Here is a 144,179-nt window from a genome sequence, read left to right as displayed (position 1 = left end):
TTGTTAATTCGTTGACAAGTTAAACATCCCATAACTATTCGTTTGGCCAATGTATATATTCCGATGGCAGCAAATTTTGTTTCGAAATAATCTACCAAAGGCTGAGTGGCCCAATGAGTTTTCTGGTGTAATTTGTTGAGAAAATTCCAGGCTTCTCCTTTTGGCAGAACTTGTCGCCCATCCGGGAGAAGCCACCGTCCTTGCTCATAGGTAACTCCCATCTCCTTTAGTTTTTCTTCCTCTTGTCTAGTAAATCTATGTTTAGTTTGTGTTTCTAGTCTTTCCTCAGGTGCTAAACTCTCCTGTACCACCAAAAGAGCTGCCCGTTTGGCCTCCACATCGGCCAGGTTATTGCCTCGTATTGTCGGAGACAACCCCCTTTGATGGCTTTTGACATATACTATAGCTATTCGTTTTGGACCTCTTAATGATTTTAAAACTTCTTTTATAAGTTGTTCATGAATCAACCCCTTTCCTCGAGTATTGATTAATCCTCGTTCTTCCCAAATTTTTCCAAATACATGCACTACCCCGTATGCATATTTTGAATCTGTATAAATGGTTCCTTCTTTGTCCTTTAATAATTGTAAAGCTCTCCATAATGCATAGATTTCACATGCCTGAGCGGACCATTTTGGATCTAAGGCTCCAGCTTCTTTTACTGTAAAATTCTTTCCTTCGATTATAGCATATCCTGACCTCTTCTTTCCTTCTATTATCCGGGAGGACCCGTCTACATAAAGTTTTTCTCCACCTTCTAACTCTTCTTCTTCTAAATCCTCCCTGACTTTTGTCTGGAGGTCTATGGTTTGCAAACAATCATGTGTGAGGTCTTCCCTTGGTTCACCATATAGGAATTGAGCAGGGTTCAACAGTGATGTTATTTCCAACCTTAAGCGTGGTGTGTTTAAAAGAATGCTCTCATATTGTAAAAGTCGATTATCGGTAATCCATCTATCTGCTCTATGTTTAAGAACACTAGTTAAGTTGTGGGGGGTGTACACTGTCAAGTCCGCTCCCAAAGTTATCTGGGTTACATCCTTGATTAACAAGGCCGCAGCAACTACTGCTTGTAGGCAATGTGGCCACCCCCTACTTACAGGATCCAAGAGTTTAGAATAGTATCCTACGGGCTTCCGAATTCCTGCCCACTGTTGAGTCAAGACTCCATAAGCTGTATCATCGTTAATTGCAGTAAATAATTGAAAAGGTCTCCTAAGATCAGGTAGACTCAAAACAGGTGCCTTAGTTAAATTCTGTAACAGGTTTTCCCACTTTTGGTTGTCTTCCTTATTCCATTTAAAGTGTCCATCTCCCCTCAATTTTTCATATAAAAATTTTGTTTGAGCACTATAATTTTCGATCCACTGTCTGCAATATCCTACTAAACCCAACATTTGTCGAACCTGTCTTTTATTGGTAGGCGTTGGAAGGGACAGGATTCCTTTTATTCTTTCTGGGTCTAGTCTTTTTTCACCCTCAGTTAGGTAATGTCCCAAATACTTTACCTGTTTTTCTGTAAATTGCAATTTTGATTTTGATACTTTCAATCCCTGTTTCCCCAAAAAATTGAGAAGGTTAATACTTTCTTCCCTAACTGTTTCTTCTTTCTTTCCAGCTATTAAAAGATCATCAACATACTGTAAAAGGATGGTCTCAGGATTTTTCTCATATGTTTCTAATATTTGTTCCAGAGCTTGTCCAAACAAATTTGGGGATTCAGTAAACCCCTGAGGGAGAACCGTCCACCGGTATTGTTGGCGCCTTCCCGTATCAGGGTCCTCCCATTCGAATGCAAAATAGTCTCTACTGTCTAAATCTAAGGGGCAAGTCCAAAAGGCATCTTTTAAATCTATGACCGTATAGTATCTGTATTCCGGTGTTAGACGATTCAGAATTGTGTGAGGATTGGCTACCACCGGGAACCTAGTTATTGTTCTTTCATTTATTGCTCGGAGATCTTGTACTAATCGATAAGTTCCGTCCGATTTCTTAACGGGCAAAATAGGAGTATTATGGGGGGACATACAGGCCTCTAATATTCCCTGGGACACTAGTTTTTCTATTATTGGTTTTAACCCTATCCTTCCTTCCCTGGGGAGAGGATATTGTTTTATTCGAACTGGTTGATCCGGGAATTTTAACATTATTTTTATAGGTTCAATATTCAATCTTCCTACTGAGTCAGGTGTAGTCCAAACTTCTGGGAGAATTTGGGATGTGTCCTTTTCTGTTAAGACATAGAGTCGGGGACAAAGACCCTCTTGTTCTATTTCGAGTCCTATTTGCAAAATCATCATCAAGTCCCTCCCTAGCAGATTGTATTCTGCTTCTGGTACAAGGAGCAGATCTCCTTCTACCTGCCGATTGGGGCTTTTGATTAAAATTTTTCTTAAAATGGGAACCTTAAAAGGTTCCCCTTTGGCTCCAATCACTTGAATTTCATCACCTGATAGGTAGCATCCTTTTGGGATTTGTTGTATTGTACTCCTTTCTGCCCCGGAATCTATTAAAAACTCCACTATTTCTTTCTGAGGACCCACTTCTAATTTTATCAAGGGCTCAGTTTTCTTACGGGTCCCCAATAAATAAAGCCCCTGACACCCCTAATCTTCCTTAAAAGCTTGTTCGTCCTGAAGACGTTTTCGGCAGTTTCTTTTCAGATGCCCTTTGTTGTGGCAATAATAACATTCTAATTCTGCCTTTTCTCTCGGTCCCCGATCTCCTTTCCCCTGAGGAGATTCCCATCTACGGTTCCGATTCCTCCTTTCTCCCGAATTTTCTTGTCCTTCCCTTATTGCCGCCAAAAAGAGGCGTGTTTGTCGTTTCTGTCCCTCTTCGAACAGGCGGGCCTGCCGTTTTTGGTTTTCTTCCTCTCTTCGCACATATACTTTTTGGGCTTCCCTAAGTAGTTCATCTAGCCCCCTATTCTGCCAATCGTCTAATTTTTCGATTTTCTTCCTAATATCAGGCCAAGATTTTGCCACAAACTGGGTTTTTAATAGAGTCTGTCCCGCCTGGCTGTCGGGATCAATCCCTGAATATAATTGGAAGGCTTTCCTTAATCTCTCTAGCCATTCCGTGGGGGATTCATCCTTTTTCTGTTGTTCATTATATGCCTTGTTTACATTTTGATTACGTGGTACTGAATCGCGAATACCCTGTATAATTATTTCTCTCAAGTCTGTCATATTCTGGCGATGTCCTGCATTCTGATGGTCCCAATTAGGTCGGTTCAAAGGCCACTTTTGCTCCCCATTGGGTCCCTGAGCATGTCTCTGGTCCCAAAACCTCATTCCTGCAGTCCGAATCATCCCTCTTTCTTCATTTGTGAATAATACCCTTAAGATTGCATCTAGTTCTTCCCAGGTGTAGATATTGGGGCCCAAAAATTGATCTAGCCTCTCTGCTACCCCCAATGGATCGTCTAAAAGACGTCCCATCTCCCGTTTGAATTCCCTTACGTCACCACTATTTAATGGTATAGATATATATCCTATACCTGGCTGAGGTCCTCCCATGGGTGCTTCTCGTAAGGGAAAAAGTCCCTGAGAGGCTTCTATTCGAGCAACCCTCCTTGTACGGGGTCTGTTTATAGGGGAGTCTGGAGGGGGCAAGGGGGCCGAAGGATGGTCTTCTACATAAGGAGGAGGGTAAATTAATTCATCAGAATCTTTTTTCTTTGGTTTGGTTCCTAAAGAATAAAGTGTCGCTATCCAATCATCTTTGGAAGCGACTATCCACAAAAAGGCATACTGACTTTCTTCTTGACTATAAGGGGTTTTGTTATTTACGTAAAAATTGAGGGCTTGACATACCCAATCCTCAAAGGAACCAAACCGGGGCCAAAAGATATTTTTGCCAATTTCTTTTTCTCCCCATATATTTACACAATAATGAATCATTTTCTCCTTAGATTTTCCTTTTCTCGTAGAAGATTCTCCCCAATGACGTATCATCAGTCCTAACGGACTTTCCGGGGGAACCTTGGAATCGGGGGTTAGTTTAGTTTTACTGTTCCCCTGGCCCATTTTTAAAAATACCTCCGAACGGAAACGCAATGACTTACCAGTACCTTCGGTAAAAACCGGAACCGTAGGGCCACTGTACTGGAAGCCGAAAGCCCACAACGTCTGGTGAGCTTCTTCGTTCGGTATTCTTCGTGCACGGAAATCAGATTTTTCTTTCTTTCTCTCTGCCGTTCGGAAAATCCGGGACTGATCACCAAAAAACCTCCCTCGGGCCACTCAAAATAGAGTGGGGCGCCTCCCGTAGAAGTATCTGGTGATCAATTACCGGATCCGAGTCACGGCACCAAAATTGTTATCGACCAACGAGACACTCACGCAGGGAGTGTGATTAGCAGCAGTTTATTCAGAGAGAAAGAAACAGCGCTGGGCGGGAGGAGACCTAAGTCTCACCACTCCGCGCTGTAGAGAGGTAGGATACATGTATTTATACTCTTTAATAAACAAAGCAATTTATTTTCCAGTTATCTATTAATTTTTGTGATTAGTCAAGCAAAGTTCATATTCATTTTTGTGATTAACCAAGCAAAGTTCATATATTATTTTTCTTCGTCTTCTTGTACAATTATTAAACAGACTTTTTCATTCTTCCTTATCGATGACCCTGGTGTAAGATGTATTTCGCACATGGTTTCCTTTCACACTAGTGTGGTCACAAACTATTTTATAGGCTGTTTTCCAAATCCGCCTCGTCTTCTTTCTCTTCCTCTGATCACTCGTTCCATTTCATAAGCAAAGCATAATACAAAATAAGCTTAATATTAACTTCAAAATATTTTATCTTTGTTTTAACTCGTACAAGCATAAAAAGAATCATTCCCTCCCCTTGCAGTTTATTTTGATCGAGTCTAGGCAAGCAGAAAAGCTTCTAAAGTATTCCGTTTATGATCATTCATCCAAACCTCGTACTATTTTCAACTATTATCGGAAGAATCAGCAAACGTTCATAACAATTTGTATACTTTTTTTTTTAAGGCAGTAAACAATTTTCATTAAATAAAGGCTTTCATAAGAATCAAATTTAAAGATAAGTACAGAAAATTACTTTTTTTTTTAAGTAAGTCTTGGTTCAAGGTGTTTCTAGTTAGATACGCCTTTACTACAGGATATTAAACTTTAATACTGAGATAGATTTTGGTGGTGTATCTAGCAGGCATCTCTGAGGACATGACACACGCTTATGGCAAGGGGGATCTTGGATCTGATAGTCAAGCCTTCTGTATGCTGCATGCCATTTAATTTCATCTGCTTCCTTTTCCATCAAGACTTAGAAGTCCTTAACCTCATCACTTCCCAGGTTTAAAGTGGAGAAAGGTCTTATTAAGAACTGTTGGTTTAGCTACAGTGGAAATATATTGGTGAGAACATACACAGGATGTACACAGTGCTGAATGCTGCACTAGTCCATTAGCTTGGACAAAGAAATACATACATTATTGTTGAAGGCAATTAGCAATGCTTTAAGATCCCCCGCTGGAGCCAGCTGTACTAAATTATGTAGAAATAAACTACATCTTTGAGAGTGTATGGGACATATAACAATTTGTTGGTATCTATAACAGGTAATTTGTCTTAAAGTACTGAACATTATTATTATGCATGTGATTTCTGAAAGACATGGAATGTGCAGCTAACCACATATGCTTACTGTCCATGAACTTTAATGTACTTTTCAAAGCCTCACTAAGTGTGAAAATTGTAAAACTGAAGAAATTTATGTCTGCAGACTTGTCCAGAATTAGATTCTGGTTACCTAGATTTTTTTGCCTGGTAAAGCCAGGCCCTGTTTCTTTATATGTTTTAATGAAAATCCAAACCAGCACCTGAGCAACCAGCAAACATCTGACAGTATCAGGGGGATTTCTGTTTGCTTTAAAGCTGTGATAATTAACACTGTGGAAGGCAAACATTGCTGCTTTTCCCACATACAGACCTTGCTTTCAACTCCTCTTTTTGCCTGAACAGTTGATTGAGACCTTTCCCTCATTCTGATTTTTTGGGGTGGATTGTCTGGATTTTGGGTTTGGTTTTTTTGTTTGTTTGGGGTTTTGTGGGTTGTTTTGTTGGTCTGTTGTGGGTTATTTGGTTTTTTTTTTTTTTTTTTTTGGGGGTGTGTGTGGTAATTTCTCATGAGAACTGTCATATGTGGGGTTTTTTTTCCCTTTTATTTATTCTCTCTTGGAAGGTCTGCATGCTATTTTACCTAGACATGTTATTTGTAATCCTTAACTGCTGAGAAGGGAATGAAAAGCAGTGCAGTGCCCAAGCTAATAATCCTACCTGGTACATTTTTCTCCAGTGCCATGCCAGGACTGAGGATGTGAGTGATTCTGAAAAGATGCAGTTTGGAGTGGACAGGCTTAGCTCCTGGGTTCTTCTCTGACACAGCTAACGCTGGTAAAAAGAATTATGTAGTGGACAGTGATTCTTGGCTGGCAATTGAGGAAGGAAGATACAAAAGGGAGAGGTAGCAGGGTGAGGAGAAGCCATCAGCAAGGAAACTCAGCTGCAGAAAGGCTGGAACTCATTTATTTGGCAGGTCTGTGTAAGTGTGATGTAAATGAATCATAGTAGTAACTTTGAGCATCTCTATGAAAATAGGGTCTTGCCTCAAATCAAATGATCCTTTGGCTTTGGGAAGAGTTCCACATCAGTAAATTAATTTCCTCCTTGGGCTATAGGCACAGGAAGGAATATGGCCATTTAAACAAATGGGATCTAATCTCTCCTATTTCAGAGTACTTTCATCTTCCCTGCAGTTCCTATTTTTGTTCACCATACTCAAATAAAATTTTTATTACATTATTTGTATTAAAAATACAGCATTTTTAGTGTGTATATTGGAAAGTCATTACAAAATATTAAGTTTAAAAAAAGGCTGTTCTTGAACACTGCCTCACAAATCCAGCCATGCTGTTCCTTGAGTCAATAAAATGCTGTTTTTCAGGCTGGCTGTTCTCATCATCTTAGTGTAGAGGGAGCTGTGTATCTCATTAAATAAACAAAAGCTGAGTTAAACTGGATGTGATACTGAATGATCACAAACTGCAGTACTTCAGAATTGCCATGGGCAGTTCTATTCACTACATGCTGCTTGCATTTGACAAAGCTGAGGTAAAGCAGTGCTTTACTCTTTTTTTTTTTTTTTCTTTTCCTAAGTGAAAATGGGCTGTGTGGGATGCCTCCTTGGCTTGAGCCAAGATGTTCCAGAATGGTGTTGTTACTTCCAACTGGCAGTGCTAGTCATACAGATGCATTCTAAATACGTTTTATTTCTATATTTATTGTGCATGTCACAATTAAGAATGTTTTCAAGAGCCTTTAAACATTTTAGTTGGATTACTTCTTTTATATCAAATTGCCTCAAGACACGGTGTCTGTACTTGTAGTCCTTCTCCATGGTTGCACTTCTGATTTTTCATTGGAAAGTTATTTAGCACAGACTTCCAATTTCTGTCATTGGTGCCTTATCTTCCCACAGTCCTGTTTATGGCTTCCCCATCAAACCTGACAGCTTTGAAGGCTTTTGATGCAGCAAAAGCTTACCCATTAAATGCGTGCATGAGTAGTGCTGTTGACTTGAAAGTGATCCCATCTTTGTACAGAGTCAAGAAGCACATGGTAAGATTTAACTGGGTCGGGTCAAAAGCCTGCTGTCTTCAATCTCTGCCTTACAAGACATGAGCTGTAGTAGCATAGGGAAGCAGGACCTTTTTTTTTTCAACAGACAGATGGATTTTAATTTTTTTACAGCCTCTAGAATGGTCTCTGTTTCGTATTTTGTATGTGCTTATGTGCAGACAGACACAAATGCTATCTTCTCCAGGTAGAACACAGCGGAGGATAAGATAGAGCGGTCAAGGAGAGGCTGTTGACAGTGGGGAACAAAGCTTTTACTGCCATTGACCTGGCAAACCAGCCAAGCCTGACAGTCTGGCTGCTGTGGCTTCCAGCCTACCTTACTCTTTGTTGTCTGGAGTGTCTGGAGTGCACTGTAGAGAAGAATCCTATAGTCTAAGTTTTAAATAGAATACTTGATGAAAAGCAGGTGGTTTTTACATGTCTGGTCTAGTAAATAAATTCAACCTGAAGTTAGCCTCCTGCTATTCACTGTAAACCATATTGCCATTTTGTGTCTTATTATCTGAATAAGAACATGAAGATGCCTTACAAAAAGAATGTCACAGAACAACTGAGAGTCCTTTCCAGGCTCATACTGAGCACTTAGAAAGCTATCTGCCATTATGTAAACACCCTGAGTGGTATTATTGGACAACATGACACTGCAGATCAGAACAGCAGTAAACTACTGGTGCTGCCTATCTTTAAATTTGTAAGTAGGTGTTCCTACAGGTGCCTTTCTGTTGATATTAAGGAGTTGTTCCAATTATTGCTTTGGAGAAAAGCACTTTGCCACCTAATAGTGTACTTGCTGCCAAGTAGTATATTTGTTGCTGTCTGTAACATCTGTCAACTTATGTTAAAATTGGGAATTGTATTAAATAAATGGTGTAGTTGTGCGTGGCTGGGTTTTGGTGGAGAAAGGGGCTGCAGGGGTGGCTTCTGCAAGAAGCAGCCAGAAGCTCTCTGCAGGCCCAACAGATCAAACACCAGCCAGCTCAAGGCCAGAGTCATTGTTGACCAAGGCTGAGCCCATTAGTGATGCTCACAGTGCCTCTGGGAGTCACATTTAGGAGAAAAAAAAACCACAAGCAGCTGCATTTTGCCACCGGAGAAGGGAGTGAGAGGATGTGAGAACCCGTGCAGACACCAAGGCCAGGGAAGGGGGGAATGAGGTGCCCCAGGTGCCTGAGAGAAAGATGCCCCTGCAGCCCATGGAGAAACCCATGGTGGAGCGAGTGTCCCCCCACAGCCCATGGAAAGGCCGAGACCCCACCTGCAGCCTGTGGAGAGGCCCCACGCTGGAGCAGGGGGAGACAGACAGAAGACACTGTGACCCACATTGAAGCAAGACTCTGCCAGCACTTGCAGCCTGTGGAGAGAGACAGAGACACAGAGATGAGACACAGAGAGAGATCTACACTGGAGCAGGTTTGCTGGGGTTGGGAGACTTGTGACTCCATGGAGGGCCAGACTGGAGCAGTCTGGGGCTGAGAGACTGAGAGACATTCTGTGATTTATGACTGCACCCCATAGCAGTGACCCACGCTGGGGCAGCTGGGGAAAAGCTGAAACCCTGTGGGAAAGGGCCTCATGTTGGAGAAGTTCGTGAAGGACTGTCTCCCATGGGTGGGACCCCATGCTGGAGCAGGGGAAGGGTGTGAGGAGTGCCTCCCTTCCTCCCGCACCCCTGCCCAAGAAGGAAAATACTTGTGAGGAACTGAATGAAACCCCCATTCCCTGCCCCTCCCCGTCCCACATTGGGTTTGGGAATAAAGGAGCAAAATCCTGACTAAAGTGAAGTCTGCTAAGAAGGGTGAGGTGGGGGGAAGGTGCTTTAAGATCTGGTCACACTTCTCATTACCCGACTCTGCTTTCACTGGCTGTGCAGTGTAGTGTAATAAAATAGTCATCTTTCCTTTATTCTGAGTTGAGTTCTGTCCTTACCTTGACTCCTAAGCCTCTCAATATATATTTTTCTCCCCTGTCCAGCTGAAAAGACATACCTATTCTGCTATATCTTGTTTCTCAGCTGAAATGCTGTAAACATAATGAATAGTTAGAATTTTGCTAGGAGACTGTGCTGGCTTTTTTCAGGTTAACTTGGTGTAAGAGGTGGGCATTGAATAGCAGTCCCTCTTAAGACAGCCACTGAATTTCCTTCTAATGAGAATGTCTTATTCTGCTGGCTGCATGGCTCGTGCTGATTTGTTTTAGCCTGGTCAACATTAACAAAAAGAAAAGTATCAATAAAAATGTCATGGAAAGCATTACAGTCATAAAATTATACCACCACAGTTGGTGGTATGGAGTGGGGAGAATAGGACATTTACATGTTTTTAATCACTCAGAATTTCTTAGCAGAATTAAGGCATTTATTTATTTCAGTACTGTTACTAGTAGAAAAATAGACACTTTGCTTCCTCAATTTTTGGCTGTACATTCTTGTGCCTGCTGCTGGAACCAGACGACCCACATGCTGATACATTTAGAGGTTTTCTATTTGTGTGTGGAAAAAAAATCTTATAAGAAGTCAGCTACTTAGTGCACCTTTTTTCTGTTGTGTTTCAAGTGCAAATACTTTGGAGTTGTTTATGGCATCTATTGATAATGCATGACTAGTTCTAATTAACGTGCAAGAATTTGCTCTTAACGCTAATTTTACAAGTGCAAGTCTTAAAATATTTTATTTTGTTGTGGTTTCTTTGGGGTTTTTTTCAGTTTCAGATCCTGAAAGCAAGTACGTAAGATTGTAATCTTTAATGTTTAAAAAACCCAAAAGGTTAAGGTTTTCTGTCATGGCTTAGGAGGAAGCTAAAACTCAACCCAGTTTGTGGTACGAACTTGCAGAGAAGACAGCAAAGGCCAGCCAGTTGTACTGATTTTTCAGATTACAAATTTAAAGTAATTTTCATATATTCTGAAGTATGATTTTTGAACTCTTCTTGTTCTCAGTATGATAGTTTGCATCTGGTATGGAAGCTGTATACCATTATCAAGCCTATACTGCTGCCTGTACAGATACTTAAAGACTTAGAACTGACTGAAATCAGAGGAAAGCAGACATCTGTCTTTAGTCGTTAAGAGATGTACAGATATCCTAGCCCTGTCCATTTGGTTTCACAAAATGCATGTAATGATCAGAAATTAGTTGCAGTGAAAGAGACTCATCAACAGTTAACCACCTGGCTTTTACTGCATGCATTCTGAAATGTAAACATAACTATCATAAAATTTGGGAGTATCGTCATCATGATCACCAGGTTTGTCTTTTTTCCTGCATAAACGTCCTTCTACTAATGTTTTCTGAAATTTTTCCAACCAGCTTCAGCCTGCTGGTATTCACAGCCTGCGTTTTGCATATATTGATCCAGATAGTTATTTGAAAATGTTTCTAAGTGTTTTGTGTTAGATGAAAAGACTAAGGATAACATGTTTCAGCTTCAGGCAGAAGCCTGTTTTTCTGTTAACACAGAAAAAACGTGATTAGTAGACAAAAAGACATATATTGCCTTTACTTAGAGTATTCACAGGGAGCTAGCGCAGTACTTGAATCACTGGAGTTTAGAACTTAATCCATGTATATGGGAGAATTGATTGGTTACACATCTCTTCAGAAACTAGACATACAACTACCATAGCAACAAAACATCTGAATCACCAAATGATCGAAGCTGGAAGGGCCCCAGGGAGGTCTCTGGTCCAATCTCATGCTCAAAGGAGGGTCAGACATGAGATCTGACTAGATTTCTCAGCATGGGCTTTTCCCACACAGGTCTTGAAAGTCTCCAAAGGTGGAGACTCTGAAACCTTTCTCTGCAACCTTCTCTGCAGCTTGGCTGTCCTCAGGGGAAGAAGTTCTTCCGAACATCCAGCAGGAATTTCCTGTTTTCAGTTTATATCCTTTGTCTCTTGTCCTCCTGCTACACACCAAATAGCCCAGCTCCATCGATTCCATCCCTTCGCTGTGGGGTATTGGGGGCTGCAGCCATGTCTGCTCCAAGCTGAAAAAGCCTCAAGCCTTGCAGCTTCTGCTTGCAAGGCCGGTGCTCCAGTCACCAAGCCTCTCAGTGCTTTCCTCTGAACTACTTCTGTTTCTTCAGTGTCTTTCTTGAATTTAGTGGCCCCACAACTGGACACAGTATTTCTGATAAGGTCTAACAAGAGCCAGGTAGAGTGATAAACCCTGCCCTTGATCTGCTGCCAGTGCTTCTGCTGTTTAGGCAACCTACTGTTGGTTGTCTATGCTGCAAGAATGCAGTAGGCTCATGCTCAGCTCACTGCCCACCAAGGTAAGAGGTTTAATAAGTAGGTCATTTGTACCTGCACAGAGCTAGAATGTGTGCAGGTTACCAAGGTGTGTTGCTCTGAGCATCCCTGACAGGCTTCCTTTGTAGAAGGGTCCGAGTTGGAAACACAGCTGGATAAGGATGCCTAAGGGGAAAGATAGAAAGAGCTTTCGCTAAGCCTTGAGTCTTTGAGACACAGGTTTTCACAGAACTGAGTGGACCTGGTTCCAGAGCAGTGTGGCAGACACACAAACCTGCCTGCTGCTTTATCACAGTAGTTTCCACTTAAGATTTTAATAGACCTGAATAGAAGAAGGCTGGATTGTATGTACTTTTGCTGGCTAATTTGTATTGTTTCACTTTCATAGTAGGAAGTTTGTTTCTTAAGTGTAACCAACAAGGTGTATTTCACAGCTGCTTTTGCGCTGGGGCCTGGGACTTGGTTGGGGCTGTTGCTTGTTAGAGGAGCTCAAACATGATGTGATATGAAGTAGCTATTTATAGCGAGGATTGATTTCTTTCCTGTGATAAATAGCATTTCTTTTTGCAGCGGAGGTCCACGGTTGCACTCCTGTGTTTGTCCTGCAGCTCAGCACCTGGTGTGGACACCTGTAACACTTGCTTTAGGTAGCGGTGCTGCTCTTCCTATTTCAGTGGGCTGTACTCTACCCCCTGGGAAAACACGAGTAAAAACGTTGGTAGCATCTGAGCCCTGTTTGGTCACATGTCTGTTATGTGTATCTTTATATATCTATATATAGCCAGGAGGGATTATGACAGTCTCCCAGTGATCCATCTCTTCCCCAAGCAGCATGTTACTCTACCGCGTCTAATTAGCGCTGAGCAAATTATTCGCGAGGAATAATTTATCAGACAAATGTAGCCGCTTTATCCACTGAGGGAATATCTTAAACCAGACGATGATTTTTCTCCTATTTATTAATTATTCAACACTCATCAACTTCTTTTCACATTGTTAACTGCGGATAGATCGCTGAATTTTTGTAACTGATTCATGCTGTTCGGCAAACTTGCATGGGTGATTTCCACAGGGCTCCACATAACCTTTCAGCTCATTTTGGCAAATCCTGAGAGCCTGAATTTAAGGTTGCCTGGAAAAAAAAAAAAAAAAACCCAACAAGACAAACCCCATAAAAATTCTTTCCACACAGGGAGAGAGAAACTTTTCAGCGCGTCTCCTTTACAATTGGTTTGTGGGGTTGTTTGTTTTTTTTTTTTTTTCAAACCTAAAAAGGACTCCCAGCAATGAACTCCGGGCGGCGTGGGTGCCAGGCATTGCCCTACCCAAACGCGGGCTGTCGCTGAGGCGCGGAGGGAGTCACGCGTGGCCACTGCCGGCGGCGCGTCCCTGTAGCTCGCTGGCCCTACGCGCGCCTCCTTGCAGCGCACGCCCAGCCGGCTGCAGATAACGAGGTCCCCGAGGAAAAAGCCTTCTTTCCCCCCCTGTGCCCCGGCTGTCCTGGTGGGGCTGGAGAGGGCACCTCCCGAGCCCCTGCTGCCATTTTAGCTACCCTCGTGCCCATGTCGCGACCGACACGGACACTCGTCCCGCGCGGAAAGCCCCAGTTTTTGGCGGAGTTTCCCTTCACATCACACACGTGAATAGTTTCAAGTCGGCCGACTTGAGCCCGGAAAAGCCGAGGAGCTGACTTGCTTTCCTGGCGCCCGAGAGCCGTTCGACACCGCCGTTAGCGCCGCGGACGGGGGTCACCGTCGGGGCCGCCCCAGGGCAAGGCTGCGGCTCTCGGCAGGGCGCAGGCGGCGGCGCCGGCCCGGCCCGACCCACCCGCGGACTTCGCGGGCCCCCACCGCTTTCCCCCCCCCCCTTCCCGGGTGAAGCTGCACCGCCCGGGCGGCGGCTGGCACCGGCCGTCCCTCCGCGACAGGCCGGGGCGGGACCTTCCCCGCCGCAGCCCCGCCCGCTGCCACCACTCAGGGGCGGCCCCGCGCCTTCCGCTCGTGGCCTGGGGCGGGGTAGGCGGGCCGGGCGGCTCGGCGGCGGCCGCTGCGCGGGGCAGGGGCGGCAGGTGGCGCGGATGGTGTTTGTTAAAGGGGCGGGCGGCGGCGCAGGCAGGCGTTCCTCTCGCTCCTCCTCCTTCTCCTCCTCCTCCTTCCCCTCCTCCTCCTCCTCGTAGCGCGGTGGTGGCGAGCAGGCTTCGGCCGCGGCCCCGTAGCTCCCCGCCGAGGCGGCGCGGCCTCCGCTCCCTCCTTCCCTCGGTCGTTTCTTGGTCCTGGCGCGATGTCTGGCGGCGCGGCCGGCGCACCCAAGCCTCTCCCGTCCTCCGGGCCCAAGTCGCTGCGGGAGATGCCGCATCCTTTAGCTACGTCCAGCAGCGAGGAGATGGGGCCGGCGCTCACCCCCAGCCCCGACCTGATCCAGCCGCGCAGCATCGCCGACAAGGTACGGTCTGGGGAAGGAAAGGGGGGGGGGGGGGGTGGGGGTGCGCGGTAGTTGCGCGTGTGGGTGTCACTGCTTTTGAAGGGGAACATGGAGAGGAGGGAGACAGGCTCTGTGTGCGTTTCCCCACCACAGCCCCTTCCCCGGCTACGTCCCTGCCTCCTCGCGGGGAGGCGAAGCCTTGGCTTCCACTTCAAGAGCCGGGGCTGCCCGGTTTGGGAAGGGCCGCGGGGAGGGGGGCATGGGGGGGGATGCAGGCATCAATAGTCCCTGTGCGAGGGACCGGTTGGGGCACCGGTGCTGATGCTCTCGCCGGAGTGGGTGTGAGAGGCGAGATTGTACTGGCTGGTTTCTTCCTGTGTCTCATACCCTCCACAAATGGGTCTGAACGCTTCAGGAGTTCCTGCAACTCCTGTGCTGTCTCCTTCCTGTAGCCCTCGCGGGGAAGAAGGCTTGGAGCTGCTGTTGTTTCTCTGCCACCGAGCTTGCCAGCAACTTGTCTGTGATTGTTCTCTCTGGAGCTGAGCTCCTGCGCGCTTCTACGTAGCGGTGTTGTATGGGAAGGATGCTGTTGCAGGGGTATATCTGTGCCTGCTTTCCCTTCCCTAGCTCTGGCATGTGTCAGTCAGCAGGATGCCAATGGGCTTTGTCAAGTGCCTCGCCTGCGAGAGGGCCTTGGATGCGATAATTCCCGAACGTGGAAGCAGCAGAGGTGGCACTGCCGCTATGTTAACTAGTCTTGCAGGGACTTGGTGTTTCTGTGGGTAGACTTCCTGAAATGTGTTAAGGTAGGATTTCCTGGGAGCAAGGGTTAGAAGGGGTGAGATCAGCTGGAAATTTCGTGACAAGCAGTTCTGGGCCAGGTGGTGTCTGTAGAAGGTGTTGCAGAGCTGCTGATGGCTAGAAGTGCTTCCTACAGCTCTTTTCCTTCCGAGCGTGGAGCTGCAGAACTGGGCAGGGTGGCTTGTCTGGCCGTGGGGCTGCTGGCAGTGCTGGATCAGATGCCCTCCCGTGCTCTGGGGGAATAAGCCGAGGTAGCCCAGCCTCTTCTGTGTGTCACCTTCTGCAGCCTTGCAGCTGTGCTGCTCGGATTCAGCACTTGTTCCTGCCCACGCAAGGAGTCTTCTCCTTGAGCATTTGCCCACAGTTGCTCAAGTGATAAACCAGGTTCGCCTTCCCCCTGGGAACGTACGCCTCCCTCGGCCCTCTGAGAGATGGGGCATCTGAGCGAGGTGGGAGTAGGCATTGTGGAATCCTTTTGTTTATGGTAGGCTGGATTTACACATGTAACTCGGTTGCTGTCTGACAAACCTGTAGCAGCAGAGGTTGGCGGCTGCTTCCAGGGGTCTTCCCACAGCTCGGGTGTGCAGTAGTGGTACTGTATTCACTCTGCTAGTACTGTCCATCCACACTGGTGCGTGGCTGGTGAAAGGCTGTGTTCAGAGGAGTGCTTCACACCCTGTAACTTCTTTCCTCAGCTGTATTAAAGAGCTCTCTTTTTTTTTTGTTTGGGGTTTTTTTTTTTTTTTGGCTTTTGGAGCATGCACTTTACTGCTTTGAGGTGTCTGAGAAGTGTATCAACATCTGTGATACCCTAAAAGCAAAAATACCTCTCTGGCCTCAGGTTGTGGCCAGCTAATATCTTGTAAGCAGAAAGGTTTTTGCCCAGTTCTTCCACTAGCAACACAGGTGAAGGACATCTTCTAGTACCTCTATGTAGTACTGTCCCATTCTAGGCAGTTAACAGCACAGAAACACTCTGAAGGGGAGAGCAGAAAGGGGCAGAGGTAAGCAATTTTTTTAGACTCAAGACCAGTTCTGTGGTTGACCGGGAAATGGCACTAGGGTAAGTGAGCCTTGCAAAATAATAGGATTTCCAGTAGGAAGAGAGCAGCATTCTTTATCTTTTCCTTCTAGCTGAATTAGCAGAAAAAGCCACATGTCTGATCCTCCTGATGGAAGGAGTCCAGTAGCTCTGCTGTGTGAGGGATGTCCCTTCTTCTGTTTAATACCTGAGGGATGATTTCTTTCCCACCTAGGAAAAACTTCAGCCAACAAACAGGTTTTGCTAACTTTAATGCCATAGTAAACTTCAACTGCTTGCAGTGTGTATTGAGTAATCTAGAGAGCAAGTATGGTAAGTGGAGGTAAATAGGTAAAAACAGCTTTTTAGGTTGTTATTATGTCTTTTGGTCTCAATCTCTGGTGGTGGGTCATTAATCTCTTGAAAGGCTGGCTCACTAATCAGCTGATGATCCACGGATAGCTCCAATAGCTGGGTAATAGAGGGAGGTCAGTAGTCAAGTGTGATTTGGGCTTAAAGCTCTGCAGCTGTCTTTTATTGATTCTTTATTAGGAGCCATACTTGTCTGCTCTCCTGGCTTTTCTGCAGAGTCCCATGAAGTTTGGGTGGAAAGTGTGCTTCAAAGTGACTGAGTCAGTAAACTGCTGTAAGGGCCACCAGGCCTGGACTAAGATGTCCTCCTGGCAGAGGGGTGGTGGTAATGGCTGGCCCACTACTGGATGGCTTTTTCTGGGTTCTTACGTGTTCTGAGCAAATACTTCCTAAACACTGCTGCAAGACAAAAGTACTCAAGACTGAAACCCTCTGAGGGGAGAAAGTGCAGAAGGGAAGTTGTCTGCCCGTAAAGTTTTTCAGTTTCCAGTGCCACAGATGTGCAGCCTGAAGTGTTGAACCTCTGTTATCACCACTTGGCATTCTTTAAGGCATACTTTCATTGGGTTGTTTTGGTTTTGGGTTTTGTGGGTTTTTTTGAGCTGCTGAATAAGAATGCTACTTTATCCAGAGTCAGAGGAACCTGGAGGGCAGGAACCCTGCCTGCAAGTGTCCTGTTGGTTTTTGATTCAAATATGGGGCTGATCTAGTATCTTAGACTATGTTGAACTTTGGAGTCTCATAAACATTTGGTTGCTTTTTAGGAACAGTGGCTAATACTATTAGAGCAGTAGATCATGGGAAAGGGAAGAACCTTCTCTGTTGCTTTCTGTGGCTCCCCTGGCTCTGAGGGCCTTCCAGGTAGACTCATCTCAAGTTACCTGAATCCTACAGAGAGGGCTGCAGAAGGTTTATTGTCTTAAATAGCATCTTTACCCTGATTTGTAGGAGAGCTGTTATAGGAGCCAGGAAATCTTGATGTCTTAGCAGCATCCAACCTGTTAAATGAAATGGATGTTTCTGGCTAAGTACTTTGCTTTCCCAGTGATTCTGCAGTGGACATGAAACACTTGAGTGGTAGATTGTCTCTGAAGCATTTCTGCACTGGGCCAGATCTTTCTGCAAAACATTCTGTTCCTCTGAAGTCTTAATTCCCTGAAAAGTTGTCTTGATACCTGACCACCATCAGCTCTTTCAAATTTATTTTCCTTTACCCTTGCTAGCTTCCAAATAAGGAGACAGCTAACACTGAACCTAAGCAGTGCTAACACCACCCCCACTGTTTGGGTTTTTGGGTTTGTTTTTTTTTTTTACATCAGGACAGAGGGAAACAAGCAGGAGGAAACCATCCAGCGGGATACACGGGCAGGGCCTGTTGCAGAGTTAGCTGTAAAAAATGAGTTCTTGCTGTCTTACAGAACTTTTGGAAGGCATGCAAACTTAATTTGAGGTCTGCTTTTTCAAAGCAGATCCTCTGCAGAGGAAGGTAAGACAAATGGGGAAGTGTCAGTGTGGATTTTTTTTTTTTTTAAAGGAGACAAGGAGCGAAAGGAAGTTCTGCTTACATGTGACTACTTGGCTCCACTAGTTTCTCACTTTCAATTGCGAATCTGTGCTGTAGTCTAGGACAAACACTTCCATGCTGAGGAGAAGAGGCATTGTTAATGGGTTTCTGAGTTGGGAGCAGAGGTGAAAAGTAGATGGTGTTCTGCTGTGTGTGGCTGTGCTGAAATGGTTGTAGAAGCATGGTGAGACTCCGGATGCAGCCCTGCAGAGGCTGTGCAGTAAACATGCTGATAAGTGTTGGAAGTACAAGGCTGAGCAAAATCAGAAAGTGTTCTGTAAGGCTTAGTCCTGCTGTCCTCTAGCTGTGGTCTTTTTAGTCCCTTTAGTTCTGGATCATGACAATACCTTCCTAACAGGATGATGTTGTTTGTTCTTGCTGTGGTCTGTGTTGAGATTGACAACTATTTGATAGGCTAGATACTTGTGCTGGGAGTCGGGACCCTGGCAATACAAAAGCTTTAATAACCCACCTGTCCTAGGTCTTGGACTCCTCTGTCCTCTTACAGACACCTCTGACTACCTGACACTGTACTTGTGGTCAACTACCTATAAGCTGTTCAGCTCTTCTTCTGTGAAGATGCCTATGCTTTGTCTTTGGCTCTGTTGAGACAGCTAGAGTGAGCTTCAGGGTTTTTTTATGGGTAGTATGTATATCAAGCAGAGCTGATGTGGAATACCAGGCTTGCAGTGAACACATAGCTTGAATTTGCTAGTTCATGGCAGTAGATGTTGAAACTCCTACCACAAACTTGTGGTTGGTAACTGAAAACTCTCTCTTGCCTGTGACCCAATGCTTCTCTGCTTCTAAGCTACCACCCTGGTGAACACCTAGGCCTGCATTAGCATCTGATCAAGTATAAATACTTGGTGTCTTTGCAGGAGTGCTGTTACTTGGCACTCGTATTCTGGAAGGGAGCCTGGAAAGTCTCCAGCAAAAAAAAGTATACTGAGAGGCTGGAGCTCTACTTCCAGCCTCCTTGGTTGCTAGTTTATAATTATTGCTCTTAACTTCATCCACCCACAGATGAAACCAGTTTGCAGTATAATCTGAAAGTTTAAAATAGATCCGCCTGAGGTTCTACAAACCTCTTCCTTCTCTGTCTAAATGAGACCTGTTAGGCCAGCATCATGTACTGTTCCTGAGGCAAGCTGGAAGCAAATTCTCAGTCTTGAGAGAGACCAGCAACTACAAAAATTCAGGAACTGAAGTTGGTGAACTCATAAAGCAATGTCAGTATGGATGAGTTGATGTAAATTCCAATATACAGGAACAGAAAACTGACAATCACAGGGAAAATGAGGCTGGAAGGCATTTTGGGGTATCATGTAGTACAGCCCCTTAGCAGAGAGGAGATTTATCTAGGAAAGGCTGTACTGGACACTGTGAAGTTGGCTTTTGAGTATATCTCTGGCCAATCTGTCTCATATCTCTGGGCAATTTGTCTTCCTACATTCAGTCACCCTCAAAGTAAAATATCTTATGTTTAAGTGAAATATCCAGTGTTTCATTTTGTCCATTGTTTCTTCCTTTGTTGTTGGATCTACTGAAAAGAATCTCACCACCTTCTGTGCACCTTTCCATCAGGTATTTATCCATATTTATAAGATCCCCTAAATGGTCTCCTCTCCAGATTGACTGCCTATGCCATGAGGCATGTGGTTGGCACATGGTCAACTTTTCCATTGAGATCTGTTGTGTGTGGTGTGGGGTTTTTTTTTGTCAGTGTTTTGTTGTGGGGGTTTTCTTCTTTCCTTCTGCTGAGCTGCTTTTCAGTGAGTCAGTCCCCAGCAGATGCTGCTACGTGGGATTATTCCTGCCAGGTGCAGGACCTTGTATTTCCTAATGTTGAATTTCATGAGGTATCTATCAGGCCCTCTCTTAGCTTGTTGAGGTCCCTCTGAATGGCAGCACAACCATCTGATGTAGCAAACACTCCCCCCAGCTCTATACTCTCAGCACTCTAGCTAAGGATACAGCATGTCCCATCATTTAGGGCATTAATGAAGGTGTTAAACACTAGTGGCCTTACTACTTTTTGCTCTGGTAGTCCACCAATGACTGCTCTCCAGTTGGAATTTGTAGGATCACAGCCTTTGAAGCTCAGTAATTTAGCCAGTTTTCAGTCCGTTTTGCTCTACATATGCCTAGTTTGTACCTCATCATCAAGTCCAAGAGGATATAGAATCACAGAATGTGTTAGGTTAGAAGGGACCTTTGAAGGTCATCTAGGCAATCCCCCCTGCAGTAAGCAGGGACACTTTAACTACATGAGGTTGCTCAGAGCTTCATCAAGCCTGACCTTGAATGTTTACAGGGATGGGGCCTCCAGCACCTCTCTGGGCAACCTGTGCCAGTGATCCACCACCCTCATATTGAAGATTTTTTTTTTTTTTGCCAATACTCAGCCTAGATCTCTCCTTTTCTGGTTTAAAACCATTACCCCTTGTCCTATTGCTCCCTGCCCCTGGGAACAGTTCTTTCTCAGCTTTCTTATAGGCACCTTTCAGGTACAGGAAGGCTGCTGTAAGGTCCTCTTTGACCCTTCTCTTCTCCAGGCTGAACAAGCCCAATTCTCTCAGCCTGTCCTCATAGGAGAGGTGCTCCAGCCCATTGATCATTTTTGTGGCCCTCGTAGAGTTGAGATGAACCACATTAAAGCTCTCCTCTTGTACACTAGGCCAATCATATCTTCATAGCAGGCACTGGATTGTTTAAGCATGACTGCCCTTAAGTCTGTGCTGACTTCTCATCACTGTGTCTTTTGTGCATTTGAAGATGCTTTCTAATATTTGCTCAGTCAGCCTGTAGTTCCCTCTATCTGCCTTCTTGAAGATAAAAAGATTTCTTACAGTCGTCAGGAACCTCCCCTCATCACCATAATAAGGATAAGATAATTGAAAGTGGCATTCCACTGGCATCATCCATAGTCCATCTCATCATGGGCTGATGCCTGTCCAGTTTACTGACACGATTCCTCACCTGGTCCTTCCCCACTGATGGTGAGTTTGCCTTGTACTTCCCCACAAGAGCTCAGTGGCCTGGGATTCCTGGAGGCTGGTCAGTGCCATGACCACGGAGGCAAAGAAAGTACTGAATACCTTGGCCTTGTCTGTGTTCTTTGTCATCAGATCCTCTGCCCCATCAGGACTGCATTTTCCTTATTTGTTCTCCTGCTGATGTACCTGCAGAAGCCTTTCTTGTTGCTCTTCTCATCCTTTGCCAGATTTGGCAATATCCCACTAAACCTATCCCAGCATACTCAGACACTGCCTTTATATTCCTCCTGGGTCAACTGTGCCTGCTGCTTCTTCTTTTTATGCTTTCTTTTAGTTGAGTTTAGTCAAGAGCTCTGTGTATGTGTGCAGATCTCCATCCACCTTTGCAGTCTGGTGATGTGATCCTGCTCTTTGCTCCCTTCTCTCAGGATCCCAGATTTCACCAGCTCATCACTACTATTGCTGAGGCAGGCCAATAGCTTTGCATCCCTGACCATTTTTTCCTTTTTTGTAAGCACCTCTTCTCAGTTTATCAGTGACCTGTGTCAGACACAGATGATGTTGTCTCTGCTGTGTTGTCCCTCCAGCAAATATCGTGTTACCCATAAGAACCCGTGAATGAGTGGACTCATTCACAGGTCGTTATGGGTAAATAAGGGCTCCTTATGGGTAAATCCATGTCCTTGTCTGCAGAAGTACTGGAAGGACACAGGAATATTGTTTTCCACCTAGGACAGTAGGGTTGAAGTGTCTCCTGCTTGAGAATTGACCTATTTATAAAGCTGTTCCTGCTTTTGTGAAACCTCGTGGTCCTCTTCCCTCAGCCACTGCAGTGAATGGGGAGGTTATATTCCATAGTCCACGTGTGTTAAGTCACTGAACCACGGTGGTACAAGCATTGGTCTGCCACATGCTTCATAAATGGGCCATTAGTTCTCAAAGGCTGAACTTAGTTTGTCCCCTTCTTTAAAGGAACTGCTGTCTTTTCTCCTGTTGCACTATGTGTGTGTATGCATGCCCTTTTCTAGTCTCCTAGTTAAAAGAACTGACTTAAACCTATCATGGCTTTCAGCTTGCTGTCGGTGCTCTACCCACAGCCAACCTGCTGGCTGAATCCAGTTTCCAGTCTTTAATAATGGCAGTAGCTAGAATTGCTCTCTAGCTGTTTCATCTCTTACACTCATGGTATCACTTGGATAGGTTAATACCATAGTATTTTACTGAAAAGATAAGAGTGCTTGTGTCTTTTTTTGCTTGTAGCCACTCAGGGCTTTGGTGTGAAAGCACATACAACAATGTGTTGGTGCACTGGCTTAGCTGCCTTAATTTATAAAAATAGGATTTTTTTTGGTGATGGTGGTCTTACAATGTAGGTGCTCTGGTAGTGTTATAAAACTGTACTTGGTCTGTGATCTGCAACTTCCCAGTGCAGTGAGTTTCTCTGAGTTGTCAGTTCCTAGCTCCTCTGAATGAGGTGAAGGATAGCTAACACTTAACTTGGGACAATTTTGCATCAACCTAACTGTCTTAGGACTGCTATTTTTTTAAAAAAAAATCTTTCCATCTGGTAAAACTGAACATAGCTTCTACTGTATAGCATTATTATTACTTTGTGGTTCTTATTTCAGCTTAATGGAGGGAGCTGTATACTTTGAGGTTGAATTTGGTGTTGCATAGCTTTCATAATCTTTTCAATAGTATTGCTTCATACTTAATGAGACAGAATATTAAAAACAGATACTCAGAATGTATGTAGAGGAACTTGGTTCTTCAGATGGTTTTCAGAAGGGTGGGTCTTGGCAATAGCATGTCAGCCACCGTGGAAAAAGTTATGCTTCATGGCTGGAAAGAATCCTCTGGTCTGGCTGTGCTGGAATGCTTCAAACCTACCTGTGTGGCTGGATACCCTCTGAGCTCCTTTGTGGGGAGAGGGGGATAACCTGGTACATTAAGAAACTCTCTAGTCACAGCTGTGTGGCTGCATCGTTCTCTTATTGTTGCCTTAGGGGGTTGATACAAGCCTCAAGCGCGGTGCCCCTGTAATTAACGATGGGAGAGGCGGAGGGTAAAAACAGGATTTCCTGTTGACACACTGATCTGGGAGACAGCAGTTCCTAGATCAACCTGCAGACTGTTGTCCTGATGTTGTCTAGCACTGTGGACTTGGGGTATCTCAAACAGATTGTTTGGCTGTCACACTAGCTGGTCTCTTCCTTATCTGCATGGAGAGGCTGGTTCCTGTAAAGTAGGTCAGGAGAGAAGACGGGAGCAGCGAGACTGAACTGGGTACCGCTACATGAAAATCTACATGTAACTCCTAAACTGTATCTTTTGAAATTGTAACTTGAATCTGCTTTCAATCTGCAGAAGATGATAGCCAATTTAAAGTGATATTTGACCTTGTGTATTTCTCAGAAGTAACTTCACTGAGGCTTGTTCTCTGCTGACCTTGAGTGATGTCTTAAATGCAGAGGTGCATTGGCTCTTTAAACTGTGGCTGACTTGGCTGCCTGGGCTGGGTTTGCAGTGCAGCTGAGACACCAGGCTCTTGTGGTTGGGGAAGGATACTCTCATCACTTGAATGAAATGGGGCAGAAACCTCCAACCTCCACCTTAGGGATGGTAGCTGCTGCAGTGCTGGGGTAAAAGCTTAGTGAATTTACTCTCAGTAAGAATTTGTTTTTTAGTAACTTCTCCTAAACCCCACAGGGGACTTCTAATTGTCAGCAAGGTAGCTATTGGCAATACTGCAATGACCAACAGAAGGTGGAAAACAAATCCAGTGAGCTGCAACTCCTAATGAGTTAGCATTCACAATGCCAGTCCAACTTCAATGGTTTATTGACAGGTGACACATTTTGTTTTCTAAATTGGGGGTGGGGTGGGTGGGAGGACAGAAAAAAGTGTTGCTTACAGCTGTAGGTGATGCTACAATGCCAAGACTGGTGATGCTCAACCAGGTATTTCACAGAAATCAGGAAATGTCTGTCAGAATAAGCATGTAGGTGACACAGGTTAGTGGAACTAGCTAAAAATAAAGGCTGTAATCCGAAATTCATACGACAGGCAGGGAGAAGGCTCAGCCAAGATCTGTATTTAGGTTGTCTTCAAAGCATCTTATAGCCACACTCAAAGCTTTTGCACTGCTTTTTCTATGAAGGAATAAGCATTAAGTGACAGATTACTCTGGAAGTGAAAGCAGTGATGTCCCTAACCCCTGAAGATGGGCTTCTGCTGGACTCAGGTTTGTGCTTTTATGGTCTTAGATTGAATAGAACTACAGTAACCTGCAGGAGCAAAGATTAGTACTCTGTTCTCCAGGAAAATGAACAAAATGTAAATAGCAACTAGTTTTACTTGCTCCTAGATAATACCCTTAAATTAGGGAGTACAGACTATACAGATGACAACCTCTCTGCCTGTCTTGGAAAATTATAGTTGCAGTGGTCTGTGGTGTTATTAATGATGGGATGGCTTATGCTTTAATCCTGTTTCTTATTTTTAGTCTGTGTCCTAATCTCAAACTGAATTTGGCTGAAAAAACCCGCCAAACACAAAAAAAAACCCCTAGACATCTCTTAAACCATGCTAATGCTGCCTGTCTGAGAGTAGTCTCTCAAAGCCAAAATACTAGTAAGGGGTGAAGCCTCCCTCCGTCACATCTACCAGGAAAGCTGTTACAATGCTGGTTCAATGCCCTGTTCTCATGGGAAAGCGTTGCCTTACGCTGCTTGAATGGAACTTGCTGTACTTCTGAAGGACCTCCTAGGGTATGAAAACACTTGTCTTAGTCTGCATAGTTGGCCTCACTTTTCCAGTGAGCTTGAATGATGTGATATGCTCCTCAAAAGGAATATGCTGCAGTGCAGGTGTTGCTCAAGGGCAGAGAAGCCTCTCTCCCCCTCACTGCTGCAGATGGTGTTAGCAACAGCTACTTGGTACTAGTTCAGTGGTGAAAGCTCAGACATGTGGTAATTGAGTGATCGACTACCCTGGATGATATTCAGTCCCATGGTAGGACCAGCACCTTTGCTGTAGCTTTTTAGGTGCTAGTATAAGACAAATTGTAAGTTAAAATCTTGGATGCTGCAGAGACAAAGCTCTGGCTTGTACTGTTACCAAGAAAATCCCTGGAAAACTTTAATTAGTACCATTTATTGCCATTGATCAGCTTGGCCTCTTCAGGATTGGTATGCTGACTTCAGTGTGCTGACTGGTGTGCTCCTGATCACTATACTTTGCTTGAAGCCAAATGTGCTGAACACCTGTATGTGTCATAGTGACAGCCAAGGCTGTTTCTGTAGATGAATTAGTCTGTAGATCTCATGTCTTGTTTCTTCCCTCAGTCTCTGTAGATAGACATATGTAGTATTTCCTCACAGTATGAAAACTGCTTCTCCTCACTTGCTCCCCTTAAAGCAGGGGGTGAAGCAGTCGTACTGTGCAGGTTCTGTTTTGTTCTTTAATTCCAACAGATACATACTTTCTTTGCTCTGCCCCTCTGGGAGTAAATGCCTTTCTGCTGGAAAAGGCAAACCTGATGGAAGGCTATCCCTTAAATCACACCTGTGTAAATTAGCACAGAGATCCTACCAGAGCATGCTCCTCGAGCTCTTCCATGGTTTGAGATGAAAACATGAGTGTTCTTCTTTGAATGTATCTGCCTCCTTTACTTACACAGTGATCTGACTTGCTTTTATGAAACACCCCTGATCCTGTGAGGAGAAATGCTAATGCCTGAGGAAACACACCATAATGCAATACGGAGGTGTATCCTTGCTTGTTTAGATGAAGTCTTTACCAGGACACTACAGGGCTTACAGTCCTCTATCATCTTTTTCCTTCTTGTTTCTTCTCTCTGCTTCTCCACAGTCCTTTGCATCTGTTAACATTTAAAAAAATACTACTGTTTGCTCTCAAACTATCTCAGCCAAATTGGCACTTTGTTGACACTGGATACTAAGATAACAATGCAGCTAAACCTACTTTTAGAGCATGAACAGGAAAAAAACCTGCTGCACAGTATGTCTGCAGAGCTTTAACACAAACCCTTATGTCTCTGGGAGAAAGCAGTTTAGTTTGGACAAGCTTAAAAAACTGTTCCATCTGTAATCAGATATAAATCTGGCTTCTTGGATTAGGAATGACTCCTAGTCATATGCTGGATTCAAGTTTTCCTGCTCATGGTCTGAATCCTGGCTGCTGCTTTGCTATTCAGAAGGTCAGAGCTCAAGTTCTGAAAACGAAGCTTGAAACAAAACATGGGGTGTGCTAAGCTTGTTCATTAACAAGGTGCTCTCTGGCATGTGAAAATGAGTTATGATGTTCCTGTGAATGCAGCTGCAGAACCCTTCTGACAATAATTCAAGTCTCATAACAAACAATGCTCTTGAAACGATCTCCTTGCAGCTAGATGTGGAACTTAACAGAGCTAGAGGAGAACAACTGGAGACTTAAGTCAAAACAGCCATGTTTTTCTAAACGTTTCTAAAGAGATCAAGCTTCTGCCTTTTGTGGAGGTCTTTAAGCTCTGGAAGTAGAGTGGAGCTGGTGCCTGTTGCCTTCTACTGAGAACTCTAGAAGGGAGAAAGAACCATTGGTTCTGCTACAGAATACAAATCCAGGTCTGCCCAAATGTTAAACAACTTGCTTTCCTTTGGTTCTCAAGCACTTTTTTTCTGCCGCTTTCTAAAGTTTAAACATAACTGAACTAATCCTGCTGGACAGTTGCCAGACTGAGTCCTTCTCTTAGGAAGATAGATACAACTTTATGTGAAAAGTCTAGTACTTTGTAAACAGATGTAGAAGCTAACTTTGGATCTGGGACCGTTTCTTCTAAGAGAATGGTTCATCTTGTGGATGTTTTAAAATACCTCTTTGCATTTAAAATACCTTGCCACAACATGGGAGCTATACGATGTGGCAAGCATCCAGTTACATCTCACACTTTCCTTCCTCTTGGAAGGGTATGGGGACGTACATCTCAGGTTAGTGAGAGTTAAAAAGGTAAAAGTATGTCTTATCCCCCTACATTTTGCCTAATTAATGCCTGCTTCAAATAACCCATTTCATCTGCCAAATGCCTGTCCCCTGAAGCCTTTTGACCTTTTGTGCACAAAGTAGCACAGTACCATGGTTTATTACTAATATCGAAGGACTTGTAAAGTATTGAAGGACTGCTGTAAAACATATGTGAGATGCCACTCATGATGCTAACTTTTAGAGTGTAACCTGAACCGCATTTAGCTTTAGTGTGATACTGCACGGTTCCCTTTCCAGACAAGGAAAAGAGGCCACCCTCTTAAAGACTGTGAGAAGACAGACATGTAGCCAGACTCTATAAACAGATGGTCTGATGTGGCACTTGACACCTTCTTGTGACACCCCCCTTCACTCCAGTGCACAGAGCTGTATTGTAGCTGAGTCCCCAGAGACTTGAGCAAGAAAAGTAGGAGATGGCTTTTTGCTCATGCTGAAAATCCTGTTTGCAGGAAACACCTCTGTGCCCACATTCTTGTTCTGGTTAGCCTAACTGTGATATTTTACTCTGTAGTTTGTCTTCCCATAAATCAATCCATCCTGTAAAACTTGGCTGTTGGCCTCAGGGAAGAGGTAGGGATTGCATGACCTGCATGAGAAGCTTGGAAAGTGCTTGTGTCAATCATGTAGCATCTCTGTGAAGTTTGCTTCAGTGTTTTCCTGTCCAGCCACAGTTCAAAGAAGAACTATTCCAAGTGTGATACCAGCTTGGTCCTGAGTGGTAAACAATCCCCCATGCTGCTATGTTCAGCTGCTGCATCTGAAATTATTACTTCTTTCAGGGATACTGAGCAGTTTTACCTCGAGGCAACTCTGACCTCCAGAGCAGAGATACTAGTTTGAGTGATGAACTCCAGAACAAAATCAACAGACTTGTGGCTTGGCTGTGTGCTGAACTGTGGCACCTGCTTAAAATAGCCTGAGAGCAAATTGATCCAGGCTTTATCAAGTGGCTTTTTGGTTAGATGGGCAGAATACCAGAGGCACTGCTGGAAGTGTAGAGGTGAGGCTTGAACTACATGTGGCCACGCATGTCCCATTAGAGTTAGGGTCTTTCCACCCAGTGCTGTAGGGCTTGCAGACTTGCTGCACTGTACTCTCAGATCTGGGTTTGTCCTCAACATACAGCACTGTCCTTCTGCTGACACATTTCCAGGTAAGAGCAAAACCAACTTACTTTGCTTTGAGCTTAGTCTGTATTGCTCTTAAAATAGCCTCAACCTTGCAGTCTGATTCAAGATGATTGATACAGTGGAAAACACTGACCTCTTCTGAGAGTATAATCTTGTTCCTTGTGAGTATACCTACACAGACTGTACTCTCCTTCTTGTTACTGGAGAAGGATGTCAGGAACTGGTGTGTGTGTGTAGCCACTTACCCTTTCCCAGGAGGTCCAGCTTTAGAAGTTGATGCTCTCAGTTCTCATCAAACTACAGCTTAACACTGTGGTGTTTGTGGATCAAAGTAGAAATGTGGTACTTCCTCCTGGGAATGGATAGGGGTTTTGGAGTTTAACTGTCAGGGTTGGTTTGTTTTTTTTTTTTTTAATTTGTTTGTGGTTTTGTGTTTGGTTGGGTTTGGTTTTGGACCTTGTAGGGCAATACTGCCTCCTTACCCTCCCTTCCCTACTGTGTCCAGAACATTCTTCTTTCTTTGCAGTCTGGATCCCTGCTTCAGCCACTCCTGCTCTAAAGTAGCTGCCCAAAGACAGTACAAGAGGAGGGGACATGCAGTATCTCATATCTACCTCAGATATGTGTGCGTAAACAAAGGTGACCTGTAGTAAACAGTATGATGCTGATACCTGGTAGAGAATAGAACTGAATATGCATAAAGGGGAAGCAAATACCTTTTCTTCCCTGCTTTGCCATTTGAAGAGAAGTTTAGGTATTTATCTGCACCTGATGCTGGATAATAGTCTTGCGCGGACTGAAATCTCACTATATAAATGCTCAGTGAGATCTGTTAAGATGCTGTCCTGCTGGTGACAGATGAACAGTTCGAGATGAACTAAAGAATGGAAAGGAGCTTTCTCTTTCTTTGCAGAGCTGACCTGTGCAGGCTGATAGCAGAAAACTCTATAAACAAGAAATAACTGCTTTCAGAACTTGATGGGATGAGACAAGTGGTGCCCTGAACAGGTCTGTGAAAGGGAAGTTAATGCAGGCTCTTACAGTGTTCCTGGGAATATTTATGTCTAAACCATTTTTGATTTTCCTATCATGAGAAGTAATTCAGCTACAGCTTGTTGTTGTGTAATATGTGTATGAAGGTAAAACTGTTCCAGAAGCCAGCTGCAATTGTGTGGAATCATTGTTCCCCCGACATGACTCTATCTGTGTTTGTGCCTCTCTGGGGAATGGATGGCAAAAATCAACATAACACCTTGAAGCACGAGGAGAAAGGTGCAGGGCTCTGAATATCAAAGTGAAGTGGTGTGACTTTAGGACTGATACAGGCCTGCTTGTAAGGTCCCCAAATTAGGCCAGAGATATTTGGGACTAAGTGCACTGCTCTACCTCTAAACAGCATTTCTAAACGCCTCTTACTGTCAACTAATACTTACAGAATGACAGCAATGTGCTTGCAGTATCAGGTGGTTGTGGGCTAACCCACTCTGAGATGAGCTTATCTGCTTGGAGGACCTACCTGAACCAGCTCTTCTATTTCCTTTATGGACTTAGGTAGCAAAGCTATCTGCTTAAGCTGTATGCTTGCTAAAAGGCAGGATAGGTGAAAATTAACACTGGGTTTATAGAAACTTCAGTATTGACTTAGCTGCACTTGACAAGAGACTGCATGATCTTCACTTGACAATAAACCCATGCCCACAGAATTTTAGACCCTTTTTTAGCCTTCAAGGCTTGAATCCTGGATGTTTTCTCTAGTGTGTACTGCTCCACTGGGGCAGACTGCCATCCAGAAGACAGAATACCAAGGTCCTGAGATTTTACTTTATGTGGATCCAAGCAGCTCTGTAAACCCTGAGTCTTGGAAAATCTCCTGGGAGGATGGAGGAGAGAGAAGATGAGATCAGCTGGAAACTTTCCAGCTCACTTTACATCTCACATGCAGACTTCAAGTTGATAAAATTCAGCTGAATTTTAAACTTGGATGAAGTGAAATTCTTGATAGATTTAGTATCTGTTCCTGAGCAGGCTAGCTAGTCAAGGTGGTTGGACTCCATAACACAACAAAAGAATGTGAAGCTGCTTCCTTACCAGATAGCAGCTTACATAGTTGGCAAGGTTCATTCATTTCCAATATAGACAGTTAGTTCTTACTTGTCCTGCACTGTAGGAAACCAAATGTGCACTGCTAGAGTCATCTGATCTCATGTGTGCATAAATTTGGGTGTCTTAAGGAATCCTAAAAATTCCACAGAAATGTGTGAAGAGTCTGCCTGTAGGTGATCGTACAGCTGTGCACAGAAGCCTAGTTCTTCAGGTTGGTGATCTACTGGTGGTCTGAATGTCATACTGTTTCTGATATAGGTTGTGATCCAGGCCTTGCTGGACTGTCACCAGACCTGCTTCAGCAGGTGACAAAGCTGTGAGACTGATGTGAGGAGGTGAGGGACACAGACTTAAGGATCTTCACTTTTTCTGAAGTGTTGAAATTTGAACAAGTCTTCATGGATGTTCTGCAAGACTTGAATGTCTTGACAGAACCTGTCCTCCTCCATCTGCCTGGCTAGTTGAAGCAGCCTCACCTTCTCACCACTATGGGACTGCTCAGATTCATGGCAGACTGTGCTGTGACTAACGTGCTGTTATGAAAAGGGTTGTGGTTTTTTTATTGGAAGAGCTTTGTAAGCTGTAGGTAGCTGCTGGGACTTGGACTGAGCTGATACCTGATGATAATGCAGACAAGTATTTAAAACAGTGGATGTGCTGCCACTTAGTGCACTAAAGGTGATGCACGAGGCCCTGGCACTGAAGGCAGACTGCTATATAAAACAATTAATACTAGTCAGTATTTCAAGTGCTTGTGGATGTCATACCTATGCTGGCAGGTAAAAATGCAGACAGATGCAGAGCTCCTTTCCTGCTATGCTCTGTAGGACACGTTCCTCTTTCTTTGGTAAAAGCAGATGAGAACAGATGATGCAGTCTTGCTTTCCTGAACTGAAAAAAGTTCCCAAGTCCCATGGAAGAAAGTCATTGCCAATTAACATGATGAGGAGGTGCTCTGCTGAACAGATTACAGCCTGAGACAATTTAGATTGCTAGACCATCTGCTGTGACGCTTCAAAGCCTACCTTTTTCTAGCAATAGCACAAGAGTTCAGCAAACTGATGCTGCCTACTGTTAAGCAAAGGTTTAGCAGTCATGAGCATTGTTTCTTGTGCAGTTAGCTAGGAGACTCTACCTGTGAAGGACAAGTAGTTAGCTTCTAACCTGGCCTTCACTGATGAAGTAGCAGCGCATGATGCCACTGGAGACTGCCAGGGGAGGGTTCTGCCATCAGAGAAATATTTTCAGTGCGTGTGTGCTCTCCTTTTCCCCCATCATTAGCAGTCCTCCTGTTCCTAACCAGAGTTGGTCTAGAAGCTTTACCTGGATCTGGGGTGTTTCATCTATGGCTGAGAAAAGGTAAAACTATTGCAGCTTTTATTTTGGCACCTGAGACATGCTGCAGGATGCCATGACTACAGGAACACACTCATTGGAGGGGGCTTCAGGCTTCACAAACATCTGCCCTGCTGGAAGAGTACAAGACTTGGTAGTATCTGCCAACAGATGAGGAACACTGCTGACTTCATACAAGTGGTTGCAAGCTCTGTCTCTGGTCCTTCTTCCGGTTGCTCTGACACCTTGATGCAGAACTTTCATAGTTGAAGCATTATATTCTTTAAGCTGTCTTTTCAGAAGGATTTTGTTACAGGCTTTTGAGATCTGTGCAACCAGGCTTAAGCTGTTTCCACAACTTAATTAATTTCCATCCTGGAAGCTTTGAATTTGTCTGGCTGTGGTTCTGGCACAACTTGTCTTCTACTAATGGTTATTGCACATGGGCAGTGAAGAGCTGTCTCTTCCTTTTGGAACAGGAACGGATTTCTCTACAGCTATTGCAGTGTCCCAAGGTTTGCTTTGCTCTATGCTGTGCTCAGCTAAATTCCCCTGTCTAGCTGAACTGCAGATTTTATGAAGTCATCTCCTGTTGCTGCTATCTTATCCTCTCTTCTGCCTATTCTGTGTAACTCCAAGGGAACTCTTTACCTGCTGAGTTACTGTAGCATTGTCTCGTCCTGTTGTAGGTGCTCCTGCTATGTTGAGTCTGAGCCAGATGCTTGTATATTTCAAGGTCTTTACCTCATGCGTGAGCTGATGAGCTGTGCCTTGCTTATCCCTTCTTTTGCCCTCTTAAGAGAACATTTGAGTGCCTACCATTCAGTTCTTGCTCACTTGCCAGTTAAATATGAAATACCTCATCTGTTGGCAACTGGTTCTTAGCACTGGCTGGGTGAAATTTCTCTGTTAGACAGTAGTTTAGATTACCCCTTTCCCAAAAGGTCTAGGCTAAGATATTATTCTCCTTACTTCATAAGGCAGTTCTCAAGGTGAAGAACAATGCTGTGGTTCTGCCCTATAACATTCCAGGACTTCAGCGATGGGTTTTCAACAAAAACTGGTAGGAGGGTAGCCCTGTTTTTAGCCATTGTCAAAGGCAAACCTTTGTAAATAGGTTTAATGTGAAGTGCTCCACTGTGATTCTGAACCCTTAAACAAAGGAAGCCGTCTTTTGAAGTTGGGGCTACCCTTATCCCTCTGGAACATGAACTACAATTGCATAAGGAATATGGATGGACAAGAGGATCTTTCCCAAAAAGATTGCTTTGCTAAGATTACATGTGTCATTTAGGCACTTAGAGACTGTGTGAAAGTGGGGATAAACAGTAATTCTAGAACTCAAAACCTACTAATTAATGTGCTGCTTAGCTATCATGATGTCTCTCTGTCCAGCAACCAGACGAATCTTTGCCCTTACAATGGAAACACTCTGAGGTTCAATCTCTTCTTGTGCTACTAGTCAGAACAGGCTCCTCTTTGAGAAGAAGAGTCCTCATTCTTCAGGACTTTCTAATGCTGTTGTCAGGGGTTCTTTTGCATTGTACACCTTGTAACATGCTGTTAGCGCGCTCTGTGACAAAACCAGAGCAGAGAACATGTGTGAAGTGACTGTAATATTTATGCAAAGCAGAGCAACCACTAGCTGTATGGAGTAGCTGTTGTGTAGCCATGTGTGAGACTTGAAGGTGTGGGGATGTACCGAGGTGGCTATAAAGATTTGTCTTGTTTTGTTTGTTGTGTTGTTGGGTTTGTTTTTTTTTTTCCCCTGCTACTGTGTCAGTTTTAAGGAATTATAGAATTTCCAAACCATTGTGTCTTCCTAAAATAGCCACTTGCTGGTTCCTTTATCCTCCATCTTCCCTAGGCACAGGATAATACTCTTGAAGTTGGTAGATTGAGAATGAGGACCTGTTCAAGCAAAACAGTGTTTTTATTGACCTTAGGACTCCAGAAGGGAGGTGTGCATAGACACTGCTGGAGTGCATGATCTGTGATTGTCCTTGCAGTACATGGAGAGTAATTCAGTCTCTGCTGTCAGCGTCTTTGGAAGTTGGTGTGCTGGATGGGGAAGCCCCTGGTACAGCTTTGCCCTCCTTCCTGTCTGGAGGTGAGGGCTGACTGCATTGCAGTCCATTGAACTGTTGCCACTTTGCCTGAAGCCTGTCGTAGGAGTAGGGCTCTAATTTGCCTAGCTGGTTTGTTTTCAGTGTCTAAGTTGGTTCAGTCTCACTGGGAACTGTCGGTTCAGTGTTATCCCAGCTTCCTTATGTATGGTAAACAGGCTGAGCAGTACTAAAGGGGGAGGTATGATAATAATGGGCTATCTCTTCAACTTGTGGAGAATTAGAACAACCAAATGCTCAAAGCCCAGGTCTTAGGGAGTTGCCAAGACGTTCTGTAAAGGGTGGTCCTTGGGGGTCCTGAAATAAGTAGCCCTTTTAATGTTATCAGTGAAGCATGTGAGTGGCATCTCTGAGTGTATTGTACTTAATAGTGAATCTGTTCACCTACTAAAAACTTTATATTTTTTTTTTTTCTCCTCTCCAATACAGGATCTCAATATACCCAATGGCACACCTGTGGACACTTCTAGCCCAGCCTCCTCATCGTCTCTCCTCAACAGGCTGCAGCTGGATGATGATTTGGATGGGGAAACTAGAGACCTCTTTGTTACTGTTGATGATCCCAAAAAACACGTGTGCACAATGGAGACATACATAACGTACAGGGTTACAACAAAGGTACAAACCAGCATTCTCCTTTCCTATTTTTTTCTTTGGGGAGTTCCTTTTAGGGCATGTTCTGGGTATCTCTGCTTTTCATTGTATTTTTTTATCTTAAGGACAAGAACTTAATCTCTTTCAGTACCCTGTAAATGTGTTGAAGGTGTGACTTCTCTTAGCAGAACTGTTACTACTTCAGTACATGAAACTGTGCAAAACTTCTAATGAGCCAGCTTTGATTTTTTGTTTTTTTTCTCTCTTAGAGGACTGTTTGTAAACTTTCAGGGCTGGTTTCTTTAACTTGAAAGTTTGTTTATATAATCCAAACTATTTGGTTTGAGTTACCTCTGCTGAAGAGGAACGTGTCTTGCTGTTGATTCACTGTTAATCTTCTCACATTTTGGGTCTCTCCTTTTCTGAACTGCTTTTAAGCTTGTTGCTTCAAGTGTTTACCATGCTTCCTCTATCAGTCACTTACTTAAATGTTAATCTTGATCCTTAACTAGCTTCCATGTAGTGGTTGGTAGAGAAGGCTGCATAGCTGCTGCTGAGAAATCTTAGTAGCCTAATAATACTTACCAGAAGAGATATGCCAGAGACCTTTTTTCAGCATATGTGTTATAGTTCAATCATTAATGCAGTCTAAATACAGCAATAGGAAAAGTGATTGGAAAAGTCTACTGAACTCGTAACTGAAATGTTGACTTCTGTTAACTAGCTCGTTGTTACTAGTATCAGCTCCTAGGTGACAATGGCATCTCTTTTTGACACTTGTAGTTATCGAAGGCAAAATGTGTTCACTAACTTCACTGGGAATATACTTGATCCACTTGTCCAGAAAGATTAAGGTTCCTGTGGCCTACTTAGCTAGCACTATATACTGGAGAGAATATTTTTTTATATATGAGGTAACCTTTACAGGCCACAGATAATTATTTTTGTTTTTCCCCCAGAATGTCTACTCCCAAGTTGTGCTTTCAGGCTGCACTGGAGGGAACGTGGTTGCTCTAGTAGTGCACACTTAACATAGGCCTGTCATTCTTTGCTGTTGTAAATGTCTTAATCTTGCAAGAAATGCTGTATGTTAACTACCAGAAAATGTGACTAAGGAAAGTTTTCTTCTTGGAGCAAACTAGCCATCAGCTGTTACAGGATCAGAAGAAATAGAAGCCCAAAATGAGATGCAACTTTCTATAGGGAAATGGCTAAAACTGGTTAAAACTGTTTCTCCCTTAAATTAAGACCAAATTATTTTTCAAGATAAAATACCTGCACAGAGTGGCATCCTAATAATGTTCCTCTTCTTGGAAACCTATGTTCTTACAAGGGTTCCCTTCCTCCTAAAAGCAGAGCTCTGGAACACGGGTTGGTAGGTATCACTGTAGATCTGCTGTATCATAACATTACAGTGCTATTGTGAAATCGTGCATAATTTATTCTTATCAATCACCATAATGGCTCACCTCTTTGGATTCATTACTTTTGTAAACTTCTGGCTAACCCTTAGGGTCAGGATCACTATCGCTATCTACCATTGTTTAAGAAAAAACTGGAAGAATGACAGTGTTAATGGTCTGACTCATCCTTGCCATACAAACAATGATGCCAGGCTAATTGCCCAATCAACTATTGTGGTTGAAAGCAGTTATTTAGCATGGCAAAAAAGCTAGACTGGAATAAGCCCTAGACAGTAGTGGTGTTTGCACCTTCAGGTTGTAGTTTGAAGTCTATAGCAGACCTTGCTCCTGGTGCCAGTGTAAGGCTATACCTTCACCACCCTTGCAGGCTTGCATTAGAGTTTGAGATCTGTTAAGGGCTGAAAGGGTCCCTGGTGGCCCTGGTTGAGGAGGCAAAGATGTTTAGTTTATTCTTTCTTCACTGAACAATGCTACTGGAAGCTCAAAGGTTTGGATAAACATGTCCTAGAATGAGTTTGGCTAAAGATTTCTTGTAGTATACAGCAGCAGCACTAGGTAGAAGAGGAGAATGGGACTGCTAGTGCTATAATAAGTGTTTGTTTTTTCTTTAGAGAGGTCTTTCGTCCTAACATTAAAAAAGACATGTCTTGTTGTATGGCTGAGGCTTCTCATCTATTGATACCCTTGTCAGTGGTGGCTGAGGAAGTGTCCAAAATGTTTAGTCCAAAACAGTGGCTTGCAGGAAAGCTGAGAAAGCTTAGAAGTCAGTTGGTGCTGCTTGTGCCCTTGCTTTCACAGGTTCCTGCTAAGAGCCAGGTAGTATTCCTCAGACTGTCTTCTGGGTGAACACATTTAAAGAACACCATGGGAATCCCCAAAATAAAGGTGGTGATTCAGGCCTGTGAAGATCCTGTCGTTCTCTGGCTTCCAGAGCATGCATTGGGTAGATTATCTGAACACATGAAAAGCTTGATCCCTAGAGAGGAGAAGGTCTAAGTGCTATTCTCTCTTTCAAACTTCCTAAATTATTTGAGGCAGACAGAACTACACACTTGCAAGAACACACCCCTCTGCCGGTCTCATTTTTCTCTAGTGGAAGATTTTGTCCCCAACTTAAATAGTAACATGAAGGGGAATCCACAACCAGGTGTGGCAAGTAAGATACTATAACCGGGGTGCAAAAGTACTTTCATGTAGTCATCACAGATGATCTTTAGGTTTGACTGCTAACTCATTTCAAGACAGACAAGAATCTAACACTACACTAGGCAAGACTCAGTGTTTGCCTTAATACTGGCTCAAGTCAAAGCTGTTCCAACAACAGAGGTGAAAGTGGTGGTGACCCTGCCTGCTTTCCAGCAAGTAAATCTGAGCCCAGAACACTGCAGTACTGACTTAGTGGAATTGTGCTAGAGTCTTCAGTAAAGCACTAGAAATGTCTTGCCATTATTTTTGGGAGACTGAGATCTGCCATGTAAGTTTGTCTCTCTCCTTTGGGACAGACATGTATCCTTGCACAGTGAGATTTATAGTTCCTACTAAGAAAGCAGGAGAAATTCAACTGTTTAAAAACTAAAGAGATTTCACTTGCTGTCCCTGGGTGATGGCAGGACCCTCTTTCCTTTTGTGTGCAGTCTGGAAAAAATAACTTGTGTGAAGCTAACAGTTTCAACTTGGATCCAAATTCATTCAGCGTTAGTGAGATGTCATTAAAACCTTGAAAGGTGCTTATATTCTGTCCAAAAAGCCTTTGAAAAAAGTGTATTTGCTATCTAGAATTGACAGCCTGTACAGCAAACACTGAAATGCTGATGACTATGATGTATTTACATCTGCCTCCCTCTGAGTAACAAAGCCTGATATGTGGAAAACTTTGCAATTCTGCTTGCTGTGTAACTACAGCAGGAGCAGTTTGCCTAGAGATGAATGATAACTAATGTAAAGTTTTGTGCTCAGGGACTTGTCCTGCTTGCCTACGTCTAGACTAAATAGCTCCTATATTGTTTTCATTAGCTGTTAGCAGAATACTGGTTCTCAGTGCTAGCAGATGGGAGACTTCACCTTCATCCTCATGCTACAGGATGAAAGTATAGGGCATATGCATCCTGATTACTCTGTCACTTTTTTCTTTTTCTTCTCTTTTCCCTCTTTATTTTTTCCAGTTTTGGGTTGTCTCCTGCAAGGCTACAGCTACCCTACAAACAGAACAAAGCAGACACCATCACTGGCTGATGGGGCCTGTCTACATGTGCATGGAATATTTCGTTCTAGTGTAAGGACATTTAGTTTGTTACTCAAAACAAGTGGAACTGGTTCATATGAAGTCTCAGAAGCTTCATTTGTAGTGTGGCACCCTAACATGCTAAATAAGCTGGTGTTACACTGAAGTGAAGCTGAGTAAAGCACAAAATCACAGTGGATGTGTAGGTCTTGGTAGTTCCTTATCTGCAAACATAACTGTTCCACTGGTGAGTGTTCATTATATTAGTCTGTGGACTGATGTGTGTATCTCTTAGCTAGCAGGTCATAGGAGGGAGAACGTAAACTTTATTTCTTCTTTTCTGTCTCTCTGTGCCTTTCTTTTCTAGAAATAAAACTTCCATAGGTAACATCACATTAGCATGCTGTCTATAGTATACTAGACCTGCTGTTTTGTTAATAGTGTGTTAAGACTGCTGCTGTCCTCCTAGAAAGAGATTTCTGGCATAGAGCTTGCACAATATCTGCACTGGGGATTGGTGGGCATAACATGCTCTCTGGATGGTTCCAACTCTTCAGTTACTGCAGGTGAAGAGGTGGGTTGCATTTAAAGGCTGCTGCTTGGCTCTCTCCAAATATGTGGTGTTTGTTCTCAGTCTGGAAGTAAATATAAAATCTCTACAGGAATTTAGCAGGCATGTCCAGTAGTTAGGAGTAGGAAAGCAACCTAGTGCTAGATTCAGTGCTACGCCAAAGCTAGTCAACTATGGGTGCATTCACCAGAATGCAGTGGTTTTGGTGTCTAGCTGTAGACAGGTAGCATGCTGGTGCTGTGTATAGGGACCATCTGCCTCCCAGACAGAGCTATCACAGTATCAGACCCTTGAGCAGACACTCCTAGGTAGTGCTCGGTTTCAGTAGTGCTTTTAGGCAGTTGCAATACATACTGTATTGCAGTCAGCTTTCCAGTTTATGAACTGTTCAAAGACAGAAAAACCTTTGCTAGCTGCTTTTCTGTGCATTTAGCTTATGTCTCAAACTTGTAATGGTGACTAACTCCTTGCCCTAAAGAATGGACACCATGGAGATTTAACTAAATGAGCTGATATTTCTAACCTGGCATGTACAAACAATGTAAACAAACTTGTTTCTTCCTCTCAGAAATCAACACAAAACAGCCCTTTGGCAATCTAGTAATGGCTTAGGTTCTAATTTTTTAGTCTTGAAGGAGTGCAATAAACCTGCCGCTTCTGGAATATGGGGCAGTGGTGAAACTTTTTTTCACCCACAGTTAATGCACCTCAGAAAAAACAAGTCTTGAAATATTTTTGCCTTAAATTCTTGATGGCTAAAAACATCTTGTTGTTGGAATGCAGACTTCAGTCTTCCCCTCAAACTTGAAGCTGGTAAGAGATGCACATGCTGCACAGTACTCTCTTCTCCACAGGCCCCCTCTCATAAAGTTTATCTGACCAGAACACATAAAGGAGTTAAGAGACCTTAGGAATACATCGGCTCTAAGCAATCATTTTTCTTATTGTTGGCTTTCCTGCTGCTTGAAAGGCCAGAGGATCTTTTTTCTCATGCTGACTGCAAACGTGATTTTGGGGATGGAGCCTCTGTGCAAGGCTTGCCTGGCCTTGCCCTTGCCAGTGATGGCTGTGCTACATTTGCCACCAGGCTCTGAAGCAAGAGGTTTCACTGAGTGTGTCCTGTTCTTCTCTTCCAGACCACACGGGCCGAGTTTGATTTGCCAGAGTATTCTGTCCGCAGGCGGTACCAAGACTTCGACTGGTTGAGAAACAAGCTGGAAGAGTCTCAGCCAACACATCTCATTCCCGTAGGTAGTAAGCAAGAACCTGCTATTAAGGACAGTTTTGTATCTGTCTTCCAAGGGTGATGCTTTGGTGATACGTCTCCTTAGATTTAAATACATTGCTTTATTCCATTCTAGTACTTAGGCTTAAATATGATACTTGGTTCTCTTCTGGTGGAGTAGGTTTCCTGTTCTTGACTGTTTATGAAACTTACACTTTTCTTAGGGGGCACACCTGAGAATTGAGCTTTGGCAGTCTCCCCTAGGGTAATATTGGTGGGGACTACAGTTTTCTTTTTTTCCCTCCATGACATAAGTGGAATATGTTTGCTCTGTTTGTGCAGTTACTAGGATCCTGAGGCCACACAGGTGTTTCAAGTTGTAGTCTCAGTCAGTTTTCAAGATATCCTTTTGGGCTGCTTTTAAAACTGTGCTAACACTTAATATCATAGCCTTACATATCATAGCCTCTGGTCTAGTAGCTGTTGTATGCCTTCAGTGGGCAGAAGTTTAGGTAAAGCGACTGACTAGCTGAACTACTGCACCCTTTGTCGCTGAAGCTGTCAGTCTGAGCACTTTAGGTAACATGAAGAGGTCAATACTGATACTCATCGGTCTGTTTTTTGTGCTGAGGAAGATGGAAAGAAAAGGTGGTGATCTCAAAGGCTTCCCACCATCAGCACTTGAACAAAGAAATTCAGAAAGGCCCGTAGGAGGTGAAATGTTGGGAAATAGCAACACTACTGGCATACCTTAGTTTGCCCAGCTGGTATGGGGGTGAAATTACTCTGCTGTCCCTCCCTCAGCAAGCACCACACGATGTGAGAAGTACTCAGGCTTCTCCAGGGTAGAGAGCTATTTAAATCCTTAATATCACTGCGACTTGCCTCTAAGTGGAGTAATAGCTCAGTCTATCAAAGATAAGAAATACTTGACAAAATCACGTGACAAGGCTAACTGGCAGCAGATATGTTTAGTGAGGGGTAGGGAGCAGAGTGTGAATGAGCTTGCTGGGGGAAGGTGGAGACACGAAATTAATGCATTAGCTGCCCAGACGCTCTTTTTCTTTGAACAGTGGTAACTATCAAGGTTAAGGTTTTACAGATTCTTGAGCATACTAACAGGCTGCCAGTCCTGCCTCAAGTCTGCAAGGCAATAAATAACAGTCGAGTAGCAGAAGGTGAGTCGCAGCCAGGGAATCAAGCTGCTTTGCTGTGACCTGGAATTTGTTGCACACAGAATGGTAAATTTGGCAGAAATGGCTTTAATAGTGGACATGAACCCAGCTGCAGACCAAGGCACTCTTAAGTGCCTCTCTTCTAGCAAATAGGGAAGTGTAAGAATGCACTGCCTTCCTTTATCTGTCTATAAGTTAGCAGCTAAGGAATTTCCTATTAATCTCCTCCATGCAGTGGTATGGTGGGGAGATGGCTGAATGCTTTATGTATTTATTGCCTAGAAGCAGAGGAAGAATACAAGCTAAAGGCAGTTCCAAGCACACTGTGACTCAACTGTATTCTGAAAGGATGCTTCAAGCCAAGAATGTGTGTATTTCTAACTGGAGATACTGCAATTCATGGAGGCTTTCCATCGAACTGAACAGGGTTGTCGTCTTAATCTTAGTATAGTGGCTCTGCCTCAAATGTTTGTGTAACAAATGTCTCTTCAGGGTAGCAAGTCATAATAGCCTGCACTCAGGAGCCCAAACTAAACTGAATATGGGTTTGTTTTCGTCTCTCTGGTTACTGATTTTTACTTTTTTAATTTTTTGTAAATTCTCTGTTCTTTCAATAAATAGTAAAAATACTCTCAGATTTGCCTATAGACTAGAAAGATAAGCCTACCATAGCCAGAGATCTTGTCTTTTGATGGTGATATTTGGACACTTGAAGCCATTTCTGACTACAGGGAACTCTATTCATGTGTTACAGCAGGGAAAAGTAGATTATTATGCATATAGAATTCCAGTTCAAGTTTACAAAGCAAAGGAAGAGAGTTTCTTTCTTCCTGAAGAGTACTGCACCAAGTGTTATTTTTCTTCTTAAGTCTAATTAGAGTGTGCCTTACACTGGTTTAACCAACATGACTGATCTGAATGTTAGGTATAATAAGGTAAGTTTAATAATTTTAAGAACTAAATATAGCGGTCACAATGTAGCTGTGTTACAGCTAAGTCACGTTGACTGGGCTTTGTTAGAGACTTGTACAATGCCAATTGTACATTGGGATGTACAACTTTCTTGTACATCCCGCATCCAGTAGGGTATGGTGGGAAAGACACACTTTTTTTTTCTTTGAATTACTGTTGTGACAAATTTCAGGTGACAAAGTTTCTTTGCAAAGGAAAATCCTGATTCCTGAATTGAGTGAAAATAGCCATTGCTGCTAGCCTTAGAGTATGCAGGTTGTCTGTTTGGATGGACTGTTTCACAGGAATAAAGTGCAAAGCACAAGTTTAAAACTTGTATTAATCTTAGAGACACTGCTGTCTGCAGAGAACAAAAACAGATCTAGTAGTAGAGCTGAAACTAGCCATGCTGAAGTTTAAGAATTATCTTCCTCCAGAAGCAGTACTTTGAAGTCTGAAGCCTAAGTGTGTAACAGGAGAGACAGCAGAAGTAGCAAGCCTGGAGGGAGATTTGGGCTTTACATGTTAAGCTGAACTGTGGAAATAGATTGGTAGAGTCAAAATAGGAGTAAGATGAAAGAGCAGATATATTGGTAAATATCTGTCACTTAGACAGGGTCAGGGATGTCGGCTTTGATAGATGACCAAGAGTGCAAGTGCTTCAGGAAGCTCCAGCCTGGACAACTTGACCGTTTGCTGTGTCAAGTGTGCTTCTCTGTCTTTGTTCAGCATGGTGCTGTCACACAGGCTATCAGCCCTGTCCAGGAGCTATAAACTCTTCAGGCTGGGGGAGGAGAGAGTAAGTAGAATTGTTAAATTTTCTGAATTTCTTCGGACTGAGCAGCCTGGCTTCAACATCCAGGTGTTTTGTACTGGACAGAGTGCAGCTCTGCTGGGCTTTAGAGATCGAGCTTGGGAATGGATAGCTGGAGGTGGACACAGCCTAAGCTATGTTAAAAGTACTTAGTATGAGTACTGTCTGGGCTTCATTGTTGTGGGTCTCAGCTGAAGCTACTCGAATTGCTAGCATTAGGCCAGGCCAGCTAAAAGGTAATTCAGAGCAGGGCCTGCATCCTGTCTGATGTGTGGTTCCTGTTAGCAAGCATAACACTTCAATTCCTGTTAATGTTTGATTGCTTTGCGTGTTTCCAAATAGCAGAAGCAAGGTTTTGGTCTTTTTAATATTGTGCCTTTTGCTTGTCTCTGACAGCCTCTTCCTGAGAAATTCGTGGTGAAGGGTGTTGTTGATCGCTTTTCTGAAGAGTTTGTGGAGACAAGGAGGAAAGCATTGGACAAATTCTTGAAGAGAATAACGGATCACCCAGTGCTTTCCTTTAACGAGCACTTCAATGTGTTTCTCACAGCCAAGGTAAGCAAGTAACTTCAAACACAGTCATTGACAGGGACAACAGAACAGGCACATTTACAGTCTCCTTTGAAACCAAGGAAAAAGGTATTAATAAAACTACAAGTGCAGGTCAGAAATTCTCCTAAAATACTAGAGAGTTGCTGGGGACCTTGAATGTTGTGTGTGATAGACCCCTGTGTGTGACAACTGTATGGGTTCCCTTTGTTTGAATGGAGCAGGTAGTTTGCAGAGTGAAATTCAGTTCTTCAGACCTGTTTGTTTTGTATTCCTGTGTCTAGAAAGTGCTCCTCTGATGCAAGAGGGGTTCAGAATTTAGAAAACTGTAGTTTAAAATCTTTTTCTGGGAGAAGGGTAGTGGGGGAGGAGAAGAGTTCTCTTGCACAAAAGCTTTCAAGTTTCTTGATTGTTTTTTTTTTTTCCTTCACTATGCCATTTATGCTGTTTATACCTGTTGCCCTCAAAACTAAGCATGAAGACCTCATTCTTGTTTGTTCCCAGTCAATAGCTTCATGCTCATCTTCTGTGTGACTCATCCAGCAATGGTGCAATTTTCTTTGGCTGTCTTTCGAACTGCATTTTAGATAAGACTAGGAGGACCTGCAGTCATGCTTGGGTTTGACCTGATAAGTGAGGAGAGCTGTAAAAGCACGTTTTTCCAATGTCACATTACATTAGCTCACTCAAATGTGACACTTAATTTGAGCTCACTTCAGGCTCGTGCTCTGTTTGCTGGTAACATGAGCCTCGATCTCCAGTTCCCTTTTATTTCCTCACATGGTGGACTCAACTGATGAAACAAACCATAAATGCAGAATTTGTTTAGCACATGCATTGTTAAATGCTAAATAGCTTTGTTCTCCTTTTCAGCTGTCAAGGTATGATGCAACTTTCTTAGCTGTGTAGTAGTTGTCTTCTCCCCAGCCTGTAAAATGAATGGTTATGGCTTTATTCGCAGCTCTGTGCCAGGCTTGCCTTGAAGCACAGAGCATCCAGCAAAGCTGAGGGGAAAAAGACACATTTTCTTCTAGCTTTCTCTAGTGTTGGAACCTACTGTAACAGTGAGGTGTTATTTCAGTGTGCTAGGACTTGAGAATTTACTTACTGTAGAAGGTCCTGACACCACCTCCTAGTTGCATAAAAGAGAAACCAACATTCCTTCAAGTTCCTTGTTTGTACCAGTAACACACCAGAGTGCTTGAGGGAGTAATTTTGAGTTTGAGAGGGTTTTTTCTGGTGCCTGTGTAGTGTTTAAGACAGTCAGTGTAAGGCAAAAGTCAATGGACTGCTGCATTTAAATGCAAACTTAATTCAAAATTATAGTAGCTGCTAAGATGTCAGGTTCTTCTAATTGGACTTGGGTTTGGCTTATGTATAAGTACTTGGAAAGAATACATCTTTTGAAGATGGCTGTTTTATTTTACTGAAGTATATTTAAGCTTTTAGTGTAGTCTGTGTTACCATGTCTTGCTGCTTGATGTCTATGAGTCTACTTGGTTTGAGAACGTGTCTTCCTCAGGCTGCACAGGATAACCTATTCATAGCTCTGAGGTGGTGTGAGGTGTGGAATAGTGGCCTCTACTGGAAAGAATAAAATGTGGACAGCATTTTGCATAACTAAAAGACACCTTTTCTGGTGTGCTGTCAAGGTGCAAGGTACCTTGAAGATTGTAGGTAACCTTGTTAACATGGGTTGACTGAGTGTTGATTTATGTGAATGTGTAAAGCATTGATTTGCAAGGAAGTAGCCATGCTGCCTGCATGGAAAGCTTAAGCAGCTGACTCAACCTGACCTCCAGTCTGTCTTGCAGAGAAGCTGTGCTTTTTTTGCATACTGTCTTCCCCAACCTCCTATCTGACCACACAACTACGGTGAGGAGGCTGCTGACCAACTGGGTGTGTGTTATCTAACTCTGAGGTTATCAGAGCCAGCTGGTGCATTTGCGTAGTGCTGGTGTTGTGGGCTCTGATTTAAACATATGTGGGGATGAATAGCATGAACAGGATTGGTGGAAACAGCTGATAATAGTACAACTTCCCTGGGGACACTAAAGGAAGAATGGGAAGTCTGGCCATGTGCAAAGTTGGATCATTTACTCATGTACTGTGTACTTAATACCATTCTCCTGGATAGCTTATCTCCATCTAGAGGTAGTCTTGAATCTGCTCAGTTGTACATCTTGTATAAAGTGAAGTTCTTTGTTCAAGGCCACATGTCATCTCCTGCCTTCACAAGAATTGATCTCGACAGGAAAGTATTCTTCACTGTATTAATCTTCCAACATGTAAGTGAAATATCTTTAAACTGTTGTGGTTTTTTAACTTCCTAGGATCTTAATGCCTACAAAAAACAAGGAATGGCATTGCTGTCAAAGATGGGGGAGTCTGTCAAATATGTTACAGGAGGCTACAAATTAAGAACTCGACCACTGGAGTTTGCAGCCATTGGGGAGTATCTAGACACATTCTCTCTAAAGCTTGGTACCATTGACAGAATAGCACAACGGATTATCAAGGAACAGTTGGGTAAGGTCACAAGGTGCCATATTATAATACTTTGAGAGTTCTGTATCTTGTTTTGGTTGATGTCACGACCAAGACAACTTGTGTCAATGATTCTGGCCTGTAGTATGTCACACAGAGAGTGAAATCTAATGCCTTTTGGAAATCTAAAACAGGCACAAAGTCCCACATGGGATCATATCTCAGTGAACTCTCCAAATAGAGGGTTTTTTTTTTTTGAAAGTTGCCTTTGTTGTTATACTGGCCTACTTTCTTCTTGAATTATTTTTGTGAAGAATTTGGGGTGGGTGGGAACCTGTAAATTCCATGTGGAGCAGTACAGATGGAATTCCTAGACAAAGATAACCTTTAAAGACCACCTGTCTTAGCAGAGTTTTATATATGTTAAGAAAAAAAAAATTACTTTAGCTACTGCACAGATGCAAGTGTCTTTGTATTGGAAGCTTGTGGGATGGGGGAATTAACCAGGAGGGAACTTGGAACTATCACCTGTGCAGCCACAGAGCTCTGTCTATTAAGATGCTAATGTAACGCTAGACTTGACTGGGGGACTTAATGTTTGCTAAGATGGGTGCATAATTTCTCCTGTTGTGTGCTTGTGGATCTTTGTGCCTCTACTATTCCATCTGTCTCTTACAGAATACTTGGTGGAGCTACGAGAGTATGGACCTGTTTATTCAACCTGGGGAGGGCTGGAGGTTGAGCTATCGGAGCCACTGGAGGGGGTGTCAGCCTGTGTTGGGAACTGCTGCACAGCTCTTGAGGAACTCAGTGAAGACATGACAGAAGACTTCCTGCCTGTGCTGAGGGAATATATATTGTACTCAGAGTCAATGAAGGTAAAGAGGGTTGTGTGTCAGAAGGCACTGTTGATGCGTTTATATGGAATGATGTATCAGTGAGTTCATCTTTTCTACAGCAAGAAGGGTTGTTAGCAGGAAAAGGAGGGGAAGCAAATGATAACGGGAAGTAGTATGATGCTTTCATAATCAAAAGAAAATGGTATGTTTAGTAGCACAGTGCTGCATGGGTAATATCACCTATTTGCTCTGCTCTTCAGTCAAACTAAGGTCAGTAATGCTAGGGTGCACACAAAGTAGTGAACAGGCTGCTCCTTCAGAGTAGCAGACAGTACTCTATAGGAGACATCCTGTGGCTGTCTAGAATCTTCTCTTTCCATTGTTAGGAAGGCAGTCATGGCTCAGATCTTCAGTACTGGGTCAGTGTCTGGCCCGATGGAAAAGGTAGCATTAGCAGCTTGTGTCCAAATGGCAAGAAGAAGCAAATGGCAGACTGCTTCCTCTCTCTCTCTCATAGCCTAGGCAAGATGTGCCTGTTACAAAGTTCTTTTAAGTTCTGCATACCAAGTAGCTGCTTAAAAATGTTTTTCTGTGACTCTTAATACCTCCAAGATCTTGATATCTTGCTGCTTATGCAGACGTGAAAAAAGCTACTTCAATGTAGTTCTTATTCCCTTGGAGTTAAGTGGTGTTGGTAATCAATCCCATTCACAGGGAAAAGAATTTGAGCTAACTGCATTGAAAAGTGAAACTGAGGCCTGTTAGAGCTTTTCACCACGTGCCTGTGGTACAGTATGTATTGCCAGAAGGGTGCTAACAAATTCCTTTTGAGTACTTTCCTCATGGAACACCCATTACAAGGCTGCGGTATGTGCTCCTTTAGAGATAAGATAGCCTGTGGTAAACCTGCAATCTGAACAGGATAGTCCTCCATCTTAATCTTAGTCACTCTATACTTCCCAAACTGAGAACTGAAATATGCTTGTAGATTTTTATTTTTTTTTCCCCCCAATGACTAATGTAAGGCTGCTGTCTTGCCCAGCTGAAGTATTCTTGCAGAAGGCTTTGTGCTAATTCCCAGAAAAGGTGCATTTTCTTTACAGGACTAACACCCAGGTATTGTTGGAGTGCCCTGAGCTGTGTCTGAAAGTCTTGACCCAGGATGTTCAAGCTTAGCTTTATTTGGTAGGAAGGGGGTGTGTGTTTTTATGTATGTGTACTTCCACATAAACAGAGCATGAGGCTAGTGGCTAAAGCTTTTAGCCCAGAACATCTGTGTTTTGATGCTGTTGATGCCACAGACTACTGATATGGCATCTGAAGTAGCAAGCTGAGCTGTGAGAGGTGCTTTCTGCAGTCATAGCAGAGGAAATTTTATTTGCTTGTTGACAGCACCATTCTACAAGGGCTATTGTCAGATGATGACAAAGACACTAAGTGCAGCCTCTTAGCCAACAGGTAAGCTAGCTGCAAGTCTTTAATATCTGTCTTCCTGTGGTAAGTGGTGTCTGACTACCTGAGGTACCTCTACAGCTGAAGATACCCTTGCATTTAGCCAGATTTTTAGACTATTGACATGACTTTCTGGTGCCCTAAAGGATTCACTCTTCCTGTCAGTTTTTCTCTGGTAATAGGAAGAATATACTGTGTTTATGTGTTACATTTCTAGATCCAACCAGATCTACTTGCAAAATATCAGTCATTAGCAAAGAAGGACTGCACTGCTCAGTGTCCAGCTTGGGCATCTCCTTAGCTTTAATCTGCCTGAACGTCAAGATAAAAAATACTGTTAGCCAAGGCAGACACTTCCTATTTTCCTTCCCTCCCAGACGCCAAAATGGAAATAATTCATACCAAGTGCAGTTTTCTTATGCTAGAAAGTATCAGTGTGTTGCTATTTCTGCAGTTAGGAGCTACAGAATTGTCTTCCCAGACTCCATAAAACTAACTGTAAAGGAGTGTAGGAAGCTTTCTGCTGAAAGGGCTGTCCTGTTCACTAGCTGTGCAGTTTTCAGCTGCTGTCAGACCTGCTTGTGCAATGAATGAGTCTGGTTTGGTCTTTCAGAGCACAGCTGTTTAACAGGGCACGTGTTGGAAGGCAAGTTCCTAGGCGTCAGGAGTTTGGTGCAGCCGGCCATGTATGAGATGCCAGACCACATCTTGGATCCTGGCACAGCGAGTCCCTCCTCAGCAAATGTGTATTACTGAGTGTTTCACAGTACACGGGTATTCCCAAGGGAGGCCAGTACAGTGGATGAACTCAGCTCTCCGTAATTAAATGCTGATACTAAAATGTTATATGAACTCTGTGCTCCTAGCACTGCTAGAGAGGCTTATCAGATGATGTAATTCCCAGATGTGTGCTTGGGCATTTCTTTCAATGCATGTTTAAAGCAGGAACTACCTGAGTAGCTGACTGTCTTCTCTAAAGGTGTGCAGTTGTGTCACAGTAGGAAGCTGTGTGGTGTGCAAATAGCATAGGATTGCAATTTTAAAGAGGAGGCTGATGGCAGACTCCTAAAGCACCTTCAGAGGTACTTGCCAAGTGTTTCCACTAAATGCTAAATGGAGAAGGACCTCCCTTACTGAAGGCAAGCTAAGCCTTGCTTTGTACAAGGACCAGTGGTTTAGTTCTGTCCCCAGATAACTGAAATGTGGTACGTGAGATTTTCTGTTTGGTGCAGACTTCTTCCAGGTTGGTTGGGGTTCGTTGTGGGGGGTGTGGGTGTGGGTTTGTATTTGTGGGTTGGGTTTTTTTGGGAGGTAGGGTTAGTTGCTTCTTTGTTGGTTTTGGTTTTGTTTCTAAGTGAGGCCTTAACTAGCAGAAGTATTGCATGGCCTGGGGTAAGACTGGGGTACTTGGTACAGAGCTTTTCAGAGGAGCTGCTGAAGCATTAATGCATTGATCTGCAGCTGAGAGGAGATTGCCTGGAGGTGCCAGAGGAAACACTTCCTTTTACATGTGGGAGAACTGTAAAGGAAGGCAGTATTTTTCTCATCACTTACAGGTCAGCTATTAACGGATGCTTAAAGGCTGTGTTCAGAAGCTGTTAATGGTCCACCATAGATGGACTTGAGCACTTAAGGAGAAATAAGACACCAGCTCTTTGAGTCTGATCTGCAGATGCCTGTTAATCATTGTCTACTCCTGGTACAGATACAGCTTAATGCACTGACTCCGGGCTCCTAAACGCTGAATGCAGTTGCTGGAGGCGGTTGTATTTCTGAGAAGGAATTTCAGTTGACTCAGATTCAAGAGGCAATACAAAGTAGAAATACCTATTAAATCTCTCAGGCTTTTGTTGCATTGGTAACCTCAATCATTTAAAAGTTGTTCCACATAGTTGCTTAGATTCATGAAGGAGCAGGAATGCTGTGGATTTTCAAGCAAACGTGATGGATGTCTTGTTTGCTCGCATCCCTTTGGGGATGAAATAGAGGCTAACATGTGGAAGGTGAATCTCTGTTATGCCTGCTCCCCGCCCACCTTCCTACCCCCCCCCCCCCCCAAATAGGGGTTCCACTCTCAGTTATTAAGGACTGAGACTACTTTTTTTAAACAGGTATTTCTTTAGGCAGCTGTACACATGCCTAGTCCTGCTTTACTGTCCTTGTCTGAAACTTAAAATGACTGTTAACCTTCTTTTGTTAGAATGGAGTAATTCCTTCTGGGTGTCAGAAGGGGTCAAAACATGAACTGGCCAAGCTGGCTGCAAGAGAAGTTTTCAGATTTACAGGTGCTTCAGCAGCGAGTGCTGGATGATTTATCTCTGAGCATTTTTAATAACAACTTCATATCGACAGAGTTATAAAAAAATACTGGTTGCCTCCTTGTGAAAACTGAAGAAGAAAGTTGCCCACTCTAGCAGACAGGCACAGTAGTGCTCACTTTTTAGTAATATACTCTTAAAAACTAAAACTTCTATGGTTGGTTTTAAATTGTAAGACTAGCATAACCTTAGTAAAGATCCTGGCTTGTGGTTGTAAGATGAAATAAAGGTAGCATCTTCTGCTCTGTATTCTGAGAATAATACTCTACCAACAGAAGGTTTACAGCTTGTGAAACTGAAGTAGTTTAGTGCATTTCATGTAAATGGTACTTTCTAAAAAATAATGTTATTAAACCAACAATCACCACTCCCAAAGTGATCTAAAAGCAAAGCTTGCTTTTATTCTAAAGAGAACATAGCAGCTTGCTATAAAGATTTTGAGGAGTCTTTGCAAGTGAAAATGGAGATGTAATACCTTCTGTGGTGGCCTTCCTGTCTCTTACTTAGCCCATGCTATTGTTCTGCTGCTTGAGGATATCCAAGGCTTCACACTAGTCCTTGGCAGCTCTGCTTTTGTTTACATAATTTGCATGCTAATAATAGGTCAACTGATGAATTGAGTTTATTTAGCCATGGTTATATATGTCAGTTTCTATCTTGCATGCCTCCAGCTTGTCCAAAAGGTGAATTTTATCTGACCTGCCAGCTGCTGGAGAGCAAGCAAGTGCTCTTTATTTTTAAAATCTGTTCCCTAAATACAGTACAATAGGACAAAGTAAGCCCAAATGTCTGACTTTGGACTTAATTAGCACTTAAGCTTTATCAGTTTCTTGCAGGCTGGAGAGTCAAGGAAGAAGGGAATTCCTCTTACATCTGTCTTTTCTCTTGCCCACAGAATGTGCTGAAGAAGAGAGACCAAGTCCAAGCAGAGTATGAAGCAAAACTGGAAGCAGTAGCCTTGAAGAAAGAAGATCGTCCAAAGGTTAGCACTTTAAACTACTCAACAAAACCCTTTTGCTTTTACATTGCTTCCTGAGAAGAATGGAGAAAGAACGTCCTTTTTTCTGTCTGTAGTGGCTTTCTTTGCAGTCTGTTGTTGGTAAGCTGGTGTGAAGTAAAGTTCTGGGTATGGGGACATATGGAACTGGTCCAGCAACTTTTGTGGTACTTACCTCCCACCACACAAAGCATGGTGACTCTGACCTGTGCAACACTTGAACAACAACCAGCACTTTGGGGGTTGGACCTGATGATCTCTCGAGGTCCCTTCCAACCCCTACAATTCTGTTAGTGTTCAGTGACATGGGCTGAAGCAGTGGTAGAATGGTCCCTGGTGATTTATCAGTGTGTCAGCTAGCTCAGTTTAGGTCCTAGCCCTGGCACTGCCGAACTGTGTTGTAGGACGCCTCTCTTGACTGTGGAAGACTCCATATTTACCTCTTTTGCTAGGGAGGTCTTCCCCTCTGCAGAACGGGCGCAGCAGGTGTCACTGGGAGACAGGCTTTGGCTGGGCTTCATGCAAAAGCCAAGCTGTAAACTGGTGTGCCTGTGCTGCCACCTGCTTTCTGCACGACGCAATGTGCAAAAGAAGTTTTAACAACGACAACAGGGTTTGTTTCCTTTCTGCATATGCTTTTGTGGTTTTTTAAAATTCTCTTTCATCTGTGTGTTAATAACTAACAGATGAATTTCCAGTATTAGGACTTCTGTACAATGATCTTACAGGAAGTTCATGTAATGTTTTAAATCTGAGAAGCTCAATTCAGGGTGGGGTTGTAGATACACAAACTGGCATTTTTTCTGGTCTTGTCTGTCAAGGACTCCACCAACAGTGGTACCTTACGTATCCTGTGGTGATCCTGTATTTTGGTCTTTTGCCTGCCCTTCTGCTTGCTGGTGTGGTATGTACTCTTTACTTCCTCATGATAGCTTTGTATGACAAATTGCATGTAGCATGGAGGGATCAAGTCTACAATAGCTACCCAGCCAGCCAGCTGACGTTTTAGGCATTTGGCTTTATCAAGATGTTGATATAGTGAAACTGTTGAACTTTGATCTCTCACCTACTAGAAAAGCTTTTGCACCTCACTTCTCATTGGCATTATTGTGTAAAGCACAACACTTAAATAGCTCCCTAAGAATTTTTTGAATACTTGTGTCTCCTCTCCAGAGTATAAGCCCTTCTTTTTGGCAACTCCTTGTGCCTTCTGTCCTAACACACGTCTTTTGTGTCACTTAGAAGATAGTTGGACATATTAATAGAACTTCTTCCATGTTAATAAAATACTAGCTCCCAGTTTTCAGATCCTTTTCACCTGGAGGGAATGTCCTTATCTCCGAGAGGTGGTAGCTGAGAGAGAAGGCTAGTAGCATATCTTGCATTCAGTGAGATTTCCTGGCTCTTGCTTGCTAGAAACTAAAGGCAGTCAGAAGGTCTGGAGCTGGGTTAGGCAGTGGTTGGCATTAGTGTTCCTTTTGGCATGTTTAACTGAATTGGCAGAATAACAGAATTACAAGGTTGGGAAAAGACCTTTAAGAACATCAAGTCCAACTGTTTATATCCTACACTAAACCATATCCCTAAGTACCTAATCTACCCTTTTTTTAAATACATCCAGGGAAGATGATTCCACCCCTCCCTGGGCAGCCTGTTCCAGGCCCTGACAACTCTCCCAGTGAAGAACTTTATCCTAACATCTAATCTGAGTCTTCCTTGGCCAGCTTGGTGCCATTTCCCTATGTCCTATCTCCTATTACTTGGCTGAAGAGACTATTGCCCATCTCTCTACAACCTCCTTTCAGGTAGTTGTAGGCAGTCATAAGAGGTCTCCCCTGAGCCTCCTCAAGGCTAAACATCCCCAGCTCCCTCAGCCACTCATATGATTTTCTCTCCAGCCCCTTCCCCAGCCTGGTTGCCCTTTTCTGGACATGCTTAAGGACCTCAATGTCTCTCTTATGGTGAGAAGCCCAGAACTGGACACAGTACTCAAGGTGTGGCCTCACCAATGCCGAGTACAGGGGCACAGTCACCTCCCTAGACCTACTGACCACATTATTTCTGATACAAGCCAGGATGCCATTTGGCCTTCCTGGCCACTTGGGCACAGTGCTGGCCCATGTTCAGTCAGCAGTCAACCAACACCCCCAGGCTGAAATGTTTGGTTGTCTTTTTTTTTTTTTAAATAAAATGACCAAACCCTGCCCCCCTCCCCCCCAAAAAAAAACCCCAGCCAACAAACCAAAAAACAGAACTCAAAGCAACACACTGACCTCTAAGGCCTGCTTTTGGGTGATGAAATGAAGGCCTATCATTACTTGTTAATCTCTTCCACTGGAGGGCATTCTGAGACTCCTGTACACATAAAGGCATTGGTTTCACAAAGCTTGGCTTGTGCCATTAGGTCGTTATCACATCTTGATGATCAGTTTAGTACTCTGTGCTCTATAAATGCAGAAGGCTTGCAGGGCTCCTGTAAATGTCTGTTAGCAAGTACTGCTCAGAATGCTGAAACTTACACCAAAAGAACAGTGTGTGTGCTGTTTTTAAACACTAGTGTAACAGTATTGGTGTGGAGTCTGGAGCCTTTCTGTTTCTAACAAGTACAGTTGTGAAGTGCTTCTTACCTGTTTCTGAGCTACATTGGAGCTGGTCTTGCAGTAATCCAACCAGAGTAGCGAGGTGCAAGCAAGCATCGATTTCTTTTGGTGAGATGAAGTCCACATCCAATGACCTAATTGATTCTGTCTGCCTCAAGGCTTTGTGGTGTGGTGATCTATGGGAACAGTAAATACAGCAGTGCAGAACTTCAAGTAGAAGGCAGCCAAGGAGAAAAAATTAGGCCTGTAACAGTATGAGTTTCTAGAGAACTAAGAAGGTAGAGGTATCCTAAAGAGATTAGTTGCCTAATAAATGCTGGGTTTGTTCTGCTTCAGTAGCCGTTATTACTTGGTAGAAGAGTTATAAAACATGGGCATGCTTAAGCTGCAAGCTTGAGCATGCTGAGTTCTAAATGTGAGGCATACTTGGACTCAGCTCTCCTTGATTGTGTGAAGAGGAATACCTGCAGGTGCAGAACTCTGTACCATGCAATGAGGTGACTAGACTTCAGAATATACAGTTTTATGCTCAGTTCTTGCCTGCATATGTGTGTCTTCCCAGTTTAAACTGACCCACTAAAATAGTTGTGGGCCTTTTTAGATGGTGTTGCAGTTTGAGCAAGATGCCACTTGATTCAGGGGTTGGGTTTTCTGAGCTATTTAAGTAGCTGAGAACAGATATCAGTAAGAAAGTAGGAACTTCACCCAATCTTATTCTCAGTTCCTGGTTGCCAGTTAGTACCTAGTATCTCCACTAGTAAAAGCATATAAAAGCATTGGGATTGACTTTTCGACTGGCTTCCATATTTGATGTTAGAACTATAATCTGTCTTTTCCTTAACCTTGCACTAGAGAAAGTGCTTAAAATCTGTATGTTAACTTAAAATTTTGTATAAGCTACTGAGTTGCAGCTTCTATTCTGGGAAGCTGCAGTTTTGGAAGGAAAGGTGTTTATATTCCTGTTCTGGGACGTCCCTGTAACACTAAAGTCAGCCTGACCTGTAGGAGAACTGGCTGAGAAAGAACAGATTTTTGGGTTTTTTATAGCTTCCTTGTAGCTTCAGGTCCTGGCAGTAGAAGCAGGAAGTTGGCAAGTGCTTAGAAACTAACTTAATTAGATTGGGAAATCTTATGTAGTTTTGCTTCCAGACTTCGTGACTCTCTGGATAGCCTAGTCTTTTCTGTTAAGATATTTATAAATAAGACATAAGGCACACTTGCCTTGAGGGGAGCTGCTTCTAAACCTTTCCAGCTGATGACTTGGTAGCTCTTGTCTGAACTCTATGAGAGAGCTTCATGTCTTGAGTTGTAGCAGAGTGGATTCTGTAGCCAGAAGTGTAGTGCTAAGGGGGATGAGGGACGTGTGTAGCTACTGAACCCCCAAGCTCTCTGTAGAATAAATCCAGTTGTGTGATTAAGGAGCTACTCACATCTCATGAGTGTCAAGGAGGTGCTCTCAAAACAGCTTTATCAGAGAACAGGTGTAGGATCTTTTCTGAGTATTAATCAACAGAATACTTCAGTGATTGTCCCTAATCCATCTCCTGATTAAGAACCTGAGTTGATACATCCTTGCCTAAGTTGTGTACACTGCCAGTTGCAAGGTGCTAGCGCACCTCTAACTGCCTATATTGTTACCCATTGAAAGCTTCTCACATAGTCTGCTCATCCTCTTCCTTCCCTCACACCCTTCAAGAAAAAAGGGAATTTCCTGAATGTATCAAGTATGAGAAGAGCCGCTACAACTACAGATCTGCAAATGTTCTTCACTGCTTTTTGCCTTTGTGCAAATCAGAGCTTCCAGGGCAGGAGTTCACTTCTCACACTGTTGCTAAGAGCTTGGGTTTCCTTCTCATGGGCTGTGGTCATTTGCTTAGTCTACATGTTCTTGCAGGATTCCCATCTGTGTGGATCATGCGGTGCACGAAGGGAGAGAAAGGTGTTTATGGCTTTCCTGCTTGAAGAAACATTTGTAAACTGTTCCTGTAGTTGTTTGGTGGTCTGTGTGATGTTAGATAACACATAAACAAAGAACAGCAACTTCTTTGGCCTGAAGTGCACCTACTTTGGGATGGTCAATACTGTCGTAATCCAATCAATCCTCTAACTAGGTTTGCAGTAGGCTGTCCATAATGGCAAAAGTTTCTGCCATTGCTCATGTGTGGTTACATGTCCAGTGTTGATCCCAAAGGCCCATCAACAAATCCACAGTGTTTATCAACAGTGCGTTGCCCTGATGTTTTTTGTCAGGTGACCTCTAATGGTTAAAAGTGGAATCCAGAAATTGGAGGTTTAGGGATTTTACTCTGCAGCCACAGCTGATCACTGCTCGTTGTATATTACTGTCAAGACAACACTGAGGTCTCTTACCAGCAATTCGGACAGACCTGAATAGTTGTGGTTTCATACACAGTAGTGTAAATTGGGAAATGCTTTCTGCAGCTGTAAATGGGAAGGAGGAGAGAAAGCTTGCCCTGGAGCTGTTGTCATGCTGCTCAGTTGGAGAACTAGGAACTGATTCTAGGCACACAGCATTTAGGCCACATGGTTTTCCTCTTAATGTGTGTCTAGCACATGTCTGCTACCATATCTTGCATGGAGCTGGACAAGAACAACTACCTACCACAACTACCCACTGCCACAAACATCAGCAGACAAAATAAGGAATCCTGTTTTCTTACTATCTTGCAGTATTGGGGCTTTTCTCTTTATATACATAACTGATTTTATTCAGGGTAAATACAGAATCACAGAATCACTAGGTTGGAAACGACCTTTAAGATCATTGAGTTCAACTGTTCCTGTTCTATGCTAAACCATATCCCTAAGTACTTCACCTGCCTTTTTAACACCTCCAGAGATGGTGACTCAACCCCCTCCCTGGGCAGCCTGTTCCAGGCCCTGACAACTCTTTCAGTGAAATTTTTTTTTCCCTAATATCTTACCTGAACCTGCCCTGGTGCAGCTTATATACTGGACTATTGACATACCCTTTCCTTTGTAGCTTTGCTCAGTGAGGTTTGAGCTAATTCATCAGACTCTCTCAGTGATAGTTTGAATCTTCATTTCTTTTGCTGCAGGTACCAACAGATATTGAGAAATGTCAAGACCGAGTAGAGTGTTTCAATGCTGACCTGAAAGCAGATATGGAGAGATGGCAGAACAACAAAAGACAAGACTTCAGGCAGCTACTCATGGGAATGGCAGATAAAAACATCCAGTACTACGAGAAGGTATGTGGCACTGCTGAATCACTAGCAGGAATGAGTATTTATTTTCCTCTGAGGTGGTGATAGTTTCTTCAGGAAGTCTTCATGCTGTCCTGAAGAAAAGAATCTTGAACATCTAAATCACTTTTCTAGTGCTATGGAAGCTGCTCCTTATCAGCACATCAGTGTAATCGGTTGAATTGCTGGTCATGCTGAAGTGATCTGTGTGGGACTAGCCAGCAGCCCTGTAACAGTATTTCATCTTGGATGCTTGTCTATCTTGCTTTCTGGGACTGAATGTGTTACCCAGCAGTTGAAGTAGCAATGAAAAAGAGCAAAATTGCATGGTTTAGTAATACTACGTAACAAGAAAATATTTTGAGTCTATCTTTCATGAACCAGACTACATAGGTTAATGTAGATCCATTCATCCATATATAGGTTACACCTGGTATGTATAAATTCCTCTCATTGTGTCACTTGTGCATAGCTCGCTCTCTTGCATGCTACTCCTGGACATACCTAGTCAGGTGCTTTTGACCTTTATTTGTTGGACCATGTGTAACTGAGGTTGTGTCAGATTTTTAAGTGAAAGGGTCTTTATATTCAATGGTGTTTGCTGCCAGTCTAATTTTCCTTTGTACTAAAACAGTGCTACCTGATGTCATGGTTGATGTGTTAAGTGCTACTAGGCTTATGCATGATGACATACTTCATCTTCTTGCCTGTTGCTTTTTTCCACGTGTACTTTACAGGTTTCTTCCTGTGGTAGGTTACATCTCCATGTAACTGTTAAAACACACATTCCTTGCCCTTTCCAAGGTCTGCTTTGTCAGTAACTCATAACTAGCCACATAGAACTTCCTTCAGCCTGGTCTTTCTTTTGAGTCTGCTTGGGAGAGGGAATATTAAAGGCTTCTCTAAACATCAACACTGCCTCTGCCATTGACAACTAGGTCTGTATATGTAGTTTTGCTCTGAGTTCTAGGAAGGAAGCTTTTTGGTAGGGAAGTATCTAGTCACTTCAGGGTACACAACTGGAAATACTCTATTCACCTTCAGTACAGTCACCAAGATTGGAAGAAGGATGCTTTGATAATGGTGACTTGTGGAAATAAGAGCTGGTGATGAACTTGATCGTTCTCAGTGTTAAACATAAATATGTCTTCCATGGTCTGTATTTGTCCAGTTTAACTTCTGGGCTGTATGTGGTTGAAAGACATCAATGGTACACAGCACAAGGACTGGTGTGAGTATATGGTGCTGGGGAATTGCCTTCAGAAGGTTGATGGAAAGTTAAAAGAACTGATGTACAATTAATTTTTTAAACTCTTTGTTTCTTTCTTCAGTGCCTTACGGCGTGGGAATCAATTATACCACTATTGCAAGACAAGCCAGAGACCAAATAAGAAGTACCTTCATGGACAGTCTAGCACTTCTGTGCTCAGTACCACTAGACATACTGGAACTGTATGAAGGACTCCTTTTGTCAAGTTAACTGAAATGCCAGCTGCACTTAGGCTGGAATAGACACTCTGAAAACTGTTTAAAATTTTTTCCTCACTCTCTGTGTTTAAACTGGGGTATGTTTCATCTTTTTGAGTTATCTTGAATGGTTCCTTCTTTATCCTATGGAGTGTTTGGGGGTTTATAGTGACAGTGCACGGGGATCTTGATAAAACTTACCTCTTTAGTCTGGAAGGAACTGATGAGTGAAACACTAAAAAGATGAAAATAAAACTCTACTGCAAGGTGCCAAATGACATCTTTATTACAGTTTTGTTTGCTAAAAAAAAAACATAAAAAAATATTCCTATGATGCAGTACTCCCTAACCACTCCTTATCCCTTTTTTTGGATGGGCAGGGAAAGGCTGGAAATGAATATTTTCTGTTTTGCTACCGCCCATGTGCTTCCTCTGGATAAAAAGGTTTCTGGAGACTTTTCTGTGTGGGAGTTGGGCTGATCCTAGACAGAACATACCAACACCACCTGCAGATAGCCTGTGATGCAAGCATGAACTGTGGTTTTTGTGAGTGTGGCATGCTGTTGGTCCATACTGAGTATCTTTGTTTACCTTGGTGACTATGAAGTAATGTCAGTTGGCTGAAGTGTACTTGTGACTGACTTGGGGATCAAAATCAGCCTAGCAGTGAGTGAGCTGAACAGCAGCCTTTCAAGTCTTATAGGAATAGTGGAAGCAAGTACAAGCCCTTAGTGTACTTTTCCTACAGCTGGCTCTGGAAGCTGCATGGTAGCATTCTCTTGGTCAGTGCTTTAAACCATTTCCCCCCCCCCTCCCCCCCCCGCCCCAAATTAAAGCCACTTTGGGCTTGGTCACTTAAGGTGCCTGCTGTAGTAAAGGTAGAGGTCTGCTTTCTCTCCCCATGTTTTGTTGCAGCAGCCAGAAGCCAAAAAGTGTCAAATACTTGCTTACACCAAGCACCATTGTGTATCAAACTTGCCTTAAGCAGATGGGTGGGGGTGTGTGGGTACCTTTAGGTACACAGTGTTCATCCTTGTCTTTGCTGAACCACACGGCAAGTCTTTTAAGACTACTTTTGGTACAGATGTATTTTCTTGGTAGTTTTTATTGGCCTTTAGAAATCTACCTGCTTCTGCAAGTCCCTTCCCCACACCCCTGCCTTTCTCTTGCAGTACAAACTCAAGTAAATGCCTGCTTGGTGTTAACGGCCTTAGGAATGCCACTGTGATTCCCAGGGTCCTAGAGTCTTGGTTTAACAGCATGCAGATAAATCCTTTCTAGCCATCCTAAGTGAGGGGGCTTGAGGCTAATATCAGTGTAATACTGGGATTTACTGCTAAACTTGAGTGATTACTTGATTTCCAGCAACATACTTGCAAAGAATCTGAGCAGTAATTGAATTATGTGCAACTTCTGTGCTCTCCTGTGACAGCCTTCCAGGTACCAGTCTGGTTTGGACTTTATTCCTCCATAAACACCTGAAGCCCCCCAACTCAGCTTAGTGGATTTATAGTGACGGTCAAGATAAGTTACTGCAGCAATGTGGTAACTGTCGAGCTAGTGAGATGATGCTTTGAGTGCAGAAGTCAAGTTTAAAACTTTTTAAGAGGTCTTCCTTTTTGACTTAGCCTCTGTTGACAACTCTGTGGTACTAAAACTATGCTTTTTGGTTTAAGCTCACAGTTTGTCAGCTCACACTCATTTGGTGTAAATGAGAACTGTGCTTTAAGTCGCTGTTAGGTCCAGAATGGCAAACTACTCTCTTTGTGCAAGGGAAGTGCTTAAGGGCATCATCTTGAAGCAGTAGCCAAATGATTTCCTCAAGCTTTCCCTTGTAAAATAAGTGCTTGCATACCATTTAACATTCTGACCATCAGGGTTATAGTCTTCCCTGTTTCCTACAAGCAGAGTTCAATATGCTTTTTTGAGCTGTTTCCTCTGTGGTAAATGGAATTTTGTAGTTGACTCTGCAAGATTACTGAGAGTCAAGCAAAATGTAATCTGAATAAAAATCTAAATAGTCTTCCTTTTGCCTTTAAAAAAGTGCAAGATGAGTAGAAAGGATGGTGGCTTTTTTCCTACAAGTGAACAGGTTTCATCTGATGCCTTACAACACTGAGGTCTTGTTCCCTCTTAGTATTATGTCAAACTAAAGTGGGTGTTGGTTCTGGGGAACCTAGCAATTCACATCACAGCAGTTTGTGAGAAGCATAATCGACAGTGGGCAGTACTGAGTGAAGCTCAAATCAGTGTGTAAGTGTTGAGGTTGGAGCTGTTGATGATCAGCTTAGATTTTCTCTAATGTGATGCCACTGATCTTGCAGCATGGTTTTTAAACTAGTGCTCAAACAAAGCATGTTTTGATTCAAGGATAAATCTTTTTCTGGCTAAGGCATGGTTTGCATTTTCCTGTTGGTGTATGTGGCATGTGCAAGTTCATTTGGAGGAGAGGTTGGAAGATACACCTCAGGCTGTGGTCAGTAATAGGATTTCTTATATGACCTGGAATACCAAAACCTCTTAATCCCCTACGAGGGAAGTGAAACTAAGATTCAGAGGAGAAATGCTCTGCAATAATTGCTTTAGTGAAGGGTGTGTAGTGGTGGGTCTGTCTGTTTCTATAGACTATGGAGGAATCTCTAAAGAGCTGTTGTAAATCACTGAGTGAGGTGTGGGGAGCTCTCTGACTGTGAGGTTTGGGGAAGCAATGCTGAACAGGAGAACTACAAAATAGCAGGAGACTCCTGTGGGATGTAGAGAGTGCATCTACTTAACTGCTGCTAGTGGGAGGTTGGGATCTGAACTGCTAGTGAAGCTCTGGCATGTCATCCTGTAATCCTTACAGAACTGAAGTCTCTCCTTTGGAAGGCCCAGACTTTCAGTGTGAAAAGGTGTTGGTAAAGGGAAGCAGCAGTGCAGGAGCTTCAGCTTTGACTTCTTGTGTTCTCAGTCACTTAAGATCACCCTCTGCACATTGCACTGAAATGATGTCAAAAGTAGTTGCACCCTTCCTATGAACCTATGTAAGATGTGGGTCCTTCAGCAGTCATTAAATTAGTCCAATTTTCCTTGTAATCCACGCTAGACCAAGTTTCCTCTCAGAGGATGCATAATTCACTGCTGTCCTGGTTACTTCTGTGTATTTTCTGGGATGTTTGTTTCTTCTCTTAACTGGCACCAGCACAATAAAGCAAGCACTGAGATCTTGTTGTTATGCTCGGTAATGAACCGTGTTCATAATGTATCCTTACCAGGTTCTGATTCTTGCAATAAACACAGATGTTGAAACATCATGGCTTTTTTCAGGTATCCATTAAAAAAATGAAAATAGGTGTAGCCCAAAAGTCATGAACTCTTCTGATGTGAGTTGTACTGAAGAATAAACTATGGAGTCTTCACTGAAGTCTACTTGGATTTTTGTCACACTGAAGCTTGTGCTAAGCAAAGAGCAATGGGATGAGTGAGAAACATCTGCAAAGCACGAGTGGCAGAGATGGTCCTGCAGAGGTGCTGTGAGGTAGCCTGGCTGCAGGGGCTCTACCTCACCTGTTCCTGGTGCATACTGCTTCAGGTGGCAGTCCTGCAGGTGCCTAGGTACAAAAGAATCCCCTTCCAGTCCACCCGGGACTGTTCAGTGCTTTAACAGGAGCCATGCTTTTGTTAAGACTTGCACAACTTAACTGGGTGTGATTATGATTAATAATGCAGACTGTTTAAAATCCTGGTGCTGATAACCACTGAGCAAAATTACACGGACTAAACTAACTCGTTAGATGTTCAGCCTTCTTAAATCCTGGAGGTAGAACAGTCTTTCCCTTGGTATATTAACTTTTACTACAATAGCCAATAAATAGGGAAAAAGGGGTCTTTTTATAAGGTAGGGGAGTTGCTACTACTCACCAGACCTTTTTTTTTGTGAAGTAAAACTGGGGATCAAGGGAATAAACTTGCCTTCTGGCAGTGTGAATGTTGCATTTTAAACTTTTTGGGAGTGCTGTTTAACCAATTTCATGGAATAAAATGGCAATGCTTAATTCTGTGCTTAGCACTTTGGAGTCTTGGCAGGGTATCTGACAAGTACTGAGTAACGAACTGGGCTAGTTGTAATGTTACATGGCTAAGGCAGAGTATTTGTGCAGAAAAATAATGCACTTTCCAAAAAGGTTTAAGTAGATCAGGTTTGCGTTAAGTGGCATGCTCAAATGTTAAAGACTAGTTGCTGTCCTAGAATATTTTGAAGGCCTTGGTACTCTATGCTTTGAAGCTAAACCATTTCCTTAACTCTGCTGCTATGATCCATACATTCAAATCCAGCAGCACGGTTGGGGCCAGTGCCACATTCCCACTGCACAGGGAGACAGATTGCAGAGGGACAGTCTTACAATAGCAAACAGCCAAAGGGCTTTTGTCTTTAGTTTATGAAAATGAAGCAGCACCATCCTTGTTCTCTTTTCCTATATGCCTGCATCCTTCTGTCCCTCCTTAAGGTGTGGAGAGTCGGGCTGTGAGGGTGAAAGCAAGCTGGTTGTGAGCAGAGGTGGATCTCATCCCCCTCCTTGTTAATGGTGTCAGTACTGGGAACCAAAATGATTCTGGCTTGTTGCCCAGACTCTTCTGCTTTCAACCTCTCTAAGCCCACTTGCCGGAACTAGAGTTGTCATTCATACCATTAAAAACCAAAATAAAAGCTGTGAAAAGACTTGTCTCTTTGTGAATTAGCTAGTAAACAATGTAAACAGGGGGAAGGAGGCGCTTGTTTCCTGCACACAACCAAATCTGGCAACTGTGCTCTCGTTCGGACTCGCAGGCTAGGAAATGTTGTCTTGCCTTCTGGTGCTGGCATGTTTCTATACTCTTTCATATATCTCTGTATAAATATACTTTGTGCATTGTTTACTATGGAACTAGTATTGATGTAGAAAAACACTTTGAGGTAAAACTGTTTGTACTTCTCTATTAGTGTGTAAATTTTTTTTAAATGCACCGTTTGTTTACCTCAATTAATTTAATGGAATGGACCAATAAATGTATTAAAAGATGACTCCTTTACCTAGAATACAAAGCTTCTTTTTTTTTTTCTTTTTTTTTTTTCTTCCCAGTCTTCACCATCAGAGTGATACATGCACTTATTTTGCTGGGCAGCTCACTATGTTACTGCAGAAATACCCTTCCTTTAATATCTTGTTCCACAGCTGATTTAACTAAAAGTCACCTGGCTATTGCTGTAGGACATCTTGTATTACTTGAAAGTGAGGTCCTGGGGCTGAGGAAAGATTGCAAGAGTGTGTGTATGGGGGATGTGTGTATGAGTGTGTGTGTGTGTGTGTGTGTGTGTGTGTATACGCAACGGGTGGCAGCAACTTCCTCAGAATAAGGGGTTGCATAGTGAGTAATCAGCTTCTGCTTGCTGCACCCCCAGCTTGGACTGAATCTGCCTGATTTGCCTCCAAATTATTTCAGTTACTGAAGGACTTTTAATTTGCCCTTACATAGTCCAGGAGCTTGGAAGCCACTTAAACCTTGTTAATTCAGTTACCATATAAGTAGACACGTAATTTAAGCCCAGATCCCCCTGGGGTGTGCCAGTCTTTTGAATCATGTTTGGATTTAGCTGACACGTCATGCCATTGGCTGTATAGTATGAGGTTCCTTTCAGTTGTGTTTCAACTCCCGCATAAAGCTGCGGAAACAAGGTGATTATTACCTGCCCTGACACCCCCATAAAGCCCATAGGAGTATTGTGCTGCACTTACCTGTTCTTAACCTGTTACACGATTAGTAATGGTGCAAGTTGAAATGCTGGTATCTGCTCCAGCATCATATTCTTCCCATGAGCTCTGTTACAGCACTGTTCAGAGGCAATCTCCCAGAAGTTGGGTGTGAATATCTATTCAGAAGTGTTTTATTGTAGGGATTACTAAAAGAGTCTTACATTTATTTTTTTTTTAATGGTTGTATTTATTTAGTGGTCTTCTATGCAACATTGAATGGCTTGACACATTTTCTGCAGCACTCAGAGCAGGCGTGTCCTGTTGATGACCATGAACGTGTAATGTGCCTTGTGGACCCCTGCTTCATCAAAGTCACAGAACTGCCCTGAGGTTTCTGAAGGGACTAATGGAAAAATGATAATTCCACTTTCAACTTCCACATTATGTGACATGTCTAGCAAGGCCTTTTTCGTTTCTAGCCTGTTCTTGTCCATCTTTACTGTTGCTAACCAGCCTAGCAGGAAAACAAAATGCTATGAAGACTGCAGGTATGGAACAGCCAAGGCAGGTACTGTGCAAGATGGTGTACTCCAGAAACAACAAGGCAAACTTCTTTGTCCTGCATGAACTCAGTGCCTGAGAGGCTGTGGCACGCTGTGAAGTGGAAGCATAAATGAGGTGCTTGGCAAACCTCCCACTTCGGTAGCTCAGACTTGATGAAAACCAGAAGATACTTTAGCTGGTACAGACTCTGTCACTCGGTCAGAATCTGAAGGGAGCCAGAGGTTGAACGTTGCTTGATGGCCAGGATGCTGTGAATAGCAATAAAAGTTCAAGTTATAGGAGAGCTATTAAGCTGCTTTCTGAAACCACAGTTTGCTTTCTTCCCCATCAGTTCTTTAGCACTTTCCTGGTGCATCCAGAGCTAGCTGACTGCTTGTGAGGGCTCTCGATGATCTGCCAACCTCTCTAAGCTACTCTTGTGTACCCACGATGAAATTGGCACCTTCTATCACCTTCCAGACTCCAAGTCCTACTCCTGGTGTCTGTGCTGTTAACAGTGCTGACTTCTATTTTGGAGAGTGTATTAAAAAGCAGCTGAGCAGCTCACAGTGACTTGCTGTTAAACAGCAGGGTTGTGTGTAAAAAGTGAGTCAGTCCTGTCTGGAAAATATGAAGAGAAAAGCAGAGCCAGGGGAATGATGAGAATGAAGTGGCCTTCCCCACATTCATCATCCCACTGACACCCGGTGCCCGATGTGTTCATAAGCCCAGAAAGCTTTTGATACTGTGGATGAGGAAGAGCTGGTGGTGTCGGGAGCTTTCCTTAGTGTTGCTTTTTCTTTTCATCCTAAATGATAACTCTGAAGTTGGTATATATAGTGCCTTTAGACTCTCTACCATTACTTGTTATAAAAATGACAGCAAAACTTGGCAAGAATTTTGCCTGGGATCAGACGTTAGCCTTGCCTTTTATCTGAAGGAAAATATTGTTGATGCATGGGTTAAATATGGACATTATCACCATTACCACTTTACCTTCATACTGGAAGAGACTTGCTGTTTCCTAGGGAGGGGATGACATGCAAAGTGAGATTTATAGGGAGATCTGTCAAAACTTTGGAGGAGTAAATGGAGATGCTGTTTCAGTTTTCTCCTTTCAAATTGACCTCTATTTGGGCTTAAAACATTGATTGAAATCGTACCTCTCAGCCACTCTCTAGCAGTTTAGTAGGGCAAATTCAGTGGATCCTTTCCTTCACTATGTGGTGATGGTGTCTCTCAGAAAGGAACACCTGAGGGATATGCAGGCTATTCTTTTCTATCACAATAAATAAGCAAACTGTAACGGATTTTTAAAAAAAATGTTTTACTTTGTGTAGAATTAGTCCCTCATTCTACTTACTATAATTTTCACAATATCAAGCACTTAAATTTGTGTGAAGGCTTGGTCTCCTGGGATTATCAGCCCTTGAACTCTGCCAAATACTCCTCCTACAGCAATTCCTGTTACATTAAACAGAAAGAAGACTAAAGACATTGCCTAGATCCCTCACAGGTTTAATTATTTGAATCTCCTTGGTATTTGTCAACTAATTTCTTTGAGGTTCTTGTTCTCCCTTTTTTTTTTCTTTTGAAATAAATAAAAATATTTTCCCTGTCTGTATTGTACACTTTAGACCTAGGATCAAAAAGTAGGGGGAAAATACAGCATGTCCTTTTGGACAAAACCCTTCCTGTTCCTTACCTTAAAGGGATGAGAGTCAAGCATCCAGCTAGAAAAGACAAAATGAAGCAGAAGCTGCTGTACCAGTTCAGTGTGTTTTGGTAGATCTTGTTGTAGACTGTAGATGTCACTACTCCCGTGGTGACTAAAGACAACTGCAGCAGGACAAACACTTTACCTGTAAAATACAAGCACAGTTTGTTACTGGGGAGAAAAAAAAAACGACCCATATCACTGGTACCTCTGTCCATGATCACTGCTGCATGGAAGAGGGATGTGACCGTTGCTTTGCAAGCATCAGATGGCGTGAGCTTCTATCTGCTTCTGTTCTAGATCAGAATTAAGTGACTTTTCCTCCTTCTAGGCATAGGACAAAACATTCAAGTAGAAAACTGTCTACTTAAACAGTTCAGATGTAGAAGTAGCTGCCTGGAAGAACAGCAACAAATTGGGCAACAAGTTCTCCTTTTCCCAGGAGGTACAAAAGCAGTCTTTGGCTACCAGATGAGTACAGGAGAGATTTTAGTCAGGGTCTGCTTCTGCCCTAGGCCAGAAGAGTGGTCTGTTATGTTAAAATAGACAGTAATGCCAGAAATGGGGAGGGGTGTGTGATTTCTATGATGGATAGGGTGGAGGAAAGGCAGAAACTGAATCCTAGTTGAAACAGATTTTTTGCTGAAGTGCACCCTTCTGTTTCCCTCGTGATAGATGGGGGAAGTAACCTAGCCCTGCCAGGATGTGCAAATTGGGAGCAAGGTCAGGGCTGCCTTGTTGAGCCACGCAGCACCAGATGTGTCCACCTAAGGAGACAGCACTGATACCAGAGGCAAGGGCTGCTCTGCAGCACTGTCCTGCTCGAGAGCTGGTCTGCTCTGGTTCAGCCTGTATAGCTCGTGGTGGAGGTTAAAAACAACGTTGTGACTGGTAACAATGATTAATTTGGGGTGTGAGCTGTGGTGTTTGCAGAGGGTAGCTGAGTTTGCCACGTTGAGGAGCACAAGGAGGGGGAGTGAACAGGTGACAGAGCAGTGTTGTGTTCCTGTGGCAGAAGAGAAAAGGGAGCAAAGGATGGCTGTGGAAACATGTTTGGAGGAGGCATGAGCAGTCATGGGCCTGAGGCGCTATTTGAATGCACAGCCAGTCCTTTCTGTGGTGTCTAAATGCAGCTCACTGGGGTAAAAACCATAGCCCTCAAAACTGTGTTGTAAAAGACATTTATATTACTATTTTTAATGCATTTTTAATGGAGAAGAATTTATCTTCCATTTTCAAAAAAGTGTCAATGTTATGCAAAGGTTATCCTTTGTTAGTTAAGTCATGGTCTGACAGGAACGAATTGCCAGGTAACACTTGGGAGGTACGATTAGAGAGCAGAACTGAAAAATGATGAAAGCAAGCCATTCTTCCCAAAACTGCAAGTAAAAGAAGTCAAATATAAGTGGTGTGAATCTAGGGAACCTGCTTTGGCAGACTTGATCCCTGGAGGTCCCTTCAAAACCCTGCAGTTCTGTGATTCTATGATTCTGTGAATCTTAGTGACTCAACCCAACGTCTCGATTCTCTTGGCTTTCCCTGCAGTACTGTGTTTTTCAGCAGGACCTCAGATGTTTTCCTTGCCTCTGAGCTGCAGACTGATAGCAATCTCTGGAAGCACGTGCTGATAGTATGTGGATAAATGATGGTGCAACTGAGGACGAGAAGTCTGGATGTGACAATCTCGTCCTGCAAGTTTCTTTGCTCCTCCCTTCCTATGTGTGGTACCAGCTGTTCTGGTTTTATTACACAAAGCACAGATTGCAGCAATAACATGCCTTTCTCTTTGTACCTTAGGCTGAACAGAGGTATTAGAGGATTTTTTTGATCACTAAGGTAACCACAGTACTTACCATAGGATGATCCCTCGACGTGCTTGGATAACATGGACCTGATGGTTGGTAAGGGGATGAGGGCAAACAACATCACTGCCCGTGCTGCAATGCATGAATTTTATCATCAGTACTCGCTCCTTCCCTCCCAGTGCAACCACCACCACTTTTGAAGACTGTGTGCTTCTGGCTTGGGCAGGGCCTTTGTTTCACCTTTTCTTGTCCCTTGAGTACTAGAAACAAGTACAAATTTGAAGTAGGACCTCACATCATCCAGGCAGGGGTGGATAATCTACCTACTTCTGCCACTAGCAGAGCTACGTTGCCCAAACCATATGTGTTCTCTCGCTCTAAGCCCAAAATCCCAGCATGGGCAGAGTACAGCACTGGCCTCTGCAATAGTGATGCCAGTGATTTGAGTCCAGCCAAGCAGAGAGAGCACCCCATGCTCTGACCTTGACAGAAACAGCATCTTTGTAGTGCTTCTGGCTGGCAGTATTGTAGGCTTTCTCTAGTGTGCAAGCTTTTAGGGACCTGGGATATTACCTTCCCATCAGCAGAACCAACCTCAGTGAAGACTTGGTCCCTGCCTATTGTACTGAGGTGTTTCTGCAATGCAGGGAATAAACATCTGTCACACTGCAGCAGTGTGTATTCTGCATGGACTTAATATTAAACAAGCAGTCTTAATTTTTTAATCTTTTGTTCCCCAGCCTGATTTCCTGAACAAATCTCTTAAAAATTTCACTCCATGTTTGGCTTCACAAATACAATATCCAACCAACTTTCTCTTTAGAATAACTTTCTTTGATTTTTCAATTTCCTATTCCTAGGGGCAGACAGAAAACTTGCTTCAGGCCATTTCTCTTAGCTATTCTTCTCACCTTCAGAAGGAAAACCTCAAAGCCATACGACTCTACACTCTGTCAGATACGAACCATCCCTCTCACCGCAGCAACGAACGCGGTTTGTGGGGTTTGTTTTCAGTGTACCTACAGAGGCTTCCTCCCAAAAAGAAACTTGCCTTTCCTTCATCACAGGATGCTATCCCATGCTTCCCTTGTCATTTATATGTACTGTAATGTTTGTACACTACACTATCATGATATTTTAGTTGCGGAAACAATTTCAATGTTTTACTATTCAGTTTCCCATTGGCCATAAGTGCCTTGATGTGACATAAATACATCACAGCTTATGATGTTCACTTCATAGGAAACCTCTGACGATTTCTTTCTGTTGTAGCCTTAAGCCTTACCTCACAAGAAGCAGGAGCTTCCCATAAATGCAGCGGTGTGGCCCAATTAGTACAGGTTCCCTGCAACAATTCCCACTCCCCCACGGTGTGAGCATTGTTCCCCTGCTCAGATCTAGGCTATGACTGTGTGACAAATTACAAGTCAACTGCCCTTAAATTAAGCCTTGGCAGGAGCCTATGCCTCCCCTGGGTATTGTACAGTGCTGAGCGTATGAATACAAAGGGCGGAGAGGGGAATGATAATGAAGCCCTCTTGGTAATTGCTCATGTGATGGTCTGCCAAGCCCCTTGCTCTGAAACCTGTGGTGAAGCAAAGCGAAAGGCCTTCTGACACAGCAACACCCCAGCCCCTTTCTCAGGGTACAGTTGCTCACGCAGGTGGCTGTTTGACTCACCGATGTAGAACAGGAATGTCCACCGCACAAATGCCATAATGAGGATGCCAGCACTGAAGGATGCCACTCCAATGATGATCATGGTAATGTCCCTCAGGTATTTGGAGAACACAAACACCCCTAGGAAGCTGGTGATGAAGATGACATACCCAGCAGCATTGCCATAGCCGATCTGCACAGCATTCCAACTTAAAGGCTCCCTGAGCAAGAAGAGTGGGAGCACGTTCATTGCACCAACCACGGCAAGGTCGTAGAGGATCGCTGCCACAAATAGCATGATGATGATGAGTTTCGAGGGGGACACTGGAGCGGAGCTGCTGCTCATTGAAGGTTGGGAACTCCCTGCTGCTGCTGCTGTTCCTGTGTGGGCAGGTAGCTGGCTGCCCGCCTCCTCTGAACTCTTAGCTTTGGCTGGGCAAGAAGCCGCTGACTTGGGAACTATCAGGACAAAAATGCTGTAGAGGAGGCAGAAAGCGTAGCAAGCGATGCTGCAGCCCACCAGCACGGTGCCCTCTCGGTAGCGGTCATTGAAGCCAACAAAGAGGTAGCCAGATGCCATGCTTCCCAAAAAGCCAGCGAGGCCATACACCAGCTCAATGATGATGAGCCGCAGAGACCTCCTGCTCTCAGAGGACCCCAGGGATCCCAGAGCCATGGCAGCAGCCCAGAACGTGGTGAAACCCCCCGTCAGACCATTGAAGGCAGCAGCCCCATACATCACCTCAATTGGCCAGCCCAGCAGGATCAGGAGGAGCAGGAGCGTTTTGGAGCCCAAATAGCCAAGAAGAGGGATGCAGATGGGGATCTTCCGATGGATCCTGTCCCCCAGCTTAGACAAACCATAGGCTGAAACCAGTGGGCTCAGGCCCAGGACTAAGTTGTAGATGATATAAAAATTAGAGACAGCTTTCTGCTGAGCATCTTCCAGCACATGGGAGGGAGCGGTGGCATTGGTCTGGTTGTAGTAGTTCTTCACCACCAGCAGCAGTGCCGTGTCGTAGAAGGCGCTGGCCACTTGAGAGCCTGCGACCACTGGTTCAATCCAGGTCCTTACTGCTGTCACCCCCACCATGCTGCCGGTGACCACTTCTTCTTGGGGAGAGCTGTTTTCAGGAAGATGCAGAGGAGGAAACAGCCCTTCAGAAACCCTGCTCTGGAGGCATGCTTGGAGAGGAGCAGCAGAGGGGAAAAAAAAAAAAAAAAAGGAGGTCTGCCAGGCTGTATGGAATCAGAGAGTTGTGCAAGAGATGATCTGGCTGGGTGGGTATTTGCACCTTGCCTTGCTAGGCACAGGCACGCACGCACATCCCTGTGCTGCTCTGATCTCCGGCTCACATGTGAGAGGCTTTTGTAGAGCTGGAGAACGCCCTGCACGCAGCAACTGCCGCTGCTCCTCTTCCTGGTGTAGTTTCAACAGAGGTCAGATGACCATGGGGAATTTCTCTCTCCCAGTTTAGGAAGTGAAAATGATCTGATCAAGTAATTGCTGCAGTTTGGGGAGGCGGTTTGTTTATTTGGTTTGGGTTGGGGTTTTTTTTTTTTTTCTCTTTTGGCATTCTTCACATGTCAGAGGACTCTGAGAGTGGCAGAGGATGGCTGTGTGCTGTTTTGTCAGGTAATCTGCGAATTCCTCTTACTGCCAGCTCTTTTTGCATTCTTCTACACAAACATCATTCTGGCTTTTTTGCTCTTCCTGGCTCCCATTTGCCCTATTGCTGCATTGTATCCCTTATGTCATTGTTGTTTCGATAACATGGTCAGGAAATTACACCAAAAAGAAATTAAAAGGGAAAAAGCCTATTTTTGGTAACTTGCTTCTCACAGCTGCCGCTTGGTCTGCCATGTCCTTTGACTTTACAACATGGGAAATTCCAAGAGGAGGACAGAAGTCCCAATTCATCCAAAAGCATCAGCAACTGCTGCTCCCCAGTAATCAGCCAGCTGAGCTGGAGGCTGGGGTGAGCAGGAGCTCACCGCCAGGGAAAGCATTTTCCAGTCCCAGCTCCTTAGGCCAGTAGCCATGCCTCTTTGCAGGCGCTAATGCCACGTGCAGCTTCACAGCCTGAAGTCAGCCTTTAATTTCCCTGCTGCCCAAGGGAATCAAGTAAAGCAATTGATCCCAAGAGGCTCGGGGTCCCCGCAGGGTCAATGGCATGGCTGGCCAGAGGCAGGAGAAGCTCTTGGAGCAGGATATGGTGTGAGCAGGCTGCCAGCTCCAAGGAAGATGCTTGCAGTCCCAGCTGCAGGAAATAGTTGGAGGATATTTGGCAGCCTCAAAAATGCTAACTTTAATGATAATGATCTCATTCTGCACTGGTTTAATGAATCATACCAGGCAGAATAACAATCTGTTCTAGGAAGATTTATGATGATTACTTTAAAAATAAATTAATGATTAATTTGCAAGAACAATGTTAAAACCTCCATCTGTTGCACTTTCTATTGATTCAGGTGACATTTACTCAATGCCTGTGTACTCATGGCTCAAGAGTTTCATTTTTCCACTCTTAGTTTGGTTGTGCAATATTTTGATTCAAGGGAAAAAAAGTTCCCAACAACTGTCAGGGAAAGGAGCGTGGAATTGTCTGCTAGAATGATTTGCTGCTAGACAATTTAAGCTTCACCAGAGAGTTTGTTTTTTTGGCAGGCCAAAAGACTCCTAGCCAGCTGTAAAATATAATGTGGGTTGTTCCAACAGTTGCCCCCCCCCCTTCATCCCCCTGATTTTCTGCACAAGGTGTCCAGTTTCTTCAGTTTTTATTCAGAAGTGTGACAAATCTTTTTCTCCAAACCCTGTCACATTTCCAGAGGATGGAAATTCCAGACAGCTTTGCTAAAACCCTCAGAGCATCAGCCTGTAACCAATCTAAGCAACAAACACAAACAGAGGAATTGCCACGTTTTGCCTCACCCAGGGAGCCCTGTCTCTTCCACCAGACATTAGAGGGGAAGATCACAGAGTCTCCTGAGTTGGAAGGAACCCGTAAGGATCATCAAGTCCAACTCCTGGCTCCACACAGGACCAGACAAGTCAGAGCAAGGGACTGAGTGCATCGTCCAGACGCTTCTTGAACTCAGCCAAGCTGGGTGCTGTGACCCCTTCCTTGGGGAGCCTGTTCCAGTGCCCAACCACCCTCTCAGTAAAGAACCTCTTCCTAACACACAACATAAACCTCCCCTGTCTCAGCTTCATGCTGTTCCCTTGGGTTCTATCACTGGGCACCATGAGAGGAGATTCAACCTCCACTCCGGAACATGAGTTATCTTGGAGTGCAGAGGCATGGTACAGGCACTGCACTTCAGAGGCTGCAGATCTGCTCAACTCTTAAATAAGGGATACTTCTCCTCCACACTTTGTTGCATGTACAGGCTGCCTGGCTCGCCCATCTAACACTCCTGACATTTAGGTGATACTGTACTATGCTTAATGCTATTCAGGCCTAACGAACTGTGCTAAATGCCATTAGTGATCTCATGAGTTACGTATATATTTCCAGCATATTCTGAGTGTTCATTCACAGTAAATGTACTTTTTAGAGCTACTTCTTGTGGAAGGATATAATTTCACGCCAGTAATTGCAAAACAGTGAGTGCTAAAGTAAGAGTTTAACCAAGGCTCCAGAATATTTCCCACTGCAAAATACTTTTGATGAATACCATATTAATTTGATGCCACAAAGACTTCAAAATTACTATTCTCTAGCATCAGCTTTTCCATTGGGCCCAGTTATCATCCTACTAATGTCCCCATTTATGGGTACATTTGCATTCATTTTAAAATATGTTTGTGCTGCATAAACACCTTGGAGCCTCAAGAGAGTTGCCCTTGACATTTAAGAAAAATGCACCTACAGAATCACTAGTCTAACGTAAAAAAATGCAGTGGAGTAGCCTGCTTGAAGAGGAACATGTTGTTTTAGGGCATGCCTCTCTAAGTTGTCTTCTCTGGAGTCCCATTGGAGGCCAGATCAGTACCACATTGCACCCATTCTTGGGCATTTGTCATCCTGGCCAAATAGAGGTGTTTAATGTCTCCCTGTGGCAATGTTATACATTCCAATGCAATATTGTTTTTTCTTTTATTGAGCCATTTATGACAGTTACATCACTTTTCCTTTCTGAACAGGGTTGCTGTAGAGATTTCAGTATTCCAGTGGCAGACAGGCTTGGCAGGTACCAGCGTTTTGGAACCTGGTCATCAGCACTCCTTGTCTGAAAAAGTCCTTTAGACAACCAGGACTGTGATCCAGTGTGGGCATGTAAGCCTTCCTCATCTCCCTTGTCTAAGCCTACTGAGGGGATCTGTGATTTACAGTTTCTAGCTGGCAGGACATTTTGCCTCCGACGTGGTAAATCAGCTCTGTATCCCCTCCGGCTCCTTGGTGTGTGTGGTTCATTCTGATGTGCTTTGTGGCTTTGTGGCAGTGGCAAGGTGGGAAAACACAGCTGGCGACTGGGAAGTGCCCAGATCTGAGCCCAGATGGAGCTGTGGTCATGCGACAGCACCAGAGAGAAGGATCACTGTATGAAAACACTTGGGAGAAGCAGCTATTTCAGTGGTGGCCTGTTTTCCTTTGGAAAATACATCTTCGTCATAAATGACCACAGACTGTAATGCCAAGCTGTGGTCTTTCTCTCTGTGGTTTGGGATGCTGGCTTCTTCACTGGCTGGTGTTTTATTATATCCTATCCCTGCCCTGGCAAGGCTCATGGTGTTGGGGAGATGAAGGGAGAGCAGATGCTGAGTGGAAAGCCAGGTACGGGGGGTGGGGGGACCGACTCTTTGCAGCTGCTGCATCGCCACAGGGGTGTGACATCCTGATCTAGGGCAGTTGTCTTGTGGGGTGGGTAGGCACTAATGTTGGAATGTAAAAGGCCACCCATCAGTCTTGTTTCAGCAGCTCCTGTAAATGAGATTAAGACAGTTTGGAAACTGGCAGTGTTGGTGCTAGTGTGTCTGTGGCACAACAGCTGGTGAGTCCACTGTTGCCATAATAAAAAGCAGAGCTATGGGTGCACCTTGTGTGGTGTCTCAGACAGCAAGACCCCATGTCTGGTCATCTGGCATTCAGGACATGCAGCACCACCAGACATTTTGCCATCACCTGTGGGGATATCTGTTCTCCTTCGCTGCTCATAGCAGGGAGAAGCAGCCCAGGGAACGGGCAGCGTGAGCACTTAGATCATAGAATGTCTTGGGTTGGAAAGGGCCTTTAAAAGTCATCTAGTCCACCCCTCCTGCAATGAGCAGGAACATCTTCAACTAGATCAGGTGGGTCAGACCCGCAACTGACCTGGCCTTGAGTGTTTCCAGGGCTAGAGCATCTCTGGACAACCTTATCCAGTGGTTCACCACCCTCACTGTAGTAACTTTCCTCCTTATATCTAGTCTGCATCTAGCCTTTTTAATTAAAATACGCTATCCCTTATCCTATCACAACAGGGTCTTCTGAAAGTTTTGTTGTCATCTTTCTTATAAGTCCCCTGCCAGGTATTGGCAGGCTGCTGTAAGGTGTTCCAGGAGCCTTCTCTTCTCCAGGCTAAACAGGCCCAACTCTCTCAGCCTGTCTTCACAGGAGAGGTGCTCCAGCCCTCTGATCATTTTTGTTGCCTCCTCTGGACTCTCCATGTCTTTTCTGTGCTCCTTGAGGACCTCTCAGCTGAATGCAACACTTCAGGTGGGTCTCACCAGAGCAGAATAGAGGGGCAGAATCCCATCCCTTGACCTTCTGGTCACACAAAGTTGGGTGCAGCCCAGGGTACAGTTGGCTTTCTGGGCTGCAGGTGTGCATTGCTGGCTCATGGCCAGCTTTTATTCTGTTAACATGCAAGTCATCCTCTTCAGGGCTGTTCTCAAACCCTTCAACCCCCAGCTTTTATGGGTACCAGGAGCTGCTCTGACCCATGTGGAGGACCTTGTACTTGGCCTTGTTGAACTTCATGAAGTTCATATGGGCCCACTTCTTGAGCTGGTCTGGGTCCTTCTGTATGGCATCCAGTCCCTCAGTTGTGTGAACCACACCACTCAGCTTGGGACCACCTGCAAACCTGCTGTGCATGCACTGGATCACACTGTCCATGCAGTTGATGAAGATATTAAATAATACTGGTCCCAATATGGGTACCTGAAGGACATCACTTCTTCCTGATCTCCATCTGGACACTAATCTGTTGACCACTACCCTCTGGATGTGACAATCCAACCAATTCCTTTTCCACCAACCCATGGTACCCCTCAACAAAATATCACCTTATTCACCATGCCTTGAGGCCTCACACATTGCCTCACATGGAATAAATCCCAGGACAGTGTGCAGGCTGCAAAAAAGCTGAAGAACAGATTTGCTCCATGAAGATGCCTCATGGGGTGCACTGATGTGAAGCACAGGGAGGAGGGGTGACCCCATGCCAGAGTAAAGGAGGTCCACCTGAAGAAGCTGGTGCTTCCCACCACTTTGACAACAATGTGTGAGAGAAACAAGGAGCTAGCAACAATAGAAAACTGTCTGGTTTCCTTTGGGACAGATGCTGGCTGACCAAGCAGCACCAGTAACCTGTGTTGTCTTGCTTTCAGCCCCAGATGTTGTGTTTGTGTCTGTTTTCCTGTTCTCGGAGTTCCCCGTTTACGTGCTTGGAGTCTGCTGTGGGCTTCTCCCTCTGCTGGGAAAGACACACAGAACCCTCTGCACACACATTTGCCAAGTTGGCTTCTTTTTTATATAGCTTGAGGAATTTGGGCGATTAATAGTGCTGACAGCTAACTGTATGCCTTAACATTAATCCCCCCCACGGAAGCAGAAAACGCTTCTTGCAGTGCCTGCTGTCTGACTGAACAAATCCTGATGTAGTTTTTAGATAAGCCACAGATAATCCTGGTACTAAATGATTTGTGTGCACATGGTGTGTGTCTGTGTGTATCCTCCTTTTCATTAATATTCATGGATTTTAAAAAAAATTGTTGGTATGTATGGATTCAGCACAGAAGCTCTGCAAAGTTCAAGAGTGTGTGGGCAGCAATGGATGTGAGAAATGGGATGAAACAATCTATCCCAGAACTACACCTTAAGCAGTCCTATGTTGAATAAAAAAAGAAGTGGAGAGTCTGGAAAAATTAAAATACCATAGCAAAAACGTGACTTAAAAAATGTCAGTATTGAATCAACTACAGTGAATAATCTGTAAAAACTTGATTCTAAACCAAAAGCTGCCCTGCACTTCCCAACCACATTCCAAAGCTGTGTAGAAATAATTTTGGTTATCTGCTTCACATTTTCATTTTTTACATACTTGTAGATACTTTTGTGGCAGTGGTGGATGGGTACTGAAAACCTGTAGACACTTTAAAAGAATAATAAATTTGAAAAGGTGTACTAAGGGTGAATAAAAGCCCTGTAGAAGGAGCGTGTAAGTTTGACTCGGGGTTTATAAGACTGGAGGGGAACTGTGTGTTAAGTGTGGACATGAATTAGAGGAAGACTATGCATGGCACATGTTGGAAAGGTTAATGTGACACAATAAAAAGAGGAAAAAGTAAGCCACCCATCCTTGTGGAGAGTGGCAGTTAAAGAAGAAAAGAGGAGCAAGAAGATGATGAACACTTGTTTTTCTGGCCGGGTAGGGCCTTTGCTAGGTGGCTCAGCCCTAGCCAGGCACAGTTAGACTGAATGAGTATCTCTCCATAAGCCTATGGCTCCTTGGAGGTAAGAACAGTAGCTGTCAGAGGACGTGAAACAGGGAGAGAAAAGAGATGAATCCACCCTATTTTCCAGGGTGAGAGGAGGAAGCTATCAAAGTCATCATAAACACTTGAAGACACGGGCTCTGCCTTGTGCTTTGTGTGAGGCACAAAAGTAGAGAAGGGAAGGTAAAGTATTTCTTTAAACCTTAGCTCTTGTGGAGACATTCTTGCCTGTTAATCCACCTGGTTACACCCATCAGGTGTCAGGCCAGCCTTTTGCATGGCTACATTTACAGTTTGAAGCCAGGTAAAGCAGATGCTGAAGCCATCGCTGGCAGTAAACCCTCAGTGATATCCACCTGGGACATTCAGAGCAGGCAGAGGGTAACTCACTACTCACAGCCTCTCTCTGCTTACTCTGCTGGGCTACGTCCTGAGCACAGAAGTAAGCAAGAAAGAAGAACTGTGATTTCAGTCACTTGTGAGTTTAAGTTTTCCAGGTCACTTTATGCACAACATTCTAGCAACACATTCACATCCTTTGTTTTAAAAGCCCCAAGGACCTGCGCACACAACCCAAAAGCTGCAGATGCTGTGGCACACTCTGGTGGCGTTTATGAGCATCACCACCCTCTTTTTCTATGTCGCAGCTCTTTCAGTGGGGGTTGTTTACAGAACCAGTACAGTTCAGAAATAAAAACCACAAGGAAATTGACAACAAGGTTCTCAAACCCTTTCCTTGGTGACAGAGCACCATCTGCTCTGGGCCAACTGGCTTCTCATTGGACCATGCTCAAGCCCCTCAGGGAAATGGCCGTGCCTATCACTGTCTCACTGCAAACACTCCTCAGGGCTGGCTGAGGATATCCAGGCAACCTGGCATCATGAGGCACAGAAGATAACTGGGATAACCCTGTATTTTAACAGGTGTGCTGCAGCCACACCTGGGTAACGATTCAGCTTGCAACCTGAGGGTGGGGGCAGCTTTTTGAAGCTGGCAGGGTGGAGAGGTCCCTGGGGCAGCAGGGAAAGGTGCCAGCATCCTCCATTGAGGGTGGCTGGGAGGCTATGGGGACCATGTCCTTATCTGCTTTGCTGTAGGGCACTAGTGGAAAATGGCACCAAGGGGGTAATCTTCAGATGAGAGGGTAGAGGTGTGCCTGGGTGGGCAAGCTGCAGCCTTGGAAAGGAGTAAGAGCTGCTGAAGCTCTGCAATCCCATACAGCGGTGTCACCTCCACTCAACACACTGGGAAGACTGGGCCCAGGCCCTCAACACTGCATCGGGCAACATGCTCCAGGAGAAAGCTCATGGAGACAGGGCATTCCAGGTTGCATGCTACTCAGGAGAATTTTAGCTAGCACTCTCACAGGTGGCTGGTGAATGAACAGCCTTGGCAGATTTTGTATATCTTTAGGGCTCCAGTATATGTCCATAAAAGGACATTAACAGCACTAAAATAGTGTTCCTCTTCTCTCTCTGAAAGGTCCATTGTATCTGCAGGAAATTTTGGAATTGAAGAGCGGTATCGGGTAAAAGGTACCAAGGAAACAAGAAAGTCTAAGCAGCTTTCCAGAAATATTTTTGCTTATAACTTTTTCCAGGCTGCAGTTCTTCAGTGTCTAACAAGCATGAATTAGAATCATAGAATGTGCTAGATTAGAAGAGACCTTCAAAGGTCCTCTAGTCCAACCCCCCTACAGTGAGCAGGAACATCTTCACTAGATCAGGTCACTCAAAGCCCCATCAAGCCTGACCTTGAATATTTCCAGGGATGGGGCCTCGAATAAATGCCTGGGCAACTTGTGTCAGTGATCCCTCACCCTCAGAGTGAAGAACATTTTCCTAATACCCAACCTAAATCTCCCCTTTCCTGGTTTAAAACCATCATCCCTTGTCCTATTGCACCCTGCCCTTGGGAACAGTTCTTCCCCAGCTTTCGTATTGGCACCTTTCAGGTACTGGAAGGCCACTACAAGGTCCTCCCGGAGTCTTCTCTTCTCCAAGCTGAACAAGCCCAACTCTCTCAGCCTGTCTTCATAGGAGAGGTGCTCCAGCCCTTTGATCATTTTTGTGTCCCTCCTCTGGACATGGTGCACCAGGTCCATGTCCTTCTTGTGTTGAGGGCTCCAAAACTGGACACAGTATTCCAGGTGAGGTCTCACCAGAGCAGAGCAGAGCAGAGGGGCAGAATCACCTCTCTTGATCTGCTGGCCACACTTCTTTTGATGCAGCCCAGGATGCAATTGGCTTTCTGGGCCACAGATGCACATTGGTGACTCATGTTCAGCTTCTCATCCATGAGTATCCCCCAAGTCCTTTTCCTCAGGGCTGCTTTAAAGCACATCATCTCCTAACTTGTATGGGTAACAGAGAACCCAGGAGGTTCACCTGGGCCCTTCACTTCTCCAGCCTGTCCAGGTCCCTCTGGCATGTCCCTCTGGCACGTTAACCTCACCAGGCCCCTCTGGCATGTTAACCTCACCACCAAGCTTGAAGTCATCAGCAATCTTGCTGAGAGTGCACTCAATCCCACTGTCAATATCATTAATAAAGATATTAAACAACACTGGTCCCAGTACATACACTTGAGGACCACAGCTTGCCACCATCTTCTATCTAGACATCTAGACATTGACCACCAAAGCATGCATACAATTGTAAATTCTAAGCTGTGTGGCAAGAAAGCTCCTGTAACTGGTGTTTGGTCTTTCTTGTCCCTTATTTCAGCACTCTGGGGTATTCAGTGTTGCTGAGCTAAGATTTTGCTTTCATTCCCCATTGCATAGCTGCTGAATTGCCCACACCTGTTGAGAGCAGCACTGCTTCCTCCCAGCACAACCTCCTCTTTAACTGCTGAGTTCCTCCAGGTGGTGTGATACCTCCTGCTAACTGCACATGTGCAAGTGGGGACACATCTCCCAGCTGTGCTGCCCATTCCAGCATGGCTTTGCATGGTGCACCTCAGTCACCAGCCTTGTGCCAGTGGTACCCTTGAAAGGGGTACTGTCAGCGTCAGCCACCTCCTGAAGGACTGCTAACACCTGATGATCTTCCCAGGAGCTGCAGGACTTGATGCAATTTTTTTTCTAAAAATCAAGAGGTGCAGCTGAAGGCCATGTCAAGGGCATGTTCTTTGGCTTGTAGCAGAAAAAGTGTGCCCAGCAAGTCCAGGGAGGTGATTGTGGCCCTGTACTCGGCATTGATGAGGCCTCACCTGGAGTACTGAGTCCAGTTCTGGGCTCCTCACTACATGAAGGACATTTGAGGTCCTGGAGTGTGTTCAGAGAAGGGCAACCAGGCTGGTGAAGGGCCTGGAGGGCAAATTATATGAGGAACAGCTGAGGGAGCTGGGGATGTTTATCCTGGAGAAGAGGAGGCTGAGGGGAGACCTTATCACCACCTACAACTACCTGAAGGGAGGTTGTAGAGAGGTGGGCGATGGTTTCTTCACCCAAGCGACAGGTGATAGGATGAGGGGGAATGGAGTCAAGCAGTGCAAGGGCAGCTTCAGATTAGACATTAGGAAAACATTCTTCACTGAAAGGGTTATTGGGCATTGGAACAGGCTGCCCAGGGAGGTGGTTGAGCCACCAACCCTGGATGTATTTAAAAGGCGGGTAGATGAGGTACTTAGCGATATGGTTTAGTAAGAGGGCAGGTGTGGTTGGACTCTCTGATCTCAAAGGTCTTTTCCAACCTAGTGATTCTGTGATTCATCCCTCCAGAGGACCTTGCTTTTCTTGCTATGCTGTAGATGAGGCTGTTTCATTGCTGCAGGGCTTGGACCACACACAGGTGATGTGAGCTTGTGTGTCTCATTGCCATATATGATGCATTTCCACACCACCACTTTCCAAGGGTCAGTAGCTATGCCAGTTGAATACCTACAGTGATTTTCTGTTAGATGTCACCTCCAAGATGCCAGTGGCATCTGTTACCAGCTCACAAGTCATGTCTGGCCATGAGATTTCAGACCGTCTCTGCAAAGACACGTAGTAGTTACGGGCACAAGGGGCAGATGCTTACAGAGCGAACCAAGAGAGTGACCTCCTCTACATTTAAAACCATGCTGATTTAATCCTTCTCTACAGGAAAAGAACAGCAGATTAAGGAAGATTTGAAAAATAAATGAAATGCTGGTTTGATCCATCAGTGCTAGGAGATCTTGATAATAATTGCCATGGAAACATCATGCAAAGTGTAGTCAGACTACATTGACTTATCATTTAATTTATAAACTCAAGGAGTGTCAATGTCAACAAATTATGCGGCTCATGATCAATTATATCATTCAACTATTTCCTGGGTCACTGCTGTTGAAGACCAACTCCGCAAACAGTGGCCAAGAAGGACATCTGAGCTGAATCTTGTCCTGCACTTCCATAGTCTGGACCTGGCAGCATGTGAGACCCATCCTGTCACTGACAGAGTTTTTGTCTGTTCTTCAGAGAGCTTGGGTAAATAAGGATTTTGCCATATAGCTTCTGTTCCTGCTCAAACATTGTCTAAGTGTGCTCTCAGGCAGCTTCAGAAATGGCTCTCTGCATGAAAAATTCCCATCAGCAAGATTTTCCCCTACTTATATTTCTGGTTTGCACTGTTTATACTGCTCCCCTCTGACCTGCTTTACTTATCCCCCTCTGCCTCCATTCCTGCCAGAAATTTTCACTTTCTTTATACATAAAGTCTCACAACTTGCAATTAACTTCTTCAAAAACGACTATCTCCACCTCATACAAGCTCAGTTTGCCTTGTCTGCAGCACTCTGTGACTGGAACTTGGCTCTGTTGTTTTCCCCAAACACAACATTAAAGAAAAGCTGCAATCATGCCCCTTTTCACATGAACAATGCAACCAAGAGACAGTTTTTGTTTTGCCTGGCTCTCCCCCAATACCCTTTCAAACCAATGCCACTAACACACCCACATCATTTAATAGTGAACTGGCACAAGCCAAATCCGTGGGCTTCCAGCTGAATTCAGTGCCCTGTAGCCCTCAAAGGACAAGATCCTTAGAGGTATCTGAGTCCTTTGGGACCTATCCTTTGGATATGGTCCACTTATGTCTCATGGGTCTGAGTTTATCCGTCTCCGAAGGGACGCTTGGCAAAGAAATGTAAGTCTAATTAAATAACTGAGCAGGAGAAACGAGCCTGGGAGAGACCCTGAATGGAGGCTGATGTAGCCTTGCAGTGGTGGTCAGGCAGGGACCTGTGGTTGGGAAACTGGTCTGATCAAGGGTCTTTACCATCCCTTAAGGCTTAATGGAAGCGTGCTCATGGAAGCTATCTGTGCCTGAACACAGATATGTTTTGGGTGCAGATAGTATCATATGGGACCCAGAAGGGAACAGCAGAGGGCAAGGAGATGGCAGAACTGGAAAAGGTAATGCTGTGAAAGTCTGGGTCCATCCTGGGCTGGTGTTGTACCCCAAAGTGATAGTGAATGGTGTTACGTCTGGCTGGCGGCCAGTCACTGGTGGGGTTCCTCAGGGTCCCATTTTAGGCCCAGTTCTTTTTAATGTTTTCATAAATGACCTGGACACAGGACTAAAGGGTGTCTTAAGTAAATTTGCAGATGACACCAAACTGGGAGGAGCTGTTGACTCTGTTGAGGGTGGAGAAGCCTTACAGAGAGACCTGGACAGATCAGAATGCTGGGCAGTCACCATCAGTGTGAAGTTTAACAAGGGCAAGTGCCGGATTCTGCACCTGGGAAGGGGCAACCCTGGCTGCACATCCAGACTGGGGGATCAGATGCTGGAGGCCAGCCATGCTGAGAGGGATCTGGGGGTCTTGGTCGACAGCAAGTTAAACATGAGCCAGCAGTGTGCCCAGGCAGCCAGGAAGAACAACCTTACCCTGGGGTGCATCAAGCATGGCATGGCCAGCTGGGCCAGGGAGGGGATTGTCCCGCTCTGCACTGCGCTGGAGCAGCCTCACCTCGAGTACTGGGTGCAATTTTGGGCACCACAGTACAAGAGGGACACAGAACTATTGGAGAGTGTCCAGAGGAGGGCAACGAGGATGGGTAAGGTTCTGGAGGGGAAGTGTTATGAGGAGAGGCTGAACTCCCTTTGTTTGTTCAGCCTGAAGAAGAAGAGACTGAGGGGAGACCACATCATGATCTGTGGCTTCCTGAGGAGGGGGAGCAGAGGGCCAGGCACTGATCTCCTCTCTTTGGTGACCAGTGACAGAACCCAAGGGAATGGCATGAAGCTGTGACAGGGGAGGTTTAGGTTGGATGTTAGGAAGAGGTTCTGTACTGAGAGGGTGGTTGGGTAGTGGAACAGGGTCCCCAGGGAAGGGGACACAGCACCCAGCTTGGCTGAGTTCAAGAAGAGCCTGGATGATACACTCAGTCCCTTGCTCTGACTTGTCTGGTCCTGTGTGGGGCCAGGAGTTGGACTTGATGATCCTCATGGGTCCCTTCCAACTCAGGAGATTCTGTGGTTCTATGAAAGTCACGCCTCTGGAAGCAAACAAGCCTTACCAGGGAATGAGCAAGTGCCCTACTTTAGGACCTTCCTTCTTTCACTCCAATTAAGTAGGTTGAATACTTTCTGCCTCCTCCACACAATGTAGGGTTGACAAAGCTGTCCAGCAAGTCAATTCCCATTGTGTCAGGAAACTCCACCTTTCTCCATGCAGATGACACTTGGCAGAGACCTGAGATCTTCCCTCCTTTCTAATGACCAGTTATTTGCTTGCAACACTTTCGAAGCCTTTAGTGAGAGCTGTTAAGTGCTGCTTCACCAGAATGGTATCATTTTCCATGTGTTTTTGCTAGTGTTTTCCTAGCTTCTTGTGTTTCAGTTGCAGCTTGAGAAGTTGATGCTTTTTTTTAAGGTCAGGTCAAGAGAGTTCAGATTTCCCAGGTGCTACAAGAGGAAGAAGTGCTTGTTGGGGCCATTTGTATGTAAGCATCCTGCCCTTCTCTGAGCCACAGCCTCTTGACATCAGTGACACCCAAGGGAGAATGCATCACTGGTCTGTCTGCTGCAGCTCAGTATGAAACCTTGCTGTCCTCATAGAGCTGTTTCTGGCCTCCTACTCCTTCCTGCTGACTTGCATACACCTTCCCAGCCATCAAAAGCCTTCTCAGCAAAAGCTAAATGCAGCACGGCCCCCTGCGAAATTTATGCCCAGCCACAGCCCTGCATCAGCCTGTCTGCCATACAGAGTTTGCAGTTGATTTCAACAAGAGCTGACTGGGAGATCCAGTGCAACCAAGAAGCTGATACAGTAGGAAGCATGCCCAGGGTGTCCATGCTGAGCACAGCAGAGCTTTCTGGGGTCCCCATCCCAACCATCTTTTCCCCGGAAGCTTATGACATGTGCCAAGATGCTCTTCCTGACCCTTTGCTAATCCCAAGAGGGTTTGCTGGATTAGTAACAAGAGTGCCACCACAGTGTGCTCAGTGCTGACAGGACCTTGAGACTGGTGCATCTGTCAGCACGTCCATCCTGGGTATTGGCTTCCAGTGGACATGCTTGGAGATGAAGGTCTTCCCATGGTCAGTGCAATTGTCCCTGCAGACGTGACTGCTGCTGCACACATCCCTGTCATGTAACCTGCCTGTGCCGTTTGCACCAACAGAAAACGTGAGGAAGTTGCTTTGCACACTTTTTTCCTTCCTTCATCAATTTTTCTTGCCGCTACTGCCACACTCTAGGCTGGAAAAAGGCCAGAAACATTTCCGGCTCCTGATGGCACAGTGCCCTGAGTTCACTGCAGAAATGACACGTGCCTGTGGCTGAGCAGGAGCTCTCACTCTGACACATCTAGTGCTTACTGTAAAAGCTTTCTTCCTGGAGACCCCACTTATAAAGCAATAGGTTAGGTTGCTGGTTAATCAGGGCTCAGAGCAAGCAGCAGACCCTGAGATCTGGATGGCATTTTGGGATTTTTCCTGTGGCTGTTTGGGTTTTTTTGTTTGTTTGTTACAGAATCACAGAACTGTAGGGGTTGGAAAGGACCTCATCGGGTCCAACCCCCCTGCCAAAGCAGGTTCCCTAGTACAGGTTGTACTGGTAGGTGTCCAGACAGTTCTTGAGTATCTCCAGAGAAGGAGACTCCAGACACCCCTGGGGAGCCTGTCCCAGGGCTCTGTCATCCTCACTGTGAAAAAGTTCTTTCACAAGAAGAAGTCTTTTTTTTATTTATTTATGACTATTATTATTTTTGCCTTGTGCTAGTGTTGAAGTGACAGGATAGCCTGCACCCCTTGGTCTTGCACCACAGGGGATGACATTCAGTCTTTAACCTGAGGAGGAGTGCTGGGCTGGACCCACATGCTGCTAATAGCTTCCTGGACTGCCTGTCATAGTCAATTCAATAACAAGAACATCTTTAGTGCAAGTCAACAAGACTCATCCTTAGTGTGACTGCACATGTTAATGTTTGTAGGCCTGGTGCTGCCTAACCCTGTCCCACCCCAGCTACAGTCTGAGGGGCTCTGGCTCAGCCTCCTTACACTACAGACCCCATCCGTGGGTTTTTGTTTTCACCTCCTGTTCCCACTCACAACTGAAGACACTGTGAATGCTCTCCCTTTCCAAGCAGTTTAATCAAATCAGCTTCTGCACAGGAGATCCTTTGCTTCTCCTTTTGCTTTCCCATTGTGCTGAGGCCTTTTAAAGCCACCTACAACTATTAGAGACTCAATATCCTTACCTTATATGGGACTAGAACAGAAACTATGGATAAAATGCCTCTATTATAGTCTTTAACTACTTATATGGAATAAATAGTGGGATAAGTGTATGGGATAAACTGACTCTTTCACAGTTCTTAACCTTATATGGAACTACGTCAGAAATTATGGACAAAATGGCTCTTTCATAGTCCTTAGCTACTTTGTAAAAATAATTCAAAGCATGGTACATGCCGTAGGTTGACTGGGATTTTGGAGGTCCCGAGTGTGTGTTACTAAACAAATACCAAGTTCTGGTAACAGCAGAACACACTGCAAAAATTCCTGAGGTGCTGCTGCCCACTATCATCACTACGTTAGCTTTGCAGTGTCTAAAAGCTCCCTCACTAATGTCCAGTTTCTGCTTTAAACTCTAATAAAACCCAAACAAGAGGTTTAAAAGGAGTTTCCTTTCCTACTGAGTGCCAGTAAATCCAATATGCTATCCCTCTTAGCACAGAGGAAGGAAAGGCAAAAGAAGACATAAAGCCTCTTCTGTGTTGAAAAGACAATAACCTCTTTTTCTTCACAGACATAGAGACCAGAATTGGTGGATAAATTATCAGGCTTGTTTTCTAACCCATTTTCTGACTTCCAGTGGTATTTACTAACTGGAAAAGAAATCCACATCTGACTTTCCTCTGTTGGCATTTCTGATCTTGTGTGCACAACGGAGAGGAAGGCACATGTTAGGGAGAGGACAGCCTGAATTGCTGTGTTTGATCCTAGCCAACTCCGACTGAAACCACCGGCATCCTCCACCTCTTCCCGTGGGCTGTGGAGCAGGGTTATCATTAAATCCCTGACTATTCCTGGCACAGGGAGAGGCAGAGGCTGGCGTGAACCTGCCCAGATCCCAGTGAGTCCCTGCAGCCAGTCCGGAGTCACCATGTACCCAGCTTCCTGTCACCTTCCAGTTTTTGCAGGCCAACCTGATGGTAGCTTCCTATCAGGGCTGAGGGATGGTGTCCCTCCTGGTGTGGCTGACCATGAAAGTGGGGCAGGTAGCTTGCTGTGGCAGCTGGGCATATGATAAATGGGCAACTTGCTGACATGATGTGCTTTGCCGTGCGGGACGGCTGGGGCCCTGGGGGTGTGAAGGAAGCAAGGTAAGAAAGCTTGTGCAATTCATCACAAAGATGTGGCCTCTGCAACCCTCCGGAAGCGTGTTAATGGGAAAAGAATGCTCAGGGATGGTCTTGCAGCTGCAGCTGGCACCACTGCAGAAAACGCTGGAGAAAAAGAGTTCTCTCCTGTCTTTAGACAAAGACAGCAGCAGAGTCAAGAACTGGGGAGCAGACCAACAGACTGCCTGGGGAGGTGGGACACACGACACTCCTGCGAGGGTACCCCTTTCTACAAGAACATGAGGAAACAGGCAGCTTTATAGAAACACAACACAGGTTTCTGTTTTAATGAGAAAATAATTATATACTTGCATTGTAGGCCTCACAGTCACTATAAAACAGAAGCAGGATAACATTTAAGTGGTTAACATACAGAAAGCCAGGTATCATTGAAACTGCTTGATAAGTCATGACAAGGATGCCATCTTTTGATTGCCAAACACGTCAATGCTACTGTATTTTCCTTCAGATTATGTCAGTATGGAGCAAGACGAAGCCCAAACTGGCAGCTTTTAAAACTTTTTTTTTTTTTTTTTTCAGAAAACCCGCACTGTAACCCCAAACTGATTATAATCACAAATGCTAATGCTTAACTATTTCTCAATACATAGTTTCATTAAAACCAGTCTTTGCCACGGGAAAGGATCTGAGCGTTTCTTTTGTGGAGACAAAGTTAACTCTGCAATAGTGCTCTTTTGTTGCATTTGATATAGTTATATATAGATAGATATGTGTTACTGCCATATACTTATAAACACCTAAGCTTGGTAGCATGCAAATGAAATAACAGAGGCAAACTGCATCGCACTCGCGTTACCACAGCACTGGATGTGTGCTGCCGACTACGAGCATCCATAATTTCTGGAAGAGAAAAACTCTGCTGGGTGGAAAGTTTGGCTGTCCTGCACTGATACATGCAAATACTTTTGTTGCAGGGGCTTAACACAAACGCTTCTAGCCCAGAGAACTCCTGCCTGGCCTCTTTCCACCACCACATCCCCTTTCTAGGGGAACGGTTTAATTTTCACCTCAAAAGACAGGGCTGATAGGGCAGTAGGGGAGGATGTAGCAAAGCACAAAGAGATATCTTGTGATGGGTGATCAATATCACTGGTTTCCAGTGAGACAGCAGGAGGAAAAACCAGGCCTCCAGATTAAAGAAAATAAACATGCAGTTTCCTGGGAAAACAGCCCAAGAGCAAACATTGGGAGACACTCTGAAGAGCATCATTTGGTGCAAGACCACCTCATCCTTAGTACAAGGGCCATTTCCTCTGCTCAGGAAATGTCTTTTTCCTGGTCTCACACTCTCCCCAGGGGTGGAGGGAGACAGCATTCCTCTGGGTGCAGATCTGCAGAGCTCACAGATGCGGCTACCTGACGTATGGACTCTATAGAGCCCTGCACTGCTGGCTTTTCCTATTCAGCCTTATGGATGAATCACTGTTCACTGCCAACTGCCATGTCTGAGCAACAGGTTCGCTTCATTAGCTATGTGATTCCTTCACAGGCATGATGCCTCACCATGCACCCGGGCTTAGAGATAAGCTTGCTGCCCTTATCACAGTGAACACTCGGTTCAGCAGGGTTTTCTTCTGTCCAATAGCACTTAGGGAGGCAATTAACAGAACTGACTTAGCGGGTATATATAATTGTATTTGCTACAATTCCCTGAAAATAAGTCTCAAAATGATAGTGTCCATGGATAGAAATCACATGCGGAAGGAACTGAAAGGGGTGCGTGTATGTTGGGGGGGTGGGAGGTTGGGGGCGGGGGGCACGGTGAGGAATCATTTGGTTGCAAGCTCTGTGTTTGTTTAAGAAAAGCACCAGAGTATGTTCACAGTATCGGTACTTGGAACTCAGTTTCAGGATAAAACAGCACAGCAGGTCATGAAACCAAGGAAAGTCTGGAGGACCAGTATCCTGGTTAGTGATTTCTTAAAAAAAGATGTCAAAATAATAATTGGTTATTAAAAAGACAGAATATTTTATATAGAAAAAACTTGGGTGTCTTTTTTTTCCTGTCACCTCCCAAACTTCTTGGTTTCTTGTCCAGAAATTATGGTTCCCAGTTGTATAATATTCCTATTGTATTGCTTGCATGAAAAGACTAAACCTGCAGCCTCTATACTACATACAAATACAAAGCACAAGAATAAATACCACATTTCTTTTCCTAATTGTCAGCTTACAAAACTGGTCAATACTTTGCAATTGTGACTCATGCAAATACCATGTTGGGTCAAATTTTAATATCACAAATACTGCATTAACTCAGTGCCTTGTTTTTATATCCCCTTTCAGAAAAAAAAAAAAAATAGCACTCACCCCTACAGCTGGTAAACAGCTTTGGAGAAAATAATCAATACACACACTGCCATACACTTCCCTGTATGCCAGCCTCACACACATGTCCGCACACACACACGCACACACGCCCACACCCACACCCAGAGCCACACTAATCCTTCACTGCTGATCCCAAGCCTAAGCAGTAACTAAAGGCTCTATGGTTTGCTTGTAGCACTGAAAACACTGGCTGAATGGCAGAAATAATGTTTTCTTCCCTTGTCTGCTCTTCCTCGCTCACTCCTTCCAACTCGTTATGCCCTTTAGCTTTTTTGTTGCCTGGAAACGTGAAGACTTCCACAAAGCACTCTACTTCAAAAGCCTTTTTATGTAGTATAAATATACTTGAAGACCTATCTTTCTTCTTCATTTCATACCTCTTCCTAGGCCAGAGTCTGGCTTAGTTCAATTATTGCCTCATTTAAAAATTAAATGTCCTTTATTTGTATTCCTCTCCCACTACCTTTCTACTTCAAATTACCCATCTTCATAGATTTTACACACATGCCATTCTTTTCCCTCCCCACCATCAAAAAATAGTTGTCATCCACTAAATACAGATTTTTTCTATTTAGAAACTTTGTTATGTAAATATGCTCTGAGAACCTGGAGCTCAGGTGATATTGCAAGCATAAAGGATCCTAAAGCTAAGGTAATCCATTTGGCTTAGCTCTCATCCCCATCTATTCCACTCCTAAATTGTGGTGGCTTGTGTTTGCAACACAAGGACTGTTTTACTGAGTCTAATGGATTGTACGTTTGCAAAAATGCCTCCCTGTTTGTTGGGTGGTTTTTCCTTTTCTTTTAAAGAGATAAATTACTAGAAAGGGGAGCACAACCCACACCCCCAAAAAACCCCTCAACATCCCAATCCCAATCCCAGTTCCAATCCCAATCCTGATCCCAAACCCAAGCCTTCAGTCCCCTTAAAGAAATAGCAACAGAGGGCAATATAGTTGTATTTTGTGGCTGGATAGAGTATGCCAAAGTAACGCCGACAGTCTCAGTGCAGCAGCTGTGGGAGGCGAAGGAACTGCAGGAGCATCCGACGACAGCTGCTGGCGGGGACGGTGATCCTGGGCGCAAGGCAGGGTTGTCAATTTGGAAAGGATGAGCGTGAGGCCTGGCTGCAGGCCTCTCCATGCCGACCTGCCATTCACCTGCAGCTTCTCCGGTCTGTGGGGACAACTGCCCCCTTGTCCCCCATCTGAGGGCTCCCACCCTCTGCACCCTCCCCACTGCATCATTTCAGAGGGGGGATGGAGGGAAGGAGAGGGGGTTATTTTCTAGGTGGGTTTTTCCTGCTGTTTTAGGATTGCCAGGAGCTGGATCATTTCTGTGTCTATGTGCATCACTGAGTTTGTTGTGTATTTAATAAATATTGGACTAAAATGCTGCTGCTTTTGTGGTGTTCTTGGTGTTTGTTTCTTCTTCCTTTCTTTTTGGTTTCGGCATGCCTGGTCATTGTCTTCCCACTGCAGTGTGGTTATTCGTCCTCCTCCCGGTTGGCATAAATGCCGGCTTCCCAGCGCAGCGCCAGAGCACTCTTCCTGCGGTTCACCCTGGTCGCCTCGAGGACCTGGTCAGGAGAGAAAGGGAAAACACAGCACATCACTCAGCTGCCTGTGGTGCCTGTGCTGGGGTTAACCACACTGTGTGCCCAGGCAGTCAGGGACCAGCCAGGCAGGCGGGGACGATCCCTCCCTGCTGGGCTCCCATTGCTGCACCTTGTGCAAACTGGAGGGACTCATGCGATGAAGCACTTGCTGATGTGAAGGTGGGGAGACAGCACACAAGAGCAAAGCCACACCATGGTAGGACAGAAGTGGTAGGAGTTGTAGCATCCAGCTTCCTTCAGGGGAAGCCCAGCTGTCCCTTACCTGCCCAGATGGACATTGACCCGTCCCTGCCTGGGGAAGGCAGGGGACAGGGTCTTGGTCCTCTTCCCAGAGGCAGCTGCATACCTTTGGTACCAGGAGCCAACCACCACCCAGCAGCTTCATCCAGAGGCTGCTTTGGAGCTGCATGTGCAGCCTAGAAAGCAGTCTGCTGCTTGTTTCAGCATGTCACCCCCGTGGGCAGCACCCCCTGCAATCTTCTTCTGCGGTCTTTGGTTTGCAGCTAAGTAAACAGGAAAGCCTATGCACTGTGATCAAAGTGCTCCTGGAGTGAAAACTCACTTCATGCATATGGGAAAGGAGATTTACACACAGGGCCTGCACCCTGTAGTCTGGTTCTAGATAGGCCCTGAGACATGTACTTTATATACATACCTGCAGTCATGCACACAGATGCACCACACACACTCTGTATGTATTGTATGTACGCACACACATGCACACACAGAAACAATTAATTAAACCCAGATTTAATGTGTGTTTTAACAAGGTTAAAAAAAATACTCAGCTGAAACTAAAAGGTATCGTTGCAACATGCATCTGATGTACTCCTTGGCAAATGGTGGTTGTTTTCCTCCCAGCAGAATGAGACCTAGAGGGATTTGGGGCTTTCTTACAGAAGCACACAGCAACATTATTTTCTGACCTACAGTAAGTAACAGCTCCATGGTCAAACTACAAAACTGCCAACATCCACTGCCCTCAGTGTGTTTTAAAACAGCCCTCGCAGAGAAGTAAAACTTTTGAAATGTTTAAACAGTCAGTTAAAAACCCTGCAATCCTGTAAAAAACCCATCTCAAGAAAAATATGACTGTTCACCAAACCCAGCATCCCTGGACCCTAATGCTTCCTGCAAGCTGTTCCACACACTCCCTGACTGGAGAAGAGTAGCTGGCCTTTTAAGAAAGGATGCTATTTTATTCTTCTGTGTACAAAGTCAGATGTGGTGGGAACTTAAGTCTTGACTAGAACAAAAATAATTAAAGGCTAAAGAAAGTCTTCTTTCAGCTTGTGACATGCTGTGGTTGGAAAAATACTGAGGTACAGAGGTACTAGGGGCTTCTCTATATGTTAAATCAGGAAATCAGCTCAAAATCCAGTCATCAGAGACAATTTTGAGCTAAAGCTCCACCTGCTTCCCAGCCCTGACTGGGGCTACAGAGCTGGTACAGGCATTCTTTTGCTGAAGTATTGCCCAAAATCATGTCTCCTCTTTTTGCAGGAAAGGAAGAGCATGGGTGAGCAGTTTCTGTTTTACCCAGTAGAGGGCAAATGTGCCCACAAAGAAAACAAGTCATTAAGAAAAAAAAATTGAAATCAGTAAAAAATAATCCTTTGAAGACATAAGGTGGTAAGTGGCACACTGATGCAGGGATGAGGACCAGCAATTTAAACTACATGTATGGATTATAAAAGCCCCAATCAAGGAAAGACAACCCAAACTGGATGATGGAAAAGCACAACTGGGACTGGGTATCAGTGCATCATCCTACTGTCTTCTCAGAATGAGAAAAATCAGTGTCTGTGCCAAGGAAAGCAATGAAGGGGGGAAAAAAACCTGGTGATTATATTTTTGGTTGACAACAGACAAATGCTGCTAGAAAGGAAATTATCAAAACCAGGATGGGATAATGATTAAATAAACCACATAAAATTACTGCTCTCCCCACTAGATACTGAAATATACATTAAAAAATAGCAATTTCAGCATAAACCAAACCAAAACTGTGACTGTGACAGAGCAGTGGTATACTTAAATGAGGTCTGCTGAATTTGGCCTGTAGATATATGCCAGGTGAAAATAAAACGGATTTTACATAACTTACAATAGCTTCCAGTCAGTGCCTTCCTTGCTGTAAATCCCAACGCTGTGATGGTCTCTGGTGATGTCCTGTGACAGCCAGGACCCTTAACTTGGAAGATTTCTGCTTTGGATTACTCAGTTTGTCTTAAAAGATGGCAACAGGGTTTCTTACATTGATCTCCCGTCTGCAAACCTGCTCTGTCTAGTTCTGCAAATGCTGATGGTTGCTCCAAGAAGAACTGTTTCCAGAGTCATATCAGAGACTCTGTGAGACCACTGAATGTGGTCTTGGCCTTTGCAGGTAAGTGAGTGCTGATGTCTGGCTTTGTAGCGACAAACAAGCCCACTAAACAGTAGAGCAGATACTAATAAACTAAAGGTACTTTTGGCTATTTGCTTCAGAATTACTGTTTCAATCTACTGGAGATAGAGACTGACCTAAAATAACCCTAATTTTTGCTAGGCTGTGCCAGTTTTGCACCCGCTCGAGGAAACAATGGGGTAATTATAGCATGCAACTGGAATGATTGAGTGGAGAATCGGGACTCCTCAATGGAGCATTGAATTCACAACCCAGGAAGCCACTTGCCTAAAATAGCAAACGATCTCCATTTTAAAATATTCTTGGCAGATGTCAGGGCTGCCTGTAGACCCATCACGAGCCCAGCAGCACCCAGAAGCTCTCCACAGCAAGTCAACGGAAGGAAAGTCTTTTCCTTTTGTTGTTGTGGCTGTTGTGGTGGTAACAAGCTGCGTTCTGGCCACGGTACAAAAACGCTACCTCAGTGCTCTGTAAATGTCCTCCTGGATGATGCCCCATGTCGGCTCAGGTGTGGCCAGGGCCAGGCTTGGGTGGTCACAGTGCCCTAAGGCAGCCAGGCTCATAACTACTCACAGGAGGTGTACACTGAAAACTGGACGGATGATGAAGCAGACAGGTTGCTCAAGCTTAGGCTGAAGAACTGATCTGGCTGTGTCTGAATGGTAAGGCCATGTCAGTGAAAAAGGCATTGTTACATACAATGTCTTACTGAGGAGAGGTGATTTGACCACTAGCTGCAATAGAAGAGGAAGAATTTGGAGAGCAGAAGTAGGTGTGAGGGAAAGACAAATGCACAAAGATACGCAGGGCTATAAAAGCTGCTCTCCACCTCTCTTTGCACAGAAAATGCTGTGTGGATCTTGTGGCTGCAGCTCTGGAGCCTTGCTAAGAATTGCAGAGGACACCTTCCTGATAGATTTCATTTGGTTTTGAGAATTAAACAAAGAAAGAAACAAAAACCCTCACAAAAAAAAAAAAAAGATTGAAACTGCTACCACTGTCAGGCATAAGATGAATTTATCTATCCATCTGAGAGATGGAGACTAATTTGTCCTGAGTTTCCTTCCAACAGATGTAACAACAATTGCTGTCTTACTGGCAACAAGAGAATAAAAGAGCAAAACACAGATACACCACAGCCCACAGCATATTTATCCCCACTGCTGAACAAAGGCGACTAGTATACAGAGGAGGCTAATTTTTATTGAACAGCAGCAGCATTCACGTGGAAACAAAAACACTTTTCTGGAGATCAGTATTTTACTGGTTCTTCTCATCTGGACCTGGAAGAACTAAAAGCAATAAAAACAGAAAACACAAAGGTGTGAGGGTCTAAAACCTACCAGTACCGTGTGGGAAAGTCACTGCACAAGGCACCTTGGTGGAGCACGCTCTGCTCAGAGAGACAGAAGCACAGAGGCAGGGAACTGGCTGCCTGTTCCTGCAGATGTGTGTGTTCCCACTCAGGAGCAATAAACTAAGTGCTTTAACATAAAAATGGAACTACTGAGGGATAAAGAACATGTATTTTTTCCAATATGAAGGTATTTTCTTAACTGCACCTACTTAATGCTATTCACCAAATACACCAGAGCTCTAGGGAGCACAGTGAGGAGTGGGGTATCTGAGACAAAAATGTGTTTACCTGAAACCAGGCAGTAACAATATTTCCTGCTGATGACCAGTATTAAAACATAACCCGTGCGCCCTCTGGCATCAGCTCTAGGATGATGGTCTTCTGTTTGGTAGCACAAAGATTTTCAGCAGTCGGCTTCAATGTTGCTTACATCTCACCTGGCTGCTTTATCTCCTGCAGCATGACCATCACTGAGTAAACTCAGGTTATTTGAAAATGTGAAGATATGTATAGTTGTAAGGACAAAAGGCGAAGCCGTAGAGGATAAAGCCAATGGATATACAAGCAGGCACGTTGTTGTCTGTGGTCTCTAATGTGCTTTCAGTGCAGGCTGCAGGAATTTCGAGGTGACAAAACCACATCTACCTAACGAAGTGGGCTGAGGTTTGCAGTGTGGAGCTTGTACCTTGCTGGGTTTTTGCTGCCTAGCGGAATGGAGCCTCCAGGCCTGACTGCATGCAGGGTCCTGCTCCACACCCGCACAAACACAACCGGGTCAGCTCTGGCACTGCCAATGGTGACTAAAATTGAGCCACTTGCTCGCACAGGAGCAAATTTTGGCAGGCTCAGGTCAACAGGAGCTGTAAGCTCAGCTCTGGGTTCTGTAGAGAGTAGGCAGGTATCATGCTTTAAGTCTTGCTGTTTCTTCCAAACCAGCTACAGATTTCCAGTGAGAATGAGAATTTCTTGAGCCTGAGGCTTACCAGTGGGGATTAGCCAGGTGTAATGCTTTCACCTGCATACAGAATCACTGTGTCCTACAGCCTTTTTCATCTCTACTCCCTTTCCCATCCATACACATTCATTTCCAGCTCATTACTCATTATCATTTTAAAAGGTAGATGCACAACCCTTCCCAGCAGAAGGCCAAGGGCTGGGAATGTAAGATCTACCCCTGAGCTTCTGCATCTCACACACTCCTTATTGTTCATAGATCGTAACTCAGGTTATTGTGCAGATATTATGGAGGAGAGAGAGGAGGCCCAAACCATGTTTAAAACCAGTCTCTGAAAGCACATTGCTTTTACACTGATTAACTCTCTATAAATACTCTACACAAAGATCAGTCACTGGCTTGTGTGATAAAACCCACAGTAAATTATTTAATGAATAGGAAATGGCATGGACTTGACTTTGCTTTACTGTCCAGGACAGAAAAGGTTCATATACTTGTCTTCAGGTAGCTGACGTGATCAAGTATGTTATGAAAAAGGGAAACAGTGGAAAGTTTGTGTTTATAAAAAAATGCTGATGCTGGATGAATGAACACCAGTCATTCCCACAGTCTGTTTGTGTCTCATAGATAAGTTCAGATTTACACATATGTCTGCACAGAGAATTGCAGGCAACTGAAATGTCTACATTATCAAGCAACTCATTCCTACACACATTGCAAAAGAGTAGCTGTATCAACTCTCTGCTTTTAAAACTGTTGCATTTGTCAGAGTCCAGCTTTGTAGGGATAAGGCCTGTGCATGTTACTGCCATGATAAGATGCCAGATGTCAGTGTAATTACCCTTTCTTTATCAGGTGTGGGTTTCTCCTACCCTGAGACCAACGCTGATGTTCAGTTGTGGAACTGTCATCCATCATCACATCGCAACACACAGGGACAAGGACAGGTTCACAAAATCCATGAGGCTGAGGCCATATCCTGGGATCTGACTCTTCTTCCACAGATGAAAAGTTGGTGTGCAGAGTCTTTACAGAATACTAGAGACTTCAACAGTGCTAAATACGCTGTGATCAGAGACAAGGGAAAGCCACAGCAATTTCCCTCAGCATCTGAGGATGCTTGGATCCCAGGTTTAGCTTTGCCAGCTAAATGGTAACAGGGATTAAGGAGAAGTTCTCATTTCACACCTCAGGAATGCTCCAGTCCTAGGCGACAGCTCCCATCCCTTTAATTAGAAGCCCTCCCATGCCAGACATTGTAACTAGAATAAAAGGATTAGAAAACAAGCCACACAAATATTTGTTGATGAGAGATAGGAATGAATATCACCCCCACACACATTTGCATCCAGGTTTTGATATGGAACAGCACTGGCACACAGAATGAAAATGCAAACTGCAGCAACATGCACTAGGAATCACCATGCAAGAGGAAGCAAAAATAAATAAGCAGTTGAAAAGTACCTCAGAAGTAACCTTGCTAGACAGTAATTTACAGGTGTACTGGTAGAAAGGGAAAAGACCAGCATTAGTACATTGAACAAGCATGTTATAACTAGGAAACAAGAACACAATAGAGAAATGGCAAGAACTGGCACATCCCAGAGTACAGGATTTCAAGCAACTTGGTGTCATAAAAAAAAAAGGTTAGTCAGTTTGGTGTTTTTTTAATGACGTTGCTTGGCCAGTGTCAGTCTTGTTTGCTACCAGTGCTTGACCCGTTTTCTTGCTGATGCTTTTTCTTTTTCTTAACTGGTGAAACCTGTGCCATAACACATCCTCTTTGGAAGAAACTGCCCTCTTGCCTGAGCAGTGAAGCTCTTCCAAGAGCAGATGCATTTTATTTGCCCTCTGCAAGGCAAAGCCTGCAAGATCCAATCACAGGGACCACGTAGTAGCCACTGAAGCCAGACAATAAAACAGAAGGTGGTGATGTTTAGAGGAGAGGCAGTAGACATCCTACTGAAACCACCCTCCTGCCATTTGGTGTGTCTTATATAGGGAGAAACCAGTACTGCTCATGTGCTCACCATAGGAGAGGTTTCCATGGACATCAAGACTCTCTGCAGTCCATTCAGGAGTGTGGATCCTGCCTCCTGCCCCTGCCACAGCACCCTGGCTGCTCCCAGTACCTCTGGAAGTCTCTGGTTTCCCTCACAGACAAAGAGCAATGCTGTGCCATGTCCAGCTCTCAGGACTTAGTGCTTCAAGCAGCAGCTGCCTGTCTCTTATGTGCCAGTTATGCTCCTTCCCCCATTATATTTCAAACAGTTTTAAGAATTGGATAGTGATGTGCTCTTCTGTTTTGTTAGTTACAGAAGTCTTTTCCCTGAGCACACAGTCAAATGTCCCCTGCCAACAAATCAAAGTTGCTTGTTGTTAAAATAATTATTGCTTATCCTGGCATATAAAACTAAGCTCATACTAAGAGTGAGACGAGTGCAGCACTTCTTATTTGAATTATATTTCCCCTATCAATGGTGGGGCTTGTTTACAAAAGGAGAGCGGAAAAAGGCAGTGAAAAGAAACAAAATGCTCCTGCTGCTCTCCCTGGGCTCTGCAGGACACTGTCCTCTAATAGGATTTTGGGTAGGCAGCAGCAAGAATGTTGTCTGTCTGTATGCAATAGGCATAGAGAAGAGGAGAATGACAACAAGCTGCAACACCAAGGGACTCTGGAGTGCACTGAGGCTCCGTAAATTCACCGCAGGCTTGACAATTCAACCCAGAAAAGGATCCATCCCACAATTTGTCTGATCAGCATTGATGCTCTAGCAGTGCATCTTTGGGAGGCCAGTGCCTGGGCAGCTGTGGTAGAATATAGACAGCCAAACCCTGACCTCTCAGTCAGATGCTGCCCAGACCACCGCTGGTCAGGACATCAGGACTCACTTCAAACTGCAGAAGAAACTACGACATCCTGGCCAACCTGTGTTCTATGGGGCACATGAGCAGCTCTGCAAACACCTGAGGAGTTGCACCACGGTAATTGAGTAGAGGCACTTAGGTCTAATGAGATGTCTTTTGATCTCCCTAATGAGAGGACTAATTTGATGTCTTTTGTGTGCTACACAATGCACAGCAAATGGCATGTGACTATCACAGGCTGTGGGAGAAGATTTCAGTCACAGGCCACCTCTTTATGGGCTGGGCAAGTCACCCTTGTTCTTCATGGTGGTGAAGAAGAGCACCAGCTGAGTGCTGCATCTTTATCAGAGCAGCTTCTCCTCTGTGCCAAGGAGACTGCTACCTGTGGGACTCCCGAGGACCACTTCTGGTTAGCATGGTAGCAGTTTTATGTCCACCTTTAATTTTTAAAGTTCCTTCTGGCCTTTCCACAGGCCGTGAGGGTGTGACATGTCATCTGCACCCACTGGAGCAGGTGGAGCCACCCCATTTCAAGGGGTGCTTTGGGGAGGGAAGAGAAACCTGAGATGCTGCTGCCAAAACAAGGCATGCTCCTGTGTGCAAGCTGGCTTCCTACATGCCAGAAGGGACCAAAAAGTTTCTGGTGGGGACTGGAAATTGATTGGTTTACATTTTGAGTCAGCTCTCCTACAGGTTTTATGTAGCCAGCAGATATGCACCAGGACCCTTCCACATTGCGTTCCTTCTGACTTTAAATATCTCACGCTACTGTGCAATATTCACTGGTAATGATTAAAAGCTGCCAGACTAGTGCAGCATTCATGCTACAAACCTTCACTTACTTCTGTACACCTAATGAGACTCAAACTCGGTGCTTGAGGTCATTATTCTGATGTCTCTAGGAAACGCCTGGACAGCAGTGGCTGCTTCAGCAAACACCGTGCCCATTTAAAGAAGTTCTGTATCGCACTGAAATCTCACTACCTTCATCACTCATTGCCCACAGTCATAATGAATTCAAATAAGAAACACCTTGTGCTCCCTTGGGAAACAGGCTGAATAATGGATGTATCTGAATTTTGATACTTCTACGTATGAAATTCACAGTTTTTCTTATTTGTGCCTCCAAGAAAGAATACCTTAATTGGGCTAAACTCTACTACAGTAATGACTGAAATGCAGACACCCATTTCACAAACTGAAATTCTGGCTGATTGTGTGGAAGAAAAACAACAGGTCCAAGTTAACTTCTGAGACATTCCCAGTACAAATCTGGTGGTTTGCAGGGAAGTTACCCACTTTTACACTGAATCCTGAGCACACAGAGATGGGACTTTAGGGGTCCATAAACACTGGCATGAATACAGACTTGATCTATAAATTTCAAAGGGCCACTAAAATAACCCATTAGAGGGTCTTGGTAACGCTTGAATTAACCTACTGCAGGGCAGCTACTCACTGCCCTTAATATTAGTTAATTTAATTTAAAAAAAAATTAGTATTAATTACTTTTGGTATTTGTAGTGACACTCTCACTTTCTCTCCATTGGTTCTTATCCTTCCCTTTCAAAAACATTGGCCCTTCCAAGGTGATGAGATCCTTGCACACCCACAAGATGATCTGAGCAGGTTCTTGGAAAATAAGGGTTATTTTTCTTGTGAGTCATGGTCTTTAACTTAGAGCAAAATGTGAAAAGGAAAAGTGCACTTACACTGCTGTCATCCATCCTTTCTCGTCTCTTAGTTTTGTGTGTTTCATAATCCTCCATGAGGGTCTGCATCAGGTTCTTGGGCCGCTGGGCTCCTGCAGGCTCCTCGTGTGGTGGGTCAGACTGTGAGACAGGGCCTTCCGTGGTGGGGGATGGAGGAGGCTTGATCTTCTCTATCTTTCCTGCAACAACATGAAAAGGAACGACCTGTTCTAAGGATTCACAAGTTGTTTCCAAAAGATGACAGCTGGAGAAGCATTCTCAGTGGGGTCTGAATGTAGCAACAGTTTGGAATTAAGTTTGTGAAACAATATGCTTAGTTGGGATGGTCGTGGGCTTTTAAAACACTCTCTTCCCAAAATGAACTGCACCAAAACACTACAAAATCTTTTTACAAAACCCAGAAGAGCTACCAAATGGTAAGATGCAAATTTAACCCAGTGCTGTTATTTGCAATAGTATCTGGCTGAACTACCCCTGCTTCGTCCTAGATGTCATAATTAAATGATGTGGAAATGTTTGTAAGATTCTGGAAAACGGCAAGGTATTTTTTTTCCTGGCTCAGACTATACAACACACAGGATGCCACCACTATACACCAGGGATCATGTGCCACATGTCCAAAGAAGGAATCTTGTTAAACGTTGCTGGCATTTTCTTTTCTTCCAGTGCTTTTCATGTGCTTTTTAAGAGTGAAAGGCTTTGGGTTGGTCCCTTGTGCCACTCTTCTCTGCAGCTTCTTCCTGCAAGTATCAGAGGGTGCTCCTGGAGAGAGACCTGTGACAGAACAGGATGGGGTCTCCATCCCTCACACCCTTCACTCGGAGGGGTCACTTGCTCCTGGTGAGAGGCAAGTCAGAGAGAAGTCAGGTTGCTCTCTGAATGAGCGCATTTCACCCTGTTTTAGGCAGAGTGACCCCAGCTGAACAGCTGGGTAAAAGGCAGGTCAGAGCAAGGAGACCACTGCAACATGCTGCAGATGAGCTCAGTGGGTGGACAATCCACATTTTTCCAGGGAGGATAGCCTGTGTTTGTCACCACCAGGCACTGATCCAGGCTGCCCATCTTATCCTGGTGGGAAGAATGAGGTTGATGATGGGAGGTCATGGGTGTGGGAATAATGTGCTGGGCTCTTCATCTATGACAGTAGAAAGCAATGCTGAAACAAAACCAGTTTCCATGGTATGGCAGATCTTTGAAATAAAACAGCCCAGCGGACAGGAAAGTAATAAAGGAGAAAAATCCCCACACCACGAACTCTTACAAATACGCAAAGTAACCAGAAGGATTGTATAGATTTTCATGGAACTTCCTTTTGAAGAGACAAATGAAAAAGCTGTATCAGCTCCTCCAAAAAGCATAATGACAGTGGTAACCACTAGAGAGCAGCCTTGAAACCTGTAAGATTCAGTAGGGTTTGTTCTTGAAGGGAGAAGTGAAACCTGAGTCAACATTGCAGAGGTCTTTTACAAGAAACCCCATTTGGGGCTTTTTTCATTTCTGACTGTTATGGAAAATCCCAGCACTCTAGTTTTTTGTTAAGCTTAAACTGGAGGGATGAGGCTGGGAATTTGTCCCCACTAAATGACCTCATCGGAGACTGGAAGGGGAGTTTCTATGGGCCCAGGTTCTCCTCTGGGTTTGTATTGGCACCAACTCCACAGACAACCAGGAGTTAGGCTGCAAAGCAGGGGCAAAGAGCAGGTCCAGGGCTGCCTAGCTGCATCCATGCATGAAAGCTTGGACTGCTCACCAGGAGAGAGTAAGAACAACCCACTGCCCATTAGGACCAGTGGGTAAAAAAGTCTGCTGAAAACAAGAGGCCTCCTTAAGGGTCAGATAACTTACTGTATTACTTCATTCTTACACTAGTAAGTAATGCAGGAAGAATCAGGCTTCTCTGATGTCCACCCAGCTTTTATACCTTTCCCCCAGGGATGCAGACCACCATAGGATGCTTAGACCTATGGACAAACTGCACACCTGGAAAGAGTTCCTTCCACTCCGCTCCTCCTGGAAACCAATGCAAACCTCAGCCTTTGGGGGTCTGCATTTTAGAAAGGCAGTATCATTGAGCAGATTCACCCTTCCTGGATGGAGGGCACATCAGTTCCCATATTGTAGCAGCAACTCTGCAGCAACATTCAGCTGTTCTGACCAGTGTCACCATGAACAGTGCCACAGGTCCCTCTTCATAGAAGTCAAGGCAGAAACAAGATTCCCCCACTGCAAAACAGTGGTTTGTTGGTTTCTGTCCACTGAAATTCTCTCATCAACTGACTGCTTGGTGGACAGCTCGCCCAGATGGTCATGCAGATGGGTCTGTGTGCCTGTAGATGACTGCAGGGATTGTGAGGTGCCTTCTGCCTCACCTGGCAATGCTTTGGTGACAAACACCCAAAAGGCAGATGTGGCAGCTTCAGGAAAGTTTCTCCCAGGCTTGGTTTCTCATGTTCGGGATTCCCCCTCTCCTCATCATGAGAGAGAAAATATTCACAAAGGGTTACTCTCCAACAGAAAAACCTTCACTGAACCAAGACTCCTGGTGTAATGATTTTCATACCTCCTTTGATGAACAGAATTACTTGAATTAGGCCATACATGAAGGTAGACAAAAGTTCTTCGCAGTCTTAAGCACTCTTAATGAAAGGAACATGGGAATCACACCACTAAATATATGCTGGATCCTCTCATGTCACATACTCATCATCCTATTCAAATAATACACTACCAAACAATCCCAGCTGCTCTGCCCAGGAGGGGTGGTGTACCACCTGCATATTGCAGAAAACCACTGGCTTGCTATGCAGCTGCTCAGCACCTTGCCAAGTGCAGCAGGTGCTGCAGCAAAACAACACAGGAAATGTACAGATTTAAATATATAAATATTTTGGGATCCATGACAACTCTCTAGCCATGCTCAAGCATTATTTTTTCCTTTGGTCTTTGTTGGAAAAGGAGTTTTCTTAGTTTCTTCCTTTCACCTTTCCAGGAATACCCTGGAGATGTGTGCATACATCATGTAGTTATTGTTCCGCTGAAATTAATCTGTGTACTTGCTCCAGTGATCTAAGATGGGTTAAAAGACTGACTCAAAGCATCCCAAACAGTTTTAAAGAATACTCCCTGGCAGGACAGAAGTTCGTGTTGGCTTGTGCTGGGTTGGCTGGCAGACGCTGAGTTTAGTGTTACTGTCAGTTGTATGAAAGTTGTATGCCAGGGTGGCAAAAACAGCCTGTTTGCTATCTAGAGTAATTAGCAGTTATTTCACACATACACCCACGTGAATTGTGTTAATCTTCTGCACTTCAGTCAAAATAGCAGTTCAGTTCACCGCAGTGCTTTGTGGTTTGTGTTTCTGTTATCCACATAATGATGGCTGAAAGCTGTGAAGCAGGACAGGAGCAATAAATAACCAGGGACCACCAGGACACCTAGTAAAGCCCCTCTGCCTAGTCCACCATCAAAAAGCAACCTGAGAGATAGGCCATTGCTAATTAAGTTAATCACTGCACCTCCTCAAAAGAGTTTACACCTCCCCACTTAAAGGATTAGCAGCAAATTTTTCAAATTTAGACATGACCAGCTAATCCCTTTCTGCCCAGGTATCCTGGTGTTAAAAGAAGACCCAATACTTTCTTTTGGAAAAGCATTTTGATGTCAAAAGTACTTCTCTTTCTTCTATTCAATATGATTATGAATTATGATTGTTATTGTTATGACTGTTTTTCTATGTGAAACTAGATATTCAGATTACAGTATCAGTCATGCTCTACGGTATATGCCTTACTGTGCACACATTGATTTTCTTTTCTGCTCTGTAAAACACCTCTGTAACTGGCGCCAACAAAGATAGCAAGATTTTTGTTGTCTCTGTTGAATCACCTTTTGCCCCTGTTTTTTTAAATACTGAAAAGGTGCTGTAAATATTAAAATAAAAGCAAAGCTGCTGCAGTCTTCCAAGGGATTGTATTGTAACCCTTATCCCCATTTTTAAGGATGCCTGAAAGCTTTAACTGCGACACAGCTAGCAGAAGGGACAGCAAGGATGAGCTGAACTGAGGGTATGCATCTTGCAACACTAAAGGTACTGAGCTGACTTCTGCCAGCTGGGAGCTCTGCTGAGCACATCTGCTGTTCAGAAGGCACCAAAAGTAGATTTAAGAATGACTTTGGAAATGCTCTTTGTGGTTTTTTTGATCAATGACATTCTTACACATTGCCATGTATTCATCTTTTCCTAGAAATTAATTATTTGCCTTGTCACCAGCTGCAAATTGCAGTACTTTGAGTCACTGACTAATAGATCCCAATTTTCTTTCTTGAACATACGGCAGTTGGACATTTCAAGGAAATTGTCTGGGCTGCTCCATTTTAAATACAAGTTTGTCATTCTCACCAGAATGCAATTTACAATGAGCATTTCAGCATCAGGCACAAAGTAAATGTTTTTTTTGTGTCAAGAAATAAGCAGAAGAAGTACACTATTTCCCCAGATGCTCTGTTAAAATAAGCATTAGTGTCAGCAGACCTTCCAGCATCACTTGTGAGTAAAAAGCAAACATTATCAGCCTCATTTTGAGCACTTGCAGCTACAGATGGTGCTTCTGAAAGCAGTCATGAGCACACCTTTACATGAGTCCTCCTAGCTGAGGTCTGCGGTGCCCTATCTCTCACATCTTGTCAGACCCTGCCCAAAACATCACAGCTTATGAAAAATGCTGTTCTACAGGAGTAATGACAATTACACTTCAAAGGAATTTTTGACATCTGCTACATTTTTTGGCAAGAAACATGGGTTAAAAATCATCCTGTTTGCTGAAGAATTAAGTATCAGCTATTTATGTGCTGCATCACACTCAAAGTTCACAATCAGACTGGCTAATGGACTAAATCTGAACCTTATTGAAGTTTTCCATGATCCCCAAAAGAAAAGCATCACCCTCTGCACAATTTTTGGAAGCATCACTGGCTCAGATTTACACCAGTGGAAATAAGGAAGGAATTTAAGTACTCTCAATAAAATTAATATGTCTTCACAATGATCAGTGTTAAAACCCCCAGAATTCTAAGTACGTGCAAAGCATATGTAGGTCTATACCCACAAAAATCACTACAAAGATGTAAATCTGACATGTGTTTCTGGTTTGGGTTTTTTTTTTAGATTTTTTTATGTTCCATTAAGCGGGCACGAGTGCTTAGTTTTATTTTTTGAAAAGGAGGAGGAGGGAGATATAGTGTAACTCCTGTGAATGCCACCACTAGGAACCAGAAGTTTATAAGTCAGAAGAGGACCTCTACTGAATTATTAAGCATTTTGCTTGTGATGCCTGTTTAATTTGATAGTGAATGGCACCAGCTCCAATATGTGGCAACTCACAGCTCTGGAGATGTTTGTTCCAGACAAATTTCATTAAGAAGACCAAGAAATACCTGAAAACAGAAAGCAAAGCAGACACACACAAAAAGAAGTTATGAACCCTCCCCTACACCCCCCAAAATGTTTTGAGGGTTTTCTAATGACAATCAACAGGGTATGTAAGTTACTTCTGTGCTATATTTGGGAATAACCAAAAATATCCTCAGGCCTGCTTGCTGACATAAAGTTGGGTTGTCCCATGCCGCCCTCCTGCCTGCAGCTTCCAGGCAGGTGAATTCATGACAACCCTTCTGCCCCCCGAAAAATGATGCATTTGGTCAGAAAAATGACATAAGACCAAATCTGACCTGACCCTTCAGTCACGTTTCATCTTCCCTCTGACACTCATGTTCTTACCTGGTGCAGTTTTGTAGGACACGGTTCTGGTGGGCATGGGCGGTGCGGTCTTCATAATAGGGCTTGGTGCTACCTGCAGACCTTGCCTCTGCCTCTTCAGCTCCTCTTCTCGCTCCTGGGCAGCTCTGATCTCTTCTTCTATCATTGACAAAGTCCTCTGCTTCCTTGACCGTAACTTGAAAGGGCCCACGCTCACTTCAGGCTCTTGAGTGGCCAGTATGGAGGCAGTGCTCCTCAGCTCGGCTGCCTCTGAGTATTTGCTGAAATAGCTGACTTCGTGCCTGTTTTCCTCCACGAGGAATGGCTGGCTGGCTGAGTACACAGGTGACTGCTGCAAACTCTTCTCTTCCCTGAGTCCTGAGTCGTCCTCTTTTGAATTCTTTGGTATGGTGTCCCTTTTTTCTTGAACAGGTGAAGACACCTGGGGTGGCTCAAATACTGGGTTCTGCTGCTCCTTGGAGGCTGGAGCTGGACCAGTGGTGGCTGGTTGCTCTTTGACAGAAATCTCCTTCTCTGCTGAGATTTCTTCTTCCTGGAAGTTTGCTTTATCTGCCTGCTCAGCTATGGCTTGTTGGATGGCATTTTGAACTAGCAGGCCAGCATGGTACTCCAGCTGGTCATCGATCAGCATGGAGTCTGCCAAGGCAGAAGAGGGCAAGTCACAGCCTGGGTCACTGAACGACTTGGAGATGCCTTCACCCCTGCACTCGGCTGGAGTGTCAGCCTGTGGGGTTTGTGGCAAGGAGAAATCAGCCAGTGAGCTTTCCTGCAGGGCGCTCATTGTCTCGTTAGAGGCACCACTGTCACTGATGTTATCCATGCTGAAGTCATTGGAAAGGGTCTCCAAGACAGTGGTATCCTGAGACCTGACAGACAAATCATCCAAACCAGAGTCAAGTTCCTCTGGAGGGGAAGAGGCACTGGCTGACTTTGGGAACTGGTCTAGCACACCCTGTCCATCATCCTTCACTACTGTGAAGACCGCTCTTGCACTCATGAATTCTCCGTCCTCCGCCCACAGTTTTGAGGCCTGTCCAGCTCTGGGGCTATCACTGTAAGGTAACTCTCTTACTTGGTCAGCAGTGGTAGTCTGAGTATTTGTATCATCTTCTGAGGTACAGGAGACCTTCTGTGCTTTGACAACGGTTGTGTTGTTACCCTCAAGCTGTCCTGTTTGCCCACACACTGAAACGGGTCTGGTCACAGTGGACAGCGGCCTGTCTGCATGGGGAGAATTGAGGCTTTTGTAGAAGGGTTTGATGGAGAACATTTTGGGTGTTCCTGACCGCCTTGGTGGGGCCTGACCCTGAGATGGACCCGAATGCTCCATCAGCTGGAACTGCTTTCTGGCAGCGGAGAAGTCAATTTGCTCTGTAACAATATCTTCTTTCTTGATATTGACTGGCTCTGGTGGTACAAAGGAGCAGCCAATCTGTTTGGGGGATGTTGGCGTTGCACCCTGCTGCTGCTGTCTCTCCTTGCGCTGCTTGTACTTCTTGTGAGACTCCAGATGCTCTTCATCTAGTTGATCCTCAAGGGTCTTTTCCTGGGGTGGGTTCCACCATTTGGCGGCAATGTTGGGGTTTTTCTTGACAGCCTGGCTTTTAATGAGTTCCCTTCTTTCCTTTTCAAGTTCAATCATTTCCTCTGATGGTCTCACTTTGCGGACCCTGTACTTTTCCTTCTCTTCCTCATCCTCAAAGAGCTTTGAGGGCTTTTTGTCTTCATGGAAGGCTCGTAGTTCAAACTTAGCCTCTTTCTTTAGGGTTGTAAGAGTTGCTTCTCCATCCTTAGAAGATCTTCTAGAACTATTTGAAGAAGTGGGACTTCCTGGCACCTTCAGACTTTCCCCAGCGTCCTCCTTCAATCCACCCAAGGAATGGCCATTAGATTTCAGGGTCTCATCTGTTATGGTAGCTTCATGTGGTTCAACTACCATGGGTGCCTGCTTGTTGGCTACATTTTCTTCCCTTTCACTGGGTACTGAATCATTACTGACATTTAAAGATGCTCCTGAGCCATCCATAAGGGAGACTGCACTTGGTTCAGGGGAGGATGTCCCATTAAAGGTGTTATCTGCAGCAGAATCACAGCAATTTGCCTCCAGCACTTCATCTAGGTATCTGATCTCTTTAGCAACCTCACTGTCCAGAGATTCGTGCCTGTCCTTAAGTCCATTATGGCTGGCAGCAGGGGAAAAGAAGTGGGCTGGATTTTCTATGGGATGTGGTGAAGCCACTGTGGTGATGCTTTTATGTTCAGAAACTGGAACTTCAATTTCCATTTTCTCTTCCTTTGTAGCAAGCACAGTAGCTGGGTCCAAGAAATTGGCACAGTTTTGGTCTCTGTTTCTTCTCAACCTGATGTCATCCTCAGGAATTCTGGAAGATTTCTAAAATAAAAGAGAATACAACTATGATGAAGTCCTAAAAAGCAACATTTTATTTTATGCAGAATAAACACCATCTGGAAAGCAAATCCCAGCACGTCTTAAACTTGAGATTAAAGCAACCCCTCAGAGTGTGGGAATGTAAGGCAACTCATTAACACGGAAAGCAGAAAGTTACCTTACCATAAGCTGGACAAGGCTCTAAACCAACAAACTTTCATTTAAGTATCTCCCATCTGCTTACTATCCACACTTTGTCATTATTTCATGCCTGTGTCCTGGTTCTCCTTTAAAAATGAGCTTTGGATTTCCAAGGTAGTAATGGCTTGGCAGTTTAGGTTGTTCAAAGGTGTGCACATGCAGCACACCAACACCTATCATTCATCTTGGTATTTTAAAAATGCTTCCTGCAGCTAAAGGAAATCTCATAATGCTTTTACAGATGAAAAGTATTACTGTCCCTGTTTTGCAGAAACAGATGCTAACACGCAGGAAGAGTAGGCGATTCATCCCAAGTTAGGAAAAAAAGGATGTATCAACAGCAGGGAATGTTCATTTCTCAGTGGCTCAATCCTGGTCATCACACATAGGGTAGAATTACACAGTGCTGGAAAGACACCGGGTCTTTCTCCAGCCTACACGGAAACCCACATGCAACTGGACCTGGGAGACAGGAAGCTGACACAACTCCCACAGCAGAAGACCACCACAAGAAGCATGACAGGGACCTGAGTCATGGTCCCCTCCCTCTCACTGCTTTGATCCACAGTGCAGTTGCACTGGATTCATATATCTCCATTATGTATACCCTCTGCTCTCAAGGTATTGAAAGAAATGCCATTTATGTTCTAGTACAGGCAGGTTTCACCCACCATCAAGCAGCCTACTGAACATCCTGTGGGTAAAGTGTGAAGGAACTTTTGATTAAAGGGGTAACATGCATGTTAATGAATTTCTCCAGAATTCTTTACTACTAAAAGGCACAAAAAAAAAAAAAAAAAGGAAACACCAAAAGAAAAGAAGGTGGCATTTTCACCATTATTCTGCAAAAAAGAACTTGCTAACTCTTCCTAACCAAGTGTGACACTTCTATTCACTCTGACGAACGTTTTAAAACAGAAACTTGATACCCTAGGTCTCTGGCTCCCTTTCCAGATGTGTTTCTATGTGTGAGGTGTGGGCCTGGGAAACAAACGGCACTGACCAGACCCTGTGAACTCAGTGACCACCCAACAAGGACACCTTTGTCTGCTAGTCACCCCTGCCCTTGCTGTTCCTTATCCTGCATGCTATTAATACACACTGCAGCAGAGGATGATCAGCCAGGAGCACAACGGAACTTATCAGCGACCTGAACAATCACGTTGCCTCTGAGTTTATACAGGCAGTAAAAAGCATTTGGCACACCTTAAGGAATTAGTCAGCCAGCCAGAAGAGCTTTCTTTTAAAAAGCACTTTGAAAGAGCTTTTTGTCTAATTATGTAGTTGCACACAGTTGAAGATAACGTTTCATCCATTAGCTCTTTTCTTTTTAATTGTCCTTAAACACTGGGAAAATCCTTTAAAAAGAACCAACCAAGCTGCTTTTATCTATATATTGCACCTGATACACTTCACTGTTTCTTTCTACTAGCATTTCATTTTTTGCTGAACCTAGAAATTCTCCAGCTTAAGTTTCTAGCAGTGCTCTTCTTAAAGCATATCACATTTTTCACAATTTAAATATCTAAATGAGGCCAGTTTCTTCTTTAGTCCTATTTAGAGATCTAATCAAGAAATCATAAATTCTGCAAACAAATGCAGAACAACCAGCATAAGAAGTCCTAATGTTTTTGAGTGGGCACAGCAGGAATTAAAGAACAAACTTTCTTTTAACCTGAAAGGGCAAGAATTGCTCTTGATTTGCCTGTGGAGCTCCATGTATAATGACACAAGAGGTACTTGAGTGACAGGAATAAGTCTGCAATTCCTTTCTGATATTTGGGTTTAAATCTCTCCTGCCTGACTTGCTGGTGCAAAATGGGGGATGTCACTACTTGGAGCAGCCTGTGCAAGGGGACATAGGCACCAGGACAGGACTGCTGGCTGTCCCCTTTCACACACACACTGTGGGTGTACATGTCATCATGCTGCTGCTAACATACCCTTCTAATCAGACGAATCAAAGGCACTAGTGATACTGGTAGCTAAGTACATGTTCTCTGTAGCTGCAGGAACACAATGTCCAATCTTCAATGGACACAGAAAATCAGGTATCAAAGCTGTGCACCTCAGCTTCTGAAACACATCTTGCTGAACTAAACCAGAGAGCAAAAGCTGCCCCCGCCCCTCCCCCCCCACCCCAATATCCCATGCTTCTTGTGCCATGCAGTTGGGAATATCCCCCAGTTGTCCAGAGACCCCTTTTACTAAAGCATGTCTACTTCCATCACTGCTTTAATGTATGAACCACTTGAGATTATATCATGTTTGGGTATTCAAGTGAGGGAGAAGAACCACAGGCACGATACTTTACTTAATGAGTAAGAGCCCAGCCTCTCCTCATAGCTGCAATCCATAGCTGACCAGTAAGGCATATACAGCAACTGTCTAATCAGGGCACACATTTATGACCCTATGTAATTCTGAAAGTGCCTGTGTCTGCGCAATTAGTGTGGCATATGTAATTATGTAGTAAGACAGACAATTATGCAGCAAAGCCTAGGAGGAAGCATTGCTCCTAATAGGAGGGAGCCTTTTTTTGCTGGGGATTAGTAACTAAGCAAGGACAAGGCTTCCCACTGGGGCAGAGAAGTCAATGAAGAATGGCAGAGATGGAAAAAACCCAAGATTTAAAACCCACCCAGTTTTTCCCTCACCATAATCTGGGGCAATTTTGTGAAGCCATGGCAATGAGAGCATGCTCCAGACACTTGTGAGGAACAGAAGTAAACCTACTGATGAATCACCTGAAGAAGATAACTGACAAGATTGTAAGGATGGAAGCAGCTGGCAAAATGAACCATTTCAAGACAGCCCATGCCACAGAGACCATCAAGGGTAACCAACTGGCTCAGGGAAAAGTGGCACGCATAGGGATGACGACACCATGAGTGGGAGGAGGCTTGGAAAAAGGTGGTGTGACACAGAATGTCCCTGCATCAGCTCTAGCAGAAAGGGAGGACCTTGCCAGGGGGCTGCTTTTGCCTCTCCATGGTAAGTATGTTCCAACAGCTTTGTATTTGCTGCCTACAGGGAGGAGGCTTTCCAAAGCCTGCAGCATTACAAAAGACTGTAAATGGCAAAAGGGCTGCATTCAACCCTGACTGTAGCCAGCAATACAGCTGCACAGCGATTCTCACTCACGGCTCGTCCAGACGCACATTTTCCAGAAGTTACTGCTACATTTGCACAGTCTCTGAATGCATTCATTTCTGCTTAAGTCAAGATGCATCAGGGTAATTAGCGTCATTTCTACAATGCTACTGCACTTTAGTAAACTCCGGTTATTAGCAGCTTAGAGAATTATTAGCATAATTCCTCCTTGGTTGAATTCTTCATCTACAAAAGTGTATGTGTTTGGGCAATCAACTCTTTTAGGAGGAAAAAATGTGGGTGTGCTACTAGCAAGACCCAGCAAATGTACTGCCAGTGCCTTCTTTTGTTTGATGCGAGGCAAAATGCATATGACAACAAGTGGGAGGCAATTCTTCTGAGCCACACGAACATTCTTCTGTAGCAACACCACGGGATAGGGGGTATGGGGATAGAAGAAGAGAGGAAAAAGATTAAAAAAATAAAAATATTTCATAGTTTAAAAAAATTCTAAACCACACATTTCTCATCGTGGGCTTCTCCCCAGTCTCTCCAGCCAAGTGTCAGGACAGCTTCTGATGCCATTGGCCTCCTGGCACCATTAGCGTTGTCTGCTTCCCATTTGTTCAAATTTCATTTTCCTCTGGAGATGTCCTGCACTGCACCCACTTCTCCTCCCACTGCCTGATCACTGAGCCAGTGCTTTGTTCACCACTTTCCCCTCTGCTCCTGGAGCTAACTCTTGGGCCTGTCATGCTTCTAAGCAGTTTTAATACAATAGTGTAACTTAATATCACATTTGCGTATGGCTGACTCGCTAACCCACACCTCCCAGTCAATGACAATCATCTTCTTCCTCTTCACCTACTGTTTTGGCCTGCCTTTCCCACGTCTCTTTGCAAAGAGAAAAGGAATCAAATTACGTATTTACGAGGGAGTTGAATCTGGCAAGCCTTCAAGAGAGCAACTGCTTTCATTCAGCTCATCCTTTTGAAGAACAGTCACCATCTGCATCTCATAAGGAACTAGTCTCAAGCACTGCAAAGATACAGAAGCCATCTGAACCCCCCCGCTTCAGAACCTTGTCCAGTGAGAAAATCCCTGGCCAACACAAGTACTGCTCTACCCTTGCTGGTAACAGGAAGTATTTCCTTAGAAGAAGTGGTTTTCTGTAGAAGAACGGTGTGACATGGAAATGCTGCAAGTAAGAAAAGTAAAAAAAAAAAAAAAGAAAAAGAGTAAGAAAAGTAAAACCAGAGTTGTACAAAGTGCTAGCACCCAACCCTCACCGCTCACGTTCACTACCACACAACAGGTGCTCCACCATCCCACATGGGAATGACAGTCCAAAGCACTGTGATGTCTCCCCCCTCACACCAGCTGGTGCACTCCCTCCACCCCTCACAGCAGCTGCCACTCTGTCCACCTCCAAAATCATCCTCCTCATCGTTGGAAGGACATGACTGATTCAGGTGAGTGCTTTGCAGAAAGCGGTCTGAAGAAATGTGCCAAATACTTGGAAATTTCCTAGTCTAGTCAGCTAAGAGAAAGCAGCACTAGAGAAAAACTCTTCAAAAAGATTCTGCAACTGGAGAAGAAAAGGGTTGCAGCTGATGATGGGCAGCTGAAGGAAAGGTAGGGGATTTCTACTCACACTGTCTATGGGAACCATGTCTTTTAATTAAAAAAAACCAAAGAAACCCAAAAATACCCACTCAAAAGCAAAGTGTTGTGTTCTTGCTCCTCCTACTTTTCCATGCAATACCATTATACTGACTCCAAAGGGCTTTAAAAAATGCTACGGAAAGTGTGTCCAAAAAGATAATGATTTCACTTGATGAAATTAGATAAAATTAAATTTCAGAAATCAAAATCCTCAAATCGCGTTACCGAATTTAAGACATACGCTGAGAACTCCCTTGAATAGTTCCATTCATAATCCTGCTTGCACACATACAGCAAAACCTGGCCTGCTGTTCTGACATTGCAGTACACAGTGTTTTCAAGACAGTTGGAACCCATTTCTGATGACTAAAATGCATTAGCGTTGAGTGTCACCAAGTGACATTCTCTGCAAGCAGCTCACTCTGCTCTTCAGTGACTTGTCTGAGGTAGCCAGACAGTACAACAGGCTAATTTTCTTTACCTGGTTTATCTCCTAAGCACTTCAGAAACCACAAGAGTACAGTCTAAAAATCGATGCAACTTCGTACTACATCCCCTTAAGAAGCAGTGGGGGGATGTTGCGGCAAACAGATAGTAATAAGGCTTGTGGGGATACAGTGCTCAAACAAGTAGCTACTTGGAGAGCTTGCTGTGTGACATTTTCTGAGTGCTTTTCTGTATGCCCTTATTTGTCTGCTTTAGAGAAGGAGCTACGATTGCATTTGCTCCCAAAGCTTGTGAAAGGCTTTGCAATATTCTTTTTCATTCCAGCTGAGCTGCAGACTTCAGCTTCCCCATGTGGTACTTTATAAAGCTCTTCTATCAAATCAAAGTCCAATCTTCTTTTGCTGCTGTAATAAATTAAGGATGGAAGAAAATGGCTCAAAGATTATGAAAACATTAAAGATGAGCATATACTGTACGGTAGGATATTTTAACGATGAGCACCCAATGAAAGATACTGTATTTTTCCAAACTGGTCTTTAAAGGTCCAGTAGTTTCTATGCCCTCAAAGGCAAACAGCCGAAGCTTTTCCTCAGCAAACTGGGACCCACCTTTAGAATAACCCTTACTACTTTCCACTAACTCCAAGGTATGCAAATTGGAAGCAGTTTTCTAAGGTAGGAAGCCACCTGATCTTTTATGCCAGTTATTTTCTTTTATTCCCTAAAAAGATAGATCTGGTCTCTCTCTGTGAAGAATTTGCAACCCTAATGACTGGACTTCAACTAGATATATTCCTTCTTTAAATTAAATGCTTGTGCAGCTGTTGTGAAAACCAACAACCTGAAAGACTAACTAATCTTAATTAAGTATTTTCATTCCTGCAAAGAACTGCAATTGAATGGGGCACCTGCACAGACAAAGTTGTTTATACAGAAAAGACTTATTAGTGAAAAAGGCAACTAACTTCTGAATGAAAAAAAAAAACTCGCCTCTGATAAGGAAAAAAACACCACAGAGGCTCTTAAGACTATGGTAGTTACAAAGCTGGCACTAGGGAAAGCAGTATGTAATCAAGGGGTGTAGACTCGGATACTACAGTGTGTGGGGCTGGTGAGCTTTGCTGTGAAGGCTCTGTTCAGTTCTGCTGTAATCAAGATGCAAATCTGAAATTACAGGAAGCTGTGATTGAACTTTCATTCAGAAACTGCAGCACCATTTGGTACTGTCACACTCCACTCATTTTCTATCAGCATCCAGATAAGAGGATGCCCTGAAGAGCTCCAGAATAGTGTTTCACACACACTGGGAAAACCAGGAACTCCTAATACCCAAAAGATCAATAAATTGATTTTAGTATGATTTTGGGTACAAGAACCTGCATTCAAGAGACCATTCTCTTTTTCTCTACAATGTTGGCTTCTTGTAACCTCGGTCAGCCTGAAAGAGCAACTGAATTACAGCAGTAAATGCATGTCTAAGAAGGCATTTCATAACTCCATCAACCTCATCCACCCAAATCCCACCCCTGATGTTCCTTTCACTTCTAAATTAATTTATATCTCAAAAGTGCATAGTTCTATTGCTTCACCCAGTTCCCCAGAACAGTACACTGTGAGTGAGGGAATGGGAAATAAACCAACGCTGCTGAGAGGCAGCACTAGACTCCAGGTCAATGGAAAACTATCAGTGTATTAATCAACTACACCACCACAGTCCTTCTTAACTTTGTTACATGTTTTTCCTAAGGGTTAGTTTTCCCTGGCATGTCTCAAAAAAACGTGTCTTTGCTGAAACAAGAACGAACTATGTGAAATCTGATTTACAGAGCATGTGGTGCTAAGTCACTTAGAATGGTAAACACAATCTCCTAAGGCGGTCTACAGTGCTACCTAAGGAAGCGCAACAGCTGGATGAACTGAAGAGTACCACATCCAAATAACACATAAGGAGCATCACAAAGTTAGAAAAGTGTCCACTATCTGGCAGGCAGGGAATACAAGGTATGATACAATCCTTAAGGAATAGAAGGAGAATTTCTTCTTCACAGCTGGAGGTCACAGATGAGGTTCGGTACCACGAACCATCGCATCTGTAGAGTCCACTTGGAGAGGCTCCTCTTGGTGCTGGTGGATCTGAGGTCAGAGTTCATAGCTCTCTCGTTAGTAGCACTCCCTCACGTTCTGCCTGTGGGTTGATGTTAAGTGAACGTGGAGGAATCCCAACTGAATGAGGATAGAAAAATGTTCGGGTCAACGGAGTGCCCAAGGTAGACAGCGAGTTGAGCTGGGCACAGCTGCTGAATGTACACATGGAAAATAATCAGGGTTTCACAAAACGCTGCAGTTGAAATCCACCCAACACACATCCAGTGGAGGATGTAACAATGGCTTTGGTAAAGCATGATCTAATCCCAGCAGGGAGGGGAAAGGACGCTAAACTAAGCCTTGCTTTTAATACTCTCTAACCCATCTAGATAATGTCAGCACAAGGAAAGCGTGACCTTTATGGTCAGTTGCACAAAAAAACAATGAGACAAGGAGATTTCCAAAATTCCTTAGTCTTTTCATTGGGGGTGGGGTGGGGGTCCTATTCCATGTAAAGAACAGAGTTACAAACCTCGTCTGTAAAATGTGAGATCCAGAGAAAAATGCTGGCATATTAATCATTTTGGGGCATGAGAAAGGGACCTCCTGAGGAAGGAATTCAGGTTAGGCAGGGGCAGGAGGAAAGCAGTAAATGGAGACAAAAGGCCGTGCAGTTCACTCATTCTCCAAGCAGATCTTATGGCTGCTAGGAAAGCTGTTTTAATACATTGGAGGAAAAGAGATAGACCTGCCATGAGCACAAAGGAGGCTTTCTGAGATGTATTAGTGTTAAATTAAACTCTTCTGATGCTACATATTCTTTCACTGGCTGATACAGTTCTGTAAATCTTTCATAAATGGCCTAAACTGCATTTTCTGAACAAAGATACATGATCCCTCTGTGTTGCAGCCTTTTTATCACTTCCTTTCAAGGGCAATATAGTAGGAACTGAATGCTTGAACAGAAGCAAGCACCTACAAACCTTTGTAAACAAAGCCTAAAATAGATAATTTTTAACTTTCTTTCACTTCTTTCCTTCACAAACACCAACTGCCAGAGATCATAGTGCTTTTACACAATTTCCTAAAGCCTAATTAATAATTGCTGCACTTATAAAGGGTTCAAGATCTACTGGAGTTTGACAGGAGTGATGCTGCTGAGAGGGCTAAATAAAGGAGCAAACAATGATGGGGGTTGGGGAGTCTAAACACCTATTTCTCTTTGAGAGCTGAAGAAGGTTAAGAATTATTAGTGATGCTTTGCCTCTGTCTGTTGGACTTGTTACAGGTGCTCTCATCCATTCATTTAAGGCCCATCACAAGAATCTCCTTATAGAAAGGTATGTATGCCCAGGTAGCTGTGCATAGGGCAGTGTGTTGCACCCAACAGTAGCCTGCCCTGCCTGGAGCATGAGGAGCAGGGCAATGATTATTTCACTGCCCACAGGGAGCCTTGGGAGGGTGAGAGTACCTGGGTTGAACCAGCCAGCTGGTTTGAGCACTCCATGAACTGCTGCCTTCCCAGTTTTTTAAGGAAATGTGGCTATTTTAAAGCTAGAGACCCCGAAAACTCCCAGAAAAGAAAGTGCATTAAGCAGCCTAAAAAGGTCGCAATTTATCTATGACTTTACCCAAAATCTATTTTCAGCAGTTACCTCCAGACTCAGGCAAAAGCAGATTGCTGGAATATTACCAAAGTAAAAATGAGAGGAAATTAAGAAAGAGGAAATCTAGCCCAGCCCTACGTATAAAAGGTCCTGAATTACATAAGTGTGTGGGGGGAACGACATAGAATGGTGATCAAAGGATGTATCTGAAGTCTCTGCCAATAGCTGTGTTACTCACACAAGCGGAGAGAGAAGCTGCTTTGAACAAGAGCCTGGCACAGCACCTCCCAAGCCATGCTTTCCAATGTGCCACCGTGCTTGGAGCCATCAGGAAACCACCACAGAGAAATGCTCTGGTTCCAGTCCTCTTTTCCCAAAACATGCCACGGTGAAAACAGCACTTGGGGCACTAGGTAGAGGTTTTACCCAGGAGATAAAACTTTGTAACTCGAACTTTAGTCTGCAATTCACTGTGTTCTTCCTCTAAGGGTGTGCAGGTAATGTAACTTTCTGAATGTTGCAATTAGAAAAATACCCGAAGACACACACCCACAAAATGAAAACTTCTGTCATTAAATGATGAATCCATCGTAGCCAAGATGACCAGGGACTCTGACACACCATTTCCACAAAAGGCCAGGAAATCAGTAATATTTAACAGAAAAATAAGTCACACTTTAGGGTCTACAGAACAGTTTTGCTAATAAAAGGCCAAATGTCTACAGTGCCTAAAAGGGAGGATGTTGCTAAATTCTCCACATGCCATTGCTGTCCCCAGGCTATAAATATGACCTACCATGTGAGTGGGCATTGTGAGCAGTTAGCAACTTCATCTAAGCTTTGGTTGTAATACAAACTAAGCACTACAGTCATCTCACTGTCTCCAGCAGGACGATGTTTCATTCAAAGTTAAGATTTGGATAGGATTTTTTTTCTCACTGCTTATTTGGGGAAAAGCAGTTGAGAAATCCCAGAATAAGACATTCCCTTTCAGCACCTACTACTTCCTGTCCCTCTGCCCCTGCTCCCCTCCCCTCTTCCAACCAAAGACTCATTATTCCTTCTTTTCCTGCTGAAAAGCCACTGATTAAATGACCAGCACATCTGGACTACATTAGGATATTATTTGATTAAGGCATTCATCACTTGCTCTTTCAGCAAGTGGAGAATTAAGATAATGGTGGGTGAAAATGGTGTTATGTGAACTGGCTAATCCAGCTCACACCGTGCTGCTTGAAAAGTCAGATTGTGGGGTGTTTTTTTTTCCTCCTAATTACAGAAAAATGAAATAAACATTGGTTAATTCATTTAATGTTGGCAAGATCATTAATGAGAAGTAAGCTGTTGCATTAAGGGTTGCTGTCATCTGTATTTCTCAGACAATTTGCTGTCTGCTGGGAAACGCTTGCTTGAAGTTTATTACAAGCAGTCATAAAAAAAAAGCTCCCCGTTGCACTGCAACCCACACCTCACATTTCTGTACAAACAGCAGTTTAACACATTCCGGGTCAAGTTGCTTTAGAGGAGAGGGGGAACAGGCACAAAGGGCTTAACCGGGTCTGCTCCAAACGAGTGTTGTTTATTACACGCAGCAACTTGGTTTCCAGTTTGTGAAGTGACTGCTCGAGACTCTAGCCACGGAGTCTGTGCACATAAGAAAACCAAAGCACAGGCTAGAAGGAAGGATCACGTTGACTTAGCTTGCAGATACTTTATCCTAAAATATCCTTCCGCATCTCTCAGGAGCTAAAGAATGTGCTACCCTGGTGCACGCACAGAGGTATCAACCAAGTGCCACAGCCAGCATAAAACGCCATAGAAACCAGGAATGCTGTTGCTGCTAAATGTGCCTGCTCACACTATACTTACATTTCCTCCAGTGCTAAACAGCTAAAAGATGAAGCTGAACAGACGCCCTTAAAGCCTCTTCTATCAACTGGAGTTTGCTTTACCATGTCAAGAAGGATAACACACTTGACTAGTGAGAAACACATCCCCAGAACAATTACAGAATTCAGCTAAAAGTCTTTGCTAGTGGTGCCTAAACAAAACGGACGCTGAACATGTGGGTGTTCCTCCTAGTTATCACATGTATAGGATATATAAAAGAACCTTTTCTCTGTAGAACCAATATTATAGCGTGTTACACGTAAATAGAAAGTTGTAAGTTTCAGAAAGCTCTGCTCACTGTTCACAATGAACAGAACAGCCACAGACCGACAAATTCCACAGCCATCTCAGGGAAAAATGGTATTTTATATACTCCTCCCACTATTGAATGATAATGGCTCAGTGCAGATACAAGTCACAGGTCAGAAAGCTTGGCTTACCCTTTCTCTCTCTCTGTCTCTCTCTCTCAATCTGTTCCTTCAAACTCTGAAGCAAACCCCAAAAATGTCGTTTTCCACAAAAACCTTTACTTTATTTGGCTTGTTAAGTCAAATTCCTTCCCCAGCTCATTACAGGGTTGTGATGTCATAGGCTGAGGGAGTGGGATGACTTTTTTTTTTAAAAAAAACCCCAGCCCTCCCTCAGCCCATTCACACAAAGACACTGTTTAAAAGGAATATGCCAGTTCACAGGACTCAAGAAGAGCATGACTTCACTTACCCTGTAAAGGAGCCACCTTCTTAGAGTTCCCTTCAGAAGCATTGTGTTGGCAACGGACCCAAAGACCTGTTTTCAGCTAGCATAACCAGGATTTTATTGGTTTTGTGCTGGTTTTGGTGTTGCTTTTTTTTTTTATTTTTAATTGTTGTGGGGGTTTTTGTTGCTGTAGATTGTTTTTGGGTTTTTGTTAGGTTTTTTTGGGGGGGGGGTGAGGGGAGGAGGAGGAGGGTAGGCATAAGCCAACAACACAGCATGTGGCTGGCTTTGTACTAGAAAGGAGCAATTACACGAAGGGCTGCTATGAAAGGCACAAGCTCCAAGCAGTAATTTGCAGAGTTTTTTACCTACTGGGAAACAAAAAAAAAGGATTGACTATATATTTTTTTTTTCTACTGGATAAGCTTAGACATTATCTGAAGTGCTCAGGGCACTTTTGGTAGCCTTCTACTTCAGAAGATTCATGTCAGGACAGTGGTCTCCAGCCTGTAGGAAATATGTCAGCCACATGGAAAACAACTGAAGTCAGGGAATGTAAAAAAAAAAAAATTAGGGAGGGTGATGTGGGAAAAAAAACCCACACAGTTTTCTACAGTGCAGTCCTTGTTCATTGCTGCTGCCTGGAGGGGCTAGTGACATTTGAGCAACCCTGGATTAGGTTTCCTGCAGGCTTGATAGTTAAAGCTAAAACCATGAGTTATGCTGACCAGGCATCTCCTGTGAAGGTCCTCTGGACTTTGGGTTAAAATGGCTTGAATCTAGTGTCACCTTACATGTGTTGCTATAGATGACATAGCTTAGGTCTTGGAACTGTGTATTTTATGGACCTGAAGAGTTACATCATTGTTTGCTTTTTCACTACTTCTAGAACATCAGCAGAGGGAAGGTACAGCCGCCTTCTACCAGCAACAACGAAAATGAGCAGTGGTGATGATATTTTTCACATGAGAACCCTTGAAGGCAGTGTTAGCTCACTTCATCTGATGCTCAACCACCTGCCTGAGCCATACTAAATTAAGTTAGATCTCTAGTTTTAAAATGGGTAGATAGAAGTTATTTGCCACCTGTTGCATATATCTGTGAAAACAGAATGAAATAAGGTTCTAACAGGAAAAAAAGAAAATACAGACACCATCCCTGTCCTAAAATAAAACTAACAGTGTCTCTAGTGAGCCTGAAGAGACAGGAAACATCATGTTCTTTCACATCTCCCCTCATTCTGCCTGGACACAGGGTGGGAATCATAATACACAATTACAACTTTTCCTATATTACCTTTTTTCTCATTGGATGATCCAAGAATTTTGCATTATGGTGAGGGATAAATGCCTTACAGAGAAACCAATTTTTGTATTAATCAGTATGGATTTAAAATGCAATTTCTGTATCTCCTTATGGAATAAGTACGAAGTTCAAGTAACCCTGCTCCACCTGTGGCCACTGAAGGTCACAAGATATTTACCTTTTGTACTCTCCCTTCCACCAGCCTCCTAAAGCCGTGTATGCTCAGTAGGTCACCAGAGGACAGAGCTGTAAGTGGAGCAATTCCCAGGTGTGCAGGAGATGGTGCTCAAGACACTTGTTTGCTACAGGCTCACAGGAGTTGCCCACTTGACATATAAACACTCAGCTTCTACTGCAACCTGGACAAGTTACACTAGAAAACAGTCTGCTTTTGTTTTGTTTGGTTCTTTTAAATCACCTATTTGTCGCTTGTATCAATTAGTTTTGGAAAACGTAATACCAACATTTCCTTAACATCAGTTGTGGTCCAAGAATGTTGGTAAAGAAGATCTTGTGTACAATATAGCAGTGTAGCTTAGTGGCAAAGGCAGTAGAAGCACCCTCTTAAACCCTGTTCTGCTAGAACTGGCCTCAAATAAACAAACAGCATTTTTTTCTCCTCAGGAATTCAGACCCACCGTTACTATCAATCAAATAAATGGTTTATGTTTTGGTGTCATCCTCATCATCCCCCCTTTAAAGCCTTGGTCCCTTTGAATAGAATGTCGAGTTTGTCTTAAAAAAACCCTACAAAATAATTCTAGTCCTCTGAGCAGAAATCTGAAATGGCTTAATGATCAAGAAACAAATAAAAGTGCCAAAAGTCTACCTCAAAGAATACTTTAAAATTACTCCCCTTAACTTCTTCAAGTGCAAAGATTCTCTACACACATGTATTTTAAACCACCTCTCCTGCAACACTATAAGCCCTGGGGCCTTGGGTACTCTACATCATGCCATTCTTCAGGGTAGTAACCTTATGAAGATGGAGTGGAGTCTGCATGAACATCACAGATCCACCAATCAGCAAGTATTGTCTTTGGGAGACATCAAGGGCATGATTATAAAAGACAAAGTGATTCCAGCCTCAGAATCTGAGAGAAAAGGACCATTTTAAAGCAATTTACCTGTTTCAGGCCTCCAATCTTTCAAATTTGCAGCACAAACGTACATTAAAACCAAAGACGCTGGATTTTGCCACTAAATCTGTGTACATTGAAAACCTAGTGTGAGGCAGGAAAGACCTATTTTTTTTCTGCAGATCTGAGGATCCTCAGGTGTGCAGCCAAATTTGTCTCTCAGAATGGCAGGTCACATGCTGTTTCAGTGGTGAATTACCCTTGTCAGTGGGAGAGACTCTAACTGGCCCCAAGACTGTCTTTTCTGTGCCAGGAGATCAGCCAAAAGTGTAGGTGGCACCATGATGTCCACAGGGGCCTCCTGACCTTGGGACACTTCTTCAATTCAAAAACCCCCTCTTTTATGAGCTTTCAGGATACCTGATGAAGTACTGGTTGTGGGGCACAGTTGGTGCTATGAGTGTTTCTGGGAGGACTTTCAGATTTTAGCTGCTAGTTGTAATTTGTGGTGATGGTTAAACACAGCAGAAATCATGAATTCTTCAAAAGTGTGTCAGATTTGCAGTGTTATACCTCCTGATGGAACAGTAATATAACTGTAGTGGTCACATAAACTTAAGTTCTTTCAGCTACCTCAGGACACAGATGCTTCCCAATTAGCCCGAAGACCTCTCCAGGCTGGAGACAGATAATGGCATCACTTCAACCTGCACCACAGGGTCATCATTACAACCTGTTCCAAGGGCTAATTCTAGTCTTGAAGGATATGTTTGGTAAAAAAAAAAAAAAAAAAAAAAAAAAGTGCTCCTCTTTATGGAAAATGTCTGCAAGCCTGAAGTAAAGCACACAAAACCCCTTTCCTTTTCAGGAATAAACACCCTTCTGAGCCTGTTGGATTAGCACCCTTATATGACCACTAGATTCACGATGTGTAATGCCAGAAGAAATACAAATACCAGAAGCATTCCCTTACCTTCTTCTGTACCAACAATCTTTTCATGATGCATATCTCATGAGAGAAAGTGTTATCTCTCTACTCTGCATCACAGTAAAGTTGCCTGCACACAAAGGAGGGTCTTACGGACCAGCTACTGTTTTGGCTTGTTATCTTCGAGCTGTATTATCTCCACCAATGTGTCTGTCTGGGACTGTTAAATGAAAAGTGCCCCAGCAGGCTGGCTCGTGGAAGTGAGACCTGTGCTTGAGTATGCAACTGCTGAGCTTCACTAAACATTTTAAGCATCTAATTCTCAATTAAATTCCTCCTCAAAAAAACAACCCTATCAAGCCAGCAGAGGATATGGTCAGTGAACATGGGAGGATGTCATGTGCAAGGGACTGGAGTAAAACAACAGAGATAGAGGAGATGTGGTAAGTCTTCTTGCATTTTAATGCCAGCTCTGTCACTGGGTTCAGTGTTTTTTGGTTTTTCAGTGGACTGCTCCATTCTTCAGCCTGCTCTGCAGGTAAAACATTTCTGACTGCGCTGCACATCCCTGTGCGGCACACAGAGATGCAGGAAGCAAAGCTCAGGAGAGGGGAGGTGGTTTGCTGTGCAAGTGCCCATCCACGCGTGATGCTGGTCAGGTCATGTCTGCTCACAAGCCAATTTTAAATTTTTGGCACAGGGGGCTCATAGCAGGCAAGGAAAACAATCTGACAGAATTCTTTCTGGCAACAACTACTTTAAAAATATAAACATTTTTCTTGGGTATTTCCTCATGTTGAAGTGGCTATTTGATAACCAGCAATTACAAATAATTTAATCTGGTGAGCAACCTTAATTGTTCTCCTTTTGCAGAAATCACATGCTTTAAACCCAAAGGCCACTTCTATTTATTTTATGAGAACAAATAGGCTCTGTCAGTTTCCCCTGGTGCTATAACCAGACCTGCTGTTCTTATAAAGACAAGCAGGATGAGATAGAAATAAAACCAATTTCTGAGGATGGGCTGCATGGACAGCTTGCTCATGCCTCAAACCTCTCCTTTCCGGCACAGATCTCCCACCTGACCACCCCCATTTCAGACACAGCGTGGTCTGGCACAGTGGCTGCAGGACACTAACTGCTCAACAAGAATTACCCAAGGATGACCACCGAAATAAAACTTCCAAGAGAAATTGCCACATTAAACCTTGACAAGGGAGGAGAGGGCTCTTACATTTCACCAGCACTTTGCATTTTGTAGGTGACTCACGGTAGGGACGTGCAACATGGTCACTTGTGGCTGCCCACTTTCACAGGAGAAGGGGCCAGTGCCAGGCTCTGCCACTGCTGGCTCTCAGGACTGTGTCTTCTCATGCTGGGGAAAGGCTACAGATTCTTCAGAAAGAAAATGCCTCTGGCATGTGCTCATACTCCCATGAACATACTCATGCTGGCAGTGGGATGAAGTAATATAAGTAGGACTCACACAGCAGAAACCTTTAACCCTGGTGAAATCCAAGAGTTTGTATTCAGGCCCACTCAAAGAATACCTGGAGGCCCTCTTTTGATGCTACTGGGATTGAAATTCATTTCCCAGGGTAAAAATAGTCTTAATCCTTCTTATTTCCCATGCTAAACAGGTAAAATGTCTTAAAAGATGTGTTCACACTTGACTGCTCAGAAAACTGGGGCTCGAGGGCATTCTCCATTCAGAGAGAAAGCAACATGTGGCATGGTTACTACTCCCAGCACAGCAAACATGAAATACCTTGTCAAAATTACAAGGGCCAGAGCCAAAATGCCAATCAGCTGACAATGCAAGGTTTCAGGAAAAGATGGCTAGAAAAGCAAGCGCAAAAGGTCCTACAGCATCCCACTTAATTGTTTTCCTCGCATCCTTACAGTTAAGATTTGTCTGTTCATCTTCTTATCTACTCCAGTGAGCAAACAAGGAATCAGGAACGACAAAATTACTGATGTTTGCGGTAAGCCATATACAGGGGAAAAGACTTTTCTCTGCTTTCTTAGAATGTGTCAACAGCACTGGCTTATCTATGCTGTAGTTGTGGGTGTGAGGTGGGTGAAAGCTGCACTTCACAACCCGTAACAGCAGACACGACCACTGCCGCTCGGTGTGATTCCTGTGGCTGTGTACAACAGTCACTTCATGGTAAACTTTTCACCTTTGGTCTTTAGAGGTTTAAAAGTCTAAAGCTTCTACAAGCATCCCTCGCTGTAGAGGTATGCAAGTGGATGAGCTTCTCCTTAGTGCTAAAGGTGAGGTAACTCAAGCTGGCCTGATGAGCACTCTCAATAAGTGTAGGAGGACACCTCACCCTGCTGCACACCATCTTCAGCTGCTTCATGCTTCCATGAGTTAGGTGTGCATGGTGGACCCCAAGGAGTAACTGAGCAGCCCCGTATTGGCTGCCTAGTAGGAACAATCCTTGGCCGGGTTTTGCCTCTCTCTGTAAAAGGTGATTTGAAGAAGCTTCTTCTGGGCTGATTTTAAACACTTTTAGCACTTGAGATGACCTGACATCCTACATGCTGAGGCTGATTCTCAGGCAAACACAAAAGACAAGACAAAAAAGAAAAAATCCCAACCCCACGACCACCCAAGTTAAAACAAGCCATTTATTGTGGTAGCAAGGAATGTGCACACAATGTTTATTTTGATTTGTTTATATAAGGTAGCTGGAAACAAAGATCCTTCGGAGTTTTGAAAAACCTAACAGAAAAATGTTTGGTTTAAAATAGAACAAAATGTTTAGGCACCTCCCAGACTTGCAAGCTGGAGTTAATTTCTATTCATTCAGTTTAAATCTGAGTGTTTTAACTCTGGTGCTTTCTTCAAGCATTAGATCTTGCAGAGGCAAAGCAAAGAGGATAGTTCGCGGTTATGGGAGTCAGGATTTCTTCCTAGGAGTCAAACCTGTGCCTGTATTTACAGAAAACTTAATGAACTTTTAGGGAACTTGAGGACTGAAGTGAAAATACTTCAGGCTGTCTGCAGTTTACCTCAGGTTTCAGAAGAAAGTTGGGTATTATCAGGAGACCCTCCCATCACCATCTGTTGAATATGTTAACTAAAACAGATTTAAGCAAGTTCCTCTAAGTATAACCCAGGAACATACAGGGTTGTTACAGGTGTGAGGTTGCTGTAGGTTTGAATGAACACAGTAGTTCAACTAAACATATACAGAGAAAAGTAGGAAGGGGAAATCCCAGCAGACTGGAAAGAACGAGACACTTGATTGCACTAACAGCAACCACTACAGCAGCCACTCCTACCTGCTGCCTACCTCAACAAGACCATTAAGAAGCATGGGGCATCTCACCAGCATCAGTTGGATATGACTAGCCTATTGCCAACTGTCAAACAGTCCCAAGCTTAGAAAAGATGTGTAATTTTCAAGTTGTGTTTAATGCTTCTTTGTAATTAGCCAGCTGTCATTACTTTTATACTTAACATGGGCAAATGTCAAAACAAAATTCCAAACCCAGGTTTTGTTTTGGTTTTTTATTAACAAAATTCCAAACCCAGGGTTGGTTTGCTTTTTAAAATTTTTCTGTTATAATTGATTAATTTTAGCTCTGCTTATTAAACAGCAACAGCAACAATAAAATTACTTTATGGCACAGAAAAGATCACTGAGGATTCTTCTCCCTGTCTCCCTCTGTGTCTTCCTGCCTCCTTGCCAAACCCTTAGCCTCCTGCCTCTCATCATCACTCAGCATCAGCAGAGTTGGGTGTTCAGAAGGAATCCTGCACAAGCAGCAAGATGATTTTGAGCAGCCAACTGATGTTAAGTGTCTCTGGTGCCAGGCAGCAACTTCTGAGGCTAAGCCTCCCAAGAGTGCAGGGTTCAAAGAATTAAATTTTACTTGAAAAAGAGTGGCACATAGCTTTGGATGTACAGGCAGGTTATTTCTAGTAAAAACCCATCCTTAAATTCATTTTTCAAAAACCTTCCAGAAATCCATAATCTTGCTTTCCTGTGCCTCCAGAAAGGTGTAGGAAAACACAAGTAAGATGTCTCCTCACAGCTTCAATCTTAGACATACATCTAATGCCATCCAGAAAGACTCCAGGCCTACAGAAAAAGATGAGCACTGTGCTACTTATCAAATGAACAGTGGACTATCAGAAAATGTTAAGGCAACTTTAACTGCAAAAGAAACATGAATGTGCAGTGATTTTATAGTATTTGGAGACAATTATTTTAAATTTTCCAGTAGTGTCTTACCAATAAGCCTGTGTTGAGGCACTGGCTTATTTCCCAGTGTTAACGAATTTCTTATAGGGCTCCCTGCTATAAATTTAAGCTTCACTATATTGATGGCAGCGTGCAAAAAGTTTTAAATATGATTGTAGTATGACACCCTACATAAATTCAGCATTAAAATTTAGTTAATTCTTCAGCAAATTCATCAGTAAAAGTAATGAATTTCTCCCTGAGCAGAGGTACAACATGAATTCTGGGGCTACAGGATCCCCCCTGAAATTCCACTGCTTTCTGAGACAGAAGATTAAACAATAAAGCAGAAGATGAGAAAACAGGAATGAGCTTGCCAACAGTAAAGGCAATGAAACCAGCACCATGTTCCACTATAAGCATACTCCTCCTGATGCAATAATATTTTCTTATTAAAAAAAATGCTGGGTTGGAAATATCTGAACTGCCTTTCGCACTTCGGAGAGGGAGGTGAAGGAGAATGCTGAAGGAGCTTTTCCATACTGGGGCTGAAAAATCACACAAGGACAAGACGTTCAAAGTCGAAATAATCAGAAGAAAAGGCTATGCACTCTGAAAGTCAACACATGTGCATACAGGTTTGCACGTACTTAATCCTGAAGTGTAAGTGAGATTTTGTGTGCATTTTAAAAAATAAATTTGAATAAAAGATGTTTAATACCAAAATCTTCCTAAGGAGAGGGCTACTAGTATCTTTTATTTGTACGTTAAATTAATTCATAGAACACATGGGAGAGACTATTTTTTTTTATTTTCTAAGAGCATTACAACATGATTTCTTAATGACATGATTTTAAAATATTCTCTTGCAAATTTATTTCTCCTCATTAAAGAACTGATGGCGAAGAGCTGTCTGTAAATCTGTACTGTGTGTGAGATGCAGACAGCTTACAGAACTGTTGCTGATACCCTGTTGGGCTGCGTTGCCCTATTTGTCAACTTCTTTTCACAGAGATTCAAACAGACAGCATGAATTAGGCCTTAGACCCAGAAATTACAAACTATTACATATTGGCAGGCCTCAAATCCTACTATACAAATACTGTGTTTTCAGATGAAAAAATCTGCTAGACTGAGAATTGAGGCAGCTGTTCATCCTTCCCTTCCCTTCCCTTCCCTTCCCTTCCCTTCCCTTCCCTTCCCTTCCCTTCCCTTCCCTTCCCTTCCCTTCCCTTCCCTTCCCTTCCCTTCCCTTCCCTTCCCTTCCCTTCCCTTCCCTTCCCTTCCCTTCCCTTCCCTTCCCTTCCCTTCCCTTCCCTTCCCTTCCCTTCCCTTCCCTTCCCTTCCCTTCCCTTCCCTTCCCTTCCCTTCCCTTCCCTTCCCTTCCCTTCCCTTCCCTTCCCTTCCCTTCCCTTCCCTTCCCTTCCCTTCCCTAGCTGCTCAATCCAACCTTCCAGGTGTTCTGCCCCATCTGTGTGGGCATGAGCTCAGTGTATTGCTGTAAGCAGTGACATCGTCAAGTGACATTTATTAATGAAGATGCTTGCCACTGACAGAAGACTTGCCAGATGTGTGCCAGACCCTGAGACAGCAGTCCATTACCTGAGACCTCCCACCATTTCTGTCACTGAAAAGTAACTTTCTCTCAGGCAGGCGTGAGCATCACAGTGGCTCTGTGCGGGAGGTCTGGTAAAGACCTATTCTGCTCCATCACTGCTGAGAGAAACAAGGAGCTGCTGCTTCCTCTTGCAGGCTGCAGAACTGGCAACGATGATTACCCTCAAAACCACACATTTCTGCAATTTCTCTTTTCTGACTTTTTTCCAGAGTGTTTTCTCTTCCTTGTTTGTTTTTCCTCAAGTTTTCTTTTCAGTGTCAGCTGTCCCTCTTCCTCTGGCTTCCTTCATCCACCACCTGCTCGTATCTCAGTGAAAGGGGTCATGCTATGTGCATCAAGCAATGTTCCTTCCGTGTGCCGTCTTGTAATAGCAAGATCCCCACGGTTTGAGCCTGTTCATCCTGCCTCTGCCCAAGCTGACCTCTGCTGAGGTTCTGTGTAAGGATCCCACTCTGAATGCAAAGCTGAAACACAGCTCATCAACTGCCCAGCAGTCCTCCTGTTTGGCATTTTCAAGTGTTCAGCTACAAGCTGGGGTGATGTATCAGTCTCTAAACCAACGTGCTGTCTCACACTCTAGGCAAACATCAGCATGGAGAGATTTGTTTTTAATTCCCTCCTCCTATTACAGCAATAGCAACAATAAAATCAACCCATAATGATTTCTTGGGCTCACACCAGCTGCTGAGCAAATTGAGGCTCTAACAATGACAAGGATGCAGGGTTTTGGAAAGAAATTGCAAATATTGTACTAGAACGTGTCCACCACCTGCAGCTGTCTTTAAGGGCAGAGAAAAGCTCTCCCTGGCAGCAATACACCTGAGAGTCAGCATGACCACACGTACAGGATGAGCATTTTTATATAGCTTGAGGGAAGCAGGGAGGCAGCAGCCCCCTCACTGCGGTAACTGGCTGTGGGGCCAGAGGGTGACTTCGTGGTGAACTTTATCTCATGCATCCATGCATCTGTCAATATATTCTACCTCGCAGCAAATTCTAGGTCTGGGAAAGGCAGCCCAGCTTGGAGTGTCTCCCCAGCCTGTATTCCTGTACGATGAATGAAATGGTCTGCACAGAGGCAGCTAGAGAAACATGGGTTGGCACTGCAATTCTATGAATTAAGTTGCAATCTGGACAGCCCAGACACAAGAAGAAACCCATAAAGCCCATCTGTATTTCCTCTGCTGTTACAAGAACACCTACCTCCTTCCATATGTTTAGCCTCACCATACCTTTTATTTCTCAGTGCCACTTTTTTGACTGACTGGTTAGTAAACAAGGGGCTTGGTTTGCAGGAAAAGGTTAACTCCAAGATTTCTTTTTGCATTATTAACAGTCACTGTAAGAGTAGGGGAACTGTAATCGCTTTCAGGCTGAAAGCTTGAGGTTTGAAGCACAAACTGTCTATCTGTTTGGTGTGTGCCTAGCTCTCATCTGAACAGAATTCTCTGATCATGCAGATTTGGGACAAACCATATCTGTTTACTTTCTTAGGAGCAGCTGCAGGGCAGGGGGAGGCTGTGGCAGCTGCCAGCTGAAGCAACCACACCTGCCTCTAGCATCCCCTCCAAAACTCCTTCCTCCTTGCCCAAAATTCCTTCCACTTGCCTTAGGGTCCCAAAACATGCTCAAGCACCTGTCTAACTTTACTGCCTCCAGGTAGCTTCTCTAGTTTTGATGCAGGGGAGCTTAGGAGCTCAGAATGCTGGGAAAAATCTCAAGCTCAATTTTCACACAATTAAAACAACGCAGCACTTTTTTTTTTCCCTTCCCCAACTGACATGCTAGTTTTGGTGTTTTCCCTTTCTGAGTGACAGAACAAGAACGTGATTGTTCAAAAGGAACTTTTACAAAGAAGATAGAAATGCGGGTTTTTTTCTTTTTATGTGCTTTGCAACTCACTAAATGTCAAGACAGCAGTCGTGTGTACTCTATGAGTTGAATTCAATTTATCAGAATTGACACATTCAAAATAAGGCAGGGACCTAAATTAGTTATCATAACTAGAAAAATAAATACAACCACTAATCTCAGAAGTCAGTTTGTATTCTTTATGATGACTTAAAGCTGGCAGTCTTCATCATGTGAGATCTGTGAGCTATAAATAAACTTAGAACAAACTAACATTTTTTTTAATATGCAGGACTTAATGCATTACAGTTTTCTGGCAGAACTAAAAATAACAACAGACTAAAAACATGTCTCATTTTTAACAACCAAAAAAACCCCAAGCCAGTAAAGCAGACCTCCAAAAAAGGAAATCTCTAATCTACAAGTGCAAATATTCAAGTATGTCTCCAGTTCTTCTCATTCAGCATAATAAGAGGGGAAATCAGGCCACCAGAAGTTTACAGACTAATGCAATTACAGGGTGGCTCAATAAGCACTGAGTTGTCTGTTATCTATGACATGTAAGATAAAGCTGTGCTAACAGGTCTGGATTTCCTCTCACAAAGCTGAGTGCCCACCAATCAATTAATCTGAATGGATGCTTTTCATGCAGGAAAGTAACAGTCAATTGTTGGCAAATAAATAAATGACCATTTCTTACGGCTATTTTTAAGATCCATTAACTAACTAAATAATTGGATTTACCTATAAATAACAAATGCATTTTCATCAGATAGTGTTTAACATTTCTTACATCACAGGTGAAAAAAAAATCCTCTTAGCAGGTCTAATATTAAAAGACAAATAAAATTAAGCCCATAATCATAGCACTACCTCAAAATCACCATGAACTCACTACAAATACAAGGATACAACAAATGTCATTAAAAAGTCACTCACTGTAAGAAAGCCACTTGAAGAAAATCAAGTTGTTCTGCTGTTTGCAAGTGGGATGAACGTGGGAAACTGCCTCTCCTGGAATGGCGAGCAGCAGCTTGCACATGGACAACAGCAGAGAGCTGGACCAACTCCAGATGTATTGAAAGCAGAGATCATTGTTTTTTGGAACCACAAACACTGCAGACCAGGCCCTTAAAACAAAAATGCTGGAACCCTACTGCTTAAAGTTAAACTCCCGGATTCAGTTTCTGACACCTTAAAAAATGGTTTCTGGGCCTGACACATTTAGATGTTACTGATGCATACACATTCAGATTTAAATGCTGAATTTTAGGTTTTCAACTTTGCCAGTTTGGGCTGTCAAGGTCCCACCAAGAGAAAAAATAAAATACATACCAGAAGGCCAGTCTGACCACTAACATAGTGTCTAATGCTTGAGGATCTCAGATGCTGAAAGGAAAGGTGGACAGTGCTACAAAACCTTCATTACAAACTCAATAGGAAAGTTACCCAGACTAATTCAAAGTTTGCCAATAGCTGAATATAAAACACTCACACCACAGTCCAAGGGCTGACACTTCTCCAAACCAAGGATGATCGTTATTGCCAATGTTGACTAGGACATGAAGTACCCAGCTTCTAAAGGGGTAATTCAACTTGACCTAGGTTGGATCTGGACTGTTTTGTCAGGGAACAAGAAGAGCATGTTGTTCTTCCACCCAGAAATGATTTTCATAGCACCTTGGTACTCTGCTCAGGGGGCACCATCCTGCTTGGCTACACCTTCCAACTTTGGACTCTCTGTAACATGCATAAAGAACTATTTCATATTAAGTCAACTGATAACTTTCAAAAAACACGTCTGCTTCACTGTGTAAGGCAGCTAAGCAGAATTTACCCAAGGTAATATGTGGATTCAATTAGGGGACCCTGAACATCTCAGCAACTAAGTAACAACCTGGTAATGTGCTTAAAGGTGGGTTAGCACTGACATCCCTTCTTACCAATTAGTGTGGTCTCAAAAAGGATAAAGATCATAGCTTTGTGAAGTTAGCTATTACAGAAGCAGTGCCAAAAACTGCAGTGTAACTAAGGGTATGTCTTGCTAGTTGAGCTCACCCAGGCTCAGACCTGCATGTTGCATTCCATCACCACTCTGTTTTTTACACAGAAACCTTGTTCCTTGGTTTGGCAAAAGTACTGTTTGGGCTAGTAACACAGGCTGGAGCCCAGGTGGCTGCTGGGTTTGCCTCTAAACCTGCTCATTCTGCAGCAAGGGATGCACATGACTGCCAATGGTCCTCATCCAACCCGAAGGATGAAGAGACGAGTCTCTGATGTCATATTTCAATTTTGTAGTGGAAATGATAATGTAAGTATAGACCCAAACTATGCTAAAAGTACGAAATTACCTTTTAACCAAGACACTTCACCATGACCATCTCATCAGGAAATCTGATTAATGCTCTGAAGCAACAGCTCCATCCCAGACATCGGCCTTAATGTACTAGACACTATCCTAATTTTAACACAGCAGTAATAGCCTGGTCACAGCTTTGAACCTGAGCTAAGCAAAGAGATGGACACACGAAGGTAGGGGTCAGTTATCAGGTGACAACAACGTGAAAGTATCATGGACTAAAAGCAGAGAACATGCACATGCCATCGACCTTACTATTCCCAGCCACAGGTGTGTGTTGGCATCACAACAATGGTAAGTAAGACTTGAAGGAAGACACTGAGAAGGTTTTTTAAATGGTTAGACAGACAGTAATTAAAGTCATAAATCAGAGTGTCTTCCAAGCCTGCAGGTTATGCAAGAGAAAAAAAGCAATCAGTCAACAATCTTCAGACAAAGCCAAAGTTAAAGGAGTTCTCAGAGGAGCAAGAAGCACAAGAAATTTCTGTCTGCACTGGGAGTGTTCAGGGAGACCAAGAGTAAAATAATACATATCTTCTAACAGGAAGCTGTTAGCTGTGAGTATAATTAATGAAGGGAACAATTTAAAACAGGCTGTGATGAATGCTCCCTTACAGGACATGTGGAATCAAAACTGGATGTTTTTCTAAAAGATAAGCTCTAATCCAAACACAAGTCAACTCAGGGAAACCTAGTGGTCTGTGTCACAATGCCAGTCATAACGTGATCACAGCTGACCCATGAATATAATGAGTCATGAATACCAGCAGTACTGTTCCTTCCTCCAGTGAAGTGCCTGGTGATATGGTGCCTGGATGTGGGTGGGTTATGATTAATGATGTATTTTACTGCAACTTTGCTCAAGAAATTTTTTTCCCTGTTGATTGCCATGGCTTGGACAAATTCTTTTTCCAGGAATTATGATAAAAAATTGACTTCAGCTCCATTCTGTCCTTAAGTACAGGTATTTTTTTGCTTTCCCAGCACAAAATGAGCAACAATCTTTTAATGCGAACTGGAGCCAAGTTTTAATTATTTAAAGTTTATACCAACATGAACCCAGTATAAATTATCAACACATCATCAGAGACTAGTCCTTATTACTGCCAGAAAATGGCAATCAAAGTACGTAGCAGCATACTTAAACAATCGAGTTGCAACATGTTGAGAAGAAGCCTTGAAAGTCTTTCTCACTGAATGAGGAAAGTGAACATGGTGGTCAGCACAAAACACATTGTTCTGGAAAGGATCTGGTTAGCTGTCAGGGAACGTGCTGACACTATCATTCCTTCTTTACCCCAGTTGATCATTATTACCTTTCTTCTGTCTTCTCCAGTACCTTAACACTGAGGACCTCAATAAGCCTTCCTACACCTTCTGTTCCTGATGGATGGGTCTGTTTCTCCCTCATTTTCTCTTTTGTTCCAGGCTCTTCCATTCTTCTACCACTTCTAGGCCCTGTTTTCACCATTATTTCCTCTCTGCCCCACTGGTGGACAAATAATTGGGATTCCTTCATGCAGGGCGTGATGATTTAAATACTAAATCCAGGCTGAGCTCAACTGAGATGAATGCATGATATTCTGCAATCTGTTAAGCAAAATGTTGATGCTTCTAGCAAGGTCTTTGGATGTCTGGAGCTCCCATTTCTTGGCTTCTAGTTTCCTGGATTTTATTACTATCAGTAATAAATATCAGTAAAATTCATGCTTTGGTGGCAAGCTACTCTCTGGATTTCTCTGATGTTGCATTCAAAGATCACATAGCAATCTCCAAGTTGATCAATACTAGTATACCAAGAGCAGTATTTCTCATCTGGCCAACAATTATGCTCAGTATCAAAACAGATATATTTTACAGTGAAGAAAATAGTGGGAGATGTCAAAGACCTTGTGAGAAATACAGGTTTAGGTTCTGAGGCAGAGTTAAAATTATGTTGCTAAAAATTAGCAGGGAGTATTATTACAACCTTGAAAGTATGGAATTATACAAAGAGTCAGACATTCTTCTTGTTAGAAGATGTTTCTGCAAATTTGATGTTGGGAGTCCTAGATTTAATAATTCAAATAATTAGCATGTTTTGCTCATCTGCATTTCTTTAATTTTGGAACAGGATTGCTTGGTTTGAAATTGCTGGGCTACTCAAGGGCAACCAGATAAATATCATAATGGGAGGACCATACCTCTTCCACTCAGTTAAATATCTTTCATTTAAAGTACACTCACTTGTTTGGTTTTTTTTGCTTTACAACCCTATTTAAAATTCCAATACTTATGAGGTTTAAGTTCCAAGATATGAAATGTACCTGAAAACAGTAGTCACTGAAAATTACTAGGTTGTTTTTTTTTTAAACCCGGAAATGATTAACAAATAACATTTAAAGGCCAACTATTCAAATCCCATTCCCAAAAGCATCCTCTTCAGTCTATTAGAAGTGCAATTGCACACTGGTCATATGCAAAACAAAGAGCAGTGAGTGGTTCTATACCTTGGGCAAACCTCAGTTGCTTGGGGTCAACCTTAAATGACTAAAGATTAGGAAGGAAAACAGAAGTTTAAAGAACCAGTAGCACTTCTGAAAGGCAAAATTATGGGCATCAATGTAGCAACAGAAACAACAGGGAGGAAGTGGTTTAAGTGCAGTTTGTAGCAGAGTGGGTACAAACAGCAGAGATAAAATGACCCATAATACTACAATAATGTGCATAAACTTGAATTGCTGGCATCTGATGGTATCATAAAATCACAGAATTGTAGGGGTTGGAAGGGACCTCTAGAGATCGTCAGGTCCAACCCCCAAATGGTACTAAACCTCCTTAATCGTAAAACAGTAAAACTAATTCCATTTGCTCTGATGTGATTACTAAAGTTCCATAAAGCCAAGAAATAGCATTTAAAAGCACAAAAATGTAGCTATATAGTCCATTTTATTTTCCTCATGCTTTTTAAGTCCTCAGAGGTCAGTCTGAATTTTTATCCTGTTTCCCGCAAGGAAAGAGTTAATTTTCTTCCTAGTAGCTGGTGTAGTGCTGTGTTTGGATTTCAAATGACAGCAATGTTGATAACACACTGATGTTTTAGTGGTTACCAGTCAAGGACTTTTCAGCTTCTCCTACTGCTCTGAAAACAAAAAGCTGGGGGGCTGGGGTTGAGAACCTGGGAAGGGACACAGCCAGGACAGCCAACCTAAACTGACCAAAGGGATGGTCCATACCATCATACTTTATGATGCTATGTTCTGTTCATAGCTGAGGGTTGACCAGGAACTAGTTTGCCTAGAGAACTAGCTGAATATCAGCTTTGGATGATAAGCAGTTGCACTGTGCATCACTTGTCTTGTGTATTCTTTTATCATGATGATGTGATTGTCTTCCTTTTCTGTTCTATTAAACTATCTTTATTTCAACCCACAAGTTTAACCTTTTTTTTTTTAACTTTTTCTTTTCCATCCACATCTGTCTGGTGGGGCGGGGGGGGGGGGGCGGGGGGAGTGGTGGGGTGGTCGGGTGGCAGTGAGCGAATGGCTGTATGGTTGTTTTAGCTGCCAGTCAGATTAAACCATGACACCTATTTTCAAAATTATCTCTTCAACCAGAAAAGGCTAGGAACTTTTCTTTAGTCATTTTTAAAACAGGCTGAAATTCCTCTAGGATCCTTCAACTGCATAAACTAAGAGTTTCAGAGACCTGCTAATTAGTCCAACACTCAGAACCAAAAATCCTGGCAGTGCAGAGAGGACAGAACCTCTTGTGTGCAAGCACCATCCTGTCACGCTGTGCCTTCCTTGCCCTTTTTTCTGTTTACATTGTTGGACACAGAGGCTCTTTGCTTGTATGGCACTACCTGATCCAAATCTATGTAATCAAAGAGTCATCCTCTGCTAATGCATAATGTTAAGCCTAAATCAGGTCCTCTGAGGATGTTTTTGCATTTGTTTACCAAAACAAATTACTGGTCTGAAAACACCACTTGAAATGAAGACGAGATGATTATTTTTCACTTTGTGGGGATATTTATTTGCCTGGGAATAGAGGTTCTTACAAGGGCTGGAGAGTTATGCTAGATCACTCTCAAGAGCCTCCTTCCTGAAATACACCAGGAAATAATACCAGTTCTGTCCTCTGAAGAGAACATACCACAGATTACTTCATCTGAATCACTGAAGATATAATGAGGGCAGTTTTGGTTAGGTATGAAGATATACTTGCTTTCAGTGCTGGACTTAATACATGGTATTTAGAACCATTAGCTAGAAACAGATTATATGCATGTAATAATAACCAACTCCAGTATTTCCTCCAAATCTTGCCTTTCTGTATCACCTAGCAATGCACTAAAATCTAGAAATGTCAGAACAAACAAACAGCTGTATGTATAAAGGAAAAATACCACCTAGCCAAGCAAAATTTACCCCCAGAAAAGAGAAAGGATTGAATCTACCTTTACCAATAAGACCTTCTCAGTTTTATTTGACCTTTAATTAAAAATGATTTAGTGCAAACATACAGCACTCAACAATTCAGGTAAATTCAGAATGCCCAACCTGACAGAGCAACTGCAGAACTTGAATGATTTATGGTCTTTATTTGTTTCTGGTAAGGCTTATGATGTCCTTTAGTCACACACCTGGAGAGGCTTTGCCTCTGCTTTAGGGAATTTATGTTCCTTCAGTTCCTCCTTACTTCCTAAGGGCTAAGCGCAAATTACAGCTTTTCAAATGAGCAGCATTCATTAAATCAAATTACTAGTAATACTGCACTGCCTGAATATGCCCCTAATTAGTCTTGTAACAGTTTTGCTATGTACCAAGAGACCAGAGGTGGCCCTGCCTTTTCACTAATCATATCTATGCTAACTCCAAAGCCCCTAACAATAATGTTTCGGCAAAATCTCTCCACAGTTGGTATCACTATAAATAGCATCTTCAAACTACTGTCACCTTTTCTTCGAACACCCAGCTCTGCACCAAGGACAGCTTGGCCTCTGACTCCAGCGGGAGCAGGCTGCAGGCCTGCATGTCGACCGCAGCTTTCATGCAAGTCAAAGGCAAGCTGGAGAGTCATCCAAGTATGAAATGCTAAATGGCGATGTTGGCCGGACCACAGGCTCACTTAACAGCAGACATGAAATACTGAGGCCTTCCTCCAGAAAGGTCAATGCTAGACTCTCATCAGCTGTCTTATTAATATCATTTAATAAATATTAATGTGCACCAGTGCCTGCATAGGCAAAAGGTAATGTGAAACTTTCATGGGCTTGCTTAATTAGCCCACTGCAACAGAGATAAGCAAATAACTCAGAGAAACAAATATTTATATTATGGTCTATTGTTTGTTTTCAGCATATACAAGGCAGATTTCTAAACCAGGAGCTATGGGCAGCTTCCACATTGTTGCCATACTTGAGGTTTCGAAGCGCCGCAGCACTACCCTGAGAAAGTCCTATGGAATTCTCACCTTCTGAGCACAGCTGTATGTAACACTCCCCAGCCTGATCCTAGACAGCTGTCAGTGCACATGTGTAATGAATGAGTGGTATGTAGACAGCACGCTATGACTTCATGGCCTGGCATAGCCATAGCAGGTGTGACTTCATCCATGGGGGGGGTGCAGTATCATGATGGGGAAGGCACCTCTGCCTGTTTCTGAGCAGGCAACAAAGGAAAGAAAGCTGAAGGCACCGCTTAGTTCCATGAAGCAGCCATCTGCCTGACGGGTTTCAGTCTGAGCAGAAACACACACATTCCTGTTCGAGCTGGCATCACAATCACAAGATTGTAATGCAAGGACAGTAAAGGTATTTAATCTTGTAACCTTTCTGACAGAAAGCGGGCACTTGATTTCATTTGATGTGAGTGCTCCTCAGGCACCCTGTTTAATTTTTGGCTTTGACAGTACCCTGAATTGAAGCCCAGTGACTGAACCGCAGCCAGTGCTGGCATTCTGCTTTCTGACACCTTAATGCACTTGGATCCAAACATCCAAAATTTATGATCATTGCTCTAGTACTTGAACAGCTCTGCACTGCATACAATTCAACGCAGAATGCCATGCCTTGAGGGATCGACTGGACACACGGCCAAATTTTCTTTTCCTTTACAGTTTCTGGTAGGATGGGTGTCTCAGATAGGCTGTAACTTATGACTGAAGAACTGTCTATATTAAAACAGAGCCAGGACAAAAAAGCAATTTGTGTATTTTCTTAATTTTTTCAGTTATGTTTGATTAAGACACTGTGGAGAAAAGAAGGGAGAAGCCTCTGCAGAAAAGCCTCTCCTGCTCCTTATGAAAGCCAGTGACACACATACTGCAGATCCGTATGCATCCAAAACTAAGCTTTTTCCATACAGGAAAGAACAGTTAGAAAACTGAAACCTCTGCCGAGGGAGATCCAACAAACATCCCAGAGACCCCATTCCAGGGGTGAAATGCACAAATACCAGCACTTTGGAAGTCCTGGTGCCACCCTTTTGACCACACAAAATCCTACCTCCATCCCAAAGAAGATTACATAATGACTGATAAGTGATCTATACAATCTGTGTAGTTTGGAACCCTTAAGATAAAAGGATTAGAAAGGGAATAGTCAAAATGGACTTAGCAACAACAAATGCAAGCTATCCTTGTACAGAAAAACAGCTGTGAATGCAGACCTCAATCACTCTGTTTTCCAAGTGCGTGCTTTCTAGAAAAGGCTGATAAAAGCCATCACTCTTCAAAAATCATAAAAGTAGTGAGATACAAGTCTAGCAAGTTGTAAAACTAAAATTATACAAATATATGTCTTGGGGGTTGGAGGGCAGAAAGAGGCAAATCAGAGGGTAGTAATTAGAAGCTGTATTTTCTGGTATTTCTTCACAACTTTTAGGGCTAGAAACCTATTTTCAAAAATTAAAGGTATTTCTGGTATTTTAAATCTTTCGGAAAGGAAAACCATACCAAATATTTCAAGAGCTGTGATAAAATCAGGAGAGTTGAGGAAACATAATAGGTATTTTTGAATTGCAAAGTAACTCTTTCATATTAAATGCCATCAGAGACTAGTAGACTGCTTTCATGGAAAACAATACTGCAATGGACTGCCAGAATAAATGTACAAATAATGACAGGCCAAGTTCATTTAAATCTACACTTTTCAGATGTCAGTCTTGCCAGTCTACCTCCACAGTTAATTGCTGTACTTCCATGAATCCTCAAGGTAGTCTTGAAGAAAATAAAATTTAGAAGATAACTAACAGGTATTAAGCAACTAGGAGGACTCAGAAGATCTGGATTTCACTCTCCTATCTGCTGCAGACTTGCTGCATGACCTTGAATAAAATACTTATCCAGGCTGCAACCCTACCTTAACATGCATCTCCTAAGGCTGCTATGAGATTTAATTAATTAATTCGTCCTATAAACCTTTCAAAAGCCTGGAGATAGAAGGGGCTAAGGAAATAAAAATTATTAACATTTTCTGGAATAGAGTGACATATGTTTGCTGTATGAATATAAAGGCAGAGGCCGATAAACATACACAAACTGTTTTCACATAGTTTCTTCTGACTTGTTCCCTCACATAACAGCAACATGGAAATACACAGTGAAGGAATAAACATTACACTATAGATCCTTCATTTTCTGTGTAGATAGCTCTGACATTGTCTCCCCTTCCCAGCACATTCTTAAGTATACAAATTACACTTGTTTAACAATATTATTAAAATAATGAAAATAAATATTCCTTACCCTCAGCCCCTGCTCCATGGACAAGCAGAGAACCTGCCAGGGTGCTGTGTACCTGAACATGTTTGGCCCCTTCTGTAGACAGACTAAATAGCAAAAGGCACACAAGTCTCCCAGGTCTCCTGGTTTCTTTTCATCTGAGGGATGCTTAAATTGAGAGAAATCAAGACTGTATTCTTCAAGGGCCCCCCAAGCAGACTCTAAGACAGTGTTTCAGCCATTCCACTTGCACCCTGAGGAACTGAATAACTAATTCAATAAGAGGCTTTTTTTCTTGGGAAGAGCTTAGCTCAAACTCAATTAGCATAAATAGGATGATAACCTTTGAACCTCCCACTCCTCCTCTCAGAGCAGGCGATGGTGGACAGCACGTTGCAGCACGGGTGTTCCCTCCCCAGCAAATAACCAGTTTGTATTTCCACTGCTGGCATTCAACTCTGTCTCACAAATCCAGAAGCAGCTACCAGACTATCTGCAGCTTTGCATTTTTCACTTCTGCTATTATCTTTAAGCCCAGCTCAAAGGAAATCCCTTTTCCTCCTGTCATGAGGGTTTCCCCTTCCCTGTCTCCGGTATCCTGACCTCTGCTTGGCAATTGGTATGATTTTGCTGAATAAATTCATGCAGATGCTGCTATAAACACTGTCAAAACAACATCATTATAGTAAATAAAGCTACCAGCCTCACTGAGACGGCAAGGTTTTCTCCAAAATACACTGAAGTGAGCCTTTTACAGCACTGGAAATAGGATGGGCTGCAGCCTTGCTTGTGGTAAGGTTTTCCTCACTGGATTGCCAGTTTTTTAGTCAGAGACTAAGCCCTAGTCTCCAAGAGTTTAAACTGGTAAAAGAGCAAAGCTCTGTTGTTTTGTACATGCATGCTATTTCAGTGATGAACTGAAACGGTACTTCTGTACCCAACTGCTGCTCAGAAAATGTTGGAGTGCTCAATGTACTCCATGGCCATGTTTGCTTTCCTTTTATGTCAGTTGCATGTACTCACAAGCCACCACGGATGGAAATCCAGCCACACAGGTCAAGTAACTAACTTAACCTGGTTTGTTTTTTTCCTTCAGTACAGAACGAAGTAATTTAAGATTTTTATCAACTCAAATCTGACTCAGCGATCCTCAGTACTTTATCTCCACTGCTCGTACTGCTGCAGTCCCACCCAAATAAATTACAGGGATGCGGGAAAATCTCTGCACGACTCGTCTCTACACCTACTTCTAGCAGAGAACCGGGCCGACGGTGCAGTGCTGCTCCCCCATCAGCTAATGAAAACAGTCAGAACACAGTTCTGCAAGTCCTGCTGCAGCATGAATGCCAGCAGAAGCACTCTCACACACTCTGTGGGTTTCTTAAAAAGTTCTCTGAGGAAATACATCTCCTCATACATATTTTGTCTTTCCTGATCGTGAAGTGATAGGCAGCCATGAAGAAAAACCTAGACAAGTAATGAAGTGCTGATTTCACTAAGTACTTGGCAAACAGATGCCCAAGGTCTGGCTCTGCTGAGAAGTTTGTTTCCATACCTGTATTTGTTGCACATACACCATTAATACAGATGTGGTATCAATTGAAAAAAATAGAAGTGCAGTTGTTTTTCAAATTATCAAAATTATGCACATACTTCACTTAGTGGTGGCTTTAACAATGTCTGAACAAGTTGTAATGCACAGTACATAAAGCCCCAACTTCTGCTTAGCTTGCTCAGGTGGCTTTGCTCTATAACCACTCAAGGGAGCAACTCTTTTCCTTCACTTCTCTGTATATTGACATCTTCCTTTGACATTTCTGAAGTCAACTTTGGAAGCAACAAATGATTCAGTTATTTCTTCAGCAGCTGAAAGTGATTTAAACCAGAATGAACCCAGGTAGCACGGTTAATATTTAACCAATTTACATGCTTTTATAACAACCCGAAGAAGAGCAAATGACAAATCCTGTTTCTTAGTAAGAATCTGGATATGACTCTGACATGGATTACAAAAGGACTTAGGTTATGAACACAAAATAGATGAAATGCTTTCTGCTGAAGGAACATTGAGTTACTTCAGTATGGCCAAGGGTAGAAGTGTGGATTTTGGTGAGAAATTACTAATCTACACATCCTTTGAACCCTCTCAGGGCCAAACAAATGCTATGTAATGGAAACAAGTTTGTCCACATTCATCATCTTCATCTTGCAATTTTGTGTGCCTTGCTCATTACCTACATGAAGAAGTTTAACAGAATTAAATTCTGAAGGTAAATGAGAAGATGATACAGAACAGATCAACCTAAGTACCAAGATAC

The 144,179-nt window shown here is 43.6% G+C and overlaps 3 protein-coding genes across 4 annotated transcripts; 1 reads left to right on the top strand and 2 right to left on the bottom strand.

Annotated features, from left to right (window-relative positions):
• Positions 1–14,198: 14,198 nt before the first annotated feature.
• Positions 14,199–58,692, top strand: SNX30 (sorting nexin family member 30; the record flags this gene model as incomplete). Its single annotated transcript, XM_084278329.1, has 9 exons — positions 14,199–14,360; positions 34,262–34,450; positions 39,779–39,889; positions 43,204–43,362; positions 45,690–45,885; positions 46,522–46,721; positions 51,348–51,434; positions 57,130–57,282; positions 58,608–58,692. 9 exons carry the CDS (start codon positions 14,199–14,201, stop codon positions 58,665–58,667), a joined length of 1,317 nt encoding a protein of 438 aa, XP_084134455.1. The 3' UTR covers positions 58,668–58,692.
• Positions 58,693–65,208: 6,516 nt separating this feature from the next.
• On the bottom strand, positions 65,209–71,271 carry SLC46A2 (solute carrier family 46 member 2; the record flags this gene model as incomplete). Its single annotated transcript, XM_084278022.1, has 4 exons — positions 65,209–65,266; positions 66,703–66,859; positions 68,568–68,651; positions 70,200–71,271. 4 exons carry the CDS (start codon positions 71,269–71,271, stop codon positions 65,209–65,211), a joined length of 1,371 nt encoding a protein of 456 aa, XP_084134148.1.
• A 19,734-nt stretch (positions 71,272–91,005) lies between these two features.
• Positions 91,006–141,945, bottom strand: LOC311203221 (PALM2-AKAP2 fusion protein-like; the record flags this gene model as incomplete). Of its 2 annotated transcripts, none has more annotated exons than XM_084277874.1 (4): positions 91,006–91,632; positions 100,971–101,149; positions 106,744–109,135; positions 141,886–141,945. In XM_084277874.1, 4 exons carry the CDS (start codon positions 141,943–141,945, stop codon positions 91,540–91,542), a joined length of 2,724 nt encoding a protein of 907 aa, XP_084134000.1. In that variant the 3' UTR covers positions 91,006–91,539. The 2 variants fall into 2 exon arrangements, with proteins under 2 accessions (XP_084134000.1, XP_084134001.1); XM_084277875.1 differs by lacking the exon at positions 141,886–141,945 and adding an exon at positions 97,855–97,893 and having other exon boundaries at positions 106,744–109,027.
• Positions 141,946–144,179: the final 2,234 nt, after the last annotated feature.

This window comes from Gallinula chloropus (assembly GCF_964237585.1).
Source record: "Gallinula chloropus genome assembly, chromosome: Z".
Lineage (NCBI taxonomy): Eukaryota > Metazoa > Chordata > Aves > Gruiformes > Rallidae > Gallinula > Gallinula chloropus.
Note: the sequence above shows the minus strand (reverse complement) of the source record. Positions and strands in the feature narration are given on the sequence as shown.